This window comes from Chiloscyllium punctatum, chromosome 42 (assembly GCF_047496795.1).
Source record: "Chiloscyllium punctatum isolate Juve2018m chromosome 42, sChiPun1.3, whole genome shotgun sequence".
NCBI classification, from domain to species: domain Eukaryota; kingdom Metazoa; phylum Chordata; class Chondrichthyes; order Orectolobiformes; family Hemiscylliidae; genus Chiloscyllium; species Chiloscyllium punctatum.
This window is the reverse complement of record NC_092780.1, coordinates 29,871,537-30,010,333: the sequence shown is the minus strand read 5'-3', so window position 1 is coordinate 30,010,333 and position 138,797 is coordinate 29,871,537. Positions and strand designations below refer to the sequence as shown.

The 138,797-nt window shown below is 42.4% G+C and overlaps 1 protein-coding gene across 2 annotated transcripts; it reads left to right on the top strand.

Annotated features, from left to right (window-relative positions):
* Window positions 1-33,148: 33,148 nt before the first annotated feature.
* On the top strand, window positions 33,149-137,519 carry LOC140465862 (neurexophilin-1-like). Of its 2 annotated transcripts, none has more exons than XM_072561731.1 (2): window positions 33,149-33,322; window positions 133,383-137,519. In XM_072561731.1, the coding sequence occupies exons 1-2, from the start codon at window positions 33,269-33,271 to the stop codon at window positions 134,145-134,147; spliced, it is 819 nt and encodes a 272-aa protein (XP_072417832.1). In that variant the 5' UTR covers window positions 33,149-33,268; the 3' UTR covers window positions 134,148-137,519. The 2 variants fall into 2 exon arrangements, with proteins under 2 accessions (XP_072417832.1, XP_072417831.1); XM_072561730.1 differs by lacking the exon at window positions 33,149-33,322 and adding an exon at window positions 36,076-36,297.
* The last annotated feature ends 1,278 nt before the right edge of the window (window positions 137,520-138,797 follow it).

Genomic DNA, 138,797 nt, shown 5'->3' with positions numbered 1-138,797 from the left:
AACTTTACCTGCAATTTCTGTTTTTGTTTCTACATCTTATCAGTACTGCTGCATAAACACGCTGTTTTGTGCAGACACTGAGACAAATAGGATATTTGTCAGGAGGAATCTGTCTGCCTTTGACTGTAAGATCACAAGAAAAAGGAACAGGAGTAGGCCAATTCGGTCCCTTGAGCCTGCCCTGCCATTCAGCAGGATCCCAGCCCTCTCTGACATTCCTCACATCCACTCTCCTGCCTTTTCCCCGTAACACTTACTGCTCAAGAAACTATCTATCTCAGCCGTAAACATACACAGGAGATCCATCCCCAGAGCTGTCTGTGGCAAGGAGTTTCAAAGACTCACAAACCTCGGGGAGAAGAAATTCCTCCTCATCTCACTCTTAAAATGGCGTCTCTTTATTCAGAGACTCTGCCCTCTGGTCCTAGACACACCCATGAGGGGAAACATCCTCTCAGCATTTACCCTGTCAAGCCCCTTAAGAATATCTTCCTATGTCACCTTACTGTACAACACACCAAGATGTCAATCTAACACCTACACCATGTGTCAGCTGCCTGTATGTTTATTCAAACAAATGCCCATTTCGGAAACTTGTTGGAGTTTACTCCAATCTGTTGTCAGTCAGGGGTTCCTTGTATAGTTATAGGCACAGTCCACACCCAGTCTAGGGGTGTGGCCATAGTCAGTCAGTCTTTTAGGCTAGATACGGTCAGGGGATCAGTCCTACTCCAGTCTGTGGTCAGTCCTGTAGAGGTGGCACAATTGTCAGGGAATCGCAGGGAGGTGGAAAGGAAACAGTCAAAGATCTGCTCAGCCAGGTCTATGGGGTGTTCATTGACATCGCTCAGGGCACTGGTGAATGCAGTGCTGGGGTCTGAGAATTGAATGGGAAGGACAATGTAAAGGACAGGGCAGGGGGTGTCTGTGGAGGCAAAGAGGGGAGGTGCTCACTGGCCACAGTGGGAAGAGCAGCCAATGCTGGGTAGGAAAACAAAAGCCTGTGTAGAGGTGGAGATCAGCAGGATGATGGCTGGAGGGGGCTATGTGATCCAGCATCAGATGGCAAGGTACATGGCAGGAGGGGGAGGGGTTATTGGCACAACCACCACGTGGCCTCAACAGGGGAGTGTACAGGATTGCAATGGGCATCAGGAAGGCGTAATGTCGAGGGACAAGGAGGAAACTTGAAGGCAAAGTTCAAATTGGAGGGTCTCCATTTCAGTAGGAGGGGGCTGTTACTGGGGAATGGTTGGAAATGAGCTGTCATGGTAGTGCAAGAGGACATGGACAAATGGGACATGGAGGTTCTAGCAAAGGGATTGGGGTGTGTGGGGACATACCTGATGACCGGGTGGAGCACAGGGCTGATGGTGTCCAACCTGAGCAGCATTCTCTGCCATCACATGCTCTTCCCTGAAAGCAAAATGCAACTGGAAAATGGCTGGGCCAGTGTCCAGGATGGGTGGAGTCAGTGGTGGGGCCAGTGTCCTGGAGGTGTGGAGCCAGTGTCCAGGATGGGTGGGGTCAGTGTCCAGGATAGGTGAAGTCAGTGTCCAGGATGGGTGGGGCCAATGTTCAGGATGGGTGGAGTCAATGTCCAGGATGGGTGGAGTCAGTATCCAGGATGGGTGGGGCCAATGTTCAGGATGGGTGGAGCCAATGTCCAGGATGGGTGGAGTCAGTGTCCAGGATGGGCGGGGCCAATGTTCAGGATGGGTAGAGTCAGTGTCCAGGATGGGTGGGGCCAATGTCCTGGATGGGTGGAGTCAGTGTCCAGGATGGGTGGGGCCAGTGTCCAGGATGGGTGGAGTCAGTGTCCAGGATGGGTGGAGTCAGTGTCCAGGATGGGTGGAACCAATGTCCAGGATGGGTGGGCCAGTGTCCAGGATGGGTGGAGTCAGTGTCAGTTTGATGGGTGACAGTGTTGGTTCCATATTTACTGAAAGCTAAGGTACTGAAGAGGCAAATACAGGCAAACTCTAGTTACATTTCTTTTACAATCACCTCATCAACCTTGCATGCAGAGCGAATGGGTTTCAAGTTATTCACACCATGCCATTGATAACTGCAAATTAAACATTGGTTTGACAACAATGTAGAAGTTAGCATGTGAGATGTGAAAGGGTGCTGTGGCAGTTGAAGACCATCACTTCATGTAAATATTGCAATGGAAACTATATGTTCCACGTTTGACATGAGTCTGGAATGGGAAGTGCAACAGGAACTCCCTTTTTGATGGAACATACTGGTTCCCTCGACAGCACAGCACCTTCTCCAAGTTGGTACACGTGCTCAGGCTGAATAAATGTTGGCAACAAGGCCGCCATTATCAAGGTGCAGCATGCCTCTCTGTAAGGTCTGCACTATGTGCATTGGCTGTTCTCAGACCGAAGAACCTGTCTTGCTCTTTATGCTCCCACCATAGATCATCTCTGTGGAGATAGATCTACTTAGCTTCTGGTCACTGTCGCTGCTTTTCGAAGAAGGCAAGTGCATGTAGGAGACCCACGATGGCCAAGTTCATGAGTAGCAGCAAACTGCCTTTATGGCTGAGAGGGACTTAGCTCAGGGAGCAGCTACAGAAACAGGGTCCTTCATGATGGGTCATACCCACAGGAGGGCCAGAGCATTTCACTCCCTGACTCCATTTGTTGGGGCTGAGTGAGACACAGAGTCAACATAGGCTCCATATATAATGGGACGGTGTGACAGAACAGTCCCAGATGCTAGAGAGGAACATCACACCTACAAAGAGGCCGTCCTCTCCTACTGTCTGGGAAGGTGACAGCTGCTTTGAATGTATATGGAACTGCCTCCTTCCAGGGACTAGCTCAGTCGTGCTCCCATAAGCCCATCAGGACTGTGCCCCATGCCATCTGTACAAGGTCACATGGGTCTATTTCACTCACCCCTTGGCGAGGGCAGTGCTGCCCAGGCAGTAAGACTCAGGAACTAAGCTGTGATCTGAGCTACACGGAGAGGCTGAACAGGCTGGGGCTGTTTTCCCTGGAGCGTCGGAGGCTGAGGGGTGACCTTATAGAGGTTTACAAAATTATGAGGGCATGGATATGAGGGCAGAGTGCCATCGAACTGCCCACATGTGGCACTGAGAGGGCCGTATCACCACGCTGCAGAATTCATTAACAGGAAGGGGATCAATGTTCAGGTGAGCTGTGATCGCTGATAATCCATCCTGGAGGTTTTTTACCACTGCCCTGGTAGCTGCCATTGCTCCTACATCCTGCAACACCCTCATGCTCCTGCTGTGTTATAGGGTTCAGGAGCCTTTTGAGGCTGGGTACTGGGGGACTATGGCTCATGACACCATTGCACTCCCCCCTGACTGATTAATTCTGCCCATGCCATGGCCAGGGCCATGGTGGAGCAGATGGGGCTGCTGAAGATGTGGTTCTGCTGCTTGGACCAGTCTGGGAAGGGGGAGGGTATAATCCAGACAGAACGTGTCACATTCTCCTGGCCTGCTGTACTCTGTACAGTTGGAGCACAGACTGAGGCGATATACTGGATGATGGAGGACTGGGTGAATGAGAGCAATCTTCCAAGGAGGAGAACAAAGACATTGTGGAGGTGACAGAGCTCACCTGCATTGGATGCTTCAAATGAGGCCGGGACCAATTTCCAGCAGCTGAGCGCTGGATGGAGTAGGCCATTGTGGAATGTATGCCAGCCATGGGTTCTCATGCCAGCATTGTGTGAGGGCAAACTGCCCAACTAGACAATGAGAAGATGAAAGTCTACAGTGGGCATTGGGGACAGAGTAGTGCTGACCTGGAGAGAGTGTTTGATTGGGAGTAAAATGTGTGGCCTGGTGATTAGACAGCAACTTGGGGAGGAGAATGTTGTGCGAGAGAGGGAGTGTCAGTAATGCCAGCTCTGTTCCATGAGCTGTAGATCTTTGTGGCTGCTTTGCCGCTACATTCCTGGAGAGGGGCAGTGCCAGGATTGCCCACATTTGGTACAGCAGTCTTTTACAGATTTTACAGATGGCATGGGTGCCAGTGATGCCAGCCTTTCAGCAGATATTTGGTATTCTGGTCTCCTTCCTATCGGGAAGGTGTTGTGAAACTTGAAAGGGTTCAGAAAAGATTGACAAGGATGTTGCAAGGGTTGGAGGATCTGAGCTACACGGAGAGGCTGAACAGGCTGGGGCTGTTTTCCCTGGAGCATCGGAGGCTGACGCGTGACCTCATAGAGGTTTACAAAATTATGAGGGGCATGGATAGGATAAATAAGCAAAGTCTTTTCCCTGGGGTTGGGGAGTCCAGAACTAGAGGGCATAAACTTAGGGTGAGAGGGGAAAGATATAAAAGAGACCTAAGGGGCAACCTTTTCACACAGAGGGTGGTACGTGTATGGAATGAGCTGCCAGAGGATGTGGTGGAGTCTGGTACAATTGCAACATTTAAGAGTCATTTGGATGGGTATATGAATAGGAAGGGTTTGGAGGGATTTGGGCTAGGTGCTGGAAGGTGGGACTAGCTTGGGTTGGGATATCTGGTCAGCATGGACAGGTTGGACCAAAGGGTCTGTTTCTGTGCAGTACATCTCTATGACTCTATGTTTCCAGGTGTGGCATGAGGTCAGATGTGGCTAGAAGGGACAGAGGAATTAGATGATGAGGTGGGTTTGATGTGAAAACATGTTGAGCCCTATGGAGAGAAACCCTCCGAGGGAATCAACAAGACTGGCACCTCTCCAAAGAAACATAGCATTGAGCCCAAAATCTTTTCCTTTCTCTGACATTTTCACTGAGGACAGAGAGAAGGGAGATAGTCCATACACCACCAATATCCCCTCACAGAGACATCACTGAAAGCGACAGGACTGAGGGGATAATGCCATCTGTCAAAGTTTCTGCCAACTTCCCTTCATTTGCATTCCAGCATAAAGCAGGCAAGCATTTTAGTTGCCAGTGTCTGATGTTGGCAGAGTGCTGCTTCTTGTAATCTAAAGGGCTGATTTCCCTACAGCATTTCAACACAGAGTGATTGATCACATTGCAGAAACTGTAAATGTAAACCAGACTGGGTCCTGTACCGAATATTTTTGTACCAATTCTTTACTTTACTGCAATTTTCTGTATGGTTGCATTTTGCTTGCTTTGAGCAAATTTTTCTTTCTTCATTAAAGTCTCAGACTTGATGAGAACACATTCAAATGAATACCAGGTGAAACTTTCCTGATCTTAGGGAAGGATTCTGCTTTCTCCATACAGAGTTTCCTTTGATGCAACAGCAGAGGATGTTTCAGATACCATGGAGTTGTTAATTATCCTGGCAACAAATGGAGGAGAAACTAAGGGTAAAAACAGAAGGGCTTGATGAAAATGCAGATGGTGGATAACATTAAGACACAGACTGAGGGAGACTTGAAGAAAGCCAGGGAAGAAGCAAAACAATGCCATTGAACAGCCCTATTAAGGCAATGGTGGCAACACTCCAATGTACAAAACTTTTCAACAGGAACCTATTTTTCGCTGTACAGTATTTACAGTTACGTTTAGATTTTTTCAATCAGCAATCTTTTAATAACCTTGCATTTTTAAAATCTATTAATCAATCTTCCATGGGGTTGTGAGGGTAGAGTCACTGTCATGTGCCATTTACAGGTGTAACAGGATCAGAGGGGAGGAAATATTTGGACCAGGACATACAGATATGATTCAGTCCCCATTTCTAATTCTGTTCTTATTTATATCTAAAACTGATGGTTAAGTCTTAACATTTACAGCATCTGAGAAGTAGTAGGTGGAATTTATACCTATTATCCCAGAAGATGTTACAAGTAATCATTATATTTCTTTGGGTACACACACCAAACCCACATACTTCTAGTTCAAAATCCAATCTCTAAAACAAATGATATTAAAATATATATAAATGACACACATTATATCATGCTAGGACTAACAAAATTAAACTTTAATGTCACTACTTTGTTTTTTTTTAAGATTAGATTCCCTACAGTGTGGAAACAGGCCCTTCGGCCCAATCAGTCCACACTGACCCTCCGAAGAATAACCCAACCACACCCATTTCCCTCTGACTAATGTTCCTAACTCTATGGGCAATTTAGCATGGCCAATTCATCTGACCTGCACACCTTTGGATTGCGGGAGGAAACCAGAGCACCCTGAGGAAACCTACGCCGACATGGGGAGGAGGTGCAAACTCCACCCAGACAGTCACCCGAGGCTGTAATCGAACCCAGGTCCCTGGTGCTGTGAGGCAGCAGTGCTAACCACTGAGCCACCGTGCTTGTTAAAGACCTGTGCATGTAAGAGACCTGAAACAAAAATAGAAATTGTTAGTGAACCTCAGCAGGTCTGGCAGCATCCATGCAGTGAGAGCACAATTAATGTTTTGACTCCAGCAACTCTTCATCAGAACTACCCTAACCATTTGGTCTTCCACTGGGAAAAAACTTTCAACATCCACCTAGGCTGACTCAAAACTGGAACTTAAGGTTTTTATGCACAAGCACGGAGCAGCAAAAGAGATTAATACACCAAAAACGTTGTGCCAGGCACCCTTGAATATATATCTAATTTCACTAACAAAACTTGTAAAGTAAGTAATATAGATTTTGATGAAGCATACCCCATTCATAAAACTTTTCTCCCTTCCATTCACCTCAAAAGATGTTTGCCCTATTAGTATTTGGGATTGTAAGTTACTAACATTGTGATGAGGGAAACGGTATGTGTTACTTTGGTGAAGAACCACATCGATGTCATTCACTTTAGCAATGAGAGTTAAAAATGACAAAAAATAAATAGTTTGAGAAAGTTGAGTGTAGAAATTGAAATAAAAAGAGGGGAAAAGAATGAAAACAGACAATACTGAGAAAACTCAGTAGGTCTGGAATGTTCTATTTTTGCCAGAGTGAAAGAAACCTGGATTGTATGCGAGAGAAAACAGAGATAGATAGGAAAAGTAGAAAAAGATTAAAAATGTAACAATTTTTTATTTAGAAAATCTTGAATAAGTTATTGCTTGAAGGATTGAGATTATTCATAATACAGACAGACAATCCTTTATCCGAAATCCCAAAATCCAAAAGTTTTTTGTGAGTTTTTTTTTCTCATTAACAAGGTTGTTTCACGTGAAAACAGTTAACCCAAGTCGACACCCACTCGACACATGTCACTCAGATGCGACATGGGTGGGCGTGGCCCAGCACTGGCAAGCCTCAATTCTGTCTCAAGTCCTGTTTTACTCATAGTGAGTCTGTTGTGAGGTAAGATTTTTTAAAATTGCACCCTCAAACTGTCAGTTATTCTGAAATTTGAAAACTTCTGAATTCTGAAAACCAGCTAGTCCCAAGCATTTCAGATAATGGATTGTGTACTTATATATTGCTTCTTTTCTGTGTTGGTAAACATAAACGTACCTCTTCATTGATGGGTCATTTACATATTAATGGTACCCAAAGGCCCTAAAATTCACCATGTATTTAGAGTCATAGAGTCATGGAGATGTACAGCATGGAAACAGGCCTTTCGGTCTAACCCGTCCATGCCAACCAGATATCCCAACCCAATATAGTCCCACCTGCCAGCACCTGGCCCATATCCCTCCAAATCCTTCCTATTCATATACCCATCCAAATGCCTTTTAAATGTTGCAATTGTACCAGCCTCCACCACATCCTCTGGCAGCTCATTCCATACACGTACCACAATCTGCGTGAAAAAGTTGCCCCTTAGGTCTCTTTTATATCATTCCCCTCTCACCCTAAGTTTATGCCCTCTAGTTCTGGACTCCCCAACCCCAGGGAAAAGACTTGCCTATTTATCCTATCTATGCCCCTCATAATTTTGTAAACCCCTATAAGGTCACCCCTCAGCCTCCGACGCTCCAGGGAAAACAGTCCCAGCCTGTTCAGCATCTCCCTACAGCTCAGATCCTCCAATCCTGGCAACATCCTTGTAAATCTTTTTCTGAACTCTTTCAAGTTTCACAACATCTTTCATCAAAATCTGGGGGCAAAATCTTCTGCGACATAAATAGAAATTAGTGATCTTTCTTTGTATTTATCTCTGTTAAGAAAGTTATTTTAGGTGTAGATTTCTGTTGTGAGGATATTATATTTCCAGGTCAGACATAATGGCCTGTCATCCAATTCACAGTAACCTTCATGAACACAAATTGCGTAACTCCAATTGTTTGTAGAATCACAATATTATTACCATCAAATAATTTCAACCTCCCATTATCAATAAAGTAAGCAAAAAAACCTGAAAACACTCAAGACATGCCTTTGAGCAAATGGAATCTGCAGTGTCAGAATATCACACTGTCAAAATTAGATTTGGTAACTCTTTTGGTAGGTACATGTGACTGAACTGCATGTTTTTCTATTTTTCTTATAGTGACCTAAAAATGTTCTCCACTCTCCACTCGGGAACTGAGATCAACTATTTTGAGATTGTTTTCTCTTAACTGTCAAAGCAATCCCAGGGTTTGCCCCCTTTCCCTCCATGCATTCACCAAAAGAGAAAATCCCTGATGAAGGGCTTTTGACCGAACCGTCGATTTTCCTGCTCCTCGGATGCTGCCTGACCTGCTGTACTTTTCCAGCACCACTCTGATCTGAACTCTGGTTTCCAGCATCTGCAGGCCTCACTCTTGCCCAAAAGAGAAAGGGGCCAAGCTTATGAGGGAGTGAATCCTTTTAATAAGAGTCTGCAAATCAGGCTGTTCTAGCAGCAACAAAAACATGCAGTAATGGAGGGATTCTAATTAATCCTGTTTACTGCCAGAACTGTTTAATTAAGATTCCTGTTGTGTTTTTTTTAGGAGATAATATATAGTATTCATTTCTTCAGTTTATAGAGGATCACAATGTCTACTTTAATGCTGAACATGTGAGACACTCATGCTAATGTGGACGTACTAATTCAAAGTTTGGGAGAAGATTTGTAGCTCGGGTGCTCGTTGTTGTGGTTCTGTTCGCCAAGCTGGGAATTTGTCTTGCAAACGTTTCGTCCTAGACGTCCTCGAACAGAACCACAACAATACCAATTCAAACTGTGTATGCTTTATTTTATGATCAAAAAAAATTTTTAGTGAGAACTAAACTAATTAATCATATTTTTGTGCCACCTTCCTCATTCAGATATAATAAAAATATTATCGTAAGTGTCCGATAGTGTTTGGCCTATATTAACAGACAATAAATATTGAAACAACGGACTCCATCAGAAACTTTGGAAAAACATTACTCATTGAGTCATACAGAAAGTAAACAACTCCTTTGTTCCAACTTTTCCATGCTGACCAAGTTTCATTCAATACCAATCTTGATTGTCTTTCATTCTTCAGAAATCCACTCTACTAACACTTTAATCTATTGCATGGTTATCCAAAACTTTCCATAATCAATTAATAATCCTCAGTTAGTTGTCATGTGTGGGGAATATTCATGAGAATGATGCATGTGATTTTCACACAATAATAGACAAAAAAGGTATGTTGTTTGATTTAAAATTTTATGTAGAGATTTGTGAGGATGAATATACTAAAACTGTGTTCATGTTGTCAATCTTAAATTCACATATATTTTTTAGCTTTTTACCACTGAATATGAAATGCAGTCAAAAGTGCTATCTATTGATGGACACATTTTTATCACTGTATCATTGAGGATCAGCATGTTAGTGCCTCTCTCCCACTTCCTTTGACTCTCTGAGATTTCTTCCAGCTTCTGATGACACTGTGGAGTGTTGAACACTTTCAGAGATCATAATGAGAACGGATGGTCTTAGGGATCTCTTGATCAAACTAACAAGAGCTCTCAGGTTAGAACCTGTGGCCACTGTCAGTAAGAAGCCCTGTACGAGAGTACTCTATTGCATTACTCAGGAGCAATAATCTCAACACGCAGACATTAAAGGTCAAGTGCATGGATATGAATGGTTCACTGCTTAATGAGCCAATTATAATAAGCCAATTTTAAATGGTAATACAAACCCAATAGTTTTAGTGCTGCCTGATTGGAAATGGAGGAACAAATTCTGGCAGAATGTCTATGCTGCAACTTAACTGACAATTTATAGAATGTAAAACCAGCAGATATTCAGTTAAGATACTTATTGTGTTGCAGAGAATCCATTTTCATCCCAATAGGGGAGTTTGTCCCATAACAATCCCAGAGCTGCTGATTCATGGTGACTGAGTACGTCAAACACTGTTCTATCAAATTAACAAAATGCGACAAGAAAATGTGATACAGGAAGTAGATATGACAAACCAATTGACTCTACATACAAGTAGGGTATAATAAGGCTATTGCAACAAAAGATAGTATTTTAATACAAATATACCTATCTATGTTTAACATGATTTGGAGATGCCGGTGTTGGACTGGGGTGTACAAAGTTAAAAATCACACAACACCAGGTTATAGTCCAACAGGTTTAATTGGAAGCACACTAGCTTTCGGAGCAACCTGATGAAGGAGCATCGCTCCGAAAGCTAGTGTGCTTCCAATTAAACCTGTTGGACCATAACCTGGTGTTGTGTGATTTTTAACTATGTTTAACATGGAACATTAGACAAATCTTCTCAAAACTCGCTAACACCCAACATATCCAACTTTAACATGTAATAACAATCATTAAAAATAGGTATCTGTCTTTAAGATGTATAAAGTCAATTATATAAGTCTATCCTTAGCATGAAAAAAATTACATAAACTCAACTCTATTTTTAACATGAAATAACAAAACTAAAAAACTAACCATTGTTAATATGCAATATCAAACATGATTATTATCTTTATAATTCTAGGAGCAGTAATATCTAATCGTTTGTATTAATTATTGTATCTATTCATTTTAAAAACCATATTAACAAATGTTAAACATGTCTAAATATCTTTAACATGTAATACCAAGCAGGAATATCAATATCATTCAGTAATGGTGGATGCCAGCATCTGACTACCTTGTTTCAAACCAAAATCCAGATTTTCACGCTGAAATTCAAGGCAGATTACATTTTGGATTTGAAACTTCGGACAATGTTTGACTTTTTTACACGAGATTCATTCCTTCAGTTTCGACTGACAGAAACGATTGCAGTCGGTCTCCTCGGGGTGGCAGTCCTCAGCTAATTTTGTTCAAAATTTAAGAAGGATGTAATTCCAATTATCACCACCAAGTGTCAGCATCATCCAGCCTTTTCACACGCGGTTCTTTGTTAATGTATTTTTGTGCAAAGGTTATTTAGTATTTTCAATTGTCTTGATTACTCTTCTTTGATTCAGGTCTTCTCCATATCCATAGCAACCTCTTCCACCTCCACAGAGATATACCAAAACTAAACTTTATTTGAAAGAATATGATGAGTAAATTAGTGTTCTACAAAATGTGTACTTCACGTCCTGTCTTGCAATACCAATTTTCCTCATTAATTACTGGAATGTGGGCGTTTTTGACAAAACCCGCCATTTAACACCAACACTAGATGCCCTTGAGAGGCCTCTCCTTGATCTGGTGTAATCTATTTGCTGAAGATACTCCTCTAAGAGGAATTTCAGAATTTTGAAGGAATGGTATATATCAAAAACTTCCCAATGTTCCCAATAGGTGCTTTTCATAGGCACGATTCCTGGCCAAGAATCTTATTGCTTTAGCCCCTGAAGCAACCACAAGTTTGGATTTGGATTTTGATCCCAATTCCTCAACGAACAGATTTTATCTTTGATCTTTCCCAACGAAAATCAATTGATAGACCACCTCTGGGCTTTCTGTTATTAGGGAGGATGGACGGGATATCAAACGCTGAAATAAAGTATCTCTGGCAGGAGCCACAATGATACCAGTGTGAAGCAGGGAGGAGGAAGAACATGAATGGAAAATGCTAAAAGGCCACCCACTCATTTACAGATACCCCTACAGAGCAAATACCTGAAGGACATAGAATACAGAGGATGGCCAGAGTGACCAGTCTACCTCTCCCAAAGGACACTGTATGAGGTTACAGAGGAGCTAAACAGTGGAGTGTAGTGCACACCTTATGGATCCAGTGTGTCAATTGTTCACTGTCCTCCTAACATCTGGCAATGTGAGCAGTCTGCAAATCCCCAACTGGCGCTATCAACTTCTCCATCCCTTGAGCAGTCTTCTGCTTAGCAATCACCTGGGCTGCACATTTTGCTAACACATACATTTCCTTCTGTGCTGGCGTTGGAGGGAATCCAGCGAAGGTTTACTAGGATGAAGTTCTTATCATAAAGCAGTGGTTGAGGACTCTGGATCTATACTCGATGGAGTTTAGGAGGATGAGGGAGGATCTGTTTGAAACTTACAGAATACTGAGAGACCTGTATAGAGTGGTCATGGAAAAGATGTTTACAGCAGCAATAGAGACGAGGACCCGAGGGCACAGTCTCAGAGTGAAGGGACAACCCTTTACAACTGAGATGAGGAGGGATTTCTTCAGCCAGAGGGTGGTGAAGCTGTGGAACTCATTTCTACAGAGGGCTGTGGAGGCCAAGTGATTGAGCGCATTTAAGATGGAGGTAGATAGGTTTATGATTAGTAAGGGGATCAAAGGTTACAGGAAGAAGTAAGGAGAATGGGATTGAGAAACATAGCAGCCAGATTGACTGTTGGAGCAGATTCAATGGGCTGATTGGTCTAACTCTGCTCCTATCTCTTATAGTCTTAGGGAGCTGACCACAACTTTTCTCCCCACTCAACCTTGCATAGATTTTTACTTAACATCAACCCTCCCATAACAGAACATTTCTAGGGGTAGTTATGGACACAGTTATCTCATGGAAGCATCAATAAGATCCAAACTCTTTTCTGCAAGTCAATGGGATGTGTCTTGAATTCCCAGTGTGACTTTGCCTTCAGTAGGGTACTTGTACCTGAATAGACAACGCTTAACTCAGCTCCCTTAACATAAGAGCTAGGCGTGCTTTCGAAAACGTCAATGGATGTTTATCATAGTCCCCAATATATACATCAATTACTACAGTGTCTGAGCTAATACAAAATATTTGGTTACAGATAAAATGGTGCACTTTCACCAACACATCATGCTTCAAGTGGTCCCAGTTAAGATGAAGTCTGAGACTTTCATACTTTCCAGTCACATGCTATGAGAAATTGATGATATCATGAGCCTGTCTCTTAAAGATATACTGTATATTAGGTGTGAGACACAACTCAACAAGTCTGATTGCTGTTGCCCATTTGGGACGAAATTTGAATCTGAGAAAAAGTAGGAAATATTTATGTACATATGAACGGTCTTTGTACAGAGTGAAACTTTACAAAGAAACTGAGCAACAGCTTTTTTCACAGTTTATCAGTTCACACACACAGTCCCAGATTCCCAGGAGTTTAGAATTGTCATGTTTCAGAAAGAGGCTGGGAGAGTAGACATCCCTGATCTGCACCACCCAGTCCACCAGGACCTCTCGCCACCTGCCCACAAAGAGAAATGCCAATTTCCCTTTATCTACCACATTCAGGGCAAACGTAACAAACTGCACAGACTAACAGTACTTGTTGAAGATGGCATCAGCACCAGCAATGTCCATCTATTCCAGGATATCCCAGGATGGCATGTCTTCCTGGCTACGTTGAGTCATAGAATTAGGCTGACATCAGATGAGAGGGGATCAAGGGGGTGTAGTAAATACTTAGGGTAGTGAGTAAGTGAATTTTGGAAAATAGTACACAAAAATGTATTGGACCTCATGGGGAAAGCCACCCTCTACAACACACACACATCTTGGTAAAACAAACCTTGTTAAAATACCAGGAAAGATTCAGCCCAAAGTAAGTCTGAAGAGAGCTTGTGCTGTGCCAAGCTTGGAGAGATACCACTTTTATGTTAGCCACCAGATAGAATGCTGGTAGGTATGGATGCCCTGTTTGAAGGGCCTAAATTTGCAGAGATTTAATAACCAGCGAGTTGCTAGCTGGTACTTTGCTTTGCTGTTGGAAGTCAGTTCAAAGACTCTCAGGAAATTGAAGGAAAAGATTTCCAAAGAGATATTGGAAGACTCAATCTAGTGTGGCAGGGAGAAAAGAACTTGTTGAATATCTTGGAGAGATTTGATATTTTATGTATAAGACTCCATATCAGGTTAGACTGTCCCATATAAACATGGAGTGGGGGTGTTCGTTTGATATAGAAGAACTTTACAATAGTTTAGTCTGTGAGGGGTTTCCCAATAAATGATGTCTAATTTTAAGATCTTAAATGTAAAATCTTGCTTTGCAATTCAGCTGACTGCTTGGAAATCCATCTCTCTTTGAAAATGTTTTGGTTTCCATGGAGATTGACCATGACAGAAACTGTCATCCAGCTATTTGCATGAGAAAAGATGGTGAAAGGAAGTTCTACATGAATATTGACAGTACAAGGTAACAAGAGGAATTGATAGTCAATTGACCAGGACAATTGCTAAATGAAAAAATGTGATTGTAATGATCAATGGTCATTGTAAATAATGGTTACAGGAGTCAATAGTAAAGGAGTTCCTGCATTTCCAAAGTAACTAAATTCTATTGATCAAAGTCTGTCATGATCTCGGAATGTCCTCAACTCATTTTTTTAATGCTGAAAATGTGTTGCTGGAAAAGCGCAGCAGGTCAGGCAGCATCCAAGGAGCAGGAGAATCGATGTTTTGGGCATGAGCCCTTCTTCTTCTGATTCTCCTGCTCCTTGGATGCTGCCTGACCTGCTACGCTTTTCCAGCAACACATTTTTCAGTTCTGATCTCCAGCATCTGCAGTCCTCACTTTCGCCTCCATTCTTTTAATGGTCAATAAAGTACTTATTAAAATGATAACTTACATTTGTTCACTTAGCATTCATTTCTACTTCACTCATTAATTCCCCACTTATCAATTTATTCACGAGAATGGTATGATTCTTTAGATAACTGATGTGAACTAGCCTCTATTTTTGTACAGAATGAAGTTAATTTAAAACAGCTCCGTGCTGTAATAATACTTATGATAATTCCACAGCTTCTGATTCACTGCTGCTTAGCTAAACGTTACACCCATATCCTCCACGCAACAATATCCACGCAATATCCATGACTAAAGGTCACTGATCAGATCAGCTTCCCATTGCAGCAGTCAACAATGCTCATTGTAAGAAAGAGAGTCAAAGTGACACGCAGAAAAATGTAATTTAATTCCATGACAGTTAATGGAAGTGCCCGATATGGTGTACAGATTCACTGTGACACAAAAAATGTTTTCACTTTATTCTATGACAGGTAATAAAATCCTACATGCTGCCAACAAAATAGTACAAGAGCCTTTTTGAATTACGAAGATATGGGTTTAAAGAAAATGTAATGGAAACGCGTGTGCGCTGTGAAGTGTGCGATTAATTTTCAGAAGTCCATGCTCCTGCATAATTGAAAGCCCATTGGTGCCAATGTTTCAGTGACAACATGACAGTAAACGCTGTATACCCGCAATAGCCAGTGAATGGTCAGCACCTCTGACCTACGTGCCCTGTTACCAACACCCAGCCTTACCAGAGACCACGGCAATGAGATTAAATAACCATATTTTACAATCAAAATGACTGACGTTATTGGATTTTTTAATGCCCAGGCTGTAATTTTGTCCTCTTGGCAAAATGCAAATTGTATCCTACCACTTCTGGCTGTCTCAGGCTAAATCACTTAAATAACTAGCATAAACTTCCAGAGCACCTTTCTCCTTACAATGAGAGCTGGTGGCACACTGGTTAGCACTGCTGCCTCCCATTGCCAGCAGATCTGGGTTCAATTCCTGCCTCAGGCAACTGTCTGTGTGGCCTTTGCACATTCTCCCCGTGTCTGCGTGGGTTTCCTCCGGGTGCTCCAGTTTTCTCCCACAGTCCAAAGATGTGCAGGTTAGGGGAATTGGCCATGCTAAATTGCCCATAGTGTTCGGTGAAGGGTAAGTGTGGGGGAATGCGTCTGGGTGGGTTGCTCTTTGGAGGGTCGTGTGGACTTGTTGGGCCGAAGGACCTGTTTCCACACTGTAGGTAATCTAATCTTAAGTGCACAACTCACATTTAAAGGGGCATGCCTGCAATTGCTGATTAGTCAATTATTCATATTGATTCTGGGGTCCATGCTATGGAATCTGAGAATGATACTGTACTGAAGGAGATTATTTCGCCCTTTGAGCTTGCACCTGCTCTTTCAAAGAGGGACCCACGAGATGGGTCAACTCTTGGAAATCTTTAGAGCTTGCAAATTGCATTAATCCTCAGAAATACATTTTTGTGTCACTTCTAATCCAAATTAGGTTGCAAAATGGCTGGCAGAGAAGGCAGTGGGCAATGGTAATGTCAGACTAATACTCCAGCACTCTAGGCTAATCGGTTAAGGGAACTGAAAGAACTGTGGAGGCTGGAAATCAGAAACAAAAACAGAAATCGCTGGAAAAGCTCAGCAGATCTGGCAGCATCTGTGAAGAGAAATCAGAGTTATAGTTTCAGGTTGAGTGACTTGTCCTCAGAACTTGCAGCAATTTTAATATTTTTGTTTCCAATCACTTGAGGGCTTGGGTTTGAATTCTATAATGGCTGATGGCATTTAATTAAAACAAAATCTGACTCTAATGGCAACCATATAACCATTGGTGATTGTTATGAAAAAAAACGTCTGGTTCACACATGTCATTCTTGCCTTCTTTGCCATCCTTACTCGCACTAACCTTCATGTTGACTCTAGGCATTCAGAATGGACAATAATTCTAGCTTAGCCAATGATGACTACAACCCATCAACAAATAATTTTTAAAATGCATTAATTGTATTTTCACACTTTATAAAGGTATCATGAGTTTAGTTTTCAATTGCTGAATGCCATGCTGTTACTTATTTTTATCACTTAAGTTTCCAAGAGTATAGTAGATTAGATTTCCTACAGTATGGAAACAGGCCCTTTGGCCCAATAAGTCCACACCGACCCTCCGAAGAGTAACCCACCCAGACCCATTTCCCCCGACTAATGCACCTAACACTATGGGCAACTTAGCATGGCCAATTCATCTAACCTGCAGATCTTTGGGCTGTGGGAGCAAACCCACACAGACACAGGGAGAATGTGTAAACTCCACACAGACAGTCACCCAAGGCTGGGATCGAACCAGGGCCCTGGTGCTGTGAGGTAGCAGTGCTAACCACTGAGCCAGCGTGCCCACGTTAAAGCAATGGTTTCCCCAGCCGAATGCTGTGTTCTGAGCTGCAAAGGGGAACACAATTGCTCAAATTGATCTGTCGTATCACCAGAAGAGGCATTGTAGCGGTATGGGTGTGCTCAGGAATTCAGAGAGAAGCCTGGTTTTATCCTCTGTGCTCTGCCTTTGGGCTGTTAACTCGTTTGGAAGATAGTTTCACATACATCCTCACGTACAGTTTCCATGGAGGTTCAGCCACTTCTTGGTGATTTCACTAATTTCTGACTGATGGGGAGATGGGAAGAACTCCCATTGAATTTTCGAATCTAATTTGCACATGTGAACCTGGATGATTACCATCAGTGAGGGTAATTGAATGAGAAAACATCCATTTTGTGCAGCACAAGCAACAATATGTGAATAGAAACAATCTTGTTTAAATGCTGCCTATAATCCTGATAAGATTGGGATTTTTTTAGCAGATTACAGGGTTATTTGCAGCATTGTTATTTTATATACTTATCACTCCCCACTCTGGCTGTGTTGTTGTAATTAGAACAACTGCGAAACAAACTGCAAAATGTTCCTTTCCACATCGCAGCACACCTCTGATGTGACAGACAGAGAGGAAAAGATAGATCCATATCCCATCTTTACTGATACTGTCTTCTTCTAAAGAGAATGACTGCTGGAATAGATGAGTATTCTACAATCACACCTTGTTATCATGAAGTTACGTATGGCAATGTGGGTCACAGATCCATGGTACAATATTCCAGTCCTCTCTCTGTACCTGCAGCCTGTACAAGAAGAGCTTTCAGCTGGGAACACAGACTCTTTGGAACGTTTCTGTAATCCCGTGGGCATGATTTTCTCCATGTATAAGTCATAAGAATTTTATCAAGCTGTCACACCAGGACGATACAACACTGACAATCACATTCTTGCCTAACCATTTTGACATCAACATTTGTAGCCAAGCGCAGCAGCAACATTTTTTGTTTCACTGGAAAGAATCGCTGATTCCGATAAAACTCAAAGTTTTATAGTCTGTGCAGTTTTTTTGTCACAGCCATACAACTGCCCACTGTGCTGTCAAACAAATGCTGAGTAAAATTAGGGTTGGGCTATAAATGCTGGCCCAGCCAGTGATGCCCAAATCCCATCAGTGAATAAAACAAGTAGAATCTTCGTCATGTTGCATAGAGAACCTAAGAGCTCCCTTGCTGTCCATAATCAGATTAATTTGTACGGAGAAAGTTGGGTAATTTTTCACCCTGAGAGTGTGTATTCAAATTAAATAAATCATCAGCAAACTTTCATGAGTTTAAAGTCAAAGTAGGTTTTTATTTTCACACACTGACCCTGAGTTAACACAGCATCACAAACTTGCTCTCCCCCTCTCTCACTCACACTATCAGATACATAAAGATTGTGCATTTCTACAGTTATTAACTAATTCAGTCTCTGGTTTATGACTTCTGGTCTCCCATGAGGGAGGCCTATGGTCCTTTGAAAGGACTTGAAGGCTTAAAGTTGACGTGGGGGTAATATGAAATGAAGGGTTCACATCAGTTTCAGTTCAGTTACTAAGAGATCCGTTCATGGGTGAAGTTGGAATAGGTTGGAGGGGAAATCCCTCTCCCTACTGAGACTTCCCCACTTTCAATGCATTATTGTTAATTATTTAGGCTACTTGATGACTTGCAGCAAGTTCATGACCTCGGTCTCTGTCCAGTAGCATTGAGTTTACAAGTGACGTTTTTGTCTAAACTTTCACCCTTGAGGGGATGTGAACCATTTAGTGTCTTCATTTTAGAATTAATCACCACATCAGGTTATACCCGTCTGTTTGCTTTCAGAAATGGGGCATTGGCCCACATCAGAATGTTCGTTTGTTCTCTCTCGAGACAGGGGAGTGAATCTAATGCACAACAGAAGTCAAGTGACTCTGGGCAGCCAACGTTTTCATCACTTTTATTATTTTTTAAAATCTAAAATTAACAGCAAGTTCAAAATATGACATGTCTTTACTGGGTATAACAATTAAGAGAATTCCATCATCCCAAGAAAGAAAATGAAACGCACCAAACGATATGTAATTGTGAGTATTTAACCTGAAAATAAATTTCTCTACAATCTGCCACGAAAATATTATTCTTTCAAAATTGGTTTTATTATATTTCAGAACATTACTTAGCATTTCTAGTCTAACTCACAAAAGCTCATTGTTTGGTTACCTTCATGCCACAGCCTGGCGCTGTGGCTACAATCCTGGCATCAAGAAGTGGCAGATCTTAGTGAGAACGTCCTTACTGATGCGCAGACATTCCCCACACCATCCTTGGCTGATTTTCCGATTTCGATTTCGATTTTATCGCCAGGTGTACTCGAGTACAAGAATACAGGAGTACAGAGAGATTTGCACCAAGGCGCCACTCCCTGGTGCCATCTTAGGAACCAAAGGACAGGATTGAAGACAGAAGCAGAAATTAAAGAAACAGCCGAGTAAATTATTCCCACCTCCACCATCAGGAGTCCTTGCCGTCTGAAAATCAAAACCACAAAGTCCATCCCTCAGTCTGTGAACACTCAGGGCTCTGTGACCCTGCACACGGGCCACGGCAGGAACGCTACCATCTCTGCCATCAGGTACCCGAGCCCAGCCATGGGCTGGAGCCACATCACCACCACAGGAACCGAGTCACCATTCATTCAGGGAAAAGAATTTGTTCTATAAACATCTTGGAAACAGAATTCCCTCTCATTTCCTTTTTTGGCTGAATGGGCCGCTGAGTTCCAAGCATGGCAGTGACTTCCAGAATCCAAAAGTGTGATCAGTGAGCCAACACCACATGGCCGTTCACAAAACCTTGGAGCAGCCGCATGTGCAGCTGGAGGGAACACTGGGAGACCAAGGCCTCCTGCTAAGACCCCTTTCTCCTTCTTCCTCCTCCCTCTTCAAGAAACTTGCCCTGCTCTGCAAAGGATCTGCTAAGCTTTGCAGCATTGTGAGACATATGCCTTCAAGTGAACATGTTTCTGAGAACAACTAGTTCAAGCAGAAGCTTTGAAGTCAACAAAAATATCTTGAGTATAATATCTTGAGCATAATATCTTGAGCAAAAATATCCTGGCATACCAATAATTGTATGACAACTTGAACATCTGAAAAGGACCTTAAACACTTGGAAAATTGAAACAACAGCAAACAAAATCAGCCAGCTTCCTAACCTCTGTTCTTGTCCCAACAAATGTTATAACTGAACCTTCACATGAACCTGGCTCGATAGATCATATTTTGGTTTGTTTTTGGTTTTAACAATGTAGACCCTCACTGAAATCGATTCTGCTGTAACAACAAAACACAAGTTTATTAAAAAAATAAATTAAGTTAAATTAAAATAAATCAAACTATAGCATAAAGTCAATAATTTTTAGATGCATTTTAAAAGTACAATCCTATTAATCCCAAACCAATCTTTTATAAAGTGAAAAGAAATAAAACAGCATTTGTGTAGCATCCAAAACATACCTCTGACACGAGTGAAATCAACCTCAAGTACTACTTGCACCAGAATGTGGGTGTTTAGTACATTGTGACTCAACTTGTGGACCTGAATTGCAAATAGCTTCTTCCTGGAACCATCAGACATCTGATTGAACACACTCAGCTTTATGTAACCTCTTCAGGTAACTGCTTCTGATCTAAGGGCTGACACTCTAAGGTAACCAAGTTCCTTATATATTATTCCCTTCTCAGGAGCATGAGTCCAGACAGCCACACTATTCAATGGACTTCACACTCTCAACTACATTCTGCACTCAACATTCTGAGAAATGAGTCACAATAGTATTGCAGCAGCAGAGCAGCATGGCTATTCTATTTTAAAACTTATCCATACTTGCCAAAATGTCACTGTTTTAATATTTCTAGTGTGTATTCAGTAGCTGCAAGCATTTACTATGTGGTGGAATTTCAAGAATGACATGATGCAAACACTTTGTTTGTACCTCCCATGTTGTTGTACATGGTGGTCTTTCAGCTCGGCACGGCAGACTTCCGGCCTGGCATACCGGAGTCTCTGCCTGATATGGTGGTCTCTTGACTCAATGCGACAGACACTCAGCCTGGGCGTGGCCTCAGCATGGACTGCCGGTCTTGAGGTGATTCCTTGAAGTGCATTCCCCAAGCACTTAAGAAAGACTCTAACATTTGAACTTTCAGCTTTATTTCATTATTTTCTACTTAAAACTAAGAAGGGATCACTGCACTATAATTACTGCAATGTTTAACTTTTAACATCATTCTTTCTTTCTACTTTGTTCTTAAGATTATGTACCTGGGCATTAGTACCTAAGATGGCACCTTGTGTGGTGACATTACCCACTTTTCACTATACTCCTGTACTTGAGTACACATGACAGTGAGAAGCAAATCAAAAATCAAATGTAGCCTCAGGTTGAAGGAAGCGAGAAGGTAAGTGATAATTATGCCAGGCAGAAATTCCCATTGTGAAGTGATGCACTCCTCTTAATTCTGACAAAATATGTTGTGGCAAGTTGGAAAGTAAATACATACAGCTAATGATAACACAGGTGTAAAGTTGGGAAACACTAGAATCAAAAACTGAAATATTGCCTTTTGTTGGATGGTGTAATTAGAGGAAGGTAAATTGGCAGACAATTTCCATTTCAATGTGAATTTATTTATGATGGAAAAAAATTGACACTGGCCTTACTTGCAGATACATAAATGTTTGTGAGCAATGTTCAATGTGCTTGTAACCCTTATTGTCATTAATATCTTTTACATGATCACTGATGTACAGATAAATATCTGCTATTGTTATCAAATTATAGTCATCATAACTCACCTAACCCTCTGCTTACAGTTCACAACATCCAGCTCTCAGAATGGAGTCACAGCTGGAGCAGCATAAGCTCACAATAAACTTCAAAGTGTTTCACTGGACAATCAATATTGGTCAAATTTATTTTAATTATGTCTGTGTTACTTTCTCTGCTCAACTTCAACTAACTTTTCAAATCAATTCTGAATTGAAACAGTCAAACAACTCATTTATTTTAGTTTGGGATTTTATATAAATTACTTCTAAAGATACCAACTAGCCCCATGGTTTGTACCAGTTATGTATTTTTTTAAACCAGTGATTGTTTCTTTTTGTACCAGCCATGTGAAACAGCAGCCTAACACATGACTGCCAATGATGTTGTCAAGTAGCATAAAGACCATAAACAAAATAATGTTTCAACCAGATCTTATGTAATGACAGAGTTGCTTTGTACGTTAGTATAATTATGGAATTAAATTGCTTTTATAAATAAAACCTTTGCTTGCTTTGACACGATGTTGTTACAGCTGAAGAATAAATATGATCTAAATGAAAAGAGCCACACTTCAACCTCTGTTTGCTGTTAGTCTTATGATCTAAATGTATTGTGTTTTATTATTCAGTAGTTGTAAACTTAAACTGACAATTTTCAACTTTGAATCTTAAAGTATTAAGCAATCTTCAAAGTCCATTAATTCATCATAACCATCCAATAAATGGCCAGTGATATGCAATAAATGTTAATGAGACTAGAACAGTTAAATCAATCCCAGAAATGAGGCTTGTGAAATAATTGTAATTGCATTTTTAAAAAAAATCTTTAGTTGAAAATGTTTTGCAAACAAATACAGACAGGAACACAGATTTTCATTTCACTGACATTTGGGGAGGTAATCGTAACATGTAAGATTTAATTTGACATAAATATTTTGCAACCAGCTTAGCCAATATTTCTCCATGAAATCAAACAATGACAAAGGTTTAAGCAACATTTTAAGCTAAAAGCCATTTTATTAAAGTATATATAACAAAATAAAATACTCAAAAACTCCATTCAGGCAGCTTCTCTAGGAAGAAACAGTTAATGTTTCAGATCAATAACCTTTTGTTTTTATATCAAATTTCCAGCATCCACAATATTTTTCTTTTACATTAAATTGGAACTTTGGTATAGAATAAGTGCTGCACAAGGATGAAGATTGATAATAGACTGATAATCGTGTTAAAGCCACCTCTGAAGTCTAGCTCTTAATCATTATTTATGAGCTTAAAACCACAATCCTTTACTGTAGAACTGTTATTGGCAATTATTTGGCAGCAATCAGTGATGATTCCACAGCTCAGGAAGGTGATAATTAGCAGCAGTAAAAATACAAATGATAGTTAACTGAAGTCAATTATCACATAACAGCCTGCACCATACGACAATCTCCAGGATGCATTGGAAGGTGAACCCTTGTAATGAATGGAGCATGATAACACCACTGATGGTGTGTTAAGAGAACATCATCACTAATGTTACAGAATGTCATAACTAATGGTCCAATTATATTGCAGAAGTGTTTCTTGGAACTAGTTGTACGATGTGCGAACTCAGCCCATTTACATTGCTTGCTAGATTGCGTGCACCATCTGCAGTACTGATCTGCAAGCACAATTGTTCACAAATCACTATTCTGGGGGTATATTTCTAATTTACTCATGGGATGGAGAACCTATGAAGACAAGGGAACGATAGCTTTACACAGTGCCATTATTGCTGTCCAATTCTCCCCAGCAACTCATGTACTGGCTAAAAGGCATAAAACATCAGCTGAATTCTGAGAAGAATCACCGGACTCAAAACATTTACTCTGCTTTCTTCCCACACATGATGCCAGACCCACTGAGTTTCTCCTTCAATTTCTGATCTTCAGCCTCCACAGTTCTTTGTTTCGTAAAATATCCATTCTTTAATAGATAGATTTTTTTTTAAAATCAGACTACATATGGCTTTGACAATTGGGCTGTGGATAAATGGCAGGTATCATCTATTTTAGTTGCTAAAGGCAGGAATCCTGCATTTTTCAGCAAAAGATGGGAATCGTCCATTTTGGAAAACACAGTGAATGTGTGCTACTATTGCATTAAAGCCTTTTCACCAAATAAAAATACATTGGGAAGCCATGATATCAGAAATAATATTGTCAGGAAAATTTAATTTCAGAGGTGGAGAAAATAGAACGGAGAATTGGACATACAGTCATAGAGTCATAGAGATGTGCAGCAGGGAAACAGACCCTTCGGTCCAACACATCCATGCCGACCAGATATCACAACCCAGTCTAGTCCCACCTGCGACCACCCTGCCCCTATCTCTACAAACCCTTCCTATTCATATACCCATCAAGATGCCTTTTAATTGTTGAAATTATACCAGCCTCCACCACTTCCTCTGACAGCTCATTCCATACATGTACCACACTCTGCGTAAAAAAGTTGCCCCTCAGGTCTTTTTATATCTTTCCCCTCTCACCCTAAATATATGCCCTCTAGTTCTGGACTCCCTGACACCAGGGAAAAGACTTTGTCTATTTATCCTATCAATGCTCCTCATGACCTCTATAAGGTCACCCCTCAGCCTCTGACTCTCCAGGGAAAACAGCCCCAGCCTATTCCACCTCTCCCTATAGCCCAAATCCTCCAACCCTGGCAACATCCTTGTACATTTTGTCTGAATCATGTCAAGTTTCACAACATCTTTCTAATAGGAAGGAGACCAGAATTGCATGCAATATTCCAACAGTAGCCTAACCAATGTCCTCTACAACCGCAACAACTCCTGTACTCAATACTGTGACCAATAAAGGAAAGCATACCAAACGCCTTCTTCACTATCCTATCAACCTACGACTCCACTTTCAAGGAGCTATGAACCTGCACTCCAAGGTCTCTTTGTTCAGCAACACTCCCTAGGACCTTACCATTAAGTGTATAAGTCCTAAACAATGCAACAGCATATATAACAGTAATTGCTGCTCCTGGAATTCGAGGAAATCACTTCCAACACCTAAAATTCTTCAAAAAATGGAGAAAACTATTTTTAAAACACAGAATAACTTCTAAATTAGATATCTAATCAGACGCTGAACAAGTAAATATACTTCTAATTGTCATTGGGCGTATCTTTTATGATTTTAAACCTCGCTAATATTTAAAAGAAGCAACCAATACTTTTGAAGTACTGAAAGCCTTCGACAATTACTTTATCTTACAACAAATAAAATTCTTGAACATTGAACACAAATGTTCAGCAGATTAGTTGAGAAATGCAACAATGATGATTCAAAGTCAGCATTCACATGAAACAGAATTGCTGATGGAATTGCTGGTGAGCCTGTGTTACCTTTATTATAGTCAAAAGAAAAATTGTCGCTGGAAAAAGCCATTCAGCTAGTGAAATGGGTCAGAGTGGGATACTCTTTGGAGGGTTGGCATTGGCTTGTTGGGCCAAATGGCCTGTTTCCACACTCTAGGGATTCTGTTCTATTTTTGTACATCTAAATTGCCCAGAAGCTATGGAACTTAAGATTAAACATATGCCACAAGCTGTTCACCAAAACAAGGGATCCCAGATAATAGAAAACTTTTATGTTCTTCACAGTCAAGAATTTTCATTTTTGAGCCGGAAGACATGTCTTGAGTTCAATCTTCTTCAAAATGGGTTAAAATCAAGAAACAGCTATTCTTGCAGCCAGCAATCATGTGACAATGGCCCATGGTACAGTCAGGTAAGGAGCAGTCTGGTCTTCATTCAACCAGTCAAGGGATAGCCAGTGGTGGATATCATAGGTTTCCTGGACTCACGGTAAAATCCCAACAAGAAGACAGCATCAAAAATCGGCAATATTTACATGAGATTTGTTTTGTGTTGTTAACAAAATGGAAAGCTGCAACCATACTGCGTGAGGAGAGATATTTTCCCCTTCTGTTTGTTAGAAGGGCATGTGGTGCCAACCACCACCACCAATATGTGCTTGGTTAGTTTTTAGATGGTCCTCATTTTATGATTGTGTCTACAGGGTCTACTTTCTCTAAGATGGTAGCAGAAAACCAGTAGGTTGTTTAAGAAAAAGGGTTCCTGTTTTTAACAAGATTTGGTTTATTACATGATAGTAAATCAGGTACAAGTTATATTTGGAAGATAGAGATTGATATTGACATTATTTGGAAGACATAGGGTGTGTATGGTCTGATGCATATGACACATACACTGTCCCCTTTGGGATTCTAACACCTTCTGTCTGTCCCTGCCAAAGTGCCACAACATCATCAGATTATGTAAGGCTTAATCCAGTCCTCAGCATTAACCTTTCAGAACCATTACCTTGGAGAACATTAATACAATAAAAGGAATTTGGGCTGGAGGTATCAACAAGGTTTGTAAGGAAGTACAGGCAATGAGCTAGCTAATAAGCAGTATATCCCTTTTCAGCTCCTTGATGAATCCGTAAGTGAACAACACACTATGGTGAATAAATTACTATGACAGAAGCTGATGTTAGCTGCTGGAATGACATGGAAAAGACACCTTCAAGTAGAGTATTTGATTATCTTATCTTTCCCAGAAGAATTCTCAATGTGACAAAGATTATGCTAAACCAGAAGCAATCCTCAAATTCAAAACTACAAGTTGTTGGAAAAGCTCAGCAGGGCTGGGGGTATCTGTGCAGAGAAATCAGAGTTAATGTTTCAGGTCCAGTGACCCTCCTGAGAATCCTCCAATTCAAAAGGACTTTCAGACCTCAGGAAGCAAATCAAAGTCAACCTTCTACAACCTAGAGATTTGCTAATCTATCAAGTTCAACAGAATGTGTTCTGAGATAATCCTGAATTTGTGAAGTTAGACAATTGGGGAAATATGCCGGTGTGGTAAGTGGATATATGCATGTACAAACACAAATGTATAGTATTGACGGTGGAAAGTCTTTGGTGGAGGTTGTATAAGGAGTTAAGTTTTGTAAGAGTAAATATTAAGTTACCCCTTAATCATCACCCATTCTGATAATGGCATATGGACCCAGGGGCAGGACAGCTTCAGATCTTGAAGGAATAAGTCCTAGCATCTGTATCCTCCTCATAGCCTCTATGACAATATCCATTACATCAATTATAACATGTCACCAGCTGTTAATATGTAACAAACCTTTCTTGGCCAATACTTAAACTTCTAGTTACACGAGTAGATGGCTTCCCTTCACCACAGTAGACCTCGCAGACTCCTACAGTTAAAGAGATGGTAAAGCCAAACAACTTTGCGATAAGGTGGAGACATTGTTTAACTGCACAAACAAATGAAACATCATCAGACATCCACACAATTTAAAATGAGAGAGCAAAAGCCTATCATTGATCTGAAGTCTAATATTTACAAGAAATATATTAACCACTTGTTCAATTTAAACATTTACTGTCATAATGACTCAGATTCCCACAGGTCGTAGTTAAAAGTAATGTCCATAAATGATTACACAGTTAAATGTGATAGCCTTCCTCCACATCTTATATTACATTTGAGAGATGTTATGTGAGATATGCTCATATAACTTGTGATAATAGCAATAGACTGGAAGCAAAGCAAAGATATTCAGATGATATGCGTTGATACAGTTTCTCTTGTTGCCTTGGTGCGTCCTGTCTGAGATCTTTGACTGAATTGGTATTTAAATTACATGGGTGTTACAGTGTACAAGTATCCAGTTTGGCTCAACTACTTTATCATTCTACTTTCCATAACACTACCCAAAACAAGTAATTCATTGACATAGACCTGAAACAAGATTCTTAAAATTTGAGCTAAGGCTGCAAGAGTGAAATCAAGAAACACTTCTTCAAAGGACAGTAGAGATGTGGAACTAATTCCACAAAACACACTGAAACTTTCAACACATAGGGCTGTAGATTTTGATTCAATATGGCATCAATCAGAAGCTGAAAGGCAGAAAGATTGAGTCAGTCACAGGTCAGTGATGACCTAATTGAATGGGGACATACACTCAATGGGATTAGTGTCCTATTTGTGATCCCATGTTATCTTATTTATGAGACTTTGCTGTGTATAAATTGGCTGTCATCTATCACATTGCCTCCTTTACAATAATTACAATACTTCAAAAGTACTTTGATTCTAAAATGCTTTGCACATCCTGAGGTGGTGAAAGTTGATGTATTAATGCAGCTCTTTCTTTTTCTTCATCATCAGTACCTCAGCTGTAGCATCATGCATTCTCCAGTGCATGTCCAGAGAAAAAAGTAGCTTAGGGTTTTATTACTGGGGAGCAGGAACAGGTGAAATTACTATCCTTGTGAATAAACAACATAAATGAAGCACTGATAATATCTTAATGCAAATGTGAGTTGTTTCACTGCATTGTGATTTTGCCAAAAATAGATGAAGAACACATCAAACGATTTTTATTTCTAAATCTTGGACTTTTCATTAGTAACTTAGAAATAGAACTAGACTGCTGATCGGAAATAACTTGTGATGTGAATTGCAAAATTTTGCTATGATGTTAGATATTTTATTTCCAGTTCTACTTGTAGCATTTAATGTTGGGAAAGAACAATTAAGGTGTGCAGAATATTAGACACTTAGAAATAGCGTTGAATGGCTTCAGTTATGCAGGTGTCCAACTGCCTTATTATTTGATAATTTGGTCAATTCCAAGCCTGCCACTCTGCAAAATCCCTGACCATCCCCTTATTCCCAGGCACAATTAAAATGGATTCAGTGTTGGATTATCTTGTAGCTATTGTATCAGGTCCATACACTGTTGTTGAGATCAGTCATTCCTTCATTTATCATACTCACATCCATGTTTTATTTTGGAGTTTGACTGGTGAGTGCATATATTTCGTGCAGTGTGGAGAGCCTGTGAGTGCATCTAAAAACATGTATAACTGCTTCAACACGACAGTGGCATAACTTTATCAGAGTTATGCTGGAGTGAGCATTGGCAGTTAAAACAAAAATTTTGCTTTACACTTTTCAATGGATGAGCTCGAGGTCAAGAATTGTATGCTAAATTCCATACTGTTATACATATTGATTTGCACAATGTTTCTGAGGGAGTATTGCTCCTGGCCTGTGCATCAGCCATCTTCCTGTCATTTTCATGACATACAACCGAGGCTTTCTATATAGGAATATAGAAATAGACCATAGGAACAGAAGGAAGTCACTTAACTCTGCCAAGTGACAATCAACAATCTCCCAAGACTGCTGATTTCCCCTAATTCCGTTGCACACCGCCATTTAATTACTCTGTCATAGACCCTGGCCCTAACCTCTGGAATTCATTCCCTAAACCTTTCAGACTCACCTCCTCCTTCAAAACTTCTTTGTCAAAATTATTTTTATATCATCGACACTAATTAATGTACCTCTTTTGTGGTTCAATTAACTGTTGCTTGATAATGCTCCTAATATTGAGGATATTTTGTGATATTAAAGGTGCTATATAAATGCACGTTGTTGATCTGGAGTGTGTGCAGATATCACTGTCACTTAGAGAATAGCATCAAGCCTGTTTTCACATTTACTCTCCAATATTTACACACATTGGATGGTCAGATGTTGGCCAGCCACCATAGAGTCATAGAGTCATAGAGATGTACAGCATGGAAATAGACCCTTCGGTCCAACCCATCCATGCCGACCAGATATCCCAACCCAATCTAGTCCCACCCGCCAGCACCCGGCCCATATCCCTCCAAACGCTTCCTATTCATATACCCATCCAAATGCCTTTTAAATGTTGCAATTGAACCACTTCCTCTGGCAGCTCATTCCATACATGTACCACCCTCTGTGTGAAAACCTATGCCCTCTAGTTCTGGACCCCCTGAACCCAGGGAAAAGACTTTGCCTATTTACTCTATCCATGCCCTCATAATTTTGTAAACCTCTATAAGGTCACCCCTCAGCCTTCGATGCTCCGGGGAAAATAGCCCCAGCCTGTTCAGCCTGTCCCTATAGCTCAAATCCTCCAACCCTGGCAACATCCTTGTAAATCTTTTCTGAACCAGAATTGCACGCAATATTCCAACAGTGGCCTAACTAATGTCCTGTACAGTCGTAACATGATCTCCCAACTCCTGTACTCAATACTCTGAGCAATAAAAGAAAGCATACCAAACGCCTTCTTCACTATCCTGTCTACCTGCAACTCCACTTTCAAGGAGCTATACAGCTTGTAAGTTTGCAGCTGACACCAAAATTGGAGGTGTTGTGGACAGCGAAGAGGGTTACCTCAGATTACAACAGGATCTTGACCAGATGGGCCAATGGGCTGAGAAGTGGCAGATGGAGTTTAATTCAGATAAATGCGAGGTGCTGCATTTTGGGAAAGCAAATCTTAGCAGGACTTATACACTTAATGGTACTTACCATTACAACAGAATGGTCATTGCAAACTGGTCCTCTGGGATATTTGCTCTCGCTGGAATAAGAGTCACTCTGACATTTAACGGAGCCACTTGTTCAATTTTCATCTCACTGAAGGAGCGATTTCAGACAAGTAGTACATTAGGAGCACAATCAAACACATTAATTGACACAAAGGAAGGAGACAGTGACCAGTTGGTACAATAATTGTAGCAATCTGACTGTTTGGTGACTATTTCACCTTTTGATATGTTGGCCACTACTCAAATGTGTCAATTTGCTGGAAGTTCTAGCCTGAAGTAAACTTGCCCTGACAGGAGCTAACATTGGACTTTCTGCTGTTATTCAGTCACCTCTGATTCTTTTGCAGGTCTTTGTCATTATTGCCCATGACTGAGCTGTGTACTGAGCCCAGGTTCCTTTGATGTTCTCTGACAAGACTGCCTTTCTGATTTCCATTTATGTACTTTAGGGTGCCCTTAATTTTAAAGTTTTCAAAGAGAACTGCAGTTTGGTAAGTACAGTTTACAATCACAAGTTATATATGATCAGAGCAACTTCAAGAGAGAGAAGCAAATAGGTACAAGATTAAGTTATTGTGCAAAAACAGAAATTGCTGGAAAATCCCAGCAGGTCTGGCAGCATCTGTGGAGAGAATTCAGAGTCAATGTTTCAGATCCAGAGGCCTTTTTTCAGACTGGACCTGAAATATCAAAATCATAAAACAGGAGCAGAAATTAGGCCATTCAGCCCATCAAGTCTGCTCCACCATTCAATCATGGCTGATAACCCCATTTTCCTGCTTTCTCCCTGTAACCCTGGATACCCTGTACAATCAAGAACCTATCTGTCTCTGTCATATATGTTCTCAATGACCTGGCCTCCACAGCCTTCTGTGGCAGTGAATTCCATAGATTTACCACTCTATGGCTGAAGAAGTGTTTCCTTATTTCCATTCCAAAAGGTCTTACTTTTACTCTAAGGCTATGCCCTCAGGTCCTAATCTCTCCCACCAATGGAAACAATTTCCCAACATCCACTCTGTCCAGGCCATTTGGTATTCTGTAAGTTTTAATTAGGTCCCCCCTCATCCTTCTAAGCTCCAACAGGTATAAACCCAGAGTCCTCAAATGTTCCTCACATGTTAAGCTGTTCATTCCTGGGACCATTCTTGTGAACCTCCTCTGAACACATTGCAGGGTCACGAAACCCTTCCTGAGATAAGGGGCCCAAAACTGTGCACAATACTCCGAATGTGCCCTGACCAGAACCTTATAGAGTCTCAGCAGTACATCCTTGCTTTTATATTCAAGTCCTCTCAAGATAAATGCCAATATTGCATTTGCCTTCCTAACTACTGACTCAACCTGTAAGTTTACCTTGAAAGAATCCTGGACTAGAACTCCCAAGTCTCTCTGCATTTCAGACATCTGAACTTGTCTGAATAGTCCATGCCTCTCTTCTCCCTATCAAGGTGTATGACATCACACTTGTCCATGTTGTACTCCATCTGCCATTTCTTTGCCCACTCTCCTAACCTGTCCAATCCTACTGCAGCCTCCCCGCCTCCTCAATGCTACTTGTCCCTCAATCTTTGCATCATCTGCAAATTTAGCCAGAATGCCCTCAGTTCCTTCATCTAGATCATTATTGGAGAACTCTGAATTCTCTCCACAGATGGTACCTGAGCTACTGAGTTTCTCCAGCAATTTCTGCTTTTGTTTCACATTTCCAGCATCCACAATTCTTTTGTTTTTGTCAAGCTATTGAGCATGTTGGATCTATTCCTGCATTCAGTTCGATCATGAGTGATCTGATCCCCACCTCTATTTGCCCATTTTGCTCCATTAACTTTGCAAGCGCCATCCAACAAAAGACCAATGGGTTTGAGTTTTGATGTAACAATCAGGGATACTATGGCACAGTTGTTTTAATGCTCCTGGATTAGTAATCCAAAAACCTGGATTAATGATCCAAGAACCTGAGTTCAAACCCCACCTCAGCAATTTAAAAGTAATCAATCATCTGGACCAAAAAGCTAGTAACAGTAATGGTGCTTAAATCCATCAAGTTCATTATGAATCTTCAGAGAAGGAAATCTGCAGTCCATCTCTGGTCTGGTCTAAATGTGATTCCATACACAGGCAAAGTGGATGACCCCACCCCTACCCCTCTGAATTGGCCTCCAAACTGCATTCAAAAAGATGGCTTAAGGGCAGTCAGAGATAGATAATAAATGCCAATAAGACCCACATTCAAGGAATAAACAAATACTTATTCCTGAAAAGTCAACTGTCTTTGAATCTATCTGAGGAGAAAAAAAAGTTAACTTTTCTAGTCAGGCATGAATCTCTTCCAAGTCTATTCACACCAAACTCGGCACGTTAGCTCTGTTTCTCTCTTCAAGAATGCTGTCGGACCTACTGAGTTTCTCTAGCATTTTCTGTTTCTTTTCAATTTCAGGTTTCCAGCGTCCACAGTATTTTTGGAGGGAGATATTTTGTCTCACTTGATTGTCCAGTTCGATTTGGAGTCGGCGCTGTGCGAAATTATTGGCACGGGGAGGGGAAGAGGGAGGAAGCATCGTTCGGACCCACCTACCTCATGGAGAGAGATTTGAAAAGGGGGTGGGGGGGGGGGTCTGAGCAAGTTGTGCACGTGTTTGAGAGAGGGAGAGAGGAGGCAGCACGGTGAGGAATGTTACGTTCAGATGCTGCTCCCCCAGTGTCTGGGTGCAATCTGGATAGCCGCTGGCAGATGGTTAGTGAAGCGGAAAGCCAGTGAGTTTGAAGGAAGATGCGAGTTTCTCACTGGTTCGCCCTCCTTCCCCTCCAGCTCAGCTTCTTCCTGGTAAGACTAAGATTAGTAAAACCCCAATTTCAACTCCCCTGTCAAACTCCGCGTGGTTCTTTATCCAGGTTTGAATCTACACATGAGGCTGAATCAATAGTTTAAATCATTGAAACGACAATAAACGATTGTTTTCAGATGAATCGAGCCAGTTTAAACAGCTTCTAGAAAATCAGCAGTTGCTGATTGGTTGGATTTTTTAAATCAATCTGTTCAAACACGTTATTATACACCTCTAGAAGTTTTACTGTAGATTCTATGCCTTTGGATCATTAGTCCAGGTCATTGGATTTCTATAGATTTGACAGACGGCTCTATTTGAAATGGCTGTCGCGGTGTGTTGAACAACGTCCGGGCTATTTCAGCGCTTATGGGGTTAATACTTCGCTTTAGTCTGAGGGCTGCTCCTCGTTGCTCATTGCTACACAGCCCCCCAAGAGCAAGGGGGGGGGGGGCGGTGTCCCGGTCTAGTGTGAACAGAGAATGTCCCCTCTCAAGTCTTGAGTTGTAGAAGGAAAACTTTAACGTGCCAGTATTTAGCAGAGCTTCCTCATTTTGGGCGCAGGCTGTGGAAACGATGCGGACGACCTCCCTGGGATGAGAAGGAATTTCTGCGCGTCTCTCTGTCTTTACTGATCGAGATCTCAAGCTCCGAGAAGGAACGGAGTTCGTGAAATCCCCAGAATATCGAAGTTAATCGAAATCCCGCTGGAGCCAGTGGTTTATTAATAAATGGCTATATTTGGGCAGGTCACTGATTCCCAAAGAGCCTTTCCGTGGGAATTGATTTGACATCATTATATTGTCACGTGGGAATATATCTGAATTTGAGAGAGAATGTTGTAATGACACGAAGGTACTGACAGAGAAACAAAGACCACCGAGAGTAAAGCCCATTGGGTCCCTAGTAGACCCTTGCTGCCCGGTAAACAGCCAAACAGCTACTGAGATCCCCGAGTGATCCACAAGCAGGATCCAATGTATGAGTTGGAAGTGTTGGTGGGAGGGATATCATTCCAGAGGGCACTGTGCCAGCGGGGAGGACATGGTAGCGCTGCCAATCCATTTGTTCACCACCTACAACTCACAATTACATGGGGGATGGGCGGAGATAGGGCTGGGTGGGAGGTGCGAGGGATGGGAATAAGGGAGGAGAAAAAGTTCGGGAAGGAGGGGAGGAGGGCTGGGAGTGAGGGGAGTAGGTGTGGGAATGAGGGGAAGAGGGCTGGAAATGGGAGATGGGGCTAAGATTGGGAGGTGGGCTGGGAGTGAGGGACGGAGGGCTGGGATGGAGTGGTGTGGGACTGGGAGTGAAGGGTGGAGGGCTGGGATGGAGTGGTGTGGGACTGGGAGTGAGGGATGGAGGGCTGGGATGGAGTGGTGTGGGACTGGGAGTGAGGGACGGAGGGCTGGGATGGAGAGGTGTGGGACTGGGAGTGAAGGGTGGAGGGCTGGGATGGAGAGGTGTGGGACTGGGAGTGAAGGGTGGAGGGCTGGGATGGAGAGGTGTGGGACTGGGAGTGAAGGGTGGAGGGCTGGGATGGAGTGGTGTGGGACTGGGAGTGAAGGGTGGAGGGCTGGGATGGAGTGGTGTGGGACTGGGAGTGAGGGGTGGAGGGCTGGGATGGAGAGGTGTGGGACTGGGAGTGAAGGGTGGAGGGCTGGGATGGAGAGGTGTGGGACTGGGAGTGAAGGGTGGAGGGCTGGGATGGAGTGGTGTGGGACTGGGAGTGAGGGATGGAGGGCTGGGATGGAGTGGTGTGGGACTGGGAGTGAGGGGTGGAGGGCTGGGATGGAGAGGTGTGGGACTGGGAGTGAGGGGTGGAGGGCTGGGATGGAGAGGTGTGGGACTGGGAGTGAGGGGTGGAGGGCTGGGATGGAGTGGTGTGGGACTGGGAGTGAGGGGTGGAGGGCTGGGATGGAGAGGTGTGGGACTGGGAGTGAGGGGTGGAGGGCTGGGATGGAGTGGTGTGGGACTGGGAGTGAGGGATGGAGGGCTGGGATGGAGTGGTGTGGGACTGGGAGTGAGGGACGGAGGGCTGGGATGGAGAGGTGTGGGACTGGGAGTGAAGGGTGGAGGGCTGGGATGGAGAGGTGTGGGACTGGGAGTGAGGGACGGAGGGCTGGGATGGAGAGGTGTGGGACTGGGAATGAGGGGTGGAGGGCTGGGATGGAGTGGTGTGGGACTGGGAGTGAGGGGTGGAGGGCTGGGATGGAGTGGTGTGGGACTGGGAGTGAGGGGTGGAGGGCTGGGATGGAGTGGTGTGGGACTGGGAGTGAGGGGGCGTGGGCCTGGGAGCTAGGGGTGGGACTGGGAGTGAGGGGTGGAGGGCTGGGATGGAGTGGTGTGGGACTGGGAGTGAAGGGTGGAGGGCTGGGATGGAGAGGTGTGGGACTGGGAGTGAGGGGTGGAGGGCTGGGATGGAGAGGTGTGGGACTGGGAGTGAGGGGTGGAGGGCTGGGATGGAGTGGTGTGGGACTGGGAGTGAGGGGTGGAGGGCTGGGATGGAGTGGTGTGGGACTGGGAGTGAGGGGGCGTGGGCCTGGGAGCTAGGGGTGGGACTGGGGGCGCGGCTGGGAACTGAGAGGCGTGGCTGAGAACTGGGGGGGGCGGGGCTGGCCTTGAGGCGCGGCGGGGTGATTAGGGGCGGGGTTTGGCGCTGGGCGGGACTGGGGTTTGGGGGCGGGGTTACCACCTGGAGGCGGGGCTAGCAGAAAGCAGACTCCGGCTCCTCACCTGCTTCCCTCTTCATTCCGCGCAAGCATTGTCGGAGCAAGGTGTGTCTGGGGCTGGGCGATGATGGGATGGTTCACTCGGTGTTCCCACTCAGAGGCTGTCTACAATGTGGAGAGCCGGTCCCAGATGTGAACGAAGCAGCTTCAACAGACAGAGCAAAAACACACCGCGAGTTTAAAGGAAGATGCGAGTTTCTCACTGGTCCGCCGTGGTTTCCCTCCAGCTCAGCCTGTACCTGGTAAGACAGAGAGACTGCACAATGAGAGACCAGTGGATAACTTGTAATGCTGGCGCAACGTTGTGCTTTTCTGTCTGTATAGAGAGAGAGAGAGAAGCTAAACCAGGGGTTAGATTCACATTTAAATTTCCCCTTTTAATTGCCAACTTGAAATATCAATCGGTTTCTCCCTGAATTTTCAAAGTCAGGTTTTTCCTATTTGGAAAGCGATTTGCCTCTGCCTTTCAACACCCCTCTCAAAACAAAAGTGTATCATGGGAGAGGACAGGCAGCTATTTCAGGGAGGGTCAACGTGAAATCTAATGTGAATAGCAAAGCGCCTGTGATGGAATTGAGGTTTTGGAGGTTGACAGTGGAAGTTTTATCGGTGTCACGCTAACGGGACACGCGTCTGTGTTGGCCTCAGGCGATAGAATTTTGTTTTAGCTGCTGCCGGACTTGTCTGGGTGAGGGTTTATCTCTTGGGAACATGCAACAAACAGGCGTCAGTTCCTGTGGGTCTGAGGGCTGCTGGACAGCTCCCTTGTCTGTGATGAATAAACAGAGCAGAATCTCTCTCTTTCCCCCACCCCCCTACCCCCCCCCCCCCCCCCACACACACACCCCACCTGCAACATTCATCAAATATCCCCCAGGAATTCAGCGCCATGGGCATGGGAAGGAAGGGAGATCCCTCTCCTGGGAGTAGCACCAGCCGACACAAGGCACTGGGTTGAAAACCGAAATGAATTTGTCCCCTCTGGGAGCCGCTCCTCGCCTGATCGCCGGGAGGGGGTGAACATTCACCCAGGCAGCTGAGGGGAAAGTATGAGTCGCTGTGTTTGTCAGGCAGCTTCGCACGGCAGAGCATGTTGGGCTGAGCTGAGGTTCAGAAATCTCCGCGAAACCAGCTCCACAGCTTTATTTCAGTTATTTACTGAGACCATGTGGGAAATGACAATGTTGGCCCCCCCTGCAGTGTGAAAAATGGGTAGCTCTCAGAGAAATTGTGGGAGACTTAATCTTGCCTATCAGTGTCGCTCTCTAAAGCCTTGTAAATAATTAGCATTACCTTTCCTATGCGTCTGTAATCCTGTATTTTAACGCTGCATTTGTTTTAAGCATTGTTTGTGGCAAAATTGGATAAACTGGTTGAGGTGCAGTATTAGGGCTGGAGTTATACTGTCTAAGTTCAGCCCAGTGCCAGAAGAGACACTGGGATGGGCTTCACACCCATTAGTGTGAGCTTTCGGGAACCTCCAAAACTCTTCCCACATCATAGTGCTACCTTTATAATAACGCAAACGCACAATCACTCGCTGTGATGATCTGAAAGTGGCGGTATACTATATTATGAATCTGAGGGGTACTAAATTGTATGCTGGCAGTCATTGACCCAGAGTATTCTAGTGATTCCACCCTTTCAGTTATATCTGTGTCCATAAAGCTTCAGCACAGTGTCAACTCCCATACTGTCTCATAACCATTTGCCTTGATAATGCTATTAGCAGACATTTTTTTGAGAAGGCAATCCACAGGATTAGCTGTAAAAATGTTTCACTGTTTTTAATTCATGTGAAAAACTGAGATTGCCTTTTCAGCGTGAACTGTCTTGTCCATTTAGGCTGGCCATGGGAGGTTAATTGTGTGCCTAAAATTCCCAATCTTTGAAAAACATGTATTTGCCAACTAAAATGTTAATGAGCAAAATCATTTCCAAGTGTCAGCTCTGAATGCCACACAAGTCAAGTGACATTTAAATCCTTGAGTCATGAATTCCCCTTTGCACCTCGCAGAACACAAATGTGTTTCCATCAGCTCACACCAATGATAAAGGATGTTTGTGAATGAATTACATGACAGCTTTTCAATGAGGGGTTCAGATAACATCAAAGTGAACCTGAGCTGGGATTACCATTATCTGAATCTCAGGATTATTTGTTTTTGTTTGCATTAAATTTTTTTTATTATTATGTGTTTTACAATCACAAGAGTTTCTTATGTTTTCCAATTTGCTTTGTTCCTGGTGCATTGCAGTCTGGTCGATAATTTTCTACACAACATTTGAAGACAAGACTCATATTGCAATGTAGGATAAAAAAAGATCCATTAATTTTATGAATTAGTATTGGAAGGTGTGTTATATAAATAGATCAGCAGAATTAGAGAATTATTTAAACGACAAATTTCAAGAAGGAGCAGAGCTCCATGAGGCAAGTATTCATCTCCTTGAAGGTGAATTGTTTTACTTGTTATTCATAGTATTTTCATCCTGTTCCTTTTTTTTTCCTCACACAGTCACAGTTGCTTACTGTGTGTTATCATAATTGGGATTTATAAATTGCGTATTTTTTTCTGTTCTCACTATTTCCCCAGACTGACAGATACCTTTCATTGAAGGAGCTAAATCCCAAGGTTTATTGACTGCTATTTATATTGCATGTTTAAAAAATATTTTGTTAACTTAGAATCAGAATATTATGTTTGAGAGATTCACACTCTCAAATGTGACATAAGTCATGCTGAATAGTTTATCAGGCAAATTTCCAGTTATATAATGAGTGAGATGTATTACTGTTAGCCTGTGAATGTGAAATCGTGCTCTGTGTTCCACAGATATCTTATTGGTTGTCCAAAGTACCTCTCCACTGCAAATGCCTCCCATTTCCCTAGGTAATGTAACTGTTCAGGTTTTATTGTGAAGCCAAAGGAGAAATCATAGTTTGAATCACAATTTGAAATAGCATTGCCACTCTGCTTCCCATGGGCAGAAGGTAAGATTTTCCTCAGGAGTGAGTTGCTTTGGAGTTGAGAAAAGAGGTGATTGTTAACGGTAGAAAAATTGATTGTTAACGGTAGAGCAATATGCTCAACCATTTGTCCTCAAGAATATGGGCATCTAAGTTGAAAGTATTGAACCGCAGAAACAGTGGATACATCCCAGTTTAAACACCAGGTAGTGCTATTCACTAATCTCAAGGAGCAATAAAATTGCTATGATTGGTCTAGAAAATCCTGCTGTAATGTTACTTGTGTGGCTGTGGAGTGAAAGTGGGATTGGGCTCAGCTTCGATGTCTCCACCCAGCAGAGTAGAATAGCTTGCCATCATTTACACATGAAAACTACCCGTTTTGCTGAGGTATCAGAGAGCGACAAGCACTTGTGGAACTATATTCCAGGAAGCGAAGAAAAGATTAGGGAAGTTTGGAAACTGGGGTATACTACTGACCAATTCCGTTGAGGGAAATTCCTCTTTGTTACCTGGTGACTTTTAATATTACTATTGGATGGAAGCCTGTGGTGAAATCCTCTTTAAATCCATTTTGTTTTGATACTGAGCAAGCAGCAAGTGAGCTATCTATGACTGGTAAGATTTATGGTGGCAACAGCCAATTCTGCCCAGCACTAGGGAAAGGGCTCATTACAAAGGTTTACAATGAGTCACTCAAGCCATTCTGGTCTCACTGAACAGAAGTTCAAAGGACACAGATTGAAAAACGTCAGTAAGTATGTGACAGAGATGAAAAGTAGACTTTATGTTAGGCAAACTGACTCTTAGCTATCCCATGGGGTAGACAGTTGAACTACATGACTTCTGTCTGAGGGACAGAGGGTTAAATATGAAGGACAATTGAATAACTCTGTGCAGTTAGGATTGAGACCAAGTTCTGGGAGTTATTAGGCAGCTCGGGGTGTTGCAGTCAGGACTTAGGAAAAGTCCAGGAAGTTGTGGTGACTCACAAGAAATCAGGTACCACTAATGGTTTGTTCAAGCTGAGGGTTGCCGTTTATAAGGGTGTGATTGCTTGAGGCAGCTGAACAAGTTAGGGGTTCAGGGAAAGACACACAAGGAAAGATCCAGTTGAGTGAAGTTAGCTATCAGCAAAAAGCTGAAGTTGTGGCAGGGAATAAATACCTGGTCACTTTTTGACATCAAGGAGAACGTGAATCCAAAACAGGAGAATGATCAACCTGAATGGGATTGGTGCACTTAGAAAAGAGGCAAAATGTGAGGGACTTACTGACAAAAATAAAGCTACAATATTACAGAGATTTGAAGAAACAATAGTGTATTACTATACAAGTTGAAACAGTAAGACACCCTACAATAGATATGTATCTTATTTCTGACATCCAGAAATGACACATGGCAAACATGGATAATATACTGTGACTGAACGCTTCAATGCTCACAGAAAATAGCAAATGCAATCAAAATAAATCCCACGGAATTCAGATTAACTCCCCTTGGATGTTAATGACACAATGAATCATCAAATTTCATTAAACCTCAGATGTGTAGGTGCAGGTCGGATGGACCGAATGGTCCCCTGTGATTCTGAGACTAAAATTCTTCAGTTTTGCTCATTGGCCTTGTAACTCCTTCTCAAGTGTCATGAAATCTTGTGGCTTTATTCTCTTAAGTCACTGGGATCTCACCTTTCATCCACTTTAAAAATAAAAGTTGGTCCGTAGCCAGGTCAGAAGATAATTTGGTGATCTCGTCTGGGAATACATCAAACCTTCCTGTATTACATGCAGTCTACAAAGCAGTGACCATTTATCCATCACTGCTTGCAAATTCAGGAAGTTGAACTTTGCTACAAAATGTAACAGGAATTCTTGGAAGAATTGGAGTTCATGCAACAATCACAGGCCTTTTCAGTCCCCTGCGAGTCAGGTGGGTGTAGGAGCGAGTAGAGGTACATAAAGAAATGCCATTTTGTGAAGTAAGTAACAGTGTCAGCACAAATTGAAGAATGGCAAGAAGAAAGATGAAGAATAGTAGCAGCATGAACTAGTTGGTACAATAAGAGGGAAATTATTTCTTGCAGATAAAGTAAAGTCACCATTGTTTGTTCAACAAACATAGCATCCATTTTGAATTGAATAAATTCCAGCAGACACCGATTTTCTGAATAACCAATTCAATATTGGCAGAGGGAGGAATACCAATTAACTATTGAGGAATATCACCACCTTCAGATGGTGTCATGGGATCTTTAGCAATCACTGAACAGAAGCACAAATAAAAAAAAGACACTGCCTTTCTCTCACATTCATGTGCTCAGGCTAAGGGCAGGACTTAGATTCACAATCTTGTGACTCCAGGGCAACTGTACCAAGCTGTACCAAGCTGTACCATTAAAGAACGGCTTGAAGTAATGTGGGAGACACCAAAACAATTCTTTACAATGTTGTGACAATATTATATAAACATTTTAAAACAACTCAACAATCATATTTGTCAATAGACAACATTGACACACAGAGTCAAAAATCGCAAAGCACCAGGTTATAGCCCAACAGGTATAATTGGAGGCACACTAGCTTTTGTACCGATGCTCCTTCACCACCTGATGAGGCGTAGCTCCGAAAGCTAGTGTGCTTCCAATTAAACCTATTGGACTATAACCTGGTGTTGTGTGATTTTTAACTTTGTACACCCCAGTCCAACACCGGTATCTCCAAATCTTGACACACAGAGGTCTTGTTGGCACAGTGGGTAGGGTCCCTATCTCCAATTCATAAACTTTGGATTCAAATACCCCTCTAGGAATTGGTTGGCCAAAGAAGGTCCATGCATAACAGTTTGAGTTTCAAAATGATTCCTGCTCAGAATGTTGGAGTCTCTACCATCACTATACTTCATGTCAGAGTATGGCATATACGTTGCTACAGCGACCAAGACTCTTAATGAATGGTAGCACACTGCCACTCTAAAATCTATCTATTATAGTCTGTAGTTTCTCCAATAAAAATGTTTGTTTTGCTATAATCATACACATCTTGATATGTCAAACATCGAATGTGTCAATTCATTGAGCTGCAACACCTCTGTGAAACTTGACTAGGTTCAGAAAAGATTCACAAGGATGTTGCCAGGGTTGGAGGATTTGAGCTATAGGGAGAGGTTGAACAGGCTGGGGCAGTTTTCCCTGGAGCGTCGGACGTTGAGGGGTGACCTTACAGAGGTTTACAAAGTCATGAGGGGCATGGATAGGATAAATAGACAAAGTCTTTTCCCTGGGGTCGGGGAGTCCAGAACTAGAGGGCGTAGGTTTAGGGTGAGAGGGGAAAGATATAAAAGCGACCTAAGGGACAACTTTTTCACACAGAGGGTGGTACATGTATGGAATGAGCTGCCAGAGCAAGTGGTGGAGGTTGGTACAATTGCAACATTTAAAAGGCATTTGGATGGGTATGTGATTAGGAAGGGTTTGGAGGGATATGGGCTGGGTGCTGGCAGGTGGGACTAGATTGGGTTGGGATATCTAGTCGGCATGGACGGGTTGGACCAAAGGTTCTGTTTGCATGCTGTACATCTCTATGACTCTATGACCTCAATATCCAAATCATAGGCCTATTCTCAAGTTGTCTTTGAGTACACAGGTGTTTTGAAGCTGTTCACCAGGTTTTGCTTGTTTCTTTGGCATGTTTGCAACTTTTTAAAATTCATTCACTGAGTGTGTGCAGAACTGAATTGGCCAGTATTTATTGTCTATCTTTAGTTGTCCTTGAGGAGTGAATGTTGAGCAGCCTTCTTGAACCAATACAGTATATTTGATATTGGTACACCCATGTTGCTGTTAATGTGAGTTTCAGGATTTTAACCCAGTGACACGAAAGGAATGGAGGTGTATTTCAAAGCCAACATGGTGAGTGGCTTTGAGGAGAACCTGCAGGCAGTGGTGTTCCTATGTATCTGCTGCTCTTGTCCTAGATGGTCGAGGATTTGAACTGTTCTGTTTGCAGGTTGAATTTCTGCAGTGCACCTTATAGAGTGTACACACTACTGCTACTCAGCGTTGGTGGTGGAGGGAGTGGATGCTGTCGAAGTGGTGTCAATCAAATGGGCTCTGTCTTGAAAGGTGTCAAAATTCCTGAGTGTTGTTGGAGCTACACTTCAAGCAGGCATCTGGGAATATTCTCCATCACACTCTTAACTTGTGCATTTTAGTTTATGGACATGTGTTGGGAAATCAGAAGACAAGTTACTTGCTGCAGGCTTCCTAGGCTCTGTTTTACCCTTGTAACCATAGTATTTACGTGGCTAAACCAGATCAGTTTCAGAGCTATGGTAACCACCAGATTGTTGATACTGGGAGATTCAGTAAGTTCAATGGCATTGAATATCAAGGAGTGATGGTTGGATTCTCTCTTGTTGGAGATAGAAATTGCCTGGTGGTAATTTGTATTGTGCAAATATTACTTGCCATTTGCCAGCCGAAGCCTGGATATTGTCCATGTCTTGCTGCATTTGGTCATGGGCTGCTTCAGTATCTGAGGAATTGTGAATACTGCTGAACATTGTACAATCATCAGTGAACATCCCCACTTCTGACTTTATGTTGGAAGGAAGATCATTAATGAAGCAGTAGAGAATGGATGGGCCTCAGACACAATCGTGAGGAACTCCTGCAAAGATGTCCTGGAGCAGAAATGACTGGCTCTCTATACACACAATCACCTTCCTATGTGCCAGGTTTGACTCCAGCCAGTGGAGAGTTTGCTTCCAAATCCCATTGATTCCAGTTTTGCGAGGGCTCCTCAATGCTATACACAAATGCAGCCTCATTGTCACACTCTCCTCATCTCTGGAATTCTGTTCTTTTTTTTCCAAGTTTAGACGAAGGCTGGAAGGAGGCAAGAAGCTGAGTGGCCCTGGCAGAAATGCAGCATTACTGTGCAGGTTATTGCCATGTAAATGCTGTTTGATAGCATTGTTGTTGCCCCCTTCCATCACTTGCATCGACTGATGTGGCAGTAATTCACTGGTTTGGATTTGCTTTGCGTTTTATGTGCAGGACATACCTGGGCAATTTTCCACATTGTTCGGTAGATGCCAGTGCTGTAGCTGTACTGGAACAGCTTGGATAGGGGTATGATTAGTCTGGGGCATAAACCTTCAGTACTGTTGCCGAAATGTTAGTAGGGCTGTATCTGTAGCCATTTCTTGATATCATATGGAGTGAACTGAATAACCTGTGACTGGTATCTGTGATGCTGGGGACCTCCTGAGGAGGCTGTGATGTGTCATGCATTTTGCACTTCTGGCTTAGATTGCCGAAAATACTGGCAAAAAAAGAAAACCGAGGATAGTTGGTGCTTGTTAAATAGCCACAGATAGTTGGACGTTTTACTATTCTGACTAACAGGAAGTCCCATCGCTGTTAATTAGATTTATATTTGAAAATGTGGACCAGTAAGTTCAACTCATCCTACTTATGTGTTTGTCAGAAGTGGACTCATTTCAGAGCTAGAACTGAAAGCTGTATAAATTAATAGGACAGTTAGTCTCAACGGTCCCATTCCCTTTCACCATTGTTTGATCACGTAAAGAAGGAGACAATAAGCTGCCAGCGCTCCATCAGAGCTATTTAATCTACAGCCATGAGAAGGTGCGTAAGAGTAACATTCCCCGGAATTCTGCCTCCTTTCTGTGAAGAAGTTTCTTCCCTTTAAAAAATAACTTGCCACACTGGATTATTTACAAAGGCCAGGGGCTAAAGCTGGGCATGGGCCCATTCTGAGAGTAACGCTGTGTCAACCTTCCAATGTCTCCAGATTGTTCTAGAATGTCTGAAAGGAGCAGAGGCGAGTGTTGTCTTCAACTCACACGCCTCCAGCTAATGTGCTGTTAAACTCATTGAATAGCTTATTAACTGCTTGGAGAGGCGGTCAATTTTTAAAAGGTAAGAACAATTGGTGGCAACAGCATCATCTGTGCACAACAGTTGGGAGCTATTATTGATTCTGACTGCTGATTTGAACTGTTGTCACCAAATAAAAAGAATAATCAGATGGAGATGCTCATGTACTGCTACAAAGCTAACATAGCTGAAGCAGAGCAGTTTAATTTCTTGATGAGTGAATCTTCAGGCTTTTATGTGAGCCATGAAGCTCTTGGTCTCTGCTTCCACACCTGTTCCATTCATCCAGGCAACAGCAAGCCCAGTATCGCTGTAGTCTACCTTTGGGAATCACTCACCAAACTCTATTGACATCTCCAGGTGCCTCTAATGGCTGCTCATCTTGCCTCTGGACAAATTTGGCCCCTTTGTACTTAAAAATTGCATTGCATCACTGATGTGATGTGAGGTACAGTCAATGATGATCTGACTTCCCAACCCCACATTGGAGATCCAGGGAACTTCAGATTCAAAACCTTATCTCAACGCTTTTTGTTTTAACTCAATCATTGCTGCTGTCTTAATTCCCAAAGGACGGGCACAATGATCAACTCCAAACACAACATAGAACTGAATATTCATCTTCCTAATGCATGTGGCTTTGCAGCACTAACTGTTAAGTAAAAAGGCCGAAGCTTTAAAATGAATTCTTCAGAACATCTGACTCAGCTGTGTTAGTATATTTTTTGAAATTAATATTGCTGAGAACAATAATACAGACTCCAAATTTTCTTTCTTTGCGTGGTTTTAATTTACTCAAATTGAGAGCTTGTAAACTATAATATAAATGACTTTAATTTCTCACTTCCAATCTGTATTTCACAATTTGTCAGAAAATGAAATCTGTGTTGACAATCCTCTTCTCTCTGGAAGTAAAGATGGTGGGTTTTTTTTTTTAGGATTTCTCTTTAGTTCCCAAGGTTTGGTGTAGGAGGTAGGAACATTGCACTGAGAGAAAATGAGCTGACAACGTGATGCAAAAAAATGCCTTTACAAATGTATTTAAACATTTAATAGCAATAATTTCAGTCCAATAAAGCCTTAAATGCTGAACTAATCACTTCTAAGGCTTATGCTAAGACACAGAGCTATGTTTATTATGATATTGGGATGTTACTACATCTCCTGTTAATTACTGAGCATTATTTTAATAATTTCACTGAACTTCCTTTTCTATTGCATTGGGCTTATGTGCACCTTGTTTGTAGAGTGTCTGTCAAGAATAAAGTTTGATTGGTCAAGCAAAAACTATAAACACACATATATTCAAATAAATGGTAGTCTTGTTAATGTTGGTCATTCAAATTTAAAAATAACATTCAGCTAGTGTCATCTTTCAGCATTTTTGATGCCTTTCCACAAAGTAATTAGAGGAAAAATAAGTTAATCTAAAATGTTTAAAGCAACATGTGTTCACCTTTTATTTAAAAATAAGAGCATGACAAGAGACCAATTATGCTAACAAACAAAAGTCAGACTCCCTACAGTATGGAAGTAGGCCGTTCAGCCCATTATATCCGCACTTACCCTCCAAACAGCATCCCTCCCTGACCCAATCCTCCTACCCTATATTTCTCATGGCTAATCACTGAGCCTTCAGATCTCTGGACACTATGGGTAATTTAGCATGGTCAATCCACCTAACCTGTACATCTTTGGACTGGGGGAGGAAACTGGAACACCTGGAGGAAACCCACACAGACACCAGGAGAGTGTGCAAACTCCACATAGACATTTGCACGAGGGTGAAATTGAACCCAGGTCCCTGGTGCTGTGAGGTAGCAGTGCTAATCACTGCGCCACTGTGTCATCCCACTGAACTGCTGTGCCACTTAGAAATTGTTGGGAAGCTCAGCAGGTCTGGCATTATATGTGGAGAGAAATCAGAGTTAATGTTTCAGGTCCAGAGACCCTTCTTCAGAACATTGCTTAAGAAGGGTTACGGCACTCATAATGTTAACTCTGCTTTCTCTCCACAGATGCTGCCAGATCCACTGAGTTTCACCACCAATATCTGTTTCTGTTTGTTTCAGATATCCAACATCTGCAGTTCTTTCTTTTATAACAATCATGGTCACATTATTTTCCCAGAAACTGTACCTTGCACAGCAATAACCTGCTCAGTTTGGGTTCTGCCAGGGCCATCCAGCTCTGATGTCATTATAGCTTTGGTCCAAACCTGAACAAATCAAGCTGAACATGAAAGGTAAGGTGAAAGTGTCTTCTTTTGACATCAAGGGAGCATTTAACCAAACATGACATCAAGGACTGCTAGCAAAACTGAAGTAAATTGGAATTGTAAAATTCTCCACTAATTGGAGAATCATACTTGGCACAAGTGAAAATGGTTGTGGTTATTGGCTGCTCATCATCTTAATTCCAGGGCGTCGCTGCAGGAATTCATCAGGATGGAGGTCCTAATGTTTTTAGTTGTTTTACCACTGATGTTCTTTGAATCATGAACGTCCACACTTCTAACCTGATGATGATTGCACATTATAAATCATCATTTGCATTTCTTCAGGTACTGATGTAGTCCATGCCCATATGTAACAAGACCTGGACAATGTTCAAGCTTGGGCTGACAAATGGCATGTTGCATTTGTACCACACAAGTGCCAGGCAGTGATCATCCCAAGCAAGTGAGAATCTAACAATGGAGGAGGCAGTGCTGAAGTATTAGAGTCAATGAGTTAGCAATCTAGAGGTTCAGGCTAACATTCTGGGACATGAATTCAACTACCAGCATGGCAGAGGGTAAAATTTGATTTCAACAAAATCTGAAATTATAAAGACAGCTGAATAGTGACCATGTAAAGATTGTTGTTAAAACAAATTGGTTTACAAATGCCTTTTATGGATGGAAATCTGTCATCCTTACCTAGTCTGGTTTATAGGTGACTTCAGACCCAAAGCAATGTGACTGACTCTTAACTGCTGCCTGAAATTGCCTAAGGAGCTATAGAGATTGTGAGGTGGAGCTCATAGAATAGAAGTTCCCTGATTGGGGCTGTTTACTTGGTCCAATCAGGGAGCCCTGGCTGACAGAAATAAACAGGAGCATCAGAGGTTCTGTTCACTCTGAGAGCTGGCTCTGAGGAAGTTGGATCAGTGCCAGGGGCTCTCCACGTGTAAATAAAGGGTGACTTGGTGACAGGATACTGGCCTCTGTGGAGTTATTTCAGGAGCCAATCAATTCAAGGACAGCAAATGTGAACAGTGCCTAGATCCCATTCAAGAATAAAAATAAATCTGCACTAACATCATCCCGTAAGGTTGCCATTGAGCAGATCCTGACAAAATCTCAAAGTTTTGCATAAGCTCACACTGGATCATGATGCACATGTGAAACAAATTGAAATTGACAGAAATCAGAAATAAAAAGTGAAATACTTGCAAAATGCAATTGAGTAGCAATAATGATGATAATGTTCTGGATTGCCTTCAAAATGTTTGAATATTGTTGAAAGGTTTCTGCAGCATGTCATTTTAAAATCCTCCCCAAACTTCAATCCAGATTCTGCTTTGTGAGTTGATTTTATCTCATTTTAAATCAATTTTAGAGATTGTCTCTCACTATCTTTTGAAGGCAATCGGAGGTTTGCAAGTCTGAGCTTTTTAATTAGCCGCCAGGAGATGTGTCAGAGCTCTGGAATTGACGTATCTCCTGGGGCATAACTGACTAGGTCAGTGCCTTCATACGTCTGGTAATACAGAGACTTTATATCACTCAATGGTTGTTGCACTGATTCTGCTTATCGGGGACTGGAGTTTGAAGGCTATTACTTAACAAGCCTGGGAAGGTCAAAGCCCTGGATGTGTTTGACACGCCACTGCAACTTGAACAAGGTTGTGCTGTATTTCAACAGGCCAGCAGGTGGTGCTGTCTCACAGTTGCTGAGACACTCACCACAAATGGGAGGAAGTGGTGCAACACAGCCAATGGCAGAAGACTGAAACTCTTGGAGAAGTTGACAACTTGCTCCCATGAATAATGTGGAGGGAGAAGTCCTGCAGAATCTACTGTGTGACTCTTCTATAAGTTTCTATGCAGAGTTATTTTTAAATTGATACAGCACAGAAGGAGGCAATTTGGCCCAATTGTCTTTGTGCCAGCTCTCTGCAGGAGCAACTTGCCTAGTCCCACTCACCCACCTTTCCCTCTACCCCAGTCATTGTTTTCCTCTTCAGATAACAGTTTCATTATCTTTTGAAATCAGTGGCTGAATCTGCCTCTCAGCAGTGTATTGTAGGTCCTAACCACTTGCACTGTGTACTGATTGTAACAAAGTCGAGAATGTGGCTCTAGAAAAACACAGCAGGTCAGGCAGCAACCGAGGAGCAGGAGAATCGATGTTTTGAGCACAAGCTCTTCATCAGGAATGTCACTGGTTGTAACAAAATCAGCCAGCTGGACCTTTTAAAACAGGCGTTCCCTGATTGGGGCTGTTAACCTGGTCCAATCAGGGAGCCCTGGCTGACAGTTACAAACAGAGGTGTCTGTTCACTTTGAGAGCTGGTTCCAAGGGAGCTTGACCAGTGTCAAGTGCTATGCACCTGTGATTAAAGAGTGACTTGGTGATGGAATACTGGCTTCTGTGGAGTTATTTCACACTGTAAAAAGCTTTTCCTTAAGTTGACTGATCATTTTTCCAATTAATGCTGGTTTCTCACTATCTACCTGCCTGGGCTTCTCATAATTTGGTTGCATATTAAGGAATGCTTATAATCAAATAATACTCCTGGAAAAAATGACAAAGATTCTAACCATTACAATTATTTAACGAAAGAGATGCCGTCATTCTTTTGAAAAACTGATGTGGTATTGCGTAAGTGCGGTCACACAGTTGCTAATAGGAAGTAGTGCTAATTAGATGAGTTAGAATTGACTAAATGTTCCTATCAGTAATCAAATAAATTAATTTGGCTATGGTAAAGTTGCACCTTAACTTTCACTTCTGTACAGATTCCTCCACAGCAGTGATGCATTTTCTGAGGGAGCTGTGTTTGGCTATGCTGTAATCAACTGGACCCCTCAGCTGTAAACCTAACCCCTCTGAATTACAATAGCTTATTAAACTCGGCAAATAGTCGACCATATAGCCCCTAATTTAGGGATTTCAAGTTTCTAATCCTCAATTGTTAATTAATCAGTTTGGATTATGTCAAAAGTGAGTTTGTCCAAGCAACAATTACAGTCGGTGATGTTTGATGATAATACATATATATTTGTTATTGTTTGGCTTTTGTAAGGAAGATGGTTGTTACTATTTTATTAGATTCAGACATGCTATTCTATATTCACACAATCCCTCTGTTTTATAGCTCATTGTACTGTAGATCTAACTCAAAAACTGTGTTGTTCTTTCTCTGTGAACTCTGCATAGCTCATACTGAACATACTTTCAATAAACAATACTTTCCCTCTGTCATCCTGTACATCGAATACTCAATATACATTAGTATTGTGTTCTGCATGTAGATCTATTCAGTAAATTATGTTCGATGGATTTAATCCAATCATAAGTTTGTGACTGCAATGTTGCAGGAGTTGATTTTAAATGTTTTGTCTTATAGATATTTCTTGAATGGGTTTTGAAGACGAATTGCATTAGTTGAGAGTAAAGTTAGTTTGGGCTTAAAATGGCCGCTGGCTCAGCCTTGTCTGTCTCTTGCTGGGTAAATCAGATTAAAATTATACCAAAGGTGTCAAAAACATTGTGAAAAACACATGTTAATTTTTGAACTATAGCTTTGAAGGAATTTATTTAATGTTTCTGTACTTTAGAATAAAATATAGATAAGTAAAGAGTGTTAATAAAGACACAATTTGTAATAATTCTTGGGGCCTTATCATAAATTGCACTCTTGTTAGTAAACTCCTACAGGGATTGAACTTGTCTCTTCCCACCTACTCCTCTCTCATCTATTCATAAACTTGCTGGAAACCCTGGATCGTTTTCATCTGCCCTGTGCACATTGCACAGAGAGATACCGTACTGTCTTTTTCAATCTGAAAAAATCCTATTCTGTTCATTAAACTGATAGATAACGGCTCACTCCTGGGGACATTTATCTTTGCAATTGTCCAATTGTCAGGATATTGGCAAATCTTGAGTTGAAGCTTAAAATGCATTAGATTTTGAGTCAGGGAATTAAAGCTTCTCAAGTTCAGAGATTGAAGTAGAAAACGGAAAGCAGCTCCAGTCATGTCAGTCCGAGTTTGTGACCAGATGTCTCTGAATTTGAATGCCAGCTTTGCCTGACACTGAGTCTGCCTGCCACATCTTTGATGATGCTATCTGTTCAAATGTACAGCTTGTTGTCATTCTAGCCCTCTGGTAGTTTCCAACAAGGCTGGGCAAGGGCAGCAAATTATTTATTTTCTCTTTCCTTTTACATTTTATTAGTATCCATCCTTTTTAAATTATGTATTGACCCTTCTCCTGTTCATCATTCTCTTGGCTATTCAAGCCAATTGTTAGCGATAGAGTGCACTGGCATTTTGACTCATTCATGTCTATTGCTCCATCCAGCAAAAGCTTGCAGTAGAAGAAAATTGCATTGTCCTTTTGTTGTTTTTGTTTGGAACAACACTCTGAGGTATAAGGGTCTAACTTGTGATAAAATAGTTCACAGTTTGTATGTATGCAGTCATCCCTCAAACCCTGTGCGTGGAGTGTGTTAGCATAGAGAGGCTGTTGCACTGAAGCTGCTATGTGGTTGTGGCTGACCAGAAAACGCTCCCACTCTTCCAGTCTGTAGTGTAGTGTAAGGATATGCAGATCGATGATCAGTCTTTATGGCTGTGTTCTGGCACACCTTCCATGGCCACCAAATGCTGAGGTGGTACTCAAACCTAGAAGCCACAATGCTACCCATTGCATCACAAGATTTCCTGGTCAATAGTTTATTCAATGGCCAAATCACTTAGAAATTTGTTTCACGTTTTTTCACGCCTTCCCCCATGACACATACACCAATCTTCCAATAAAATTGGAGCTGAATATGTTAATTCAGCTTTCACTTAAGTGAAGCTGATTCACAGCAGACTAGTAATTGGATGTAGAATTCCCTGGACGAGAGACTAATTACCAACTCAGAGTGATAAGTTACCCAGGAGAAAGTGAGGACTGCAGATACTGGAGATCAGAGCTGAAAATGTATTGCTGGGAAAGCGCAGCAGGTCAGGCAACGTCCAAGGAGCAGGAGAATCGATGTTTTGGGCATGAGCCCTTCTTCAGCCCATTCCTGAAGAAGGGCTCATGCACGAAACGTTGATTCTCCTGCTCCTTGGTAATTTACCCACTAAAGCACTTGGTGCAAGGGATTGTCTAATGCTCAGATGAAGTTCCATAGACCTTTTCCAATGTCTGAACCTAATCTGTCACAGTTGATGGGCTATCCAACTGTGGATGCAATCGTAGCAGGGTCTGATTCCTGTTCTTCACTAACGATAACATGACTCATAGAGTCATAGAGATGTACAGCATGGAAACAGACCCTTCGGTCCAACCCATCCATGTTAACCAGATATCCCAACCCAATCTAGTGCCACCTGCCAGCACCCAGCCCATATCCCTCCAAACCTTTCCTCTTCATATACCCACCCAAATGCCTCTTAAATGTTGGAATTGTACCAACCTCCACCACATCCTCTGGCAGCTCATTCCATACACGTACCACCCACTGCGTGAAAAAGTTGTCCCTTAGGTCTCTTTTATATCTTTCCCCTCTCACCCTAAATCTATGCCCTCTAGTTCTGGACTCCCCACCCCAGGGAAAAGACTTTGTCTATTTATCCTATCCATGCCCCTCATAATTTTGTAAACCTCTATAAGGTCACCCCTCAGCCTCCGACGCTCCAGGGAAAACAGCCCCAGCCTGTTCAGCCTCTCCCTGTAGCTCAGATACTCCAACCCTGGACTTTCCAACATAATTGGAATATTCCGATATAATATAATCTGCAACAGGCATCTCTGGCCACCTCCTTCACCTAGAGATGTTGGTTAGTTTTTATGGTGCCATAACTGTTGACTAGACTAAATCGGCACAGAGCAAGAATCCAATCTAGAACTCTGCTGCTCTGTATTGCTCATGAGGAGATTTGGCTGGGCATGTACATACTCAGACCAGACAGATGACTGAAAAAAGCTTTGAAACTGAAATTGGCCAGGTTAGTATTTGAACGTAAAGTACTTAATGTTCAGTGATATATCATGACTTCCACTTCCATCCAACCCACCAACGATCATGTATAAGATTCAATCAATATTTTTAGTGTGATTAAATCCCGCACTATTCTAGCAGTTATGCTGAATTCCTTGTTAGTTTTTACAACATTTATCAGTTTGGCAAAATAGTCAAATAAAAAGACCATAAGATAAAGGAGCAGAATGAGGCTATTCAGCCTATCAGGTCTGATCTACCATTTGACCTTGGCTAACATATTTCTTAACCCCATTCCGCTGCCTCTTCCTGTCACCTCTGATCACCTTACTATTCAAGAACCAAGCTATCTCTGTCTTAAATATACTCAATGACTTGGCCTCCACAGCCTTGCACAGCAATAAGTTCCACAGATTCGTCACACTCTGACTGAAGAAATTCCTCCTCATCTCAGTCCTACAATGTTGTCCCTTCACCCTGAGGCTGTGTGTTCAGGACCTAGTCTCTCCTACTAGTGGAAACATTTTTCCAATGTCCACTTTATCCAGCTCTCCCAATATTCTATAAGTTTCAAACATCTCCCACTTCATCGCTCGAATCATTCTCGTAAACCTCCTCTGGACCCCCTTCAATACCTTGAATGCAGGGTCAAAAATTGCTCACAATATTCCAAATGAGGTCTGACCAGAGCCTGGTTCAGCTTCAGCAGTACAATTCTGCTCTTGGATTCCAGCCCCTCGTGAAATGAATGCTCACATTGAAGTTGCCTTCCTAATTCCCAACTAAATCTGCATGTTAACCTTAAGAGAATCCTGAACTAGGACTCCCAAGTCCCATTGTACTTCAGATTTCTGAAGCCATTCCCTGTTTAGAATATAGTCTATGTCTCTATTCTTCTGACCAAAATGCATAATCTCTCTCTTTTTCATGCTCTATTCTATCTGCCACTTTGCCACTCTCTTAGCCTGTCCAAGTCCTTCTGTGGCCTCACTGTTTCCTCAACACTATTTGCCCATCCCTCTAATGAGTTTATTATCTATTGATTAAATTTTAATGCATCCAGGCCCAATGCAGGTTGATGGAAAAACAAATGTAGTGCAGATCAGTCTGATTTGTGAACAGAATGTTAGGCTAATGCCCTGTGTGTGACTTCTGACAGAACTGAAAAGTGAAAGATGCTCCATTCCTCCTTCAGTTTTCTACCTGAAGACAGGTCCAAATCACATCGACATTCCTCCTCCGTATGTAGTGCAAGGAAGCAGGTGCTGAATCCAGCCTGGACAGGGATAGAATGTAATACTATCGACAACAATTTGATCCACCTTACAACTGGACGGACTAGACCAATAGCCACCCATGTTTCTGCATGCCAGGGCTGCAGTGCTTTGAGCCCTCAATTGAGTAAATACTGATCTGAGTCCGAGCAAGGGGTGGGGCTGCCGATGTTGGACTGGGGTGGACAGAGTCAGATGTCCCATGACACCAGGTTACATTCCAACACGTTTATTTGACATCTCACAAGTCTTCAGAGTGCAGCATCATCTTTGTCAGGTGCAGTGGGGGAGCAGCACACCCAGTCCCAGAGTTTATTGGCAGAGAGATCAAAAGATCATACAACTGGCATGAGTGAGTATCAGTTAATATGTCTCTGCAGGTGATCAAGAGTGTTAGACAGTGTGTGAAGTGTTTATGAAGTCAATTCAGTGCTGGATAGGGGCTGCGCTCCGAAAGCTTGTGATTTCAAATAAACCTGTTGGACTACAACCTGGTGTCATGTGACTTCTGACTGATTCCGAACAAGACAATGGAGTACTTGCTGAATGACAGGGCACTGGGAAGTTCAGACAAACAATGAGGTCATGGAGTGCTTGTTCATAGATCCATGAAGGCAGCAGGGCAGATTAATAGGGTGGTTAAGAAGACATATGGGACACTAACCTTGATCAGTTGAGGCGCAGGTTGTAAGAGCAGGGAGGTCATGTTGGAGTGGTACAAGACTTTGGTTCAGCTACGACTGGAGGATTGTATGGCCTCATCTGGGCACTAAAGGAAAGGTGTGATTGGACCGGAGGGGGTGTGAAGAATGTTGGCTGAGGTGGAGCTTTTCAGCTTTTCAGAGAGACTGGATAAGCTCAGGTTGTTTTCTTTGGAGCAGAGAAGGCTGAGTAGAACCTGACAGAGGTGTGGGGCATGGAGAGGGGGAATAGAAACCAGGTGTTCGACCTCCTTGAAGGGTCAAGAACAGGGTGGCATGGTGGCTCAGTGGTTAGCACTGCTGCCTCACAGCACCAGGGACCCAAGTTCAATTCCAGTCTTGGGCAACTAGCTGTGTGGAGTTTGCATGTTCTCCCTGTGTCTGCGTGGGTTTCCTCCAGCTGCTCCGGTTTCCTCCCACACTCCAAAGATGTGCAGGTCAGGTGGATTGGCCAAGCTAAATTTCTCCCTATCTCTCCACCCTTCAGGCTCTCTGCCTGTATTCCTGATGAAGGGCTTTTGCCCGAAACGTTGATTTTCCTGCTCCTTGGATGCTGCCTGACCTGCTGTGCTTTTCCAGCACCACTCTACTCTAGACTCTGGTTTCCAGCATCTGCAGTCATTGTTTTTACCAAGCTTTTACCAAGCTAAATTGTCCCACCATGTCCAGGTATGTGAAAGCTAGATGGATTAGCCATGGGCAATGCAGAGATGGGGTAGGGGGGGGAAAGGGTCTCGGTGGGATGCTCTTCAGAGGGTTGATGTGGTCTCAGGCTGAATGGCCTGCTTCCAGACTGTCTGGATTCTATGAAGTGGGTAACTCTCGGGTGGATGTCAAGGATGCCAAATCTGACATTATGTTGAAATTATCCAAATGATCTGGCCAATATCTATTCAAATCAACATCACAAGCAGGGTTTCCAAATTTATTGAACTGGTGCTTCTGTGTGATCTTGCTGTGCACAAATTAGTTGCCCCATTTCCTACACTGCAGTGATAATTCTTCAGAAGCACTTCACAGGCCATAAAGCACTTTCAGACATGGCTGTCATAGAAGGTGCTGTATAAATACCTCGTGCTCCCGTGAGGAGGTTGAACAGTTCATCAACTTCACCAACACATTCCACCCTGACCTTAAATTCACCTGAACCATCTCTGACACCTCCCTCCCCTTCCTGGACCTCTCCATCTCCATCAATGACGACTGACTTGACACCGACATTTTTTTACAAACCCACCGACTCCCACAGCTACCTGGATTTCACCTCTTCCCACCCTACCTCCTCCAAAACTGCCAGCCCATATTCCCAATTCCTCCGCCTCCGCCGTATCTGCTCCCAGGAGGAGCAGTTCGACCACAGAACACACCAGATAGCCTCCTTCTTTAGAGACCGCAATTTCCCTTCCCACGTGGTTGAAGATGCCCTCCAGTGCATCTCATTCACTTCCTGCACCTCCGCCCTCAGACCCCACCCCTCCAACCTCAACAAGGACAGAACCCGCCCCCCGGGTCCTCACCTTCCACCCTACCGACCTTCGCATAAACCACATCATCTGCCAACATTTCTGCCACCTCCAAATGGATGTCACCACCAGAGATATATCATCCCCTCTGCTTTCCGCAAAGACTGTTCCCTCTGTGACTAACTGGTCAGGTCCACCTCCCCCAAGAATCCACTGTCCCCTCCTGGCACCCTCCCCTGCCACCGCAGGAATTGCAATATGTGCGCCCACACCTCCCCCCCCCACCTCCATCCAAGGCCCCAAAGGAGCCTTCCACATCTATCAAAGTTACACCTGCACACCCACTAATGTCACTTTTTGTATCCTTTGCTCCTGATGCGGTCTCCTTTACATTGAGGAGACTACATACCTTCTTGCAGGGGTGCTTTAGGTAACATCTCCGGAACACCCGCACCTATCAACCCCACCACTCCGTGGCCAAACATTTCAACTCCCCCTCTCACTCTATCAAGGACATGCAGGTCCTGGGCCTCTTCCACCGCCGCTCCCTCACCTTCTGCCTCTGAACACTTCAACCCCAAGACATCAATGTGGACTTCACCAGTTTCCTCATTTTCCCTCCCCCCACCTTACCCCAGTTTCAACCTGCCAGCTCAGCACTGTCCTCATGACCTGTCCTACCTGCCTACCTCCCTTCCCACCTATCCACTCCACCCTCCTCTCTGACCTATCACCTTCATCCCCACCCCCATCCACCTACCTTCTCCCCAGCCCCAACTCCCTCCCCTTTATCCCTCCAGTCTGGAGGTTCCCTGCCTTCATTCTTGATGAAGGGCTTTTGCCCGAAACGTCGATTTTCCTGCTCCTCGGATGCTGCCTGACCTGCTGTGCTTTTCCAGCACCACTCTGATCTAGACTCTGATTTCCAGCATCTGCAATCCTCACTTTTGCCCTGCTGTATAAATACAGCTCTTTCTTGTAACTGAGGGGTGTTGCCAGTGAAGCAGCCAGCCTGATGTTCAGGTGAGGTGCTGGGGAGGCAGGTGGATGCTATGGAGTATGTTAATCAGGCCAGGGAAGCAACTCCCATCACCTCAGACATCTTATTTAAGGTGTGGGCTGTTTTCCCAGCAGCTCAACCTGGGCGCATCCACAGGCCTTGTCTAATTCCTGGGCTGACTGTTGTTTCCAAAAGAAAAAGCCAAACTTCCTGGTATTAAAATCTCCAAAGCATTTTTATTAATACTCCAACAAGCCCTGCAGCTGTTTTGAATAGCAATAGTTGGCTTTCTAAAGAATGTTAACAGGAAGGGGGAAAAAGAACTGAGACCTTGCAGTGACAGAAGGATCACCTCAATCAGGTAAGATGCATTTTCTCATATCCTGTCCAAGAACTCTGAATTTAAAGAGATTTTCTACAGATGAAAAATCCTGGAGGAATTCTTCTGGCTTAGCTTTCAAAGAGCTGTCCCTCATTCTACTGCTGCTTGAAGCTAAACCATATTTCACAGCATTAGCAATTTTGCAAGGAGCCAATAGATGGTAACTCATTAGCTGTTTTCACTTAATTGTTGTGTGACATCTGGTAATTTCTGAATCCAGTATCTGCAGACTGCCTCCTGTAACCCCAAGGTATTTGAGTCGATCTGATGCAGCACGGAGATAGTATCAGGTGAATACCAGGCCAGACGGCAACTATTAAAGACAGACTTCATTGTACTTTGAAAACAGCTGCTTTGTGCGTTAAGGAAGACAGGCCAGCTGGTAACACTGGAAGGTGTTTATTTGCGAATGGTTCAGGATAGAAACAAAAAGGCAAGGGCTCCGATATCAGTGTTTAAACAGAGGCGACAGCGATAAATCAGAATTGCTAAATGGCTGTTTTATTTTCAGCAAGGATATACCTATCATTTGTTAGAATTTACTGATTACTTCACCTTTCTTGAAATTTAGCCAAAGGGTGATGACAATTGGCTGCCCACTGCAAGGGCTGCTTTGGATTTGTAGAATTGTTTAAATATTTGTGAATAAAAACTGAATTTTCCTGGTTGATGGGGTGCAGATAGACTCCTCTTCACAAAGGGTGGTACGTGTATGGAATGAATGCCAGAGAAAGTGGTGGAGGCTGGTACAATTGCAACATTTAAGAGGCATTTGGATGGGTATATGAATAGGAAGGGTTTGGAGGGATATGGGCTGGGTGCTGGCAGGTGGGACTAGATTGGGTTGGGATATCTGGTTGGCATGGACGGGTTGGACCAAAGGGTCTGTTTCCATGCTGTACATCTCTATGACTCTGACTCTATGACTGGCATGTTGTAATTCTCCTCCTCCTATCAAGCTGATCTGACATCAGACTTAATGAAGACATATCGACCGGGATTTTTGATTGAATGGTGCATGTTTCGTAGGGAGGAAGTAAAGTGCCCAATATGGTGTGAATAAGCACAGTCCTTGCCAGAGATGTGCTGTCTCCATTCTGGTTAGAAAGGCCCTATAGTTACCCAGTGCACCTTAACTCAGATCTGTATTAGGCCCATCACGAAGAAACTTGAAAGTCTAAGCACTGTTTCTGATTGTTCTTTTAATTTATTCATAGGGTGCAAGCATTACTGGCTAGGCCAGTGTTTGTAGCCCATCAGTAAAGGGAGTTAAAATTCAACCACATTGCTTGAGGTCTGGAGTCACACGTAGGTCAAACTGGGTGAAAATGACAGATTTCGTTCCCGAAAGGACATGAGATCAACCAGTTTTTTTTTTTGTACAATAATCATCACTTTTGGACATGATTGCCACTATCCAACTTTATTATTCCAAGTATTTATTGAATTCATATTTCACCATCTGATGTGTTGAGATTCGAACCCATGTCCTCAGAACATAAGAATCAGGAGCAGGAGTGGGCCAATCGGTCCTTCGAGCCTACTCCGCCATTTATTAAGATCATGGCTGATCTTTTCGTGGACTCAGCTCCACTTTCCCACCCTCTCACTGAAGCCCATAAATCCTTTACTGTTCAAAAATTATCTATCTTAATTTTACAAACATTAATTGAGGAAGCCTCAACTACTTCACTGGACATGGAATTCCATAGATTCACAACCCTCTCAATTAAACTAAGGATGTCATTTTGTGGCTAGTTGGTGTTCATGGAACAACACGACCAGCTATCCTTAGTAGCCACACACTCCGATGACAAGCAACATGAGTTCGACTGGGACAACACTACTATTATCGAACAAGCCATACAGAACAGCCAGGGAATTCCTAGAGGCATGGCATTCATCCACTGATTCAATCAACAAACACATCGACCTGGACCCAATATACCGGCCACTGCAGCGGACAGCTGGAACTGACAACCGGAAGCGGCAGATACAAACCACTATAAATGCCGGAGGAAACATCACAGAAGCGCTTCACAGGAGGGTCCTAAGCACTGAGGATGTCACCTAGACAGGGGATGAAACATCTGCAACACAAATTCCCAGCTCGGCGAACAGAACCCCAACAATGAGCATCCGAGCTACAAATCCTCTCCCAAACTTTGAACTGTTTTCTAATCTGTTGGAACTGCCCCAGAGTCGAGTGAATTTTGGAAAATTACCACAAATGCATTTGCTATTTCTCCCGCTATCTCTTTTAGTCCCCTGGGATGCATTCCATCAGAGCCAGGAAACCTGTCTACCCTTAGCTCCATTAGCTTGCCCAACACTATACCTCATTTGTGATAATTGTTTCCAGGTCCTCCCCTACCTTCATCTCTTTGTCAATCACTGGCATGTTGTTAGTGTCCTCCACTGTGAAGACCGATACAAAATACCTATTCAATGCCTCGGCCATTTCTTCATATCCCATAACTAAATCCCCCTGTTCGTCCTTTAAAGGCCCAATGTTTTCTTGAGCCACTTTTTTTTTTGTTTTATATATTTATGGAAACTTTTGCTATCGGTCTTTATGTTCTGAACTAGTGTTTTCTCATAATCTATCTTAGTTTTCTTTGTATCTCTATTTGTGGCTTTCTGTTGACCTTTAAAGTTTTCCCAATCTTCTAGTTTCCCATTGATCTTGGCCACTTTGTATGCCTTCTCTTTCAATTCGATAGCCTCCTCTATTTCCTTAGACACCCATGACAGATTACCCCTTTTCCTACAGTCCGTTTTTACGGAGATACACGTTTGCTGCGTATTTTGAAAAATTGCTTTAGAAGTCCTCCACTGCTCATCAACTGTCGTGCCATAAAGTCTTTGCTTCCAGTCTGACACTGAGCAAGCCAGAATAGTATCAAGAACTTCCCATGTGTAAATAAAGGATGTCTTTGTGATGGGATACCGGCCTCTGTGGAGTTATTTCAGCAACAAGACATTTTTACGGTTGCCTGAGCAGGTCTTACTGATCTAAGAGGCAGCACAGCGGCAATGCATCTTTTCCTTAATACTGCCTTGAAGCCTGAAGTTAAGTTATGAATTCAAATCCTAGAAGCAGGACTGAATTCACAAACATCTGAATTATGGCCAAAATAGGAAGAACAGCATTTCAGATGATTCTCTCTCGGAGAGTATTGCATTTTCCAAAGCCATCATTTGTTGGATTGATGAGACAAGCTCAGAAATGTGACCGCGTGTTATATCACTGCAGAAGATGGACAGCACAAGCCACTTTTCTTGAATGTTGGAAGAAGCTGCGGTCTGGCATGACTCCGCTGAATCTCATTTGGTCAATTGATCCACTTGCTTTTGGCTGGTAGTGTGTCCAGTGGCAGCAGATGGGTTTTCACTGTGGCCTGCCAAACGACATTGCAGTATTACTGAACAGATAATTATCTTTTGCAAATAAGGGATGATTTTGGCAGGAAGCCTTCTAATACCATCAGGACCGGCTATGAATCCTGACCCAATAGCTTTCAGCAACATACCCACTGGTGGAAAATTACAAGAGGAAGTCTACTCATTGGCCCTTGTAGTGCAGAGTTCCAGGTTAATGGCCTGGTGGCAAAGATTCAGATCTCACCAAGACAGCTGGTGGAGACTAACTCAGCCACTAACTCTGGCTTAGAAAGGTAGTCTCAGTAATGCTGAGCATGAATCTATCATTGATTGTTGTAAAATAACCATCTGGTTCACTCCTGGCCTTACCCGTTGTAGTCTACATGTGACTCCAATTCCACAGCAATGTGGTTGACTCTTAACTGCTCTCTAGATGGCCCATTCAGCTAAAGAACAATTAGAGATAGCCTTACGATTCCAGCTGATGTTATTAGTTAGCAAGGTAGATCTTAGACTGATATATGACTTGATGGATCATTGTAGATAAAAAAAAATAATGGAGATAGTCATTTACTCAAAAGTAAACATGCAAAATTGCCTATCTAGTTTAACGACAATCAAACAGGAGTTTGTAAAAGAAAGAAGATACAATAGAATAAACCAATCGACGTACATATAACACAATTTGAAAGATTTCAAAACACAATAAAATACAATTTGTCCCAACACCATCAGTTTACAGTATTGAATTTTTCCTCACAGTAGCAAAATTCTATAAAGAGACAGTGTTATGGTTTTTAAACACTGAGCATCTAGGAGTTGCAACTTTGCTATCAGTGCTCCACACCACACTACAGCCTAGTTTGCAGTGAGGAGCACAAAACAGATGGGAAGGATTTTAAAGGCTTTGATGACACACCTTGAACACTATATTGATGTTACTTATGAATAGTATTTGTTCAAGATGAGAGCTTGGTGGGAAAGGGGGAAATTGGTCACTGTTTGACTGCACTGATACATCTCGTTGAATCCTGAGAGTTTGCACACCGCAAAATGATAATATCAGAGGTATGATTGTTTTAGGCATAAGTGATCCTGCCTGAGAGAGGAGAAATCCTCTCAATAAGTCTGTTACCATGTGAAAAACCAAAACTGGTCTCTTATCTCTTTTACTCTTAATATTTTCAACACAGAAACAGACCACTCAGCACAACTGGGTCATGAAGGTATTTGTAAAAGGGTTCTCTCACTTTCTTCATCAAACCTCATTTTTCTCCCACTGGTGTTCGTCTTACTTTAACTGGTATGGATTGATGCTACTCACCTCAACTTGTGCTAATGTGTTTTCTGTGTAAAGAAGTTATGTCATGAATTTTCCATTGTATTCTGGCCATGTTAAAATTGGCCAGTGTGTCGTATGCACCACTCCTGGTACCTTGTGGGATTTGCCACCTCTACAATACAGTTGTTGAAGGTATATTCTGCTACCTGTGACCTAACTAGTGGTTAGTGGTAGAAGTTAGTAATAGACATACCACTGTAGAGTCTCTACAGAAGAGACTCTGTCCTGAGATAACAAGAAGGTTAACTGCGTTATAGTGATAAGCACAATTACATTTGGTCAGGCATAATTACGCGGACCTTAGAGAGCTGATACTGATACATCTCCTCCTTCGAAAAATGACAGTGGGCCTCCTTGTCTCCACCCACAGATTGTATGTGAGATTCCTAGGATGGGTGAAGCCAGTGTATCTTGAACACTCACTTTTTCAAAACCATTTTCTTCAACAACACCATATTCCTACAAAACAACAGAAGCACTTTGAAGACATTAATGTGTTTACATAGATGCAAGTTTGTCATTTATAAAATTTCTCAGCAATGGTGGCTGGAACATTAATTAGCTCACTTTGGGAAATTTTGATTTCACCTTTGGTATTCTTAGTGTTTCAGCCTTTTTCACAGACACTGCTGAGTCAGAATATTGGGGGTTCGAGTCCCAGTACAAACCTCAGAGCATTATCATTTAGACTGATACTCCAGTGCACTGCTTTGTACAAGATGCAGACTTTCAGGTAAGAGAATAAACTAAATGCCCTTCTGCCCTCTTAATTCAGCTATGACATTATTTAAAAACGCATGAGAGTTCTAGTTCCTGGCCAACAGATCTCTCAGTGGTTATCATTGCTGCCTCACAGCGCCAGAGACCTGGGTTCAATTCCCGCCTCAGGCAACTGACTGTGTGGAGTTTGCACGTTCTCCCCGTGTCTGCATGGGTTTCCTCCGGGTGCTCCGGTTTCCTCCCACAGTCCAAAGATGTGCAGGTCAGGTGAATTGGCCATGCTAAAATTGCCCGTAGTGTTAGGTAAGGGGTAAATGTAGGGGTATGGGTGGGTTGCACTTCGGCGGGGCGGTGTGGACTTGTTGGGCCGAAGGGCCTGTTTCCACACTGTAAGTAATCTAATCTAATCTAATCTAATCAACCAGTAGCACAAAAACCAGGCATCTGTTCATTTAAAGCCATTGCTGTGTGTTGGAACTTTCTGGGTGTTTCTTAGATATTAAACTGGCTTTAAAACAATATGGGTTATCCTGGTATCAGAAAAAAATGTTATATAAGTACAATTTAATTAGCTTTTTTGCCTTCAACGAAAATTATGGGTCAATTCATCTGATTTTTACATTGTTCGCAGTAACTAGGATATACTTAGTTGTTATGCTATCCAAAATAGAAAGCATACAGTTAACAGGGATCACTATTTTAGATGTGACCACTTTGAGCTCTCGGGTGCAATAGGGGACACTATGAAGAGGATTGCAAGTAAGCAGTAGTGATCTCCTGCTTACAGACCAAATACCAACACTCAGTGGTAAAGGGAAGAAGTGCTAACAAGAACAATCTACTGCACCAAGTGTTGGCATTTTCCATAGGCAAAGGGAGATGGGTATTGGACCACTAAGCTGAGCCATTCACTCTTCCTCAAACAGGATACAAAACCAATGGGATGGAGCCTGACTGTGGTCAGAGGTTTTTGCTTAGAGTAAACCAGGTGCAGAAATTCAAGGGTGTGCAGAGCTCCATTATTTACATGGACTTGGTGCGATAGAAATGCAGAAACTAGCAACAGGAGTAGGCCATTCAGCTTTTGAGCTTGCTCCCCCATTCAATATGATCCTCTAGCTCAATGCCATATTCTAACTTTCTACCTTCACCCTTTGATGTCTTAAGTATTGAAAAAAGTACATCTCTCTTTCCTGAATATATTCAGGATGGCTTATCCTGACAGAGTGGGGTTGTTTTTTCAGCACCAAGCATGGTAGCTTATCAAGCAACTTTTGTTTTTCCACTGGTTGATCTTTGTTTCCTAAGGCACAGATCTAAAACTTACAAAAGTGTTCTGCCTTGACACACAGGTCAGGACTGTTCCTTCAAAATCCTTGGGACCAATTGGTTTTCATGTAAGGAATTATTTTGGATTTTGTAGTTTAGATTAGTTTGAATTTTGACAGTGTAGTCCATTCCAATAGTTTGGTAAAAGAACTTTTCTCTTAATCTGAACAGATCTAAAAGCAAAGTTCGTTTTCCAAAGGGCCCAAACAGATCCGCAGACACACAGAGTTTGGAGCATTTGGCTTTTTGATTTATTTGGGTCCATTTAGATCAAGCAAAGTTGATTTCCAAAGGCCCCAGACTCAGCATGTTACTGGTTTGGTCTTCTTCGCATCCAAAAAGATCTTCAGTCTTTTTTGATTTTCAGATGCATGGATGAAGGATAAGGTTCCACATGGTAGATTAATTAGTATAGGTTAAATCACATGGGATTGAGGGTGAGCTTGCCAATTGGATAGGTCACAGAGGGTCATGATGGAGGGTGTTTTCTGGTCTGGAGGCCTACGACCAACAGTGTTCCACAAGAGTATTAAGTTCGCTTTTGTTTGTCATTTATATAAATGATTTGGATGAGAATATAGGAGGCATGGTTAGTAAGTTTGCAGATGACTTGAAAAATTGGTGGTGTAGTGGACAGTGAAGTTTATCTAAGATTACAAAGCAATCTTGATCAATTGGGTCAATGGGCTGAGGAAATGGCAGATGGTGTTTAATTTGGATAAGTGTAAAGTATTGCATTTTGGTAAAACAAACAAGGACAGGGCTTAGGCAAAAGTGATGACTGCAGATGCTGGAAACCAGAGTTTAGATTAGAGTGGTGTTGGAAAAGCACAGCAGGTCAGGCAGCAACCGAGGAGCAGGAAAATCGACGTTTCGGGCAAAAGCCCTTCTTCAGGAATGGAGGCAGGTGGCCTCCAGGGTGGAGATATAAGTGGGTGGCGGGGGGGGGGAGGGCTGGGGAGAAGGTAGCAAAGAATACAATAGGTGGATGGGGTTGGGGATGGAGGTGATAGGTCAGCGAGGAGGGTGGAGTGGATAGGTGGGAAGGGAGATAGGCAGGTAGGACAGGTCATGAGGACAGTGCTGAGCTGGCAGGTTGAAACTGGAGTAAGGTGGGGGGAGGGAAAATGAAGAAACTGGTGAAGTCCACATTGATGCCTTGGAGTTGAAGTGTTCAGAGGCACAAAGTGAGGCGTTCTTCCTCCAGGCGTCGGGTGGTAAGGGAGCAGCGGTGGAGGAGGCCCAGGTCCTGCATGTCCTTGATAGAGTGAGAGGGGGAGTTGAAATGTTTGGCCATGGAGTAGTGGGGTTGATAGGTGCGGGTGTCCCGGAGATGTTCCCTAAAGCGCTCTGTGAGGAGGCGTCCAGTCTCCCCAATGTAGGGGAGGACTTATACAATTAATAGTAGGGTCCAGTGTAGTGTTGTAAAGCAGAGAGACCTTAGGGGTTCAGGTACATAATTCTTTAAAATTTGTATCACATGTGGACAGGATGGTTAAGTAGCCAGATTTGAAAAGTGTGGTGTTGGTAAAGCATATTAGGTCAGGCAGCATTCAAGGAGCAGGAGAGTCAATGTTTTGGGCATAAGCTGATAACATCGATTCTCTTGCTCCTTGGATGCTGCCTGACCTGCTGTGCTTTCTCAGCGCCACACCTTTTGACTCTGATCGCCAACATCTGCAGTCCTCACTTCCTCCTGTTGAAAAAAAACCATTCAGCACACTTTGTCTTCATTGCTCAGACCTTTTGAAGATAGAAGTTGGGCAGTCATGTTGAGGTTGTACAGGATGTTGGTGAGGCCTTGTCTGGAGTACAGTGTACATTTCTAATTGCCTTGCTATAGGAAGGATATTGTTAAATTGGAAAGAGTTCAGAGCTGATTTAAACAGGATGTTTCCGGGAATGGAGGGTTTGAGTTATAAAGATAGGCTGGGACGTTTTTTACTGGAGTTTAGCAGATTGAGTGGTCACCTTTATAAAGATTTATAAACCATGAGAGGCATGGATAAGGTGAATAGCAAGGATCTTTTCCCTTGGGTGGAAAAGTTCAAAACTAGGGGGCAATTTTTTTAAGGTGAGAGGAGAAAGATTTACAGAGGATATAAGGTGCAACTTTTTCACTCAGGCTGATTTGTTTGTGAAATGAACTTTCAGAGGAAGTGGTAGATATAGTGCAGTTACAACATTTAAGAGTCATTTGGATAAGTAGATGAACAGGAAGGGTTTGGAGGGATATGGGCCAAATGCAGGCAAATGGAACTAGATTGATTTGGGAATATGGTGATGGCTAGCATGATTAAGTTAGAAATAGAACATAGAACATTAAAGCTCAGTACAGGCACTTCAGCCCTCGATGGTTTCACAGGTCAACGCAACAATCTAAAGCCCATCTAAACTACACTATTTCATTAGGAACAAGGAACACTACAGCGCACCAACAGGTCCTTTGGCCCGCCAAGCCTGCGCCAATCCATATCTCTATCTAAACCTGCCATCTATTTTCTAAGGATCTGTACCCCTCTGTTCCCTGCTCATTCATGTATCTGTCTAGATACGTATTAAATGACCCTATCGTTCCTGCCTCTACCACCTCCGCTGGCAACACATTCCAGTGCCCCACCACCCTCTGCATGAAGAACTTTCCACGTATATCTCCCCTAAACTTTTCCCCCTCACTTTGAACTCATGACCCCTGGTAATTGAGACCGAACTCTGAGAAAACGTTTCTTGCTATCCGTCCTGTCTGTACCTCTCATGATTTTGTAGGCCTCAATCAGATCCCCCCTCAACCACTGCCTTTCCAATGAAAATAATCCTAATCTACTCAACTTCTCCTCTTAGCTATCACCCTCCATACCAGGCAATATCCTGGTGAACCTCCTCTGAACCCTCTCCAAAGCATCCACATCCTTTTGGTAATGTGGTGACCAGAACTGTAGGCAGTATTCCAAATGTGGCTGAACCAAAGTCTGATACAATTGTAACACGACCTGCCAAATCTTGTACTCCCTACCCTGTCAGATGAAGGAAAGCATGTTGTATGCCTTCTTGATCGTTCTATTGACCTGCATTTCCACCTTCAGGGAACAATGGTCGTGAACACCCAGATCTGTCTGTACATCAATTTTCCCCAGTACCTTTCCATTTACTGCATGGTTCACTCTGGAATTGCATCTTCCAAAATGCATCACCTCACATTTGTCTGGATTGAACTCCATCTGCCATTTCTCCGCCCAACTCTCCAAACTATCTATATTCTGCTGTATTCTCTGACAGCCCCTGTCACCATCTGCTATTCCACCAATCTTAGTGTTAACAGTGGTCCCAGCACGAACCCCGGTGGGACACCACTGGTCACAAGTCTCCATTTTGAGAAGCTCCCTTCCACTCCTATTCTGTGTCTCCTGTTGCCCAACCAGTTCTCTATCCATTGAGCTAGAACACCCTGGACCCCATGCGACTTCACCTCCTTCATCAGCTTACCGTGGGGAACCTGATCAAACGCCTTACTAAAGTCCATGTATATGACATCGACATCCCTTCTCTCATCAAACAACTTTGTCATCTCTTCAAAGAATTCTATTAGATTTGTAAGATATGGCCTTGCCTGAACCAAACTATGCTGCCTTTCACCGATTAGCCCATTTTCTTCCAAATGGGTATCTATCCTATCCGGTAGCTTCCCTACCACTGACATCAGGCTCACAGGTCTGTAGTTACCTAGATTACCCTTCTTAAACAAGGGGAGAACATTAGCGATTCTCCAGTCCTCTGGGAACTCTCCCAGTTTCTAGGATGCTGCAAAGATATCTGTTTAAGCCCCAGCTATTTCCTCTCTCACTTCCCTCAGTAACCCGGGATGGATCCCATCCGGACCTGGGACTTGTCCACCTTAATACCTTTTAGAATACAAAACACTTCCTCCCTCCTTATGCTGAGTTGACCTAGAGTAATCAAACATCTATCCCTAACCTCAACATTCGCCATGTCCCTCTCCTCGGTGAATACAGATGCAAAGTACTCATTAAGGATCTCACCCATTTTCTCTGACTCCATGCATAACTTTCCTCCTTTGTCCTTGAATGGGCCAACCCTTTCTCTAGTTACCCTCTTGCTCCTTATATATGAAAAAAAAGACTGGAGTTTTCCTTAACCCTGCTCGCTAAGGATATCTCATGACCCCTTTTAGCCCTCTTCATTCCTCATTTCAGATTGGTCCTACATTCCCGCTATTCTTCCAAAGCTTCGTCTGACTTCAGTCACTTAGACCTTATGTACACTTCCTTTTTCCTCTTAGCTAGTCTCACAGTTTCACCGGTCATCCATGGTCCCCTAATCTTGCCATTTCTATTCCTCATTTTCACAGGAACATATCACTCCTGAACTCTCATTAATCTCTCTTTAAAAGCCTCCCACATATTGAATGTGGATTTCCTTTCAAACAGCTGCTCTCAATTTACATTCCCGAGCTCCTGCCAAATTTTGATTTAATTGGCCTTCCCCCCCAATTTAGCACTCTTCCTTCAGGACCACTCTCGTCTTTGTCCATGAGTATCCTAAACCTTTTGGAATTGTGGTCACTATTCCCAAAGTAATTCCCCACTGAAACTTCAACCACCTGGCTGGGCTCATTTCCTAACACCAGGTCCAGTATTGCCCCTTCTCAAGATGGACTACTTACATACTGCTCTAGAAAAACCTCCTGGATGCTCCGTACCAATTCTGCTCCATCCAGTCCTCTAACACTAAGTGAATCCCAGTCAATGTTGGGAAAATTAAAATCTCCTGTCACCACCACCCTATTGCTCCTACATCTTTCAGTGATCTCTCTGCATATTTAAACCTTTATCTCACATTCATTGTTGGGAGGCCTGTAGCACAGCACCAACATTGTTATCACACCCTTCCTATTTCTGAGCTCTGTCCATATCGCCTCACTGTTTGAGTCTTCCATAGTGCCCTCCTTCAGCACAGCTGTAATACCTTCTTTGACCAGTAATTCAACTCCTCTACCCCCTTTTACCTCCCTTTCTATCCCGCCTGAAGCATCTATATCCTGGGACGTTTAGTTGCCAATCATGCCCTTCCCTCAACCAAGTCTCAGTAATAGCAATAACGTCATACTCCCAGGTACTTTTCCAAGCCCTACATTCATCTGCCTTACCTACAATACTTCTTTCATTAGAATAAATCATCTCAGACCACCAGTCCCTCTGCATTCATCCACTGCTTCCTGCCTACTCTTCTTCTTAGTCATGCTGACATCATTATCTAGTTCCTCACAGGTGTTAATAACTACCTCCTCCCTGTCCACTAACCTGCTCATTTGGTTCCCATCCCCCTGCCATGTTTGTTTAAGCCCTCCCCAACAGTGTTATCAAAAGCGCACTCAAGAACATTGGTTCCAGGCCAGTCCAGGTAAAGATCATCTAATTTTGTAATAGTCCCACCTCCCCCAGAACCAGTCCCAATGTCCTAAAAATCTGAACCCCTCCCTGAGAGATGAGCACCATCTCTCAAGCCACGTATTCATCCTAAATATTCTATCATTCCTACTCTGACTCACACATGGTACTGGGAGCAATCCTGAGATTACTAGCTCTGAGGTCCTACTTTTTAACTTGGTTCCTAACTCCCTAAATTCTTTGTGTAGGACCTCATCCCATTTTTTACCTATATCATTGGTGCCTATATGCACCACGACAACTGACTGTTCACCCTCCTCCTTGAGAATTTTCTGCAGTTGATCCGTACATCTCTGAGCCACGCACCTGGGAGGCAACATACCATTTGGGAGTCTTGTTTTCAACCACAGAACCGCCTATCTACTCCCCTTACAATTGAATCCCCTATGACTATAGCCTTTCCACTCTTTTTCCTGCCCTTCTGTACAGCAGAACCAGCCATGGTGCTATGATCCTGGCTACTGCTGCTTTCCCCTGGTGAGCCATCTCCCCCAACAGTATCCAAAATGGTAGATCTGTTTTGGAAGGAGATGACCGCAGGGGACACCTACACTGCCTTCCTGCTCTTTCTCTGCCTTTTTGGGTACCCATTCCCTTTTTCCCTCAGCAATCCTAATCTGCAGTGTGACCAATTCACTAAACGTGCTATCCACGACCCCCTCAGCATCACGTATGCTCCAGAATGAGTCCATCCGCAGCTCCAGAGCCGTCATGTGGTCTAACAAGAGCTGCATGTGAAGGAGGAGCAAGAGGAGCATAACACTGGTCTGAGAATTCCTGCCATTTTTAATCTGAAGCTTTACCTAAATTGCAACTAAAGTTGTGAGAAAGGAAAGAAAATATTTTTTTACCAACTTACCAAAATCCTTACCTTATCAACAGACTACAGAGTCCTTTTTTTTGGTTATACGAGTAGGTCAGGTAGGAGACACTACACGGGCTGCTGCCCAAATATATCAGCTTTTTAAACTGTTTACCTTCCCAGCAGCCCCTGGTCCTCATTTTCTCCGCCCTCGCTACAATTAAAATGGAGGATTATCATCCATATGTAATGCCTATTTAAATGCCCTTAATGTTGTCAAATCTACTACTGTTGCAGGCAGGACATTTCATGCACTTACTATTCTCTGAGTAAAAAACCTACCTTTGCAATCTGTCCTATATCTATCACCACTCAATGTAAAGTGATGTCCCCTCATTGCTAGCCATCACCATCTCAGGAAAAAGGCTCTCACTGTCCAATTTACCTAATCCTCTGAGCATCTTGTATGCCTCAATTAAGTCACCTCTCAACCTACTTCTTTCTAACAAAAACAGCCTCAAGTCCCTCAGCCTTTCCTCATAAGACTTTCCCTCCATAACAGACAACATCTGGTAAATCTCCTCTGCACCCTTTCCAGTGCTTCCACATCCTTCCTATAATGCGGTAACCAGAACTATACTCAAAACCCCAAGTGCGGCTACCAGAGTTTTGTACAGCTGCAACATGACCTCACGGTTCTGAAAACTCCGTCTCTCTCCCAATAAAAGTTAACAATCCTATCAACCTGGGTGGCAACTTTCAAGGAGCTATGCACATGGACGCTGAGATCTCTCTGCTCATCCACACTACCAAGAATCTTACAATTAGCCCAGTACTCTGTATTCCTGTTACTCCTTCCAAAGTAAATCATCTCATACTTTTTCTCATTAAACTCCATTTGCCAACTCTCATCCCAGCTGTGCAGCTTATCTATGTCCGTCTGTAACCTGTAACATCCTTCTGCACTGTCCACAACTCCACCAACTTTAGTGTCATCCGCAAATTTACTAACCCATCCTTCTACGCACTCATCCAGGTCATTTATAAAAATGACAAACAGCAGTGGCCCCAAAACAGATCATTGCAGTACACCATGAGTAACTGAACTCCAGGATGAACATTTACCATCAACCACCACCCTCTTTCTTACAGCTAGCCAATTTCTGATCCAACCACGAAATCACCCTTAATCCCATGCCTCCATATTTTATGCAATAGCCTATCTTGGGGAATCTTATCAAACACTTTCCTGAAATCCATATACAGAGGAACCTCATTTATCCGAGATCAAAAGGAGATCTTGAGGTGTCAACAGAAACATTACATCAAAGAGGTGTTTCCAACGCTGATTGTGCCTTTTGTTTACAATGCTTAAAAACAAACTCAGCTTCCTGAAATGCGGCCGAGAACAGTCCTTGATATCGATGGGAACCCCAGGCAGTGTCTCCAAATGACTGACTGCCCGCCATCTTTCTCTCTTGCCCACACTTTCCCTGAAATTCTACACTGGGGTGTACCCTGAATCCCCTTTCCCTAGGTAATCTCTCCAATATTTTCCTGTACAAGGCAAAGGTGGAACCTGAGAAAAAATTGCAGTAAAAAGGTGTGTTTGTGAGCGTGCGCACATTTGAAGACACCCCCACCCCCCAAAGATAGCAGCAGTCTTACTGTTGGTGTCCAGTCTGACTGCCCCAGGGAAAAGGATGGGGGACCAGGGTGGACAAGCTGGTCGGGGGCAGTGGCGCAAACGGGGTCGCAGTTGGTGGGTGGGGGTAGAGATGGACGAAGTGGCATGGTTGGATGGAGTTGGGGGTGGACATGGGTGGGGGTTAGGTCAGACAGGGGGTGGGGTGGATGGGTTTGAGGTTTGGACAGGGGGTGGGGTTGGGGTTGGACAGAGGATGGGTTGGACGGGCTTGGGGGTCAGGCAGGGACTGGGTTAGACAGGATTGCGGGATCAGATGGGGGCATGGTTGGGAGGGTTGGATGGTGACGGGGTTGGAAGGTGTTGGGGGCTCAGATGGGGGCAGGGATGGACATGGTTGGGGGGTCGGATGGGGGACAGGGTTGAACGGGGTTGAAAGGGAGGCATGGATGGGGCGGCAAATGGGGGTGGAGTTGGACAGGGTTGAAGTTTCAGACAAGGGGCAGAGGTTAGGGCCCACAGGGGGCAGCGTGCACAGTGTTCTGCTGCCAAGTCTCCTGAATGGGGACATGACTTTAACAAGTGATCGCGGTGTCAATCCCTTGAACTGAGGACAGGGAGGTGTGGAGGGGAGGCTTCAGCAATGCTGCAGGTCCCTTACACACAAGTGTGTCTCTGCTTAGAAACAAATCCTGAGACAGAGAGAGGGAGCCAGGCAGGCAGAGCGAGGAAAAAGGAAACTTCAGCAAACTCCAAGCCCCAGAGGAGAGGCATTGAATCAATTAACCGAATAATCAGTTATCCGAACGAAATACGGCCTGCCCATCTCGTTTGGATAATCGAGCTCCCTCTGTAAACCACACCAACTGCTTTACCCTCATCCACCTGTTTGGTTACCTTCTCAAAGAATTTAATAAGGTTTGTGAGGCATGAATTACCCTTCACAAAACTGTGTTGACTATCCCTAATCAAATTATTCCTTTCTAGATGACTATAAATCCTATCTCTTATAATCCTTTCCAAAATTTTGCTGACAACCGAAGTAAGGCTCAAGGGTCTATAATTACAAGGGTTGTCTGTACTCCCCATCTTGAACAAGGGGACAATATTTGCTATCCTCCAGTCTTTTAGCACTATTTCTGGAGACAATGACGACATAAAGGTCAAAGCCAGAGGCTCTGCAATCTCCTCCCTGGCTTCCCAGAGTATCCTAGGATAAATCCCATCTGGCCCAGGGGACTTAACTATTTTCACATTTTCCAGGATTGCTAATACCTCCTCCTTATGAACCTCAATCCCATCCATCTAGTAGCCTGTATTTCAGTATTCTCCTTGACAACATTGTCTTTTTTCTGAGTGAAAGCTGACGAAAAATATTAATTTAGCGTCTCTCCTATCTCTTGGCATTCCACGCACAACTTCCCATGACTATCCTTGACTGGCCCTAATCTGATCCTAGTCATTCTTTTATTCCTGACATACCTATAGAAAGCTTTAGGGTTTTCCTTTATCTTACCTGCCAAAGACTTTTCATGTCTCTTCCTGGCTCCTCTTCACGCTCTCTTTAGGTCCTTCCTGGCTAACTTGTAACTCTCAAGCGCCCTAACTGAGCCTTCACCTCTCATCTTTACATAAGTCTCCCTCTGCCTATTGACAAGGGTTTAGTAAATCACGGTTCCCTCACTTGGCCACTTCCTCCCTGCCTGACAGGTATGTACTTATCAAGGACATGCAGTAGCTATTCCTTGAACAGGCTCTACATTTCAATTGTGCCCATCCTCTGCAGTTTCCTTCCCCAACCTATGCATCTGAAATCTAGCCTAATCACATCATAATTGCATTTTCCCCAGCTATAACTCTTGCCTGTGGTATATGTATATCCCTTTCCATTGCTCAAGTAAACATAACCAAATTGTGGTCACTGTCATCAAAGTGCTCACCTACCTCTAAATCTACACCTGGCCTGGTTCGTTACCCAGTACCAAATCTAATGTGGCCTCGCCTCTTGTTGGCTTATCTACATACCTTCCTGCACACATTGTCCTTAACTAACAATGGCACACCTCTCCCTCTTTTATCATCTTCCCTGATCTTACTGAAGCATCTAACCCCTGGAACGTGTAAACACCTAACTTGTATACCTGTAGGGGAAATAAAGTTCTAGAAGCCTCTGCACTCTGGTAAGTTTTTAAATGAAGAACGTACCTTCCCAGCAGCCCCCTGGTTTCCGCTCTCTCCATTCTAGCTGCAGAACTGGACACCATTGCTCCCATGAGGTAAGTTTTTAATTAAAGATATTGTAGCAAAGTGAGAGAAGATACGGTCAAATACAGGGGATTTTTGGATACTTTAAGAGTACTGAAAGCACCCACTTATGAGCCATTTATGCAGTGGTGCATGGACGAGTCTCATTTTCTCATCTTGCTTGTTGTGATGGTCTCCTGGTGTGGGGTCTTACTCTGTGGGGCCTCCTGTTTGGGCTTCTCTGGTTTGGGTTCTCCCAGTGTGCGATTGTCCTGGTGTGGGCGTTCTTGTCCTGGTGTAGGGTATCCCACTGTGGGGTTCACCCAGTGTGGTGGTCTTGCCCAGGAGGGGACGGAGTCAGCCGAGAATGGCGTTCTTGTCCCGGTGTGGTGGTCCCATTCTGGCATGGAGGTATCATCTTGGTGTGGAGTTCTCGTCCTTGCTTCAGTGGAGGCTTCCAGGTCTTCCAATGGCCCAGCATGAATTAGAGTCCTGGCACAGAGGTTTCATCTCAGCATGGTGGGGCGGTCTTGGCCTTGTGTGTTGCTTTCAGTCCAATTTTCCAGCATACCTTGAACCCAGGAATCATTATTTGAATTTGGAACATTTGTCTTTCTTCTTATGTATGACTTCTGTCATTAATTTAGGTATGGAGACCTTTAAAACTTTTTATTGATTTTCTTTTTGGATACATACACATAACAATAAATTGCTATTCTATTCAAAGTAAACCTGCATTGGTTGTGGGTTTCTGAAGGGACAAAGTGGATCTAGCTGTTGACCCCTCCCTCTCACCATTGTTCACCTCTGACCTGGGATTTAGCGCCAATGTCAGGCGTTGGGTAGATGTTGTTCTGATATCACCTCTGATTGGCCGACAGATCAATGAATTCTGCCCTTGGGGTCCTCCATTCTGTGTCTGCCACCAAAGTGCCTGAGTAGAACAAGGTCAGGCAGGCCTTCCTTAAGAGGTGCTGTGGTGTTTTAGCTGGTACTCAAGTCAGTGCCAATGATGCCTGTCACTTCCACAAAATTCCACTGTTTAGCTTGGTTTCATTATCCCTGTGAAACTGTAGTGAGTTATAATGGTTTAACACAGACTCTTTGAGATGAATTATGTCTAGGCTTTTAACCTGTATTTTCCTAGTATATATAATGCAGTAGTATAAATATAAAAGTAAATTATATTCATGAAATGATTCAATTCTGGTAGAATCTCTCCAGAGGAGGAAGATATTATTCAGCTGGTGAACATTGTGAGGTGCAGTCACTTTTAAATATATCAATGAAATGAGGGGCCAAGCTATGCACAGCAATATCTCACTAACAGCAATAAGATAAATGACCAGACAATCTGATATTGGTGATATTCACAGAGGGACAGTTGTGGACTCAGACATAGAGAGAACCTCCCTTAATTTCTTCAAAACAAGCCGTAAGATCTTAAGCTGATGGAGTGAACATCTCAGCTGAAAGACAGCAGTTTTAATATAGATGACCTTCAGTTAAGGCAAAGCACAGATTACTCCTTAAAAAGATTAGTTTATACAATTTCCATGACAACAGCCCAAGACTGTTTGGTTACAATCTGCACATTATGCAAAGCTGAGAAAGTCTGAGCTCTCAGTTTTGAATTTCAAAACTCACAGGATCAAAGTTAGGAGAATCGGTTACATCAAACTTAAAGATTTGACATAAGGGAGTAATTTTTCTGGAAAGTGATCGTATTGGGAATAGATGAAACAATCTTTCAAACTGTCTTCTATAGCTCCATAACGTGGTTGTTTTTGTTTGTTTTGTGTAATAAACTGCTGCTCAGTTGTTAAAGAAACTATGCAGCTTTGTATGACTATATTGCCCAAAATCTTTTTAAAAACTGAAGATTTAAGGTGAGAGGGGAAAGATATAAAAGAGATCTAAAGGGCAACTTTTTCACACAGAGGGTGGTGTGTATATGGAATGAGCTGCCAGAGGAAGTGGTGGAGGCTGGTACAATTACAACATTTAAAAGGCATTTGGATGGATATATGAATAGGAAGGTTTTGGAGGGATATGGGCTGGGTGCTGGCAGGTGGGACTAGATTGGGTTGGGATATCTGGTCGGCATGGACAAGTTGGACCAAGGGTCTGTTTCTATGCTGTACATCTCTATGACTCTATGACTCTAAAGTTTAAACTACAACCTTCTGACTCTGACGTGAGAGTGCAGCCAGCTGCACCAAAGTAAATTCAAAGCTTTTCTTCATATCCTGCACCTAAATCGCCACTGCAACATTCCTCATAGTCTTCCCCGACCATAGCTCTTTGATGTTCAGATCTTACCTGTAGCAGGATGAAAGATCTGGTCTGTAACAACTGACGTCCTGGGTAAATAGGACCGACATACATGTTCCTCCTTATTTCTTGTGTCTAAAACCCAATCTGTGGGATGCTGTTCTTTGTGGATGTCCCCCAACTTCACTCTGTCATCCTCAATCATGGTTTCCCCAGGAACTGTGCAGCATTGTGATGGGATGAAACTAATGAGCTGTCCTGTGGCAATTGGTTCCCTCCGACTATGCTGGCCTGACGCAAGTGAGGCTTAGGTCTTAATGTAGATGGGATGCCTGAACAGGCCAATCCATGTCTCCAGACATCGTATCTACTGGCAAGTCAACCATATATTGCTCTTGAAGGGGGAAAGTCCATCCCCTGGTTTGAGATTGCACTGAATGCAATCTAATATCATGAAATAAACATCTAGATTTCATACCTTCCATGTTCTTAGAGATTTCTATGATACTATAAATTTTGCTTTGATGTATACACAAAGCTATTTTACATCAGTGACAAATTAACCACAACATGAAAGGGCACAGAGGATGTATTGTGGTCATGTTAATTCTTTTAGAACATGCTTGGACTCTGTTCAGATTTCACAGGCCTCTGCAGATACAGAAAGAATACTGCAGTTGAAGATAATACTGCCCACCGTATTTACAATCAACACTGAACAGGATACCTGGCCAAAATAATATCCGATCCGAGTGAAGAACTCCCAACACATCATTCACAATTCAATCCAATTACCCTGGTGTCCCAATTTCATTTGATTTCTTTTAGCAAATTAAATGTGCACTTCTAAGGTTTTGAGTACACTGGGCAAGTACAGTAAATGTGTCCTGAAGGTAGTTAGTGGATTTATTTTGAATGTTTTTCACCAGATGCTTGGCTGCGATGCCTCGCCTGATTTGCATTATGGTGTTGGCGGCTGCAGAGCCTCATTACAGGCAGCACAGAATGCAGACATACAGCAGGAGTCTGTAATGTACCATAGGGCAGGTAGACTATGTAAATGTATCATTTAACCAGCAGCGTGTGTTACATTGTGAGATGGCAGCCAAATATTTCAATGGCCGTGCGGTTCTCTCAACCAGTTTTGTGAAATAATGCAATCAGATGGTCGTACTGGATACTGAACAGATTGTATTCTGTCTTAAGATTTCAGCATTTTGCAATGTCATTGGAATTTTGAAAGTGCGCCGTTAACAGCTTAATGACATTTACATTATTGTTTTAACATTTAGTTCTTGAGAATACAAAATAGAGAGAAATGCCAAAAGTCATTCACAATTAAGGGACACAATCAATAAGGAAATTGGGAATATTGGACTTGTTGATTTAAGGAAATATTTAATATAAGACTTGTGTTTATGTTGTGCTTAACTGCATTTGATGCGTATGAAGGCGCAATGGCTAGTCGACTGGAAGTGCAGACAGCTGTCAATTTGTGCATAGCAATGAGATAAATAAGCATTTTGTTTTGGATGTTTGGTGACATTGGTTAAAGGAGTAATGAAGATCAGGACTCTTTCCTTTTCAAATCATGACTTGAGGATCTTCGATAGACACCTAACTGAACAGGAACGTGGAACTTTGGTTTGAGGTCGAATCTGACTGAACTCACCTCTGACAGGGAAGAACTTCCTCCCTGGAATCCTATTCAGATTATAAACTTCAATTGCAAGGAACCAATAACCCATGTGGGTTTTCCAAAAGTGTTTATATATAAATTTGGGTAAGTACATGAACAGAAAAGATTTGAAGGGATATGGGCCAGGAGCAAGCAAGTGGATCTCGTTTAGATTATGTCCAGCATGGACTGGTTGGACCGAAGGGTCTGCTTCTTTGCTGTATAATTCTGACTCTATAAAGGTTACGTTGCTTGACTAATTTGGAACCAATATAGTCTCCATATCTACATGCCAGCTGCAGCTTCAGCACAAATCCTCTCTGCCTTGCAGATAACAAGAAGAGCAATATTTCCTGTTGTTAAACATGAAGTGATAACTTCCTGTCTTTGTCTTCATCATGTAATTACATTCAATTTTACATTGCACAAACCAAGCGTTTTCATTTGGAACCAGTGGCATAATTTATCTGAGTCTGTGCTATTTAAAGCTGCTTCAATGAGATGATAATACCCAATAAAACGTGTGCATGTGCTTTGAAAAGGCTATACTTTATTAAATGCAAACCAGCACTCCACCGTGCAAGGTCTTGTAGTTGTCTACATAATCAATGAAGTCAACCTCTCAAACTGTAAGAGCTCAATTGACAGATCGACTATCAAGCAGTGATTGCTTAATAGAGTCTACCATCCATCCAACATACAGACAGATCTGGGTGTGCAGGTCCACAATTGCCGAAAAGTGGCAGCACAGGTGGCCAAGGTTATTTAGAACGTATCTTGCATTCTTGCCTTCAATGGCTGGGCCATGGAGTACAAGAGTTGGCAAACCATGTTGCAGCTATATAACACCCTTGTTAGGTTGCATTTGAAATATTGTAGGCAGTTTTGGTCACCATACTACCAGGAGGATGTGGAAGCTTTGGAGAGAGTGCAGAGAAGGTTCACCAGGATGTTGACTAGTCCCGAGAATACTGGCTGTGAGGAAAGGTTACAAAGATTGCTTTCACTGGAAAAACGGTGGCTGAAAGGAGATCTGACAGAGGCCTACAAAATTATGAGAGGCACAGTTAGGGTGAATAGTTGGAGGCTTTTTCCCAGGATCGTAGTTTCAGTTGCAAGGGGGCACAAGTTCAAGGTGAGAGGGGGAAAGTTTAAGGGAGATGTGCAAGAGAAGTTTATCATGCAGAGAGTGATAGGAGCCTGGAACACTCTGCCAGATGAGATGGTGGAAGCAGACATATTAGCAACATTTAAGAGACATCTGGATGGTTACATGAATAAGGAGGGAATAGAGGGATATGGACCAAATAAGAGCTGATGGCTTGTTTTTTAGTTTAGTTAGGGCATGATGATCAGCACAGGCTTGGAGGGCCGAATGGCCTATTCCTGTGCTGTACTTCTCTTTTGTCCTTTTGTTCTTTTGTTCTTTGGGCTAAGTGCGTCTCTTATATTTTAAACTAAGCTGTTGAAGTTTTCTTTGGAATCTGCCAAATCTTTCAGTTGGGACTTCATTATCGCCTATCCCAGTCTCATTGTTTGATTACGCACCTTGACTACAATGGCCATTTATACTGATGCACCTATAAAACACAATATCCCTGTCAAAATGGAGGCAGTTCAGTAATTCTCCTTATCAATCTAGCTTGGAGACAACAGTGTAGTAATTAGATACATAATTTAGTTATCCACCACCAACTGCATTTTGCTGGAGAAGTCACATTTTATCAAGAGAGGTTGCTGTAATTTTGGTCATGTGTTTGCGATAGCCTAAAGAAGTTTTGTTTAAATAGACTCTGTGGACTGTTTGTTGTTGAAGCAGAATCAGTTTAGTAGGTAAGCAGACTTTGTAAACTAAATTATTTACGAGTGTATCTTCACAAGGTTTGCTCTGCTTCCTATACTCTGTCTAAATTATTTGCTGACACAGAAACATGTCAAAATATACTTTGGATCAAAGCAGGACAGTAAAGCAATTTGGAGGCACTCTGTTATTTCTTGTATGACAGAGAAGAATCTAGTTTTCATTCTGGAAACATGAAAGATGTCAAGTGAAAGTGCTGATTCTATTTTGTGTGCTGAAGAGTCTTATCACGTTTACTGCTACCTGTGGAGTACAGCCAACACTACAGCCTAATGTATGCAAAGTGCTGTGATCCCAGCTGATCCTTTTACTGAACATCATGTCAAAGACTGAAATCTGGCTTGATAATTCACATTTCTTTTAAACAAGGTGATTTTACACTGAAATACAAGCATGCAGTGCTGCAGTTTAGATTTTATTAGTACAACATACGTTGAAGATAAAAAATTGATAATAAAATAGAACAAACTAAGCTATTTACACATTAAACACAATTTGAAGATATCAAACATAAAGTAAAATAAAATCTCATCTATCCCAATCATCACTTTACAGTACTCAAATACCAGAGGGTTTGCTGCTGTATTACATCCGTAAGTTTAACATAACTGTTTATTTCATTCTCTAGTCTTAAGAGCTTGATACCTCTTCCTTGAGCAGTCAAGGAAGCTTAAATGAGCTTAAACTTTCTTAGCTTCAAACAACCCATCCAGGTTTCTAATCAAACATTTGCTGTCTGGAACTTTCCAAATAAAGCACTGTCACTGAGGTAATCTATTTCCTAATTGTTCTGAACTAATTCTTTTCTGCTGGAGAAACTGTACTTACATTTAACCTTTAGTGAGACCTTCCGCAAACTAAAACCAAAGGCTTTCCAGTCTATGGATTGTTTCCCTTAAGCAAATACAAATCAATTCCTAATTCTTCTAAGCCTGAAAGCAACTTTTCTATGTTTATTTTCTTCTGTCACAACACTATCATTATGCAAATTCCTATTATGACTGCAGGAGTTGTTCTCTCACACATACTTTTTTTTTAAAAAAAAGCATGGTTCTGGAAAACCTAACAGGTTAACTACTTATTAACCACCCTCATGCCATTAGTTCAAAATCTAACTTGAAAATAAATTACATTAACATATGTGAAACACATAGCTTAAATTGCACAGACAAGCTTTCTCCCATGTGTTTTCATTTTTCTCCTCTTCTGCCTCTATTGGAGGGTACTGTTCGACACTTCCTCTGACAGGTTCTTACTCTATTCAAACCAAAAGTTTTTCAGCCAAAAGCCAGTCAGGAAATTTCAGTCTTCAGTTTTGTTTCACCTTAACTGAATTATTCCTTTGCTTATAATCAGCCAGCTCTGAAGTCTTCAGCACCCAACCAACACAAAGCTGAACTGACAATGGCACTGTAAAGGTCTTCCTGCTGATTCATTGACTTTATTATCCCTCTTAAGCCTCAGATTTACATTACAAAAGTAATTATAACTTGGATTAGTCTAACTCCTTCTCATTGTAGCCGGGTATCTTCATACTCTCCAAAGTGATTCATTATTAATCAAATTCTTTTTTCTCTCTCTAGTACTTGAATCCATGTTATTCCTGCATTTTGCAGTACTACATGACATTGTCATCCATTAGTCCTTCCAGAGTAAATTAACATTTGTCATCTGTATGCTAAACAGAACACTGAGGCCTTTATTTTTAGAGGTGCTTTAATCATTACTATTGTAGTTGTATGATTAAAATAACCCAAAGAAGAATATCTCCCCTATTTTAGGTTCATGGTTATCAGTAGTGATATTTCAGATTTTATTTCTACGGACTATTTTCTGCAGTTACTGCGAATGCAATTTGTTATTTTCCAACACATTAGTGTTTCCTTTTGATATCACTGTCTAAGCATTGAATGGAGAGAAGCTTGCGGTGAGACATTTCAACAAGAGATCGGGAGAGGAAATACAAATTTTATATTAACCATTCTAAAGATTACACAGGAACAGATGGGCCTCATATATCTGCATAGATTCTTGAAGGTGGCAGGTCATATTGAGATATCAGTGAGCAAAGTATATCAGGTCTTGACTTTCATAAACAGAGGCATTAAGTGCAAAAATAGGGAAATTACATTGAACCTTTATGAATCTCAGATTATACCCCAATCATGGAAATTACACTGAATCTCCACAAATCTCAGATTATACCACAGTTAAGAGTATTGTGTCCAATTCTGGTCACCATACTGTAAGAAAGATGTTAAATCTCTGAGTTAGGTTCAGGAGGAAATTTACCAGCATGGATCAGAGATAAGGGATTTAAGGCTAGGTTAGAGAACTGGGTTAATTTCCATGGAGCAAAGATGATTGCAAAGTGATTTTGTAGAGGGATACAAGATTTTGACAAGTATAGAAAAGGCAATCAAAGTAAATCTGATCACACCAACCTGATGTGTACACCAACCTAATACCAACCTAAGGTTTTAGGCAAGAAACCAGAGAAAGACCTGAATCTCACTGCCATTAAGGGTGGTGAATGTAAAGAGGATGAATGATTGATTCCAAAAGGGAATTGGATGGGTATTTAAGGGAACTGAATATGCAGAGCTAGGAGATAGAAGGGATAATGAAATCGACCGGATTGCTCCACAAAGAACCATCATGGATTTGATGGTTGAATGGTCTTCTTCTGTACTGTAATGATGCTGTGAATTACTCCCCAGACTTAGTCAGCTGTGTCGGGATAGTCTGGTTGTCCCTGGCTTGCCTGAGTGTTTCTAACTGCTGCTTTGACTTCTGGTTACTGACTGCAATCCCCAGTCTGGCTTGTGGATTGTGGTAATGGGTTAGGCTAATGTCAATAAGCATTGGGGTCTTTATGGCATTGACAGTGGGTTTTTATAAGTCAGACAATCAACGAATGTTCAATTGGTTCCTGCAGCACAGACAATCACAAAATCCTGCTTTCTGTTTAGAAAAGACACATTTCACAGCCACATGGAGGACTGCAGTTTATTATTTACAATGAGAGTAATCCAAGCATTGAACATTTTTAATCAATTCAAACCAACTATTTGGTATTTTCAACTTTGGCTAGCTAATTTCTAATGCTGTTATTACCCGTCAGAATGAATCGAAGTAAATCATTGCTTAACTCCGCTGAAGCATAAAACAAATTAGTTTTCTGCAGAACAGAACATAGGATTGAACTTTCCAACCTCCAAATGATGTGAGCAATGGTGAGAAAATTGGGATAATCATGTGAGATGGTCAGAGAGAAACTTTGTGATGTCAATTGCAAGAAGTTCCATTTTCTATCAAATGTTAAATGGTCATACAAGATTGTTTTGTGTGAGGGGTGAGTGGTCTATTTTCACACATTGGTGTCCTCGTTATGAAGACTTCTCATTTCATTAACATGCAGGTTCTCATTCTCCTGCCCAACACATTGAAACTAGAGCGATGTCCCAAAACGGAAGTCAGTGTGGTAATCTGGTATGATCAAATGACCACAGAAACAAAATTGGACATTCTAAGTTGATCCATAGCCTTAGAAATCAGCCTTGACTTAAAATTGGCCAAACTAAACGAAACAGTTTTAGCTAAATGAATAGTGGAAACCAAAGTCAAAGAGGTTACAAAAGTTCAACAGTAACCAGTTACAACCAGACCAAGGGCTGTGTATTGGAGAAGTATCAATCAATGTTCTTAAATCTTGACTGCCTGAGGATGTGCACCTTCCACCTCCTGGCGATCCCATTGGATGATTTGAACCCAGCTCATGACCCCATTGGTCAAAAGCCAAAGAATATTCTAGAAGGCCAAGTGTGAGGGGAGGGTGGTGGGTGAGATGTAGGCCTCAGTGAAGATTCAGCATGGCCCAGCAGTGGTGCTCCAACCACCTAGAGAGAGAGAGAGCTCAGACAGGTGAATCATTGTGGGTAATATCATTTCTCAGACAGGTAGGAAATTTGGGAAAAGCTCAGATGGTGTTTTAACAAGGAATATTTTGTTAATAAAATCAAATTGAGCCACAAACCGAATTCTATGTCCTTTTGTAGGCTTCACCAACAAGAACACTTGGGTAAAGTGTTTTTAATACATAAACTGATCAAAATGTCCAAAACGTGGCCAACAGTGATGCCCCCTGGTAGGCTTCAACCAAAAGTGTTTGCATAATCACTGAGTTTGAATGCTCAGACATCAAACCTGAACTTGAATTATGGACTCAAGAGGGTACAGGTGTGTGAAGGTTTCTGACCAGTGTTAGGGCCATAAACCAAGAGCTTGTAATGTGAGATGGCCAAACAGCCAAGGTTAGTACAAGGACAGGGACCCGCAGAAAAGGAAATCCAGCACAGGCTGGTACAGGGGACGGCAGAAAGCTGAGGCAAGAAAGCCCAGTATAGGATCAGAGGACCCGGGAGGTGGTGAGAAAGAGATACTGGGGCCAGGGACACAGTTTCAAAGAAGCAAAAAAGCAAATAATGAAAAATCAGGGACCCAAGAGAGAGCAGTAAACTGAAAAGAAACAATAGGAGAAGTGGCCCAGAGTGGGAGGAAATCTTAAAGTGTCAAAGTAAGAACTGGCCCAAGTGGGTTGACCATTGTAGTGAGCAAACTTCAGGTCTGGGACCCATGGGACAGAAGTGCTGGGAAGAGGTGTGGAAAGCTGAAGGGAAGCTCAGCAAGGCTCTAGCGACAGCATGGAACAGCAAAGAGGTAGAGAATGGCAGAAGGCAAAGCTGGAGGAAGGGAGAGTCAAAGCAGCACAGGAGCAGAGGAAGCAGGAGATGTTGATGACCTAGAGCAATAGATTGCACCAGGAGGAGCAGCGTGTAGCAGTAACTAGGCCATTGCCCAAAAAGCTGTGGCCGATCTGACCAAGAAATGCAAAAACCCTTGGAGTTCTGCACCAGGCGGGGAAAGAAAACCGAGTCAGCGCTGCAGGCCATTCGAAATGCCAATCCGAGATTGAAAGATTAACATTCCAACTACCCGTGAAAGAGGGAATGCTAGGCACATTGGGAACATTCGAATCAAATGGAGATGGTGAGTCTGGGATAGACAAGCAGGAATCAGAAGAACAACCCCGTAGGTACAGCAAGAGCGATGAGGATTGGGGACCCCACCACGTCCATTTCCGGAGTGAGGAGATCCTTTAGCACCCTCAAGATCACACCCTTCCCTGATAAACCCACTGACCACGATCCGTCAGGACGGACAGAACAATAATCTAATTACTTCTGCAACCCCACTTATGCTGAAGATAGCAAAACATATCCTCCTATTTGAGCCCCAGCTGCCCCCCACAGGTTTTTCCACAGCGCCCACCAACAATGGGTTCTCCATGGGCATGATAATGTCGAGGAGGTAAAATTAATGTGAATGTGCCTGAGCCCCTGATCCATCCTGACTTCCCCAAACCTCCAAATGTGGGGAAGGGGAGCTGAAGATCATGAAATCCTAGCTGATGTAGGATATAATGTGGGAGACACCGGCATATGCAGTGAAAGGGAAAGCACCCAACTGTATTTGCTAGGCACTTGTGTACCCAGTTCACAGGAGCCCTCAATAACCTAAACTGGACTGTGCTGACATTGCAAACCAGGGTAAATTGGACCCGAACCATTGTCTCACCAGCTGCTGAAGCAGCGAGGAAAACTTGTGAAAATGCTGCCCCCCTAGACAACTCCACACAGAAGAACGAGTGATAAGGAGATGGTCTGGGCTGGGGAGAAAGAGATTCGTGAATCACAGCACCCCAAATCAGGCAAGGGAAAAATGCACACAAGGGTAAAACCCCAGTCCCATATGGAGAAATGAAGGAGGTGCCTGAAACAAGCGGAGTTATTATCGGAGCCATCTGCATCTATACCCCCGTCCCACAGTGAGAGACAGTGATCCGCAGCAGGGAGATGTGAGGCAGCAGTCATTGCCACTGTAAGGGAATTGCTACAATTGTAGGCGCACTGGCCACTCTGCAAGGGACTGCAGGGAACCCAGGCTCAAGCCAGCCTCAAGATGCTGGAAGGAGCGGAGTGACAAGCAGGAGATAAATTAGTGTGGGAGGTCACGCAGCCAAATTTAATGAAGGATATCCCACTGTCCAGCTCCTCCTACCCACAGTTGGACACATTCCCCAAAGCATGACAGAGCCACGCCTCTCTTCAATGGGTGTGTAGCCCTGGATGGGACAGTCCCAGGTAGATGGTGAGGTGGAAGGTCAACCTGTTGAGTTTTGAAGGGACTCTGGGAGCTTCAAAATGACACTGAACACATCCTGAGATTTTGATAACAGATGGCACGCCTTTAAGAAAATACTTCTGAGTTGATTCACTGCACCCATATGAGAAGGTGGAGACAGAATCTGTAGAATTTCAACCAGTGGCAGACGCTTCCATCACCCAGCAGTGTTGCTTAATCGCCATATCAACACTGAAGGCTCAGACCTTCTGAGGAAATATAATTTACCTTTGACCCGACCAATTGTTGTGTTTGGCAAGTTCCTGAGCTCAACAAGATCCGGGAGGGGGTGAGGGGTGGTGGTGGTGGAGTTTGTGAAAGGCACCTACACACAGCAGATTTCTAGCATGGGGAATTGTGGATTCGACCCACCGAAAAGCCTGAGAACCCAACAGCACAGGCAATTCTCACAGAGCACAAGAGTATATGCGGTCGTATAGAGGGTGAGGTAGTGATAGGCCAGACCCAAGGCCACAAAGACAATACACTTTCCCCAAGAAGGGAAAGTGACCAAGGTCATTAAGCAGCTTGTTAAAGTAAGGAATCCTACAGCCCTCTAGCGCTGGATGCAGTCATCCCCCCGCAGTACAGGTTAAGACCAGGAAACCCACTTCCCAGTCCAGATAATGCGGGCAGTGTCTGCCAGTAGCTCTACATGCCTGCCATCCTCAATCCAACAGGGCTGCAGAGAGGATGAATCACACCCTCAAAGGGAGGCTGTGAAAGGTCACCCAGGAAAACAACTTGCCCTGGAACAAAGTTTTCCCCTTTGTCCTATTGATCTTCAGGAACTTACCCTCCAGTTCAACTGGATTCATCCCCATGTTCAAATGACTGGACACTCCATGAGAGGCACCAGATGCTGAATAGGACTGGACTTGACAGAGCCTGAAGTTGAAGCCCTCTGCTATGAGAAAACTGTGATAATTCTATTAGGAAATGTCCAGGCTGCTCACAATGCAGCAGCCATAAGAATGGCAAAAAGGAAAAGGCAGGACGAGCTGTACTTTTAGAAGGTGAATCTGATAGAGTATGAGGGAGGGCAGTGGGTGATAGTGCCAATTTTCCAACCAGGAACAGTCCTGTACCCCAAATATTCAGGTTCCACTCAGTGGTGGATGGGGCCAGCCGGGCCTTGTACAGAATTTTGCAAGATACCGGATGATATCTGGGTGATAACCCCCATACAGAGCCCAAAGCAATAGTCACTGACTCCATGTGCTTCAAGGGAAACTGGGAGAAGGAGTTCTGATCTAGACCCTGACCAGTCATTGACCCAGATCCAATCCAAATTGACCATCCTGATCCAAGACCAGGTCTAGTGACTGATTTAGACCAGGGTCACAGAGCAGCCATACTCAACCTCAGGAATTGACCTCTAGCTGGCCTCAGTTCCAGCCAGAAGAGGCAGGCCTTGGCGGTCGTTAGAGACTGGATACTTTGTTAGCAGACAATGTGGTGTTCTAACCCAGAGACAGAGACAACCCCTTTAGAAAGACTGTCATTCTGACACTCCCACAAGAGAAAGTCCCTGGCACAGTCCTCCCACCTGACAGTGTCTGATTCTCTCACACACAGACACACACACAGACACACACACACATAACACACACACACACACACACACACACACACACGTAACACACACACTCACACAAACCCTGGTGCTACACTAATCCATCCAGCTCAGAGAAGACTAATGTCATAACCCTTTGTAGACTGTAGCTCGAGTCTGCCAGTCCATCCTAGTCATACAGGGCCACAAAACCATACTGTATAATAGGTAAGCATCAACATCATTTTCATCATTTGGCCATTTTTCTTCTTGTCATCTAAATTTTAATCATCCTGATCTCTGATGGTGGCCAGTGCACTGACCCACTTCTGACAACCTCCCATTTTGGATTAACCATAGTCAGTCCAGATGAGAGGCCAGACATACATGCAGTTGACTAACAAAAGGGAAACTGGGAGAAATCAATAATAGCAATTTTTGAGAGGAGTTTGACCCTGTGTGGTCCAAGACTAGACCGAATTAGAAAAAAACATCTCCACAGGTGGTGAAGGTTAGGGAGGTATCTAAAAGTGATCAGATATTATGTAAAGTTAATAACAGATGTCACTTGATGCTGTCTCCATGAAGACAATATGCAGCCTGTTGGTCTACATTGTTGGCTGGATTGCCGGGATGTAATCATGGCAAGTGCTAATTGGGAAGAATACACATATCCTGGCTGTACGTAGTTTGTCTAGAGGCAGGAGGCAGGCAAAATGTGAGGATGATGTTCTGTGGATCTATCCCAACAAATCCATGATGTTTGGCTATAACAACCAGGGGGTTGTATCCAGGAAGGTAAATGGAAGCTTAGATTATTGCTACCTGAACACACCTCATCTGGTGAGGTGTTTCCACAACCAGATGCACAGATATGGGATGTCTGACTACTGACCTGCAGAACAGAAATTGGGCAACAATGTCCCAGGAAGTTGGCGCAACATCGAGGGCCGAAGGGCCTGTACTGCGCTGTAATGTTCTATGAAGGTTAATTGGAGGGGGTGGAGCTATGCCTTGTACAAAATTAGATATGAGCTAAAACCAGTCAGAAGTGCACCCTACACATTTGTTCAAGGACTACCCACAAGACCACAAAATGGGGCAGTTTTAAAATACAAACAAAACCCTGTATGACAACACACACCATAAATTGGTATCAATGGTGTGAGATATATCTAGAACCCAGGTGTCAGAACAGTGCCTTTCCCAACTTCAGAAATTACACTCGTATTTGACTTATCGGCTATTAGGACAGAAATAAGGATTGATGCAGGGAGGCCAGACCCAGGCCAGACCCAGGCCAGTATGGTGAGAGAGACGTGTTAAATGGCTTGGCAACCGCTTACAGAACAGGAATGTCTCCAGTCAATTCCCTCGATTTGGCTAATTTTGATAATAAGATCAGACTTTTAACACAAGTTAAACAGACCTCATAAAATTAATCTAGACAATCGGCAGGGTACTGAGGTGGGAATAAAAGAAAGTCAGGCAGACCAACACCTTGTAATGGTGCTTGGACAGCAGGCCAGGACCCTAAATGAGATCACAGGGGAAAGATTGACATTAGGCAGCAGAATAGGACCCTGTGCTTTCATAGAGTCATAGAGGCAGAGAAATGTACAGCACAGAAACAGACCCTTTGGTCCAACTTATCCATGCCGACCAGATATCCGAACCCAATCTAGTCCAACCTGCCAGCACCCGGCCCATATCCCTCCAAACCCTTCCTATTCTTATACCCATCCAGATGCCTTTTAGATGTTGCAATTGTACTAGCCTCCACCACTTCCTCTTGTACTGGAGAGATCCAGATCACAGACATCATCAGGGTGGTGTATGGGGGAAGTGAGAATGTTGCATCACAACTTCCGTAAAGCAATTCCAGTTTGGGACATCCACATCCAAAACGCCACCTTTTGTCTTAGGCCACAATTACTAGCCAGGGTAGGCCTAATTGAGCTCAGAGACATTGACAGAAGGAGTGAGAACTTTGTCAATGTTAGTGACGAACTCGGGCGACCTTTAGGTGATTATTCCGAGAAGTATGACACTGACCTTGATCTCCTACCAGGAAAACAACACAGCTACAATTGACAAAACATATAAAGATTTTGTTCCTGTTACTCAGCAGACAGAACAAATTCAAAAGGGTATCAGGGAAATCAAAGTGATGAATTGGTGGAACTGGGGCTTGAACATGCAGATACACCCTTGGATATGTCTCCTATCATCCCTGGTGTGTTCTTCATCCTGTTTACTTTGATCTACTTCACTGTCCTCATCATTAAATTCATCGGCTGAAAAAAGGAACTCATCCAGAAACTAACTAAGAACTCTATGCACCGAAAGTAGGAGAAAAGAGATTAATTAACCCGGAGTGCGTGGTGGAAGGACTATATACATTGTTGCATGGTATGAATTTTACTATATCAAGTACAGCTAATCACCAAAGAGACTTGAGGGTGAGCCAGTGTATATAAATAGTGTCTAATTCGCAATTGATGTATAACGTCATTTGTTTATAGTATGTTAAGCTTATTGATCTGTGTAAATATAGAAATTGTCCCATTGGGCAGCATGAGCTCATGGGGCAGGTCATGTTTAATTAATTTACTGGAATTCTTTGAGGACATTATGAGCATGGTGGACAATGGGGAACTGATGGATGTGGTGTATCTGGATTTCGAGAAGGCATTGACAAGGTGCCTTACCAAAGGCTGCTGCATAAAAGTGCATGGTGTTACAAGTAATATATTTGCACAGATAGAAGATTAGTTAATTAAAAGCAAAGAGTGGAATTAATTGGGTGTTTTGCTGATTGGTGATCAGTGGCTAGTGGTATGCCTCAGCGATCAGTATTTGGACCACAATTGTTTAGATTTACAGAGACAATGTGTAGTGTGTCTAAGTTTGCGGATGACACAAAAATGAATGGTACAGCAAAGTGTGCAGAGGACACTGAAAGTTTGCCGAGGTATATAGATAGGTTAAATGAGTGGGCAAGGCTCTGGCAGATGGAATACAATGTTTGTAAATGCAAGGTTATCCATTTTGGTAGAAATAACAGCAAAATGGACTATTATTTCGATGGTGAAAAATTGCAGCATACAAGGGCCTGGGTGTCCTTGTACATGAATCACAAAAGGTTGGTTTTCAGCTGCACGGGTAATTAAGAAGGCAAATGGAATATTGTCTTTCATTGTTTGAGTGATGTAGTTTATAAACAGGGAGGTTACACTGCAGCTGTTACAGGGTGCTGGTGAGGCCACACCTGGAGTGCTGTGTACAGTTTTGGTCTCCTTACTTGGGAAAAGATGTCCTGCCACTGGAGAGGGTGCAGAGGAAGTTCTGCAATTCTGGAATTGAGGGGCTTGGAGAGATTGAGTAGACTGAGAATATACTCATTGGAGTAGAAACACATAAAATTGTGAAGGGAATAGATAAGATAGAAGCAGGGAGGCTTCAACTCGTGGGTGAAAATAGAACTAGACATCATCACCTCAAAATAAGGGGGAACAGATTTAGGACTGAGTTGAGGAGAACTACTGCAGGCAAGGCAATGGGGGCAATGGCCTCACAGGATTGTTGCTCGACTATTAATCCAGAGACTGAAGTAATGTTCCTAGGGACCTGGGTTCAAATCCCTCCATGGCAGATGGTGTGATTTAACCTCAGCAAAATCGGGAAATTAGAGTCGAATGATGTCCATGAATTGATTGATTGAAAAACTTATCTCGTTCACTAAAGTCCTTTAGGGAAAGAATCTGCAATCGTTACCTTGCCTGTATGTGACTTCAGACCCACAGCAATGTGGTTGACTCTTAACTGCCCTCTGGGCAATTAGGGATGGGCAATAAAATGCTGGCTACTTCAGTAATGCCCTCATCCCATGAATGAGTAGTTTTTAAAAACCCAAAGAGTTGTGAATCTGTGGAATTCCATGCCCAGTGAATTCTTGAGGCCACCTCGTTGAATGTTTTTGAGGCAAAGCTGGACTTTTGAACAGTGAAGGAATTAAGGGTTACGATCAGAGGGTGGGTAGGTGGAGCTGAGTCCACAAGAAGGTCAGCCATGATCATATTGAATGGCGGATCAGGCTCAATGGGCCAGACGGCCTACGCCTGCTCCTATTTCTTATGTTCTTATGTGAGGAAGATAGTTACTGTATGGGGCATCATTGTTTATGCATAACGGGGAGCCCAGATACTCAAGGAGTTAGTCTATCCACCTGAGACATTATACATTCCTGCTGAAGAGCATGGTCAGAGCTTGAGACCCCATTTTTGTTTAATGCTTCATCGGACCAAAAGAAGGGGGACTGTGGGCAAGTGAACACTGGTCCAAAGTTGGACATTCTAAATTGACCCACAGATGGAGGAATCAGGCCTGACAGAAGACTGGCCAAACTATTGGCTGCGGAGAAATGTGGAAACCAAGGTCAAGGAGCTTGCAAAGGTTTAAGGGGAACCAGTTACAACCAGCCAGAGGGAGAAGTATCGATCAGACATTCCGGAACCTTCACTGCTTGTGTACCTGCTGGCATGGCAACAGTGAAGGTTTGACATGACCCCATTGGGTTATTTGAACCTAGCACATGATCCCACGGGCCAAAGGCTCCAGGACATTCTGGAAGGTAAGGGGTGAGGGGGCATGAGAACACACACATGGACACCAACCCCTCATTGAAAACTCAATCTGGTCCAGCAATGGAACTCCAGTCACTTAAAATCATAGAGACGTACAGCATGGAAAATGATGCAGGAGAGATAGCAGTGGGGAACAAGGAAATGACTGAGGAACTGAATAATTAAAGAAGACATGAGTAATATCCCAAAAAATTCAAGAGAGTGAGGGAGCAAAGTTGATTATGGTGGCCTTCATCAAGGAGAAGGTGCTAGAAAAACGGAATGGCCTGACGGTCATTAAATTATCTGGACCAGATGGACTACACCCATAAGTTCTAAGGGAGGTAGCTGAAGAGATAGTTGAGGTGATGGTGGTGATCTTTCAGGAATCACTAGAATCAGGGCGGGTCCCAGAGGAATGGAAAATTGCTAACATGACACCTCTGTTTAAAAAGGGTGTAAGGCAGAAGATAGAAAATTGAAGACTGAGTAGTCTAACATCGGTGGTGTGTAAGATCCTGGAATCCATTGTGAAGGATGAGATTCCTGAATACTTGGAATTGTATGGTAAAATAGGGCAGAGTCAGCAAGGTTTCATCAAGGGGAGGTCACGCCTGACAAATCTGAAGAATTCTTTGTGGAAGTAATGAGCAGGTTTGACCAAAGGCAGCCAATGCATATTATCTACCTGGACTTCAAGAAGGCCTTTGACAAGGTGCCACATAGGAGGCTACTGAGTAAGATAAGGGCCCATGGTGTCAGAGGCAATGTGCTAGCATGGATAGAAGCTTGGCTGTCTTGCAGAAAGCAGAGATTAAAAAAAAGTCCTTCTCAGGATGGCAGCTGGTGACAAGTGGTGTTCTGCAAGGCTCGGTGTTGGAACCACACCTTTTAACTTTATACATTATCGGTCTGGATGAAGGAACTGAGGGCATTCTGGCTAAGGTTGCAGGTGATACAAAGGTAGGTAGAGGGATTGGTAGCATTGAGGAGGTGGAAAGACAGCAGGAGGATTTGGATAGGTGAGGAGAGTGGGCAAAGAAGTGGCAGATGGAGGACAACGTGGGTAAGTGTGAGGTCATTCACTAGGTCTGAAGAACAGAGGCAGAGGCTATTTTCTGAAATGGGGAGAAGGCTGTGGAGGCCAGGTCATTGAATATATTTAAGACGGAGATAGATAAGTTCCTGATTGTAAAGGGAATCAAAGGTTACGGAGAGAAAGCGGGAGAATGAGGTTGAGAAACTCATCAGCCATGATTGAATGGTAGAGCAGACTGTATGGGCTGAATAGCCTAACTTCTGCTCCTATGTTTAATGGTCTTATGGAAACAGACCCTTTAGTCCAACTCATCTATGCCAACAGATATCCTACATTAATCTAGTCCCATTTGCCAGCACTTGACCCACATCCCTCTAAACCCTTCCTGTTCATATACCCATCCAGATGCCTTTTAAATGTTGTAATTGTCCCAGCCTCCACCACTTCCTCTGGCAGCTCATTCCATACACATACTACCCTCTGTGTGAAAAGGAGCCCCTTAGGTCCCTCTTATATCTTTCCCCTCTCACACTAAACTTATGCTCTCCAGTTCTGGACATGCCCAACCCATGGAAAAGACCTTGTCTATTTACCGTATCCATGCCCATTCATGATTTTATAAACCTCTATAAGGTCACCCCTCAGCCTCCCAAGCTCCAGTGAAAACAACCCCAGGCTATTCAGCCTTTGCCTATAGTTCAAACCCTCCAATCCTGGCAATGTCCATGTATATCTTTTCTGAACCTTTTCAAGTTGCACAACATCCTTCCTAAAGAAGGGAGATCAGAATTGCATGCAATATTATATCTGCCCTGATCTGCAAGATGCACTTTTATGGAACAGAGCTATCCCTACATTGAAGAGGAAGGAGATTCCAACAGCCCACCTGAAACATGTGGATTGATGCATGTAATATCCTTTCTCAAATAGAGCAGGAATTTGGGAAATGCTCACATAGTGTTCAGTTAAGTAAGATTTTGTTATTTGAATTGAATTGATGCGGAAACTAAATTCTGTGTCCCTTTGCCCATCTCACTGACAAGAGCAAAATGTCCAAAACACAGGCAACTCTGGTGATTCCAGCTCTCTGCTTGCTTTTCTGGCCCTGCATTAGTCGCCAATACTTCAGTGGACGCACACAGTCTCTGTCCACCAATCGGTTCCTGTCCGCCAAACTGGTGTCAATCTTGCTCGGTCCAACATGTCTGAGGTAACTGACAGGTCCTGCCAGCATTGACAGACTGCCAGCAGCAAATTATGCGCACGGCTGGGCTTTAAAGATGGTCGTAGCTCTAAGGATTCTGGGAGATCCTGGCAATAACCAGTATTTCCACCTCGACGAATGGGAGAACAGTGGGTCTAGTTTAGCTTGGGATTATGGTCAACATGGATTGGTTGGACTGAAGGGTGTGTTTCCGTGCTGTCTGATTCTACGACTCTAGGGTGCCATAGCAGTTTGGTGCAGAGGTAATGAGGCAAGTGTAGAAAGATAGTGTGAGAAAACTTTCAGGGCCTTGTGGAGAGAAACCTTCTATGAAACTCACTAAAATTGACACGTGGCTGACTTATTTATAATCTAAGGGCTAAAGTTTTCAAGACTTCTGTGCAGCTGATTTTGATAAGATAAGCAATATGAATTCAATACATGTGATCTTATAGTTATCACCCACAAAGAGAAAAAGACAAAGGTAGACAGAGAAAGAACCTTCAGCTAGGACTCTGCAGTTGTTATTTATGTGATACACTGATTAATGCAGGGCCTGAAAAGCAAGCAGAGTGCTGGGATCACCAGAGTTGCCTGTGCTTTGGACAATTTGCCCATCTCACCGACAAAAGCAATGGGACACAGAATTTAGTTTCCAGTTCAATTCAAATGGATGAACAAAATATTCCTTATTAAAACAAAGTGTGAGCATTTCCCAAATTCCCATAATATTTGCTATCGATCTAGCTACATTTGTCTGAGAAAGGATATTACCTGCAACAATCTACATGTTTGAGCTGGGCTGTTGGAATCTCCTTCCTCTCCAGAGACTTTAATCTCTAGAGCGCAGTCATGTTTATTACCTGGAGTTAACCCATTCTGAAGTTTCAATGTCAAAGGTTATTCAGGAAAAGAAAACAAAGAAACAAGTTGGTTTGCATTTAGAATTTTTTTTTTAAATTGTCAATATGTATACAGTTCCTATCCATACAATTGTCCATTATAAATGTTAATGTTCATATTTATAAGAGTGTCCTCACTGAGGTGTAGGAGTGGAAATAAGGGGGTGATTGTAAATAGTTTGGTCAGTTCACATAGACATCTCAATTTTTAAAATTTATAATGAAAAATATAAATATAAGGGCAGTGAGGTTGTATTTAAGCTTATATTAAGTGAAATAGCACCACACAAGTACCAGCCAATTACCATCTCCAAAAAGATTTCCCTCCCTGAACATTCAAAGGCATTACCAGTTAAGCCCCAAAACACTCAAGAAGTTTGACACCACTCAGGACAAAGCAGCCTGCAAGATTGGTTCCACATTGACAAGCATTCACTCCCTCCAACAACAACACTCAGTAGGAACAGTCTGTACCATCTACAAGATGCTCTGCAGAAATTCGCAAAAGTTCCTTAGACAGAACCTTCCAAACCCACAATCACTACCATCTAGAAGGACATGGGCATCAGATTCATGGACACACCAACACCTTCACATTCCCTCCAAGCCCTCTATTTATTCCTAAATAAAGTTTTATTTCCTCAAAGACTGGAAACACTGTGTGGTAACATTAAAAAGAGCAAAGATTTTGACTGTTTTATGGGAGAGGTATTGAACTGTTGGAGATGCTGTTTTTCACTTATAATGTGGCCCTGCCTTCCATCATCAGTGCTTTTAGCACTATTCAAAGAAGGTCATGGACATGTGCTCCTGTGGCGAGATCAACAGTTGTCCATCAACCAACTGCACAAAAATATATTATCTCATCATGGCCTCAATACTGCTTATGGGACTGCAGAGACCTACCTGCCACTGCAGTGACTAGACAGCAAAATACTTCATTGATGGTAAAGCACTTTGGACCATGCTGAGGTTGTGGAAGATGCTGCATAAATACTTTCTTAAACTTCAAAACAGTGTTCTGTACTGCCACTGATGCAAGCCCTGTCGAAGATTCAACGTGAAACCAAAGCAGCTGGAAGACTGGCGGCATCTTCAGCATGGTCTGTGCAGCACTGCATTGTAGGATGTCAATGTGGGCATCAGATGCATGCAGAGAGAGCAGATTATGATGACAATCAGCTTCTCAGGCTGGCCCATGATTTACCAGTTTGTACCATGCAGGTTTGGTTAATAACCTTAATCACTTGCAGATGAACGTGTTCAATTGTCCAAGAGGAACTATCTAAGACCGAGGTGAGACACTTTTGACTCATGTTCTTGAGCTCTCTGCTGTGTTTTTGGAGAATCTTTGGCAACATTTTGGATTTCCAAGGGACCGAATATTGAATCTTGACTACTCAGTGAAGCTTTCTGCTGTTTTGAGAAAGTGTGTATCAGTTGTACACTCTCTTGGTCTGCAGTGTAATATGGCGATGGAGGTCAGGCCGCAGAGAGTTGAAGCAGAGCACTCAGCAAGGAGGAGCAAGGCCTGATCAGAACAGATGAGCTTACCCTTCTATTGTCTTTGGTGCATTAGTTACTGCTCCAAGCTGAGGTGAAGGTGGGAGGGTGACACTTCAATGAGCTGTCCCATTTCCTGCAACAACCAAAGCACAGGAAGATGATGATGGCAGTGTTAGTAATCATAAAAGTCACTGTCAGTCTAACTCTATGACAGTGGCTCCTTCTGAAGTGCAGCAGGAGACTTCAGTAACGTCTGACAATTTGCTGGCCTTCATTGTATCCCAGAGAGCCTGTACAAAAGGAGAGGAGAGTTCATTGTCTTCTTTAATTGCCAGACATAGGGAGGAAATGAGTAGATTTGTCTGTATAACTGACCCTGGCACTTACATTCCAGTCCAGCTGGAATGTGCTGGCCACTCACAGAAGCACTGCTGGGACTTGAGAGCTGCCAACTTTCCGATAGGCCACCACCCTTTGAAGTGAAGCAGGAGAGAGCATTCTTTCACACAGGGACTGAAGCCACGACCAGTCAGCCAGATTCCAAGGAGCAGGAAGGACAACATTTTGGGCTTGAAACCCTTTGTCACTCCTGACCTGCTGACCTGCTGTGCTCTTCCAACTTCACATCTATTGACTCTGCCTTCCAGCATCTGCAGTCCCTACAGTCACCATGATGATGTTCTTCAGGTTATTGCTGGGAACAGGCTTGAAGCTTTTTCTGATATCTGTAATGAAGTCTTTCCAATCTTTCTTTTTATCCACTGTAATATAGTTCTTTGTAAAAAGTTTTGTTTCATAAACATTTAGTTCTTTTGTTAGAGGAACACCAGCAGTCCTTTTGTGAATATATTCAGGAACTGCCAAAATTTACAAAATAAAGCTATGATCTAACAAGCCAGGTTTCATTCTAAGATCTGACTTGTCCAGTATTGAATAGGCAAAAGTGAAGATTGCAGATGCTGGAAACCAGAGTTTTTAGATCAGTGTGGTGCTGGAAAAACACAGCAGGTCAGGCAGCATCCGAGGAGCAGGAAAATCAATGTTTCGGGCAAAAGCCCTTCATCAGGAATTGAGGCAGGAAGCCTCCAGGGTGGAGAGATAAATTGGGGGTGGGAGGGGGGGGGCGCGGGAGGGAACTGGGGAGAAGGTATCAAAGCGTACAATAGGTGAATGGGGGCGGGGGTGGAGATGATGGGTCAGAGAGGAGGGTGGAGGAAGATGGAGGAGGGTGGAGGAAGGTACAATCCCCACCCCATTCACCTATTGTACTCTCTGCTACCTTCTCCCCAGCCCTACACCCATTTATCTCTCCACGCTGGAGGCTTCCTGCTTCTATTCCTGATGAAGGGCTTTTACGCGAAGCGTCGATTTTCCTGCTCCTCGGATGCTGCCTGACCTGCTGTGCTTTTCCAGCACCACTCTGATCTAAATCCATTATCCAGTATTGACATCAGCTAGGATTACAACACTATTTAAAGGAGATTGTCTTTATTTTCTTGGAATCCTCTCATTCACGGGAATAAAAATATTGGAGATGGGCAAAGATACTTTTTTAATTTTTCAGGTTTGTTTGAGATGAGAAACCATTTCCTCTGCCCTGAAGCTCTTCAACCATGTCCTGAAACAAACTTGCTACCACAGCCACCTTTGCTTCCTCATTTCCCCTTCCCCCACCTCACCCTAGTTCCAAACTTCCAGCTCAGCACTGTCCCCATGACTTGCCCTACCTGCCTATCTTCTTTTCCACCTATCCACTCCACCCTCCTCCCTGACCTATCACCTTCATCCCCTCCCCCACTCACCTATTGTACTCTATGCTACTTTCTCTGCACCCCCACCCTCCTCTAGCTTATCTCTCCACCCTTCAGGCTCTCTGCCTTTATTCCTGATGTCCTGATGAAAGGCTTTTGGCCGAAACGTCGATTTTACTGCTCCTCGGATGCTGCCTGAACTGCTGTGCTCTTCCAGCGCCACTAATCCAGAATCTGGTTTCCAGCATCTGCAGTCATTGTTTTTTCTATGGGACAAAGAGCTTGTCCAGCCAGAGCTGGCAATGCTTCTAAATGATGATAATGACAATAAATCTTTGGTACCCTGTCTGGATGCAGAGTTGCCACTGCAATTCCCTCAATGCTTAGGTCTGTAGTGAATTAGATTAGATTACTTACAGTGTGGAAACAGGCCCTTCGGCCCAACAAGTCCACACCGACCCACTCCCCTACATTTACCCCTTTACCTAACATGGGCAATTTAGCATGGCCAATTCACCTGACCTGCACATCTTTGGACTGTGGGAGGAAACCGGAGCACCCAGAGGAAACCCGCACAGACACGGGGAGAATGTGCAAACTCCACTCAGTCAGTCACCTGAGTCGGGAATTGAACCCGGGTCTCTGGCACTGTGAGGCAGCAGTGCTAACCACTGTGCCACCCAGTTAGTTATGGAGCATTGACCAATAAGCTTGAAAAGTATTATTTTGGAAATCATGCAGCACATTCTGCAGGAGATCCTCAGGCCTAGGCCCAACAATCTTCAGCTGCTTCATTAATGACCTTCCCTCCATTGTAAAGTTAAAAGTAGGGTGTTTGCTAATGACTTGACAGTGTTCAGCAGCATTTGTGATGCCTCTGATACAATTCATATCCAAATAAACATAATCTGGCCAAAATCTAAGCTTGGGGCTGACAAGTGGCAAATAACATTCACACCACACAAGTTCCAGGCAATGAGCATCTCCAGCAAAAGAGAACCGTTGTTCCTTGCCATTCAAAGACATCACCATTTCTGAATCTTCTACTTCCAACATCCTAGGGGTTACCATTTACCAGAAACTAAACTGGAATTGTCATATAAATACAATGGCTACGAGTAGGTCCAAGGCATGGAATACCGCAGCGAGTAACTCATCTCCTGACTCTGTAAAGCCTGTCCACCCTCAATGAAACTTAAGTTAGGACTATGATAGAATACATCCCACTTACCTGGTCAATCAAGAATGGGCAATAAATGTTGCCCATTCCCCTGAATGAGTGAAAAAACATACGTGCTTGAGAGGTGCACTATGCTGAAGTCAGACAACCACATTGAGACTGCAGGCTTATTTCAGGGCTCTTGGCATCTTTTAGGGGCATTATCTTTTCACTGACAAATGGTGCTGCTGTAGAACGACATGCTGTGCCTCCTGATAAGATATGATCGCTTTATTTACAAGAGTTAGTCTCATCATTTTGGCACTAACTGGAAAAAAATAATTGAAATGAAAATAACAAACTGGATTATGTTTTAATGGCCAAAAGAAGACAAGCAGTTAATGATCTAGGACCATGTCATTTATTTATCTAGAATGATGACTGTTTCTGAAAATGTTGCAGCGTTTGTCCAGAATCCTTCAATTTAGGCATGTGCTTTATCGAATTTAAATAAAATGATAATATCTGGTGAAATGATAAAACATTAAATGTTGGTTCCATTATTTCTTTTAGCGTTGACAAGCTACATGTGTTGGGTGCCAGGAAAATGAAATGGTCTACTATTGCTGTGATTAAAATGAGCCAAAATAATAACTTAACACAATTTTTTTTTTGACTTGCCTTTTAAATGAATTGCACAGTTGCTTTTCAGCTACTTCAGCTAGTCTCTACTGCATAAAGAATGCAAAGATTTACTGAATACAACACACAGTCATAAATCATTTTCAAACCGTGATTTCACACCCTGCCATAGACAGACAGGGCCTACTAATTACTGTGCCTCTAATGCCTGCTGAGCTCTCATTCTGACAACACATTAAAAAATAATTACAAAGTTGGCCTTTAATGGAATTAGTCCCTTGCCAGAGAAGCATATTAGCTTCATTTACAAGTTTAATATTTCTTACAATGCTGCTCATACAATAAGAAAATGTGCAGTCATTAATTAGTAATACAAAAGCAATATACTTGTTTTTTTTCTCGGTATACCGGCTGTAGTGCATGAAAAAAACATCATTGGATTCAAGAATCATCACCAGACTGCTGACTAATCCACATGTATGGATGGAATTTTATTGAGTTTTGGGGTCCTGCCTGTTGCCAGGAGAGTCGGTAAAAGACCCACGCTGCCTCTTTTAATGGCAGGCTGATGCGGCCACAGCCTGGGCAGGTAGGCTCTTCACCAGAATCAGGCCCGAGGGGGAGGGGGCAAAGGTTCTGCCTACTGAGCAGAGGCTCAGTGGCACTGCTAGGGAGGCCAGGACTAGCTGCTGGAACAATAGAGGTGAAAATCCCCAGATTGTGAAGTATTCTGAGCCACAAGTGGTTAAGATTAGATTCCCTACAGTGTGGAAACAGGCCCTTCGGCCCAACAAGCCCACACCGACCCTCCAAAGAGTAACCCACTCAGACCCATATCCCTCTGACTGGTGCACCTAACACAATGGACAATTTAGCATGGCCAATTCACCTAACCTGCACATCTTTGGACTGTGGGAGGAAACCGACGCAGACACTGGGAGAATGTGCAAACAGCACACAGGCAGTCACCCGTGGTTGGAATTGAACCCGGGTCCCTGGTGCTATGAGGCAACAGTGCTTATCACTGTGCCGCCCTAAGTATCAGGAGCTAAGAAGCTTGGCTGGCAGTCAAACCACAGGCCTGCCTTAATTCCAGTAGAAAAAGGAAGATGGCTGATTTTGGGTGCTCCACCAACCTGCCCAATTAAATGCCCTCTTCACTTCCAAGCATGTCTTGGGAGGGGGCAGCAGATTCTACCCTATTTTGTTTGTCTGATGTGGAGTCCTCTCCCTAAGAGGTTAATCATTAGATAATTTAGTTGCTCAGGTTTCAGCCCTTATTAGATCCATGTAGACATTCTACCCCAGTATGTATTCTACTGGATCACACTGGATCACAATCATAATGTACCAGGGTGTGTGTGTGTGCGTTTATGTGTGTGTGTTTCTGAGAGTCAGTGTTTATGTGTGCGTGAAATATGTGTTTCTGTGTCAGATTGTGTGTATAAGTGTGTGTGTGTGTCTCCTACTCACTGATTTGATTTAGAAATGGAAAATGTATTTACAAATGACAATTATAAGAAAAGAGAAAATGACAGACCTGCCTGAAAGAGGACATACACATTAGGCATCCTAGCTCAGCAGGAGCAAATGTTTTGAGACAGAAAACACATAAACAGAATTTGGTATTGTCAGTCTTTCTTCCATATTTCTGTTTCAACAAAATGGTGAATGTTCTTTTTCAGAAGCGCATCACTTCCCATTTCACACACTCAATATCACTACCAAGCCAAACTCCCAGCATCAGTGTTAACCTCAACTCTTCCCCATTCAGTTAAATCACTGATAACATTTGAGTGGCATTGCAACTTAAGGCCGCTTTGTGCTGTAGAACGAGGTCTGTTACAGTCTGCTTTAAATTGTCCCATCTCATTTCATGAAGTGATCCTCACAGCCAAAAGAGTGAACCAAGTTCCAATTCTATCAGTTTGGTCTGGATTTAAAGTCAAATCCGAGCAATTTACCCACTACGTTATGTAACAGCCGGAATCTTGCACACAGTCACTCACCCCACCCCCACATTCAGCTGGATCAGTTACGGAGTGCAGGGTGAAACTGCAGTGTCTCTGAATCTACACAATCTTCAGGTGTAACTTTTCTACTTACTCACAATCTAAATTTACAAAGTTAAAAATCACACAACACCAGGTTATAGTCCAACAGGTTTAATTGGAAGCACTAGCTTTCGGAGTGCCACTCCTTCATCAGGTGGTTGAATTTACATTGAGGTAGAACTTCAGCAGGACTCCCCATGTCTCCTGCCATAACTTTTAAATCATGATTGAAAAGGCCAGCTTAAAGGGGTAAATATTTCTCCAGAGTTTCTGAGGGTCTCACAGGGGAAGATTGGATGTGGCACTCAGAAAACTCTATTTCAACATATTTCATTAATTGTAGTTAAACACTTTAGCGGCAGGGAACGATTTTGATGTAAAGCTGCAATGCTCAAAGCAGCTTAATATACTACATGTTTCTTTCCATTGCTTTAAAAAGAGCATTACAAATCATTTTGGAATCAAGAAAATTGTGTTTTTCTTTTTGGGGACACAATGTATTCATGCCATTACAGTACACATACTACTGACAACAATGCAGGCATACTGTAAAATAATTCAGTTCCGAGAACTGTATACAGTTCAGTGACCAATTCTGCGGTTTCAGATCTGAACTTTACAGTTTCAAACCTAAGTAACTTCACCCCTGAACACACTGGCCGTTCCATTCTTGACACCAGCTAACTCAGAAAGCCAGAGGTAATTACTGTGAGCCTGTTAGAAAGGAGAGCAATCACCTTTAAAACACAGATGGATAGGATGCCATTGGCTTGAAATTCTTCAGGAGAAGGAAATATGAAATGATCACGACATAGGGTGTCAGTGAAGGAGGACCCTAGTTAGCCCAACACAATAATAAGAAAATTTAAATAACTGTTCAGGAAGATGGTGCATGGAATTTCATCATCAACCCTGAAATCAGCTGCCTACTGAGTTCCTTTATTCAATAGTTGGAATTTGAGAAGGGATCAGTGCAACGAGTGGTGATACAGGGAAATAGCTCGTCACCATCCTACATTTCCACCATGTAAAACTGCTGAAATCATTCTTCTTTTCCCTCACACAGAAGACAGGCAAAGCACATGCTTATATCTGTGTCAGTAGCTGGATTTTTACCGAAACAAGTCGCCAGTCTGTCAGAGCTGCACATCAGACATGGCTGGCTGGAAGATTCTCCCACTCCTACTGCCTGTCATGCGCACTTTGAAAAGTATACTGAGGTCAGCCAGCTGGACATCATAGAATATGAGTTCCCTGATTGGGGCTGTTAATCTGGTCCAATCGGGGAGCGCTGGCTGACAGATAAAATGGGGAGCGTCAGAGATACTGACACTCTGAGACCTAGCTTTGAAGAGGCAGTACTATAGTCAAGAACTGTTCATGTGTAAATAAGGGGTGACTTGGTAACAGGAAACCAGCCTCTATGGAGTTATTTCAAAAAGATTTGCAATTGATAATCAACCTGTTTGACCACACCATGAACACCCTTTTCTGAAGCATTACTTAAATTTTCTTTATTTAAAAAATATGCTTTATTCATAAAAAAAATCTCTTTGTATATATACATTGTCATAAAATTAGTTCAGTTCTATACAGTTGCATATCAAGTGCAAAACATTGGACTTTAACTCTATCCAAAAAAATCCAAAGACCTCTTTTATATACATGATACTAATATTTATTTATACTGAGGCACCAACGGGGTCCAATAACTGGACAGACCCCCACTTATCCTCTTAAACACTTTCGCTAACTCCAGTTAGACCCCACCACCAAGAACATGTCCCCTTCCCCACCCCTCTCTGCATTCTGCAAGGATCATTCCCTTCAACAATCCTTGGTTTGCGCCACTCTCCCCACCAACCCCCCCAGGACTCCCAGGTACCTTCCTCTGCAACCGGAAAAGATGCAAAACCTGCTGGTAGACCACCTCCCTCACCTCCATCCAGGGCCTCAAACAGTCCTTTCAGGTAAGACAGAGGTTCACCTGCCTCTCTTCAACCTAGTTTACTGCATCAGGTGCTCCCGATGTGATCTTCTCTACATCGGGGAGACTGAACGTAAACTTAGGGAACAGTTTACCGAGCATCTTATCCAGGCCTGCAAGGGCTGACTGGATCTCCCAGTGACCATCCATTTCAATTCCCCTTCCCAATCCCTTTCCCCCATGACCATCCTTGGCCTCTTCCATTGCCACAATGAAGTAAACCGCAAGTTGGAGGAACAGCACCTCATCTTCCGCTTGGGCAGCCTACAGCCTAGAAGACTCAACATTGAGTTCTCCAATTTCATGTCACCTCCCTTCCCATCCCCAACTCTTCCCAACCCCTCCCCCCACTTCCACTCCTCGCTGCCACTAACTGGATTCATTTCTCCCAAGATCATACCTTCTACCCTTCTTCACCTATCCCCACTTCACCACCCTGTCCCCATCGCCCCCTTTATCTGCAGCATCCCCTACACCCACCCCCAGTCCTGAAGAAGGGTTACACCTGAAACGTCAACTTCTCCACCTCCTGATGCTGCCTGGCTTGCTGTGTTCTTCCAGCCTCCTGCCTGCCTCCCCACTTAACTTCAGCAGAAAGACCTCAGATAGTGGTCTTTCCTGAGATGTTAGCCCAGAGCAGGAACTCTATCATTGTATAACCTCTGCTGAAATCATTAGCTTACTACAAACCTATCACCTCTCTATACATCTAACTCTGATAATGTAAAAATCAGGGAAAAATGGGTCACTTTAGTATACAATGTGCAGCAGCATGAATATTCAAATAATCAAATAGCTGTTCTCATTCATGTGCTATTATTTATATGGTAATGAGTTTAATACATTATTGCAAATCCAAATACAGCTCAAGGGAGTTTCAGCTTGGTCCATATTTAATTTATATTTTTCATGGCTCCCAACCAGAGGAACTAATTTTTTCACAGCACGTACTTTAAACTGCATTCCATCAAATCATCAAAAAAAGCATTTAAATCCCTCTGACAGAAATCAGCATTAAATATCAAACTCCCTTCACCCCACTGTTCCTCAATTCCAAAAGGAACAAGAGCATTTAAGCATGGAGGCAATAACATTACTGAGTCACAGCAAATTTGTTTTTAAAACTGGGGAATCACATTCAATCAGCTAGATTAAGGTTATGCCTTCTCATGAGCTCAGCAAAATTTCAAACATGTTGGATTGCCCTTAAAAATGATTTAATATCCAGGTACGTAATTATTGAGAGGTGTTCTTTTGTTGAAGCATAAGTAATACAAATATTCTCAAATTCAGTTGACTAACCTTTTTCAACCATAAACTTTGCTTTGTGGGTTGTAATTAGCCAATGTTCTATCTGAAATTCTATATGCTTAGGATGAGTAATACATTTATATGAGTATTGAAAATCAACAAATTATTAAATCAGAGCAGGAGGTCCAGCACTTTCATATTAAGTTATAAAAATGTAATTACTGCCAGTTATTAGAAAGTTTATTGGAATAATTAAATCAGTTATTATAAACCCATCCTGGCCCAAGTCGATGATATTTACTGTCTTTGCTATTTTTTGTTCAATTGTTCTATCTTGACCTGTTTCTAACCCTGGGGTGGCCTGGTGGCTCAGTGGTTAGCACTGCTGCCTCACAGCATCAGGTGACTGTCTGTGTGGAGTTTGCACATTCTCCCTGTGTCTTTGTGGGTTTCCTCCCCCAATCCAAGGATGTGCAGGTCAGGTGAATTGGCCATGTTAAATTGCCCATAGTGTTAGGTGCATTAGTCAGGGGTAAATGTGGAGGGGGTGGGGTTCTCTTTTGAGGGTTGGTGGGCCAAATGGCCTGTTTCCACACTGTAGGGAATCTAATCTAATTTCTGTACGTATTTTGGGACTAATTCCAGCAGGCAACTATGCCCAGTGGGAGTAGAGACTGGGGTAGTAGCAACCCATTTAACAAACTGTCAACCTTTCATTTCATTGGGAATGCAAAATTAGGGTTTTTTTCCCCTTGTTTGTCCTTACCTTAATCCCGGTATTGCTCTTTTCTATTCAAATAATTTCCCTTAAATTAGAAATGTAGCTATCTTTTCTGATATTTTGGGCACTTTCTTCCCAAAAGGGTGTGATACAAACATTGGGCCTGTTTTATATCGCAGAGTATCTATTGCCACCTGCTGTTGGTTAGCCTAATTCCTGTCCCAGTGCAACTCAAATGAAAATACCAAACAGCTCCTGAAAGGGTGATCTGATAATAGCACAGTGTGGAGCAACGGAGTATCTGTATCATGAGTGTATAGACAAAGCAACAGATTATCATCTCCTTAACCATTTAAATTTAAAAGTCTGGGAAATGATAGTTAGAGGATAGAAAATGAAGATAACATAAAGGGTGAACTTGATTTTTTTAAAAAAAGGTGTAGGCAAAAGGCAGGTAACTATAGGCCACTTAGCTTAATATCCGTAACTGGGAAAATGATGGAGGCTACCATTAAAGACGAAATAGTGAGACATTTGGATGAAAAGGGTTCCATCAGGCAGACGCAGCATTGATTCAGGAAGGGAAGATCATGTTTGACAAACTTCCTGGAGTTCTGTAAGGATGTAATAAGCGCAGTGCATGGAGGGGAACAGTTGGATGTTGTATACTTGGATTTCCAGAAGGAATTTGATAAGGTGCCACATAAAAGACTCATCCATAAGGTAAGAATGCATGGCATTGCAGGGAATGTACCAGCATGGATAGAGGACTGGTTAACCAATAGAAAGCAGAGAGCTGGGATAAATGAGTGTTTCTCTGGTTGGAGAGCAGGGTGCCACCGGGGTCGGTGTTGGGCCTGCAACCGGGAAAGTGTGGAGCACAGTGTGGAGCAACGGAGTATCTGTATCGTGAATGTATAGACAAGGCAACAGATTATCATCTCCTTAACCATTTAAATTAAATGATTTGGAAGAAGAGATCAAGCGTAACATATCTAATTTTGATGATGACACTAAATTAACAGAAAGACAAAATGTGCAGAGGATGTGGAGAGTCTGCAGAAAGATTTAGATAGGTTACGTGAGTGGGCAAGGGTCTGGCAAATGGAGTCCAATGGTGGTAAATGTGAGGTTATCCACTTTGGAAGTAAAAATAGTAGGTCAGAGTATTATTTAAATGGTGAACAATTGCAGCATGCTGTTGTGCAGAGGGGCTTAGGAGGACTTGCACATGAATGGCTAAAAGTTGATTTGCAGGTGGAACAGGTAATCAGGAAGGCAAACAGAATATTGGCTTTCATTGCTAGAGGGATTGAATTTAAGAGCAGGGAGCAAGGAGTTGGTGAGTCTGCACCTGGAGTATTATGGGCAGTTCTAGATCTCCTTACTTGACGAAGGATATACTGGCTTTGGAGGCGGTGCAGAGGAAGTTCACCAGGTTGATTCTGGGATGAGGGGGTTACCCTATGAGGAGAGGTTAAGCCACCTGTGACTGTACTCACTAGAAGTTAAAAGAGTGAGAGGGGATCTTATAGAAACATATAACATCATGAAAAGGATAGATAACACGGAAGCAAGCAAGTTGTTTCCACTGGTGGGCGAGACTAGGATTAGGGGACATGGCCTCAAGATTAGAGGAAGTAGATTTAGGACAGAGGTGAGGAGGAACTGCTTTTCCCAGAGAGTAGTGAATCTATGGAATTCTCTGCCTAAGGAAGCAGTAGAGACAGCTTCATTAAATATATTCGAGACACAGTTGGATGGGTTTTTGCATGGTAGGGGAATTAAGGGTTATGGGGGTAGTGCAGTAGGAGGAGCTGAGACGATGGATCTTAATGAAGGGCGGTGCAGGCTCGACAGCTAAGTGGCCTACTCCTGCTTCTATTATTATGAAACTATGAAGCTATGAAATGAAGCACAGAATCTGAAATAAAGATTGAATTAAGAGAGAGAAAGGGGAGACTGATAGGAAAAGTTTTTTAAAAATTGGCACTTTAAAACATTAGAAAAAATCAAAGTCTGACGAAGTGAGACACCACATTTGGAGATGACAAACAATAATTTTTAAAAAGTGACTTGCCTTTATATAGAGCTTTTACCAACAACATCACATCCCAAAATACTTTAAAGTCATTTAAATAGTTTTGAAAAGTTTTTGTTCTTGTCAAGTAGGAAACCTCACAGTCAATTTGTGTGCAGTAAACATTTACAAAAACCAGTGAGATCATGATCAGATCATCCTTTGTTTGATGTTTTTTGAGGAAAATATATATTGCAGGATACCAGCATAACCACTCACTCTTTCTCAAAGTAGTGCCACGGAATCGTGTACATCTGCCTGGGAGGAGAGACAGTGTTGAGGTTTAACATCTCATGCAACCACCATTGGAGTTATCTTCAACACTGCTTTCATGCCTGATTCCTGTGATGTCCATTGGTCTGAAGTGGCTTCTGTCCCTTAGCAAAGACATGTTGTAATCCCAGTGAAGGTGTATGATATTTTAGAAATCTGATGTCTGAATATTTTTATTTCTAACTCACACGGCCTGTTTAGTGTACTAGTTCTCTCCTTGCTCACTCATTGTGTATCTCATTTTTCTCTGATTTTGAAGGAGAATGTCCTGGGCCTCAAGATATTTATACAATTAGTTAATGGGCAAAGTCATTCTCACTTTTCTATCAAATTGAGTTGGGGATGATAATTCCTTCTCCATTGGTGTCGCAGTGCAACATGAAAATCCCTACTTTGTTACTTGAAACTTAATGATCATTGATTAGATATACAAATGATAAGGTCCATCAAATAATTTGAGGATGGATACAGGGAAAACGATGTGGTGTGGGTCATTCTCCATTCAATACACATAGAGTCATAGAGATGTACAGCACGGAAACAGACCATTCGGTCCAATCTGTCAGATATCCTAACCTAATCTAGTCCCGTTTGCTAGCACTTGGCCCGTATCCCTCTAAACCTTTCCTATTCATGTGCCCATCCAGATGCCTTTTAAATGCTGCAGTTGTATCAGCCTCCACCACTTCCTCTGGCAGCTTATTCCATACGTGTACCATCCTCTGGTATGAAAAAGTTGCCACTTAGGTCCCTTTTATATCTTTCTCCTCTCACCATAGACCTGTCTTGAAATCATTATTAGTATACTGTAGCCCATTGTTAGTCACTATCTCATCTGGGATAAATTGAAAAAAACATGCATTGTCTCACTATCAGTCTTGATCATTGTCTTGCTAAATGATTTAACAATGGGAAATTCAGAGAAGAAATCTGTCACAGGGATGTAATCTGCTCAACACCCTGTTAACAGGTGTCTTGTTACTACAAGATGTGGATGGAACATTATAAAGGCTGCCTCAGTTGTAGAGTCAAAGAGTCATAGTGGTGTAGAGTACAGAAATAGACCCTTCCGTTCAACTTGTCTATGCCAACCAGATATTCTAAATAAATATAGTCCGATTTGCCAGCATTTGGCTCATATCCCTCTAAATCCTCCCTATTCATATACCCATCCAGATGTCTTTTCAATGTTGTAATTGTATCAGCTTCCACCACATTCTCTGGCAGCTCATTCCATACACACACTACCCTATGCGTGAAATAATTGCACCTTAGGTTCCTTTTAAATCTTTCTCCTCTCACCTTAAACCTATATCCTCTAGTTTTGGACACCTCCACACCAGGGAAAAGCCCTTATCTATTTACCCTACCATGCCCCTCCTGATTTTATAAACCTCTATAAGGTTACCCCTCAGTCTCTGGTGTTCCAGGGAAAACAGCCCTAGCCTATTCAACCTCTCCCTACAGCTCAAATCCTTCAACCCTGGCAACATCCTTATAAATCTCTTCTGAACCTTTTAAAGTTTCACAACATGCTTCCTATAGCAGGGAGACTGGAATTGCATGCAGTATTCCAAAAGTGGCCTAACCAATTGCTGGAGTTGGTAAATTTGGCATACCTCTTGTGTCATTGAACATTTGGACTCATCCCTGGCCAATATGCAAAGTCCTGTCTTGTCAACTTGAGTGTTCAATACCCAGATGTACTTTGTGTAACATGGACATGATATCCTGGTGGAATGCTTTTTGATATTAGCACATGTTTGTCCTTGAAAATGGCTTGTCATGAGATACTACATTTATGTCTGTATGATTAAAATGAAGAAAACTTCTCAGGTACATCCTCAATGTAATCAGGTCATCCCTGGAGAGTGATCTTTTGCAAATCTTACAGTTGCTCATCTTTGGCCAATTGCTGACACTGGTACCAGCCAAAGTGTAGCAGCTCAACCTTGAAAATGTCTTCAACTTTGTGGTCAAGAACATCAAAGTATAGATCAACAGACATATCTTCATTTCAGTGTGGGTTGGGTAAACTGTTCTATATGTCAGATGTGAACATCCTAACAGATATCACTGTATTTTATTTCACTTCAAAGTTATAGCCTAGCATCTTAACGAGTAGATGCTGCAAACACAATGATACTCTCATTAGTGGCTTGTGTCTTTTCATCTCTGATAGATTATGATCCTTTTTATCTGTGGATTTCTTGCCAAATAGGTATAATGTGAAACAACATGATGTCTCCTGCACTATAATGGAATAGTTGGCTTGTGCAGGTGTCAGAGTGTTTGGACCAAAGGCAATAGGTCTATCATCTTGCCAAAGCCATGCACCGAGACCTTTTCCTATGCAATCACTTTGAGAATTATGTCTTTCCTGAAGTCATCGTATCCTAGGAGGCAAGATTTTGCTGACAACAATCTTACTCTGTAAAATTTAGGATTCAGATTTTCCAGCAGAGGTATTTTGTGCCAACATCTTTCAAGTCAAAGGCTGAAATGCTTGGATCCCGGTATACTCTGATGGTGCCATCTTTCTTTAAAATACATGTGATGGACTTTCGCCAATCTATGCAGTGGTCAACCTTCAGAATTATGCCATTTCACTCCACCTTTATTCAGTTCTGATTGAAGCTTATCCTAAAATGTGTATGCTGCACTTCCTTGAAAGATCAATGAAAGAAGTTGTGTCATCCCTATGCAGTAATACACTTCTAAATTATAAAGTGCATCAACTGTGTTGGAATACAAGTGTTTGAGATTCTTAGCTGATTCGGTTATGTCATGTGAGGCCTGTTTTGCATGGTCAGTGTGACTTGAATCTCATGAATTGGGGCTGTACCAAGATCTATGCACGCTGGTAACAATGACTGCCATTAGGGGAAAAGGTCTATGGAAACTATGGCACTAAAGGCCAAAAAGTCTGATGAGTTGCAAGTAGCTATTAAAGAGATATTAGATGGACTGGTAGTGCATTTCCATGAATCCTTAGGTTCTGGTATAGTCCCAGAAGATTGGAAAATCACCAACGTGACACCCTTAGTCTAAAGGGAAGAGACAAAAAGTTGACTTAATATCTGCCATTGGGAAAATGTTTGAGGTTATATAAAGGATGTAATAGTAGCTCATTTAGAAAGATCAAGCAAAGTCAGCATAGATCCCTGAAGGAAAAACATATCCAACAATTTTGTTAGAGCTCTTTGAGAAGGTAACATGCAGGATAGATAAAGGGAAGCCAGTAGAAGTAATATATTTGGATCTCCAAAAAATGCCGAATATGGGTTCTGTCGTATAGCTATTCAATAAGATAAAAGCCCCTGATGTTGGGCCTAGTATATAGAATGAAGAGAGGATTCCTTCCCTAATAGAAGACAAGTAGTTGGCAATCTGTACCTAGTGGAATGCCTCAGGAATTAGTGCAGAGATTACAATACTGGAGTCATTGCATCATACAGCATAGAAACAGGCCATTTGACTCACCATATCTATGCTGGCCAACAAACCAAACCACACTAGTCCCATCTGACAAGGACCATTCCTTCAGGGACACCATACTCCATTCCTGTATGATGACCAACATCACCCCCATGTAACAGTAGAAGGTGCAATTTACCCAATCCTTCACCTCTTCCCTGCTCACCATAAAAGGCCTTTCCAGATGAAACAGTATCTCACTTGTACCTCCTCCAAGTTGGTCTATTGCTTTTGCTGCATCCAATGTGGCCTGCTGTACATTGGAGAAACCAAATGCAGACAGGGTGACCTCTTTTCAGAACGGGTCCAGTCCATGTGCAAGCATGACCCGATCTTCCCATAGCCATCATTTTAACACAGCATCCTGCTCACATGCCCACTTGTCTGTCCTCAGCATGTTACAATACTCTAGTGAATCATGGCTCAAACTGGAGGAACAACATCTCATCTTCAGACTAGGCACTTTACAACCTTCTGGACTTAATATTAAGTTCAACGCCTTCAAATTGAACTCTGTCCCATTTCTTCCCTTTCTTTTAGCTTTACTTGTTGCATTCTCTGTCACCATGATCTCTCTCCCTTCCCCCCACCCCAGTGGGACTGTATGTGCTTTCCAGTGCAGCAGTTAGACACGCCATTGTTTTGCCATTCTCACATTCCGATCCCTTAATCTGCACTATCAGCACCCTTTCTCCCCCAAAACTCCAATCCCACACTATTGTATAAATGCTGCCCCTCCACCCTTCATGCCAGCTCTGATGAAGTGTCATCTAGACTCAAAACATGAGCTTGCTGTGTCTCCATGGATGCTGCTTGACCTGCTGTGATTTACAGCAATTTCCTTTTTGTTTTACGGATTCCAGTATCTACAGTAATTCGCTCCCCCATTTGCCTGTACTTGATCCATGGCCTACTAGGCCCTGGCATTTTAACTGCTCATCCAGAAATGTTTTAAATGTTACAACAGTATCTGCCTCCATCACCCTCTCAGTCAGCACGATCCATCTATTTACTACCCTCTGATGATAAACCTATTTCTCACATCTCTGACAAAGTCACTTGCTCCTCACCTTAAACTTAATGAGAAGCAATATAAAATATGCAATATATATGAGCAAAGTGAATGTGCTATAGCTAAGAGATGACACAAAAATAGGTGGGAAGGCAAGTCGTGAGGATAGTGTAAAGAATCTGCACAGGAATATAGAAAGGTTAAGTGAGTGGGAAAAAAACTTGACAGATGGAGTTTAACGTGGGAAAATGTGAATTTATGCACTTTGACAGGAAGAATAGATGAGCTGAATGTTATTTAAGTGAGCAAAGATTGCAGAAGGCTACAGTATAGAAGGATTTGCTGTCCTCATGCATGAATCACTAAAATAAAGCATGCATCCAAGTTTGGTGAGTAATAGGGAAGGCAAATGAAATGTTGACCATCAGTTCATAAGGGATGGAGCATTATAATAGAGAGTTCCTGCTAAAACTGTACAAGACATAAGTCATTCCACACAGGGAATAAGTGAATAGCTTTTGTCTCCTTATCTAAGGAAAGATATATTGCTATTGGAAGCAATCTACAGAAGGTTCTGGGTATGGAGGGATTTTCTTATGAGAAGAGATTGAAAATGTTGGGTTTGCACTTATTGTAATTTAGAAAAAATTGAAAATACCTTATTGAAATGTACAAGATTCTTAGGGGCCTTGGCAGAGAAAGAGTTTCCCTTGAGGGTAAGTGTGGGATCAAAAGGCATAATCTCAGAGGAAGGGGACATCCATTTAAAACAGGAATGAGGAGGATTTTTGTTTCGGTCAGAGACCAGTGAATCTGTGTGATTTCACACTGTAGAGAACAGTCAGGGCTTGGTATTAAGTATATTCAAGGCTGAGTTGGCAGATTTTTAATCAGTAGGGGAATCAAGAGTCATGTGGATGAAGCAGGACAGTAAATTTGAAGACAATCAGATCAGCTGTAATCACATTGAACAGTGGAACAGACTCAATATGTCTTGTTGCCTTATGATCTGACCGTAGTCCTGCTACTGCTGGACCACTGGTGTCTCCCAGTGAGGTAGAAGATTTTGTGAAGTCAAGAGGAGCTTGTGCATTGGCAGCTGTGATGTGATTCTGTCAATGCATGGAATTGATAGTGTTATATGTTCTGAGATTATCTCTCTCGTAGGCTGAACCATGGTGCACGATTTGCTGAGTACATCTTTTAGATGTGCAGTAATAAACTATTGGCACTAGCTCCCATGATAATTTTAGCAGTCAGAGTGTGTATGTATGTTGTCCTGCCTTTTCAGGACATATGATATTTATGGTTGTAAAAGCTTCTGATTTCCTTATATAATTGGCATGATGTAAAAGATTAACAATATGAAAAGTTTGGTCATCTTCCGTAACTTGCCTTTGTTTGATTGACTTTGAACCTATTGATGTGTTTGTGTTTGAAGGCCGCCTCCTAAACAGTTTCCTTGCTGACAATATGGTGTTGTACTGTCTTATTGGTCACCAGTGCTTTGTTCTGGGATCTGCCTCAGCCTTTGGAGCTAACTTTCTTGCATGTGTGCCAAATATCACTGGCACCACATACTTTACAGGTACCAAGAAAAGCTGGACAGGTTTTAGGTCAGTGTGATGAACCACATCTATTGCAGATTTTATTGAATTTATATGTTTTGATGACAATAACAATAGTGTTGGCGACACATAAAGCATGTAATTGTTGGCCTGCCACTATGGCCTCAATCCTTGCGACCATTCTCAAGGAATGTATCAATAGCATGGATCAAAAAGTCCTTACTAAAGGCTTGGATTCCTATGGAGATGATGATTAACTCAATAAGTGTTCATGACAAAAGAACACTCTTGCCCTTTGGTATGGTTAATAATTCTTGGGCTTGATACCTACATGACATGATCTGGAGTCTGTTAATCGTGAAATTAATTCTTTAAGTATCTTTGAGATTTCTTTTGGATTTTTCTGACTATCCATTGAAAGAATGGATTTGTTCATTTTGCTGAATCCCTCTTTGTCAATGGCAAGCACAAGTTTTCTTGGACTTATCTGTCATTTGACCTGTAAAATAGAATTGCATAATTAGTTGTAATTGAGCACGGAGTCTCATCCATATTGAGGTTTCAATTCTCCATTTTAAGTATATTGCATAATACCACCTTAACTTTGTGCTTCTTCATATCATCAGCAAATGTAGCCACCACACTGTCCATCTCTTCATCTAAAGCATTTAAATACATTGTAAAGAGTTGAGGTCTCAGTACTGATCCCTGTGGCACACCATTTGTTACATTGTAAAAAACCTGAAGAAGTCCCATTTATGCCTACTCGCTGCTTCTTGTTAGCAGCTAATGTATCCATGTTAATATGTGACTTCCAACACCATGAGCTTTTATTTTCCTCAATAATCTTTGGTGTGGTGCCTTATCAAATGACCTTCTGAAAATCTAAGGACAATATATCCATTGGTTCCCAATTTTTGGAACATTGAGCTACATACATTAAACCATATGTGCTACTTACTGCATGTTACTATCCATAAATTTATCCCGAAATAAAAATGAATGTCATTAACTTCACCATTATTTTGACAACTAACTTTGGTCCAATGAAAATGGTTCAGGAAATGTTAGTTGTTCCATGTGTAGACTTCAATGGCTGCGCTTACTAAACTGAAAGTATTGACAATAGAGATCTCACAGACAAGGGTGAAATTGAGGAACTTGTATGGAAGACAACTAGTTGGGATTGATGATTCAAAATGGATCAGTCCTATTTGGTTTATTCCTCTTTCTACAAATTTTACTGTCAGGAAATCTCTGCACTTGTGGCTTACTGATGCAAGGATTTATTTTGATCATTGTTCATTTCTCAGTGGTGTCTTTAATTGTCTGTATGTGAGATGACCCAGGGGAAACATGGGGGAGAGATCCAAAGGCGTGCAATGGGCCTTCCGCAGCAAGTGGGCACTGCAGAATATACTCTGTTTAATTGATGTGGTAACAATATGTTTTAGCTCTTAGTTTAATTGCACCTCATGTTCAGATCGTTATATGAGTAATGCCTTGTCAGCTATGAGGAAGCTGTTGAGGAACTGATTTTGGCTAATGATACTGGAGCAAACTTAGGCTCTCAAGTCAATACTGCATGTTAGGAAGTGCAAGAATTGCCTGGTGACCCTGTTTGCCCTGATCAGTCTCCGTGGGAATACACTTGGTGACCCCACCTATCCTCAAAAGAATCTGGGTGACTAAAAATGCAAAGTGGCAAGATCAAATCACCACGCAATCAGCAGTGTCACCTGTTCATGCTTTCACCTTTTGTGGACCACATTTTCTCTTTTCTGGCATTGTAGATTGTGTCACATGGTATCTGGCCTCTGATAATCAACAAGAAGTTGATTACTTTCGATGACAAAACACAGCAAAACTGAAAATCCTTTTTTTAATTATGCAGAATAACAACATTTAGCGCTACAGTCTAAGTTGCACAGAAGTAGGGCAGAGTCCACATCAGCCAATAATTTAAATAGACACAGGTTACAGTCTCGGAGCATTCAAACTTAATAAGATGGCTCTAGTGCTGCCATGCCATTCAGCCCCTAGAGCTTTATAACACAGTTACTGTTCCACTTAATCTTCAATATAACTTAATCATAATCCATTTCTCGCACAGCCAGGCTCACTAATCATCGAAGTAAAAAATAATGCATGCATTGCACGTGAAGGTATTTGATATTCTCTAATTCCACAGAGAAGGCAGTCAGCCAGATGTTTGATCTGGAAATAGCACCAATTGTTTTAACAAAATTTATTAAATAACATTTATTAAAATAAAAGGCAATGTATCGTGCAAATTCTAACCATCTATTCCTGCAAAAAGAGAACTCCAGTCTATTATAGAAGATCTTTTATAGTTCATTCAGGTTCTTGGATCTTGATGTAGTGCCATTTCTCTTTGATCTTCAATTCTGTACTTAATGATGATCTTTTCCTATCTATTATTCATCAATCTAATTCATTCAGTGGTAAAACCTTCAGCTTTCCAGGCTTCTAGTTTCACAAATACACGGCTGTCAGCTTCACCTTGTTAAGAATGAAACTCTTCGATACAATGGTTACAAAATCTGGCTCTGTAGCATCAATAGGTTCAGTGTTAAGAGTGCTGATTTAATTGAAAAATTAACAATCGTATTTCTAGGAACAATGTTTAACTTTGAAATTGATATATATTTTGCATCTTTTATATTAAGAAAGGGGTGTTGTGGTTATTTTTATTTAGATTTTTTTATTGGCTTAGTGCCAGAGTGTCTGGAGACCTGTTTGTTTACATACAGTTTAATGATGTTTTACACTCTTGATGTGGAGAAATGGGTTTAGCAGTTCAGTGCTGTAAAAATGAAAGGAAACGCTGCTGTTGCTGAGTGAAGGGGCCAGGAGCACACAGAGAGATAGAACTTTAGAGTCATTCAATCAGTGTGAGCCAGAGAGAGATTCTGAGAGCAAAGCGTAGGAAACTCGTATTTGCTGTGAGGTAAACAGTGAGTTTAGTTTGCAGTTGCTTTAGGTGCCTAAGGCAGAGATTTCAGTTGATGAAAAGCATCTACTGAATGCACAAACTTTCTCTGAAACGAAACCCTTTGCAGTGTACCATCCTGAGCTAGAAGACTTGGTGTGCAGATAGTAGTAACTCTGGAGTGTTTTTGTGTTTGTAAAGGATATTGCTGGGATAAAAGTAATAGCATGAATTTGAAATCTTTTATGGTCTTTGCACAGAAATATTTTCAATTGTTTTGTCTAATGTAACTAAGTTCAAGTCGTTCTTCTTTAATAAAATTTTAGTCTTTGTGTTAAATATACACTGACAGTTCCTTGTGAATGTGATCAATAACTGATCTTGATGGTTAAAGCTCAGCAATATTGTGGCTTATAGCCAGGTCTTATTCTGGGATGTTAGTTATTTAGTATGGACATCATCCAGGATCTTAGCAAGATCCACTCTTGGTGTGACCATGCAAAAAGCCATGTTGTTGAGTGTGATAAATGGGTCGTATGTGTGTTTGGTTGGAATATGCATAATTGACAGGTTGAGATGTCAGTCAGCATTTAACACTAGTTTGATGCCCCACCTGCTATTCTTGGTCAGCTGCTCCAGTTAATGCCCTGTGTTAAACATACTCATTAGAAGATGTTTCTTTCTTGCACAAAGTCAACCCTTTCCCATTCCTCTCTGGCCTCAGTACACCACCTCAGTTATTTAAAGGTAACACAGCTAACCTGAAGCTCATTTGATTGTGGTTTTACTTATTTATATTTTTATTTGCTCTATTAGCCCTTGCTGCATATGTGGAAATATTGGTTGATGGAAGTGTTGTGAAACTTTGGTTAAAATCTGCAGCAAGGAATTCTGGATATTGGATTCTGAATCACTGCCAGTCATTGGGGCAATGATTGCTGCTATATGGGAGGCTAAAGCAAATCTGTACCTCATCATGGGGAGATTAGTCACCATCCTTTTTAAGTGTAAGGATCCATGGGCCTACTAAGTCCAGTGTGGTGGAGGAAAACCATTCATAGGCTAATTAGAAGAGACTCTTGTGTTGAACTAGATGTAGTTTATTGCGTGTTATCAACTAGTTATAGGTTACATTAATATGATATTCATTGTTACAGAGACTCAGAGAAAGGCTTGGATGTTAGGACTCTCTCCTTCGAGATCCTACGCTGTTAGAGTCATAGAATCATAGAGTCCTACAACACAGAGACAGGCTCTTTGGCCCAAACTGGTCCATGCAGACCAAAATGCCCATCCACACTATTCCCATTTCCCTGCACTTGCCCATATCCTTCTAATCCTTTCCTATCCTTTCAAATGCCTATTAAATTTTGTTAATGTACCCACCTCAACTACTTCCACTGGCAGCTCATTCCATATGCGTACTACCCTCTGTGTAAAAAAGTTGCCACTCGGGTTCCCTTTTATCCTTTCCCTTCTAACCTTAAACTGATGCCCTCTAATCCTCGATTCCTCAACCCTAAGGAAAAGACTGAGTGTATGTACCCCATCCATGCTTCTCATGATCTTATGCACTTCTATCAGATCCCCCCCCAGTCTCCTATGATCTAAAGAAAGAAGTCCGAGCTTGCTCAACTTCTCCCTATAACTCTGACCATTGAGTCCTGGCAACATCCTTATAAATTTCTTTTACACTCTTTCCTGTTTAATAACATCCTTCCTATAGCAAAGTGACCAAAACTGAACCAAAGCGACCTCACCGACATGCTGTATAACTGCAACATAACTTCCTAACTTCTATACTCAATGCCATGAACTGATGGAGGCCAGTGTGTCCTGTCTATTTGTGACTCCACTTTCAGAGAACTGTGAACCTGAACTCCAAGCTCCCTCTGTTCTACGACACGCCTTAAGACCCTACCATTCACTATGAAACTCCTAAATTGGTTTGTCTTTTCAAAATGCAAGACATCACACTTATCTATTTTAAACTCCATTTGCCATTTCTCAGCCGACTTCCCCAGCTGATCAAGGTCCTGCTGCAATTTCTGATAATCTTCCTCACTGTCCACAATAACTTCGATTTTAGTGTCATCTGCAAACTTACTAATCATGCCCTGTACATTCTCATCCAAATCATTGATACAGATAACAAACAACATTAGGCCCAACACCAACCCCTGAGGCACTCCACTAGTCACAGGCCTCTAGTCCAACAAGCACCTTTCCACTATTACCCTCTGCATCCTACCATCAAGCCGATTGTGTATCCAATTTGCCAGAAAGGAAAATGGGGGCTAGTTAGAGTTCAAGTCTATATGTTCCTGTGTGATTCCATGCAATCTAGCCTTGCTGAGCAGCCTCCCATGTGGAATCTTACCAGAGGCCTTATTGAAGTCCATATAGACTGTGTCTATCATCCTGCCCTTGTCAACTTACCTGGTCACTTCATCAAAGAAGTCTAACAAATTTATGAGGCATCATCTCCCATGCACAAAGCCATGCTGACTATTCTGAATCAAATGCTGTTTTTCTACATGAACTTAATATCTTATCTCTTAGAATCTTCTCAAGTAACTTACCTAATACGAAAGTTAAGCTTACAGGTCTATCATTCCCGTGTTTTTCTTTGCAGCCCTTCTTGAATAATGGCACAACATTTGCTACTGTCCAGTCTTCTGGAACCTCACCCGTGGCTAACAATGATGGGAAAATACCATGCAGGGCCCCCTCAATTTCTTCTCTACACTCTTACAGGGTTCTTGGATGTACCTGGTCAGGACTAGGAGATTTATCCACCTTCATACATTCTAATATATCCAACACCTCCTCAACTGTGATATGAACTGTCCCCAAATTCCCAAGTCTTCATGTCTTTCTCCACGGTAAATACAGAGGACAAATATTCGTTGTGGACTTTGCCCATCTCCAGTTGTTCTACACATACATGTCCACTTTGGTCCCTGAGGGGTCTTATTCTCTCTCAAATTATTTTTTCTCATTAGTATACTTAAAGAACCTCTTTGGATTCACCTTAATCTTCTCAACAAAGGCCTCCTTTTTGGCCTCCTGATTTCCTTCTGCAGTAAACTCCTGTATTCCCTTTAAACCTCCAAGGATTCCCTTGATCCCAGCTGCCTGTACCTGAACTATACCTTCTTTTTTCTGCTCAAAGCCTCAATATGTCTTCTCATCCAGGGTTCCCTGTTCTTGTCAACCTTGCCTTTCACCCTCACAGGAACATATAGACTTGAACTCTAACTAGCTCACAATTAAAGGCCTCCCACTTTCCTTTGCCTACAAACAAATGACTCCAATCAACCCCTGCAGGCCCCTGTCTAATTCCATCAAAATTCACCTTGCCCCAATTTAGAACTTGAACCTGTGGACCAGTTTTGTCCCTCTCCATAACTATTTTAAAATTAATAGGACTATCATCACTGGTCCCAAAGTGCTCCCCCACTTTCACATTCGTCACCTGTCCTGCCCGATTTCCCAAGAGTAGGTCGAGTTTTGCCCTTTCCCGAGAAGGACCCTTATATATTTGTTGATGAAACTTTCCTGAATGCAGTTAACAAATTCCACCCTATCTCTGCCCTTAACATGGGCATGGTGACTCAGTGGTTAGCACTGTCGCCTCACAGCACCAGGGACCTGAGTTCAATTCCAGCCTCAGGTGGCTGGCTGTGTGGAGTTTGCACATTCTCCCTGTTTCTCCATGGGTTTCCTCCCACAGTCCAAAGATGTGCAGGTCAGGTGAATTGACCATGCTAAATTGCAAAGTCAGGGATAAATAGGGGAATGGGTCTGGGTGAGTTACCCTTTGAAGCATCAGTGTGGACTTGTTGGGCTGAAGTGCCTGTTTCCATACTGTAGGGAATCTAATCTTAATGCTCTGGCAGACCCAGTCTATGTTAGTAAAATTAAAATCCCCTACTAGAACAATCCTATTGCTCCAGCAAGTCTCCCCAATTTCCCTGCATATTTGTTTCTCTAATGCCTCTTGACTATATGGGGGCCTATAGTATAATCTCAATAATGTCACAATCCCCTTCTTATTTCTTAGCTTCACTCACAAAGCCTCACTGAATTGTAACTGATCCTTCAGTTATTGCATCTCTGATTACCGCTGTGATACTCATCTTAATCAAAAATGCAACTCCCCCTCCCTTCTTTCCACCACCTCTGTCCCCCTGAAGCACCTGTATCCTGGCACATTAAGCTGCCAGTCCTATCCCTCCCTTAGCCATGTTTCTGTAATGGATATAATATCCCATTTCACGCCCTGGGTTCATCAGCCTTACCTGTCAGCCCTCTTGCATTGAAATAGATGCAATGTAATCCAACAGGCATTCCTTGCTTTTTGTTATGTTCCATCCTGACCTGTCTCTTCACTTTACTATTTCTGATTACTGTATCTCTTTCCAGCCTCACATTTGCTTCCCTGCTGTTGAGTATCCCACCCCCCGCTAATCTAGTTTAAATCCTACCCACACTTCCCCATGACATTATCATAGTGAGTAATGTTCATGGCACTCAGTACTGTATCTTTCACAGACTTTCAGACCTATACACATCTCTTTTTCATTATTAGTACTGGTAGTTCCCAGGTTGTTCCTCAGGTACTGAAACGGGGTCTGCTCCTGAGTTTGTTCACAAGTTAATTTATACACAGGTCAGAACACAGTGCAGAACAATATAACAGTCATTCGTAAGTACAGGAAATATTCATAAGTCAAATCTTTAAACTTACACTCCTGAATGAGATTGCATTTGCATTTTGGGTATTCCTAAGCCAGACATTCGGAAACCAGGAACCTCTTGCATACAAAACCAAAGGTTGCTGGAAAAACTCAGCAGGTCTGTCAGCATCTGTGGAGAGAAATCAGAGTTAACGTTTCCAGTCCAGTGACCTTTCATCAGAACCCCTTGTATATGTTTGTGTATATAATTACATTTGCCCATGAAATATGAGAGACCTGTAAATTCAGATAATCTAGAGGTTTCATTATTTTGCCAAAAGATGGACCTGAAGGGTTGGCAGTTTACTGAATGGAAGATTAGCTTACTTACAGTGTGGAAACAGGCCCTTCAGCCCAACAAGTCCACACCGACACACAACCCACCCAGACCCATTCCCCTACATTTACCCCTTCACCTAACACTACAGGCAATTTAGCATGGCCAATTCACCTCACCTGCACATTTTTGGACTGTGGGAGGAAACCCACACAGACACATGGCAAATGTGTAAACTCCACACAGCCAGTCACCAAAGAAAGGAATTGAACCCAGGTCTCTGGCACTGTGAGGCAGCAATGCTAACCACTGTGCCACCCACTTGATCATTGACTTTATTGCTCTTCCTGAACATCTGAAGTTTCTGGATCCATTTAAACTCTTAACTTCTTCAATTTCCCTCATGAGGATATCCCCTGCTTTTCAAAAAATAATTTCTTCCTTGCAGTACCTTAACCATCGGTCGTCTCTTCTCAGTAATAGTTTCCCTAGGAGTGAATCTCCCACACCTTCAGTCTGTGAAAGTTAGTTTTTATAATCAATCTGCTTGCAGATCTGTGCTGAATTCTGTAGACTCTTTACTTCACCTTATTGAATGATTTGGACATTTTGATTTGCACTCAACATTTACATTATAGGTGAAAACAATGTTTCCTTCCTCAGTTCTGTTATTTGTGAATTATTTCCTGCATGTACTCACCATAGGCAGAAATACTCACCATTGCTAATATGATCTCTGTCACTGTTGCTAAGCATTATTCCTGGTGTGATAAGATCGTTAAATAATCTACTAGGTTGTGTCTCACCTCAGTATCTAATATCAGATTTGAAGCTGTCCTAGATATTTAGCTGTCCTAGCTGTCATAGCTCACCAACCTGGGTTCCACTTTGTTCATATATACTGTACTCATAAACCTTGCTTATTGCAGTTTGAACTGTACTCAATGTTAATAACAGTAGTACATGAAACCTGAAGTTTATTCAAAGTGAATGAGCAATATGAAACCAAGTAAGCAGCCTTTTCCAGTCCATAATTTGGTCATCTGTCCCTGTGCCCAAAGTGTCTTTGTAGCAGCCCTCAATGAAATGGGCTGTTGTGCTCCAAGTTTAAACTCTGAAGTGCAGGAGCTTACTGTGATTGGATGACTGATGTGCCATGATGGTGCAGTGAGGCTGGTACATGTCATATACCAAGGTTCATGGATGTGCGATGCGTGCAGTTACTGCCTGTGATGTGTTCCCTGAGATGTTGGTGTCAAGTGTCTCAGATAGATGTCCAGAGGAGCAAGTAAGGGTGTGGAGTCACCAGGTCATAGCTCTGACTTTCACTTTGGGAATTCTCATTCCGGTTTCTAACTGGCAGGTAGCAGAATGGGAAAGTAAATATTATGAGGTATGATTAGCTAATGATGAGGATGTTAATGAATGATAAACTCTGAAAATCAATCTTACCACTAGCAGCAAGAATCTTGTCTTGATGTCTAACCACTTGTTTGGAAAATGAGACCTTATGCTTTCAATGTCAAGAAGGGCCACTCACCCAATTTCCCAACTTCTCTCCATGGCCCACGTCATTCAAGGATTGGGAAGCTTTCTCCCAATATTGTTGCACTGTTGTCAACTATAAACAGTGTTTTCTTAACTATAGTTTATCATCTGATAGTATAATGGCACTTGCCCCAGTGTTTATCTTGAATTTCATGGGATGACTATTGACATAAATATCAGCTTGCTAAAAACCTGAATCTGAATTATTTACTTTCCTTCTGAACAATTAATGTTTTCTTCAACTGTACTTTTTCTAACATATGAATCTCTTTGTGGGGGTAGCTATTTGATTTCTTGCATTTCGATGACTGAATCCTTTAGTACATTTTCTGAGTGTGTGACAGATAAAGAAGACATTTTACTTGGCTGGGGACTGTCAGTGCTTGTGAGGTTCTCTACTCCACAGTGATAATATTGTGATAACATTTAATGTCTGAAGCTGTCCTACTTGTTCTAATTGTTGTTTTGTACCTTATTTTGTATGGTGTGATTTGCTTGTAGAGCACAGAAAATTACACTTTTCGCTGTGTGTTGGAATATGTGACAATAATAAATCAAACCAAGTATTAACATAGATAAAGTATTGAGGGACTAAAAGGAAACTTAGTCAGGATTAATGGTTTTATTAATGCAGCAAATGTTATTGTGGTATCACCATAGTCTTACAGACCATGGGGCTTCTCATTAGAGAGAGAAGCAACTGGTGGTGACTTAACCTAAGAGCCACCAGACCTCAGGTAAGGAAAGAGAGTCCTTTCATGGTAAACTCAAACTGGTGAGGGGAATTGAGCATATACTGTTGGTGTCATATTGCTCTGTAAACCAATGATCCAGCCAACTGAGCTAAACCAATACCCACGCAGCAAATAGTTGCTAGTGGAGTGTGACAGTGCTGTGTGCTGTGGCCTTGATTATTTTCAATCCATATTAATGACTTGGATGAGATGGATAATTGCATTGTAGCCAAATTTCCAGTTGCTACTAACTTAGGTAGGAAAACAAATTGAGAGAAGAAGCAATGAGTCTGCAAATTGATAAGGATAGGTTAACTTCATGAACAAAGAAAATTGGTTGATCGAGTACAATGTGGGAAGAAGTGAAGTTAAATCACCACTTTAACAGGAAGGGTAGAATTGCTTAACATTATCTGAATGGAGAGAGACTGCAGAATGCAGAGGGATCTAAGTGTTCTTGTATATGAACCACAGAAGGTTAATGTATCAGTATAGTAAATAGCACAGGCTAGATTTAAATGATTCTAGCCTGCACCAACTTGAGCTTTCTGCTGAGATGTGCAACCACTATCACTGTCATTATGTTTAACACACAGCATGACGTTTATATGCTCCCTGCATCAACTTGAAGGGACACAGGGTTATCCACATTGTGATCCCCAGCTCTAATTGTGGGAACTAACAATCTTAACTCAGAATAATCCGAGTCAAAAATGTATTTGCACTTGGGAAAATAAATGATTTTGTTGAAGGAAAATCATGTTTTAACTAACCCGATTGAAGTTACTGAAGTGACAGAGAGGATTGTGAGGGCAATGTTGTTGATGTTGTGTACATAAACTTTCAAAAGACATTTGACAAAATGCCACGCAAAACGTTTGTGAGCAAGTTGAAAACTAGTACATAAGGGCAGCAAACAAATTTGTCCACAAAATCCCAGAATTACTGGTGAAAATCAGTGACCAGGGTGACAAGTCGGAGCTAAGTCATCCCCATGAGTAGAAGGGAGAGATCTGATGAGGAGTGGTTCCTCTAATCAGAGGCTGGTTCACTCCCATGTTTATTGCTGATGGGCTCACCGGTGATTCAGGGAGAAACAGCCTGTGATTGGAGGAACAGGCAATAGTTCAGGAAGGAAGTTGGCAATGAGGAGGTTAAAAACAATGACTGCAGATGCTGGAAACCAGATTCTGGATTAGTGGTGCTGGAAGAGCACAGCAGTTCAGGCAGCATCCGAGTAGCTTCGAAATCGACGTTTCGGGCAAAAGCCCTTCATCAGGAATAAAGGCAGTGAGCCTGAAGCGCGGAGAGATAAGCTAGAGGAGGGTGGGGGTGGGGAGAAAGTAGCATAGAGTACAATGGGTGAGTGAAGGAGGGGATGAAGGTGATAGGTCAAGGAGGAGAGGGTGGAGTGGTTAGGTGGGAAAGGAGATAAGCAGGTAGGACAAGTCCGGACAAGTCATGGGGACAGTTACTGAGCCGGAAGTTTAGAACTAGGGTGAGGTGGGGGAAGGGGAAATGAGGAAACTGTTGAAGTCTACATTGATGCCCTGGGGTTGAAGTGTTCCGAGGTGGAAGATGAGGCATTCTTCCTCCAGCTGTCTGGCGGTGAGGGACCAGCAGTGAAGGAGACCCAGGACCTCCATGTCCTCAGCAGAGTGGGAGGGGGAGTTGAAATGTTGGGCCACGGGGCGGGTGGTTGATTGGTGCGGGTGTCCCGGAGATGTTCCCTAAAGCGCTCTGCTAGGAGGCGCCCAGTCTCCCCAATGTAGAGAAGACCGCTTCGGGAGCAACGGATACAATAAATGATATTAGTGGATGTGCAAGTAAAACTTTGATGGATGTGGAAGGCTCCTTTAGGGCCTTGGATAGAGGTGAGGGAGGAGGTGTGGGCGCAGGTTTTACAGTTCCTCCGGTGGCAGGGGAAAGTGTCAGGATTGGAGGGTGGGTTGTTTGGGGGCGTGGACCTGACCAGGTAGTCGCGGAGGGAACAGTCTTTGCGGAAGGTGGAAAGGGGTGGGGAGGGAAATATATCCCTGGTAGTGGGGTCTGTTTGGAGGTGGCGGAAATGTCAGCGGATGATTTGGTTTAATTACGGAAGATCAACTGCTCTACGTAGCCAACAAAACGTAGAGCAGTTGATCTTCCGTAATTACACCGGCACCACTCCCCACCTCTTCCTCCGCTACATTGATGACTGCATTGGCGCCACCTCGTGCTCCCGCGAGGAGGTTGAGCAATTCATCAACTTCATCAACACATTCCACCCTGACCTTAAATTTACCTGAACTATCTCTGACACCTCCCTCCCCTTCCTGGACCTTTCCATCTCCATTAATGATGACCGACTTGACACTGACATTTTTTACGAACCCACCGACTCCCACAGCTACCTGGATTACACCTCTTCCCACCCTACCTCTTGCAAAAATGCTATCTCGTATTCCCAATTCCCCCGCCTCCGCCGGATCTGCTCCCAGGAGGACCAGTTCCACCACAGGACACACCAGATGGCCTCCTTCTTTAGAGACCACAATTTCCCTTCCCATGTGGTTAAAGATGCCCTCCAACGCATCTCGTCTACATCCCGCACCTCCGCCCTCAGACCCCACCCCTCCAACCGTAACAAGGACAGAATGCCCCTGGTGCTCACCTTCCACCCTACCAACCTTCGCATAAACCAAATCATCCGCCGACATTTCCGCCACCTCCAAACAGACCCCACTACCAGGGATATATTTCCCTCCCCACTCCTTTCCACCTTCCGCAAAGACTGTTCCCTCCGCGAGTACCTGGTCAGGTCCACACCCCCAAACAACCCACCTTCCAATCCTGGCACTTTCCCCTGCCACCGCAGGAACTGTAAAACCTGCGCCCACACCTCCTCCCTCACCTCTATCCAAGGCCCTAAAGGAGCCTTCCACATCCATCAAAGTTTTACTTGCACATCCACAAATATCATTTATTGTATCCGTTGCTCCCGATGCAGTCTCCTCTACATTGGGGAGACTGGGCGCCTCCTAGCAGAGCGCTTTAGGGAACATCTCCGGGACACCTGCACCAATCAACCACACCGCCCCGTGGCCCGACATTTCAACTCCCCCTCCCACTCTGCCGAGGAGATGGAGGTCCTGAGCCTCCTTCACCGCTGCTCCCTCACCGCCAGACGCCTGGAGGAAGAATGCCTCATCTTCTGCCTCAGAACACTTCAACCCCAGGACATCAGTGTGGACTTCAACAGTTTCTTCATTTCCCCTTCCCCCACCTCACCCTAGTTCTAAACTTCCAGCTCAGTAACTGTCCCCATGACTTGTCCGGACTTGTCCTACCTGCCTATCTCCTTTCCCACCTAACCTACTCCACCTTCTCCTCCTTGACCTTTCACTTTCATCCCCTCCCCCACTCACCCATTATACTCTATGCTACTTTCTCCCCACCCCCACCCTCCTCTAGCTTATCTCTCCACGCTTCAGGCTCACTGCCTTTATTCCTGATGAAGGGCTTTTGCCCGAAATGTCAATTTCGAAGCTACTTGGATGCTGCCTGAACTGCTGTGCTCTTCCAGCACCACTAATCCAGAATGAGGAGGTTGCCAGGGCCAGGGACAACAGCCAGCTATCGTTTACTTGATGTAACCACTTGCAGGTTGCAGAATGTGTGGGTAAATATTTGAAGGAAGAAGGTAGCTGTAAATTGGGAGAGAGGGAGAGTCTGCAAGCTGTTGAGGGAGAGAGAGGCTGTAAAGGGGATGGAGAGCAGACGTAGCTACAAGGAGGTTGAACAGAGAGGGAGATTGAATGGGGAGGAGAGAAACACTACGGAGAAGAAGAGACAGTTTTAGACCTGTCATTGAATGAACACTCTGCTGACTGGAAGCCAGTAAAATTTGAAATTAATAAGATAACAAAGTACTTGTAACTGAATCTAAGAATATTAAGAGAGAGTAAGAGTATAGTATTGAAATAAAGAATCAGCCTTCATTATGTTCATTGGCAGAGCAGATGGAATGGACCCAATAACCTTCCCTAGCTCCTATTTTCTATGTTTGTGTGAATGTGGATTTTCTACCTTAAGAATGCATACGTTCAGGAGCTAACATATAGGAACAATTGCAGTGAATGCTATTGTAATGAATGATGTGTCAATTGTTCAATTTAAACCTGAAACTGAGACCTGAGTTGCTGTAGAAAGGCTAGCAATTGCCTAGTCAAAATAAACCATCCTTTTGAATAAGCAATGAAATACATTAAATGTGATCTCAGATCTGTTTACGATGATAATTTCTGTGTGTAGAACATCGTGTCAGTAATTTTGGAAAAAAAAACTCTCCCGTATTTATTCCTGATGTGGTCTTTTGCCAATCTAAATATTGTGGTGTCTCGAAAAATCAATGTTTTCCTGGTGTGTTCTCGCTGTACATTTAATGGCAGGCTGATAATCACGTAGGGTTTTGATTAATTATTTTAATTTTGCTTGTATGTGAGCCCAAATTCCCCATATCTCAACATAAATATAGAAGGTATTGCTACAACATGGCTGCATCGCCTGACAAAAATGTCAGTGAGACCTAAAAAAGGCCCCCTTGAAAACCAAGGTGTAGCTCTAAAAAATTAAAAAGTAGCCCCAGAGAAATCTCATGCAAAGCCTTCAGAGAAAGGAAAATATTTACTGCCCTGGTTGAAAGAGGCTCAGAAATGATTGTGGGACACAAAGCAGAGAGCTTTGGTGATAAGTTGTTATTTTTCAGACTAGAGAGATCTAAACAGTAGAATTACATGTAGGTCAGTATTTGGAATGCAAACCTGTTTGATATATATTAATGCCCTAGATTTGCCATAATTACAAAATTCCTATAAGACCTGACACTTGGAAATGTGGTAAACAGCAAGGAGGGCACTAACAGCTCTCAGAAGGAAATAGAGAGATGAAATTTAATGCAGAAGTGTGTCAGCACTTCATGTCAGGATAACAATGAGAGCCAATATAAATTAAATTGCTCACATTTAAAAAGGGTGTCAGACCAGAGAGACCTGTGGGCATATGTACACAAATCTTTAAATGTGACAGGACAAGTTGAGAAGACTGTTTAAACCAAATAACCTTTCAAGTAGAGGCATAACCTACAAAAGCAAGGAATCCATGCTAAACCTTTTGCAACACTCTGAATTAACCTAATTCAGTGCACCTTGCCAAAGGTAGGCAATGGTCTAATGGTATTATCACTAGATTGTTAATATAAAGACTGAAGGTAATGTTCCAGGGACATAGTTTCAAATCTCCCCCACAGCTGATGGTGCAATTTGAATTCAATAAAAATTGTGAGAGTTTTTAGTCCAGTGATGCCAATTGTTGGAAAAATCCATTTGGTTCACTAATGCTTTTTAGGGAAGGAAACTGCCATCTTTACCCGGTCTGGCCTGCATGTGATTCCAGGCCCATAGCAATGTGTTGACCCTTAACTGCCCACTGGGTAAATTAGGGATGGGCCAGCAATAATAGTAAAACAAAATTAAAGGATGCCACAGTCCTGAAGAGATTTACGAGAATGGTACCACGGTGAGGAAACTCAGAAACATGGAGAGGCTAGAAAAGTTGACTATCATCAATGGATTACTTTACACTGCATCATTCCGAGATTTACTGTCAAATAAATTTAGACAAATATGCCAAAACTATCTAAAGCTAAGCACTATACATTTCTCTCATTTTTTTTTTCCTTGTTTCTCAAAGCTGCAAACTGAGAACTGGAAAAAACATGCGGATCACTCATCGTTAGGGTTTCATCAAATGCTGAGAGACAGTAAGGACTGCAGATGCTGGAGAGTCAGAGTTGAAAAGTGTGGTGCTGCAGAGTTAGAGATTGAGGAATATATAAGAACAACCTGACAGTGATTGACTTCAGTACGATCTCCCTCTTCTACTAGTAAACAGAAAGCCCACACAGGACTCTGGCGGATGCCTAACTTGGAAACTCAGTTCTAAGCTGCAGTATGTTAAAGGCTTTGGTTTATATTATAATGAGCCTCCGAGGAAAGCTTATAACTGGCAACACTCAAGGAAGACCTTTCACTGAATTGACTCTTGAATAAAGAACTGTTACACAGCAGAGGAAATTTTGCTGTCCAGTCCTATTCTCCCCACTAACACATTCCTCATTCTAGAATTAGATGTTCTAAATACAGTAATACTTTTGGCAGTCACATAACCTTTTATTATTTAATTAAAGTAACGTGTTATTTGCTTTTGATGAAAAGGTGCAGTACCTGTTCAGTGTTTGATGGAACTCTAGATACATTTCAATCTAAACAAAGCCATATGGGAATAAAATCAAATCCAACAATTAAGTGTAGTAAGAATAGAAAATAGCTCCATGAACCAAGGAATGCTTAGCTGATTCCCAACATCATTCTGGCCCCTCCAAATCCATAAATTATCTTCAGCTTCTTTCATTTCAACTGTTTTGATCAAGTGCATACAACATCACTGTTGTATAAAGGGAACGGTTTATATGGCCAGTTAGAATTGGGGCAGAGCTTACATTTCAAGATAATCCAGAGTAACCATTTAGCAAAACATTTTTCTGGGTTTGAAGGCATGCTTATTTACTTAAGTGTGGAAAGTGAGTATCACTGGCAACACCATCACTTCCTGCGTATTCCTCAGTCCCCCGAGGAGGTGATGGTGAAATGTCGTCCCATAATTTATGTGCAACGGTCTTGGGAGGGGAGCACCATTCCCTCAGCTCCACGGTTGTTTGGATAGTCTGGGCACATTGTTTGGAGGCATTAACATCCAGTGCAGAAGTCACCATTGCATGCAGACCTCAGTTGCAATCAGTAAAATTAAAAGAAATGTATGAGAGGAGTTTCAAGAGAGGTGGTGCTGATGAAATGGTGATATACTTCCAAATCACAATAATGTTTGACTCAAAGGGAAACCTGCTGATTGTGGGTTCCTCTCACCTGTTACCCTTTTACTTCCAGGTGAAAGAGATTGCAGGTTTAAATGATACTGTCAAAGGAGCCTTGGTCAGCTCCTGCACATTATGGTTGGTGTACACTGATGCCACTGTATACTGATGGTTGATGTAGTGATTGTTTCAGATGGTAGATGGGCTGTGGACATTGTTGAGTGTTGTTGGAGCTGCACTCAGCCAATCAAGCGGGAAGTATTCCATTGCACTCCTGACCTCTGCCTTGTAGATGTTAGAACAGGTTTTGGGGAGTTGCAAGATAATTAATGATGCCTTTTAATATGAGTTCTGTAAATGTTGCAGTAGGTTTTCAAAATAAATATGTGTGGTCTACACAAAGCAATATAGAAACAAGTTACTGTGCATCTGTTTTTAAAATGACATTTGGTATCTGTTTCTACAGGTTGCATTTGCACAAGGAAGTACATCAAATCACACTGAAGATGTGAAATTTAGAGGAACTAAAAACACACAAAAGCATGTCTTAATAAAAAGCAACAAGATATCGCCCTTAAGCCAGTGGATGATGCAGACTCTGCCAAGCACAGGGAATTCGACTCTCCTGGGATTTCCATACTCCTCACCAGTCTCTTACTCCAAACAGGATCTTTGGGATTGGTTGGGAAATATATCGGATCAACATGAAGACCCCCAGTCTCGAGTCAAGAGACGTCCAATTGTTAAAACGGGGAAATTTAAGAAAATGTTTGGATGGGGCGACTTTTATTCAAACATCAAAACCGTGAAATTAAACCTCCTCATCACTGGAAAAATCGTAGACCATGGAAATGGTACGTTCAGTGTGTACTTCCGTCACAATTCCACCGGCCAGGGAAATATTTCAGTCAGCCTTGTGCCACCCACAAAAGCAGTCGAATTTGACCTGGCTCAACAAACAATAATTGACGCCAAAGATTCAAAAATATTTAACTGCCGTGTCGAATATGAAAAAATTGACAGAGCGAAAAAGACTGCACTATGTAATTATGACCCGTCCAAGACTTGTTACCAGGAACAGACACAAAGCCATGTGTCCTGGATCTGTTCCAAACCCTTTAAAGTTATATGTATCTACATTTCATTTTACAGCACAGACTATAGACTGGTGCAGAAGGTGTGTCCTGATTATAATTACCACAGTGACACTCCCTACTTTCCATCTGGATGAAGCAGAGGGGGTGGGGAAATGTATTTTTTTTAACAACGTGGATTTGGAATGATTAGCAGATTGACTCACACACTAAAGGTCTTGGTGATAACAGTTTAGTAACGGTTGTTAAAAGTGTTTTCTGCCTGTTATTACAGCATTGTGCAGCTCTACAAGTGTCAGTAATAATGTCTAAAAAAAATCCACCACAAAAATATTCACAAAAGTTCATGTGGAATATCAACTTTCATGGGACACTTCAACAGTTGGTGTCTGTTTCTGTCCCATTGGTAATAAATATTCATGGCTAGAAGAGCTTCAGACTCATGTCGGCAATAGTTTATGGTCTATGAAATAGTCCGGGTGACAAAAATAGCAAAATATTTGACCAATCATTACCTAATTATCATCTAAAATCTTACTTAATGATTTGATATCAAAGCTTCTAAATAATTTTGCAGGTAGATAAAGTGCATTACATTAATAGTAAAATGGATGAATAATTAAATAATTACCTCCTCCATTAACTGAGGACACTGGTAAATTGTAGATATTATGTAAAATGCCCACATGTCTAAACAACTTCCACTCAACATGTCTTGTTTAATAATCTCTGCTTCTCCCAGTCCCCGATGTGCTTGTTACCTTCATAGCATAGTTTTACAGGTCAGGTGGAATTAATATTACATTATTTATCATAGCATCTGGATAACAGTGATTGAAAACTTATAGTAAAGGGAGGATGTCAAAGTAGGCGAGCTCATTAACTTAGTGTTCATTTTCCTTTCTCTTTGTCGAATTGAAACATTCTTCCTCATGCTGTTAATTTTTTGCCCTGCATGGATAACATTGGTTTGTGAGTATATATGCCACCAAGCCACCTTAGCAGTCAGATAATGTCTCTGACCAAAAGAGATACAATATCCTATTGTTACATTATTAACTACAGTCTTCTAGTTTACTTATTTTAAGATAAAAATTGGGGCAGGGGGGAAAGAGAGAGATGTAAATGTAAATTTAGTATCTCTTCAAGAAATTAACTAATGCATGAAGATGAGGATAAGGTTGTGGTCAACGGAGCTGTCACCTGCTGTGCATGTAATAACAATAAGGGAGTCTTGGAGGTCTGGAAAGGATGTGAGTACCAATAACAGCACAAGTATTTTAACTATTATACATAATGCCATTGTTTGCACTGAGAAATGCTCTCTTCCGCACTGTGTATGTAAACTGGTATGTCTCTGTTGTGTGTATGTGTTCACTTCCACTATTTGCTCAGTTACTCAAAAAGAGGAAAACCTGAGAAGACAAATTGTTAATGAACTTTACTTGTCAGCCAAAAGATGGAAAACAGTTTGAGCCAATTTTTTCACCATTTTTGTTTCTCATAAGAATACCCAGACAGCCAAATTTGTGCAAACATATTCAATGTTAGCTGGTAGAATTAGTAAAATGCACTATACACGGTATATGAGAACATTTCATAAGGCAACTCTTTCTGAACAAATAGTATCTGTAATTATTTGAAGAAAAGCTAGCAAATCCTAAGAAGGTACTTACTGGTGGAGTAATTGCACGTACTTAGGCCACCCACCTGTCATCTCATGACAGGTAACATCAGTGTGACTACCTTCTTGAGGAAACTCACAACTATCGAAACTTTAGACGTTTCTGATTTGTAATTGGAGACCATGAGGGCAATGAAGCTTCTCTTTGAATAGTTCCGTCCTTACCAATAGCTGAGGTGAAAGTTATTAACTCATCTTGAGGTCAGTTGGATAGATTGGTCCTGTCGAGCACCTAACTTGTGGTTGATGTTGTTGAATTAATTAAATACCAAATAGTAGCCCTTCTTGACATGGTGGAATGAGGCAATAACCTGCTTCCCACTTTGAGCTTCAGCACATAGGCATGTTTGCAAGTGGATAGACGTAATATTTATTAGTTCTCTAAGACTGCAAGCATTCAGCACTGACTAGAATTTGGACCTTCCTTTCTCTATTGGATGAGTTGAACTACCTCTTGTCTGGGTCATGATGTGATGCAGGAGAAGGTAGCAATGTCTCGGAAAGGTGCACTCGAAACATAATCATTATGTCTCCTTCAGCCAATAAGAGAACAACACTGAGAGGCTTGTCAGCATTACTATCCTTATTTAATGGTTAAAATAGAGGGAACTGTGACACTGAAAATAATTAAGGTTTCTTTTTCAAGCTGTATAACTCAGGACGTTCATCAGAAATCTCCCCTTCAACTCATACTTTATCATCACTACCACGATCAGCAGTGCTGGACCACATTAATCTATCATACTTACTAATGACAAGCATCATCAATCAATAAAATATTAACCTAGGTGTGTCTAATCAAATAATGAAGCAATATGTCTGATCAAAGTCTGTAACAATCAATCTTTCAGATCCACGACATTTTATTTGGCCACCAATGACAGCTGTAAAAGAAGTGTGGTCACCATAGAAACATGACATGATGATCTTATTCACCTCATAAAATTTCAGTCACTTGAAGTGTGATATAACAATGACTGTTAATAAGTGATTTTTATGCTGTTCAAAAAATGAACAGCTATAAACCTTCACCTACATCAATGATACGCATATAACACTGGAGAAACAGATTTGAAAACCTAAGTTTATTGAATAGGCATCACAGTATGATCAAAAATAAGTCTTTGAGTTTATTTTTAACAGTGTTACTGAACCACAAATGCTACAGCTCATCAGATTCAGATCAATTATGAAACTCGGGTAGATTGCCCAATTCCCCTCACTTAGGTCAGATGCCTTAACTGTACATCAGAAATCCTGTGGTGATTCAGGATTCATAAAATCTACCTACAACACCAAATTATTGATGCATCATAAAGCAGGAAAAGCAGACAAGGGAAAAAGATAATCAAGTTTACATTATATAGCTTTTGACATTCCCAGAACATCTCAAAATGCATCAAGAGCCAATAAATTATTTTTTAGATATTTTACGAATAAACCTGCTCAGAGATGTTACCATACACCTCAAGAGCAGGTCGGACCTCAACCCAGGCCCCCTGGCCCAGAGGTAAGAATATTATCACTGCACCCCAAATTACTTCTCAACATACAGGGTGAAACCTAATGCAGGGTGAGGAGGTCATCAGACTGAGCCCTGCAATGCCTCTTCTAGGGAAGGCCCATTGTATTAGGTGCCACTCATGTACTTGACTGGGTGGCAGCCATCTTCCACAAGACCAAGGACATCAGGGGTGGAGAAGTCTTTCCCACCACAGGCCAGTTCGTGGTAGCCCTATTGAATGGCAGCATCACTGGAGGGGAAGAAGTGAGGACTGCAGATGCTGGAGATCAGAGTCAAAAAGTGTAGCACTGGAAAAGCACAGCCGGTCAGGCAGCATTTGAGGAGCAGGAGAGTCAAGGTTTCGAGCATAGTCTCCTGATGAAGAGTTTATGCTCAAAACTTCGACTGTCCGGCTCCTCAGATGCTGCATGACCAGCTGTGCTTTTCCAGCGCCACACTTGTTGACTTTTTTTAGATGCTGAGAGATTCAATGGATATTGCCAACACAACAGAGACAAAAATCGTAACTGCTGCAAAAACACAGCAGGCCATAGATGAGGGGTCACTGTTTCTGAAGCATTAACGCTATTTCCTCTCCACAGGTGCTGCCAGACCTGTTGTTTTTCCAACAATTTCTGATTTGTTTCTGATTTCCAGCATCTGCAGTTCTTTGGGGGTTTTTTTGTGATATAAAGAGGTTCATTTCTTTAGATGTCACATTGCATCTGCAGATAGACAGGACTATTGTACTAAATTGGAGGCTGATATAAAATTAAAAGCTTCTTTAAAAAAAACCAGCCATCATTCATACTTGATTCAAATACAGTGATCTTAGTTCAAGGTGAAAACTTTAAATACAAACAAAGTAAAGGAGAACTTGGTGGACCAGTTCTGAAGAAGAGCCTAGGAACACTAACTCTGTTTCTCTCTGCCCAGATGCTGCTAGACCTACTGAATTCCTCCATCACTTTCTGTGTCTATTTTTAGGTTAAAACATGTAGGAGTGAGACGTTTATTACAATAAGGTTTTACATTAACTTTTAATGCCCATTGGCATTACTTTCAACTTTCTGATTAAGGGATCCAGTTGTAGGGTTTGTGCCAGTTTCTCTCTGCCCCTCTGGTGGTATCTCCATGCAATCATGGAATCCTTACAGTGTGGAACCAGGCCATTAGGCAAATCAAGTCCACACCAATCCACCGAACAGCATCCTACCCTCCTATTGTATCCCCGTAACCCCGCATTTCTCATGGCTAATCCATCTACACATCCCTGAATACTGTAGGCCAATTTAGCATGGCCAATCCACCTAACCTACACATCTTTGGACTGTGGGAGGAAACCAGAGCACTCAGCGGAAACTCACACGGACACGGGGAGAATGTGCAAACTCCACATAGACAGTCAAACAAAGGTGGAATCCAACCTGTTTCCCTGGTGCTGTGAGGCAGCAGTGCTAACCTCTGAGATGCTGTGCTGCCTGTAATCCAGATAAGGATCCTGATCCTGAAATTTGAATTCAGTTTCTCAGAAGGAGCTTAAGACCATAAGAAATAAGAACAAGAGTAGGCCATTTGATGCCTCAACTCTGCACCACC

Bases quoted from the DNA above. Each gene is read 5' to 3' on its own strand.
- LOC140465862 (XM_072561731.1), top strand. From the start codon at position 33,269: ATGCGAGTTTCTCACTGGTTCGCCCTCCTTCCCCTCCAGCTCAGCTTC. The intron at 33,323-133,382 runs GTAAGACTAAGA...CTGTTTCTACAG, and splicing joins TCCAGCTCAGCTTCTTCCTG to GTTGCATTTGCACAAGGAAG.